Source organism: Manis javanica, chromosome 10, assembly GCF_040802235.1.
Source record: "Manis javanica isolate MJ-LG chromosome 10, MJ_LKY, whole genome shotgun sequence".
NCBI lineage: Eukaryota > Metazoa > Chordata > Mammalia > Pholidota > Manidae > Manis > Manis javanica.
Genome location: NC_133165.1, coordinates 106,722,867 through 106,867,045, shown reverse-complemented (window position 1 = coordinate 106,867,045; position 144,179 = coordinate 106,722,867). Strand labels below are relative to the sequence as shown.

General features: G+C 43.0%; 2 long non-coding RNA genes across 2 annotated transcripts; one reads left to right on the top strand and one right to left on the bottom strand.

The window, feature by feature from the left end:
* Window positions 1-48,066: 48,066 nt before the first annotated feature.
* On the bottom strand, window positions 48,067-61,741 carry LOC140843826 (uncharacterized). The gene is made up of 3 exons (XR_012121789.1): window positions 60,956-61,741; window positions 60,588-60,850; window positions 48,067-48,098 (listed from the first exon to the last, which is right to left on the bottom strand). It is a non-coding gene; the product is annotated as an uncharacterized lncRNA (long non-coding RNA).
* A 7,756-nt stretch (window positions 61,742-69,497) lies between these two features.
* Window positions 69,498-117,446, top strand: LOC118970361 (uncharacterized). The gene is made up of 4 exons (XR_005058283.2): window positions 69,498-69,599; window positions 114,839-114,925; window positions 115,237-115,397; window positions 116,858-117,446. It is a non-coding gene; the product is annotated as an uncharacterized lncRNA (long non-coding RNA).
* The last annotated feature ends 26,733 nt before the right edge of the window (window positions 117,447-144,179 follow it).

The window sequence follows — 144,179 nt, the reverse complement described above, 5'->3', positions numbered from 1 at the left end:
TGAACTCTGGCGTCAATAAAGCCCCAGCCCTTCTCTGCAAATGCTCAGTGCCAAGCGAATACCCGGTAATCATGGGTGTGATCTTATTTTCTGATTGTTCCAGGTGAATAAGCCTCATCTTCTATAGATAATACAAAGCAGCATGGCATTTATATAGAAACAGTAGTGCAGTTCTCCAAAGATAATGTCCCTAAGCCCTCGGTTCTGCCTCCAGTGGACTTGTGTGAATCTGGGCAAGTCCGTCGACTTCTCTATGCCTCGCTCCCCCAACAACATGGACGCTTCAACTCTCCCATCTCCTAATGGCTGTAAGGACTTGAGCAGTAACTGAGAGCAGACCCTTCCCCTTCCTGGACAATCCTGAGTCACAAAGCTGCTGCTGTCTTCAGTCACCAGCCTGAGACTTACCTCAGAGATTCTGAAGATCAGCAGGCTATGCAGATGGCTGACGGGGCAGCCACACTGCTCCACAGAATTTCAGATTCCTTCCAAGAGCGAAGAGGCTGACCCCAGTTTCATCCTGCTAGTGATAGAGGTTATCACTGTTCACCAACATGAAACCCCAAGAGCCTGCTCTGCATTTGAACAGCTGTCACCATCCATGAGTCCCCTTTAGGACGGGGAAGTAGATTCCCCAACCCGGGAGCCAGGAGACCTGGGTGCCGCCCAAGTCCTGACCCCAGTTAATTATGGGATCTTAACATATTTCCTCTGTGGGTTTTCTCATCTGTAAACTGAGAATGCTGGCCTGGCTTCTACCAAGTTCACTGCTGGCTCTAAGATCCTTCATCCTAAAGCGAGAGGTTACAGAGAAACTTTCCTGAACTTCAGGAACAGAAACGTGATGGATGAATCACCTAAGAATGAAAACAGCTGCAGTGTTAACCACCAAGTTCCCAGTCTGTGGGAACCACCCACAAGCAAGCCAGTTGCCAACCAAAATACTCTGCTGTTTTTTAACAGGGAAATTTTGCCTCCTTCTCCCCATCACTTTCTTAGGGTGGAATTGAATGCCCTTAGAAACGTAGGTTTTTAGAGGTTTTGTGGCACAAAAGCAAGACAAATATGAGGAGGGAAACTTACTCTCATCACTGCTTGTGGTTCAGGGCACAGAAGGAGACCAAGCCACCCTCATTTCCCAAGTATTTCTGCTCCTGAAGCTCATTAAGGCTTTCTCAATTCATAATCGATACATTGAAGTTCCTCTATCTTATAAAACATTTCATCAATATTTTATGGTTTTAATAATTTATGTTTTATTACTGAAGCAGATGGAACCCTACATGTTCTTTAGAGACGACACACATGTTCTCTAGAGACGACAGAGGAGAAAGAAAAAACCTGAGTTGCAGATCCTGGATTAAATCATCAGCCCTTCTGCGCCCCTGCCTCCAATGTGGAATTCTTGGAGTTGTGATGGTGGCTGGGGGCTGACCCACCTGACTACAGACTTCATGAAGGGAGGGCCCCGTCCCGATTATTCCTTGACCATCTACCATGTGTCAGTACTATGCTGAGTACTCAAGAGGCACTACCTCATCCACTCCCCCCAATATCCACAGGAGAAAAGTATTATGGTCCCCACAGCACAGATGAAGAAACTGAGGCTCAGGGTTAACAAGGAACTTAGCTAAGGCTGCACACCCAGGAAACGGCAGCACCAGGACTGAAGTGACTCCAGCATCTCCACGTGGTTAACATCTCTGCCGTACAGTGGCCGACATTTCTTCATTTGGGAACAGGAAAGGTGAAAGAAAAATGTAGTCACTTACATCCAGGATGTTTTAATGAAGCTGGGAGGAGATGGGTCTTACACATATGTCCTTACTGGTGGGACCATGAACTTCTGAACTGGGCCAAAGGGCAAATAATCCAAGCACTCATCCTGAGCACCTGCACCTTCCTACAGTAAATGCCTTTGCTTACTTATAGCCTTAGCAACCAATGATACTCAGTCAAGATTAGTTTCCTGCTTCCAAGGCCAATCAAAATTCTCTGTAAACAATGTTTGTGGGCATTCCATTTGTCTTTAAAAACCCCTAACTTTTGTTCCTTACTGCGACAGGATTTGGGTTGCTTCTGGAATCTGTGCTCCCCTAATTGTAATTCTGAGACCCCAGATAAATGCTTTTGTTTTATTTCAGTTCTTCCTTTTTTCTCAGTTGACATAAATACTTATTTATTGAGCATCGACTTTTCAAAGCCTTGGGGCTACTGAAATGAAGTCCATGGACAAGGACCTGGACCCACGGAGCTAATAGCTCGGTGGGATTAGACATATCTCAGTAAAGGTTTTTTATTTTACTAAGGTATCATTGATATACAGTCTTATGAAGGTTTCACAAGAAAAACAATGTGGTTATTACATTCACCCTTATTATTGAGTCCCTGGCGCCAAAGCCCCACTGCAGTCACTGTCCATCAGCGTAAGATGCCACAGAGTCTCTATTTGTCTTCTCTGAGCTACACTGTCTCCCTGATGATCCCACGCACACTATGTGCACTTATCATGTTCCCCCGCAATCCCCTTCTCCCTCCCTCCCCACCCACCCTCCGCAACCCTTCCCTTTGGTAACCACTAGTCCCTTCTTGGGAGTCTGGGAGTCTGCTGCTATTTTGTTCCTTCAGTTTTGCTTTGTTGTTATATTCCAGAAATAAGGGAAATTATTTCGTATTTGTCTTTCTCTGCCTGACTTATTTCACTGAGCATAATACCCTCTAGCTCTACCAATGTTGTTGCAAATGGTAGGATTTGTTTCCTTCTTCTGGCTGAATAGTATTCCGTTGTGTATATGTACCACATCTTCTTTATCCATTCATCTACTGATGGACACTTGGGTTGCTTCCATATGTTGGCTATTGTAAATAGTACTATGATAAACATAGGGGTGTATATGTCTTTTTGAATCTGAGAAGTTGTTCTCTTTGGGTAAATGCCTAGGAGTGGAATTCCCAGGTCAAATGGTATTTCTACTTTTGGTTTTTTGAGGAACCTCCACATTGCTTTACACAGTGGTTGTACCAGCTTACATTCCCAACAGCAATGTTAGGAGGGCTCCCCTTTCTCCACATCCTTGCCAGCATTTGTTGTTCTTAGTCTTTTCTGTGTTGGCCATTCTAACTGGTGTGAGGTGATATCTCATTGTGGTTTTAATTTGCATTTCCCTGGTAATTAGGGATGTGGAGCATCTTTTCATGTGCCTGTTGGCCATCTAAATTTCTTCTTTGGAAAAGTATCAGTTCAGATCCTCTGCCCATTTTTTAATAGGGTTATTTGCTTTTTGGGTGTTGAGGCATGTGAGTTCTTTATATATTTTGGATGTTAACCCCTTGTCAGATATGTCATTTACAAATATATTTCCCATACTGTAGGATGCCTTTTTGTCCTGTTGATGGTGTCCTTTGCTGTACAGAAGCTTTTTAGCTTGATGTAGTCCCATGAGTTCATTTTTTATTTTGTTTCCCTTGCCCAAGGAGGTGCATTCAGGAAAAAGTTGCTCATGTTTATATTCAAGAGATTTTTGCCAGTGTTTTCTTCTAAGAGTTTTATGGTTTCATTACTTACATTCAGGTCTTTAATCCATTTTGAGTTTACTTTTGTGTATGGGGTTAGACAATAATCAGTAAAGGTTTTTAAAACTCAAGAGAACTCAGAGCTCTCACCAGATCCCATTCAATCCTCCCTTGCAGCTGGGCACCTGCAATGGACTGCATTAAGGCGGGTCTTGGCATGGCCTGGCCTGGCCATCTCAGCTGGGCTCACGTGATCAAGAATGGACAGGGGAGAGCGGCCTCCACACCAGGCTAAGTTTCAGATAAGTGGCCCCCAAAGTACATGAGCTATTTCCTGGGAATGGGTGTCCCAATGCACCTGTGAGTGTTCTGCATGTTAATGTTTTTTCCCACTGGCTGTTATTCCCAAGGGGCCTGTAGTTTCCTGAAGGCCAGGGTAATAGCTTCTTTCCTAATCATACAAGAAACTTCTGGCTGGTGGAAACATTTTGCTTCCTTTCCAAGGTGGAACAAATGTAGTTTCACAATAATTTCATGTCTGTCTCCCATGTTAGTTTCTTAAAACCTGGGGTTATGTATCATTCAGTGTTAGACCCCATTGCCTAAAAGCACATATTGGTGCTCGATAAATAAATGAAAGAATCATTGCTTGAGTTCAAAGCTGGGGGCTGTCATTTACTTCCTGTGCAACCTTGAGCAAGTTACGTAAAGCTCTGTACCTCAGTTTCCCATATGGAACATAGGGCGTAGAATAGCACCTATCTCGCAGAGCTTTTATGAGGAATGAGTGAGTGAATAGACATGAAGCCATTAGAAGAATGCATGACACATGATGGACACAAAATAAATGGTAGTTTCCTACTTTTCACGGTACATATACCATCAAAAGCCATTTTCCTGATGAATATAATTTTCTCAGTTAGTATTTATCAAATTGAGGATGTGTGTCCATAACTATTTTTAATACGAGGTGTGAATTTCTCTTCCAGTAGGTTCTTTTCCTTGTGTGTATTATTTGAGTGGTCATTTCTCCTAGTAAAAATTTTCCTGGTAGGCATTTTTCCTGGAGAGACTATTTCTCCAGAGGTTGTCTTTGTTTTGCAATGATTTTTCCAGTGGATACTTTTCCTAGTGAATATTTTCATGGTGAGCATTTTCATAATGAACAGTTTCCCCAGAGGATATTTTTTCTAGGGAGCATTTTTACTGTGAATCTTTCCTGGTGGGTACTTTTGCTAAACAGTGTATGTTTCCCATGGGATAGTTTGCAGAATGAAGTGTATCTTCTGTAGTTATTTTTCAAAACAGGCACTTTTCTCTACAACATACATGTTTGTCTTGGGTGTTCCCTCCAACAAGTATGATCCCCATTATGGACTGAGTTGTATACCCCCAAATTCACATATTGAAGTCCTTACCCCCCAGTGTGACAGTATTTGCAGAGGGGGCCTTTAAGGAAGTAAACAAGGTTAAATGAGGTCATAAGGGTGGGGACCTGATCCAATAGGATTAGTATCCTTATCAGAAGAGAAACAGACACCAGGAGTTTATGTGCACTGAGGAAAGGACAGATGAAGACACAGAGAGAAGGTGCAAGCAGTGGAGAAAGGTCTCAGGAGAAACCAACCCTTTGATACCTTGATCTGAGACTTCCACTTCCGGAACTGTGAGAAAATAAATTTCTGTTTTTTAAGCCACCTGTATGTTGTTACGCAGTCTGAGCAAACCAGTACAGTCCCCAGGACTTCATTTTTTTCTGGCTGAAGCTGAAAGAGTGATAACTTCTCTCCTTTAGACCACTTTCTGCTGGTCCCTCAAAGGCATCGCTTGCTCACCCCACATTGAACACTGAGGTCTGACTCAACAGAAGCAGGAAGTCTATACTGGCCTACGACTCCCTTTTGTACTGGTGAAAAAACATATACTGTCCTTAATCTGATTTATTTCCCAGCCTGCAGGTCTCTCCAACTCAAGCCCTACAAAACCAGCTCAGTAATGAGGGCCTTGTTCCCATCGGTGCAGCCCTGAGGTTGTACACAAAGCCCCACAGACACGTACAGATCTGAAGAGAGCATGGAGGTAACTGGGGTCCCTTTCCTGGGAAACCATATGAGAGCGACAACCCAGGGCCCATCTTTTCCAAACCTGAATATGGTTCCAGAGACATGCATATGTGTTTGGAGCTGTTTAGACCCTCTCTACTGGAGGGCTTTCAATGGAGAAGCTGAGAAGATCCATCTTTTAAATCTAAATTTAGGCTTTGGACAATCATATATTAATTTCTAGGCATATAGGGATAAATGCTGGGCAAAACAGACCAGACAAAACAGAGAGCCAGGCTGGTGAGTAAAGATAATATTTGAAAAAGATCTTTCACCCTCCTTCTCTGAGCATCCCATTTTAGCTAAGTTCCTTTTCTTGAGCTTCTGCTCCCACCCAAGCCCAACCCCCAACACACGGCCTGATAGATCCCATCCCCTCCACACAACTGCACACTACAAGTCCTTTTTCTCCCTTCTTATCTCCATTCAACTTTTTTCAACAAAAATAATCAAAAACTGATTTATACTGAAGTCCAAACAACTAAGAGCAACTAATAATGTCCCTCCTTGTCTCCCCCTTCCCCATTTCTTTTTCTCACACATTCTTTTAAAAGAATCAAGTCCTTAAATTAAAGGAATAAAGATCTACCCTATAGAATTTTGCCAGATTAGCTATTTGGGGAAGGGATGATTGGCAGATAAAGACACATGTGCTATAGACCTTGCGCTACCCTCCTGCACCTGGGTGGAAGCTCAAGCAACAAAGTCATCCTGCAGGGCATTCAGGGTGCCCAGTAGAGACGCTGCAGGTCAAAACAAAGCACAGCTGGATACTCTTCCCCCTCCCCAAGTCAGCACGAGGCATTTCAGAGGGTGAAGACTCCATGAAAAACAGATCCACCCTGCACAGTAGAAAGAATAATGTCCTGTCCCCCAACAAAGATGTCCACATCCTAGTCCCCAGAACCTATAAATACATCACCTTACAAAGCAAAGGGAACTTGGCAGAAATTAGATTAGCCTTAATGATCTATTCACACCCAACATGGTCAGGAGGGTCCATATAAGAGGGAGGAAAGAGGGTCAGAGTCAAAAAGAGAATTGTAATGCTGCCCTGCTGGCTTTGAAGAAGGAATCACAAACCAAAAAATTGAGGTAGCTTCTAGGAGCTGGAAAAAGCAAGGAAGTAGGTTCTCTTCTAGAGCTTCCGGAAGGAACACAGACCTTCTGACACCTTGATTTTTAACCCAAGGAAACCCACTTCAGACTTCTGACCCCCAGAATTGAAAGATAATATATTTGTATTGCTCAAGCCATTAAGTTTGTACTAACTTGTTACAGAAACAGTAGGAAACTAATACACCATGACCCAAGCCCCTGCCCTGTGGATACAGACTTTTTCAGTTGGCCCAGAGCTAACCCTCAGATATCCCATTACAGTAAAGGAAAAGATTATCCATCAAGTTGGTGATTGTAGTAGGTTGCATGGTGCTCCCCAAAAGGATATGTTGAAGTCCTAACCTCTGGTATCTGGAAATGTGACCTTACATGGAATTAGGGTCTTTGCGGGTATAATTACATTAAGGATTTGAGATGCTATCATCCTGGATTTAGGGCGGATTTCCTTATAAGCATAAGGAAAAAGACTTATGAAGCAGAGACACAGAGGGGGAAAGGCCATATGAAGGTGTAGTCAGAAATCGGAATTATGCTTTCCCACAACAGGGCACACTTGGAGCCTCCAGAAGCCGGCCAAGGCAAGAATTCTTTACCAGATTGAGGTCTCAGCTTGGCCAATACCTTGATTTTGGTCTTCTGGCCTCTCCAACGATGAGATCATACATTTCCGTGTGTTAAGCCGCCAGGTTTGTAGCCTTCTCCACATGACCAGGAGGAAGTTTGCTCCCCCCTGCTCTGGGCATCTCTGGCTCCTCTTGAGGAAAGAAGAGGATAGAAGGTATGGAGCAATAACATTTCACAGCAGCCTCTTCAGAAATGCTCATTCCATCCCACCACTGTCCCCTGAAGCGTCTCATTGTCCCCTAGAGCCCTAGAGAACAGCCTGCAGGGGGCACATGGCACTCTCTGAATCCAACCCGGTTGGGTCTTGCTCCTCACCTCACGCTTCCCACACTCTCTGCGCTGCTCTTGCAGCATTTGGCACTTCTGCCTCGGTTCTAAGGCTTCTGTCTATGTCTCATCTTGAAGCTAGACCAGAAGGTCCTTCAGGGTCCATGCTAGTTTGGGCTTGACTCTCCCCACACTTCTGGCCTCCAGTAGATACTCACCAGGTATCTGTGAGTTTCCCAGTGTGGCCATAAAATTGATCCCCAGCCAATGGAATGTAAACAGATGCCGTTTCCAAATCCAGCCCGTGAAAACCTCCTCCGCACGATTGTCATACTCTTTTCTCCAGGTGAAAGGAAACATCTCTGTGGGCTTGTAGCAGGGAGGAGCCACAGGATGGGAGGAACCTGGGATCCCGAGAGACTACATGGAACAGCATCCCTGCTTGCCCATTCTGGACTGTGATGCGGGTGAGAATTAAATCTCTACTGCTATAAGCTGCTACAATTTGGGGAGTCTTCACCACAGTCATTAGCCCACCTGGGGCCATTTAATGACCCCTCTTTTAGCCTCAGTTTCCAGATTTGTACAATAAGGTGATCACATGATATCTAAGCTGATATGTCATTATAAACTCTGTAGGTCCCTGACTTTCTCCAGAATTTAGTCTCAGGTCTCTGGTGATAAAAAATAAGTGCATTCATCCACCAGGTGGGCTGTTAGTGTTATGTATGTTACACTCTAAACAGATCCATTTCTTTTAATAATAGAGCAGCAGATCCATCAGTAACTGGCTCATTCCCGAAACATGATTTGGATTGACTGAGCCTCGGAGCGTTTGAATCCCATAACATAAAATCAGTCAGCAATTGACTGACTTTAACTAATTTCAATTTGTGGAGTAGCGCCTGATTTAAACACCCTTTCTTATTTTTTTCCTATCATCCAGCTCCTCGCCAGCTGAGTCTTGCAGAAGAATAATTATTCTACATCTTCCAGCTGAGAGGACTCTCCGGGAGACTGTCCACCTTGATGCAGCAAACACGTATCTTGATTTCCTCTGTTGGGAAATCTGGGGCATAAACAGAGGGATGGCAACTCTCTCTCCATGGTAACTGTGTCGCTGACAGCAGTGAAGTCTTTCCAAGTTCCCATGGTGTTGGCTGTGGACAAGGTGATCCTCCAGCGCAGGTGAGAGAATAAAGGGGAGTTTCATTTGTTTCATGACAATGATTGGTCTTCCTAATGGTTCCACTGACCCTCGGCTTGCCCCCGAGGATTCACCCTCAACACAGCAGCCAGTGCAATCGTGTTAAAGCCCAAGTTGAATCATGTTGCTCCTCTGGGTCCAGTATTCCAAAATAAAAGCCCAAGTCCTTACAAAGGCCTGCAAGGCTCCACATTTCCTGGTCTGACTACATTTCCTTCTCATCTTCCATTGCTCCCTCTATCTCAGCCACACATACCTACTTGCTACAACTCAAACATCCTGAGCAGACTCCTACCTCAGGGCCTTTGCACCTGCTGCTTTCGATTCCTGGAATACTCCTCCCAAGATAACTTTATGTCCTCCCACACTTCCTTCAACTCTGTGTTCCAACAGAGAGCTCCTCCCTGAAAATCCTATTTATAATGGCAACTCTCCTCATCAAGGGCACTGCCCATCTCCCTTCTCTGATTTTATTTTTCTCTGTAGTCCTTTTCTCCTTCTAGCAGACTCTAGCCGGCACACTTAGTTTTATTTTATTGTCTCCCCATCCCTTCCTGAATAGCCCCAGGGCCGTGTCCTGGTGTTTTGCTGCCATTCCCCTACCACCTGGAAGATCAACCAGCACCTAGTGAGTGCTAGGTAAATATTTGTTGACTAGAACTGAAATTCTGTTCAGCCCTTGCATTTATCAAATGATAGCAGGGGCCCCTCATATTTAACATACTTCACTATGTGTCCCAAACAGGTATCAACTGTTTTTACTGTTATTCCTCTGTAATTCCAATTTTGTCACCCAAACTTAGAAAGTGGAAGTTCATTGCCCCATCTGAAAAGCCAGCCTGGGGAGCAAGAAGGCAGCAATGGGAGATGCTGAATTACTGGGGCCTGCCTTGCTCAGGGTTAGGGGTGCCTGGGCTATAGCAGAGGTTTCAAACCCAGGATGAACAGTTCCACATGCGTCAGAAGTCCTATAAATGCCCTGAAACCACAGGCAAACACGTGAGGGTGTGTGAGTTCATGTGTGTGCGTGTGTGTGTGAAACAGATGTACACTTATTCAGTCTTTTCACAATAGCTGCAAGTGCCAACATGTCCTGGGCTCTAGGGTCACAAAAACACAAGTTCCTGCCCTTGTGCAGCTTACATTCTAACGAGAGAAGTAACACTAAACAATACGTACTTCTGTAAATAACAAGCTAAGAGGCAGAGAGTGACCAGCCTGGCAGGTGGCTTCTCCAGGATAACATAAGCCAGAAGCTCTCTTTGGGAAAGTGAACCTTGAGCAGAGATCTGGGCAGAGTAAGGGCATCAGCTGTGCAGCCCTCTGGAGGACAACCATCCCAGCAGAGGGAACGGCAAATACAAAAAACCTGAGATGATGAAGGCTTGGCATGTTCGGGAGATGGGAAGGCCAGAGGAGCTGGCATGCAGTGCACAGAGGGGGAAGTGGCAGGACAGGAGGACAGGGAAATTGAGGGGGCAGACAGGCTGTATCTTCCAGAGGAATGTGTGGGCTTTACATTTTATTGAGCCGTGAAGATAATGGGATTCCAGCGGAGGGCTGTGGGCAAAGATCTAACACAACGTGCCCTGGGCTTTTAGTCTTTTAAACTGCCGTGTGCAGAACAGACTGAAGGGGCCAGTGTGGAGCAGCAGAAGCGAATGCAGTGAGGCACCTGAGTGACGGCTGGGACCAAGCCAGTGGCGAGGGAGGAGGTGAGAGGGGGGTGTGCCGGCTGACCACGTGTGGGTGCACGGGTATAATTCCGGGGACACGGTCATTACCAACCACCTCTATCTCCCAGCAGCCCAGTATGAGTTCCTGCCTCTTCTGTCAAAGTATCTCCACTCATGTTTGGTCGACTACCCTGTCTCAATGGGCGCAGTAGGCATGGAACTGCCCTTCAGAGTTCCCAAGTGCCCCTGGCCCAGGGGCTGGCCCTGGACCGCAGCTGGGCAAACAAGGCCCTCTTTCCAGGAAAGGATGACATATGTCTGAGATTGGAACATACTCTGACCACGCTCCCCTGCAGGGGCTGCCTGCGAGCTCTGCTTGGGCTGCTTTGGTCCCCTCCTTTCCCAGTGATGGGGGTTCCTACTGTCCCTCTGCACTATCCTGATGATTATATATATTCATGTACATGTGTGAACATATGTATATCTACATGTATGACTACACACATGCGAATATGTATATAAACTCATATGTAGACCATGATATACTATTATCTATAATTGATTATATTATGCTATGCAGTCTTATGCTATGTTATGCTATATATTAGTCAAAGTTTCTGTCACCCATCAAATAACCGTAAGCAACCCAGAGTCCACAGCTGTCATGAGGGCCTCAAAGCAATCCAGTACCTCCAACATTTAAGCACAGTGCTTTAGAGCCTTGCTAATCGGAGTGTGGTTTTTGGACCAGCATCAGCATCATGCAGACACTTGACAGACAGGCAGAATTTCGCATCCCACGCCAGACCCACCCACTCAGACTCTGCCCATTCACAGAGTCCCTGGGTGACCCCTGCGCCCACTAAAGCTGAGCAGTATGTGAGGTTGCCAGGGATCTCCCTTTCTAATCCTCTTTTAATTTTCTCACCTCTTCCAAAAAATAGGCAAAGCAGATCTGTGACTGGATGTCTGCTCCCGACACATAGCGCACACCCATATTCCATCATTCGGCACTGAATATTATAACCGGTTAAATGTCTATATCCCCCATTGGCCAGAGGAGTGGGCAGCTTTCTTCATTCCCTGAGAAATATTTGTGGAGTCCCTTCTGTGTGACAGGCACTTCTGGGATGATTAACCTGTGTCTGTCTCAGCTCAGTACTAGTGCTCAGTAAATATTTTCAAACAAATGGTTTAATTAAAGGATGCCTTTAGAAATAAATGAATGCACTGAATCGACAGTGGTTTTTAATTATTATTATTATGAGGAGTTTCTCTTTAGAGGTCCCTCTCCAGTTCCAACAGCCTATGAATCTATGGAATGAGTCACTTATCAGTTGAAGTTTAGCAAAGATGGATTATATCTTCTCGAAGTCCCATATCCTGACCTGATTGATGTTCCTCTTGAAGAGAGGCCATCACCAGGTGACCCACTCATAGAGACCTTACAACACACCAGTAGATAATTCACCTGCCTGGAAAAATAGGTGCTAACTTCTATTTTATGGTGAAGCTCTATTTGTGTATGTGTCGGGGGGGTTGGGATGGGGGTGGGGATAAAAAGAACCATTTCCATAGCAACAGAAATGCACAATTTAAAGAACATCGTGTCTTACTTAAATCTATTTATAAAGAATGTGTAGGAAATACAATTAAGGAAACAGCAGATGAAATACCCAGGCTCTGGCTTAGTTGTCCATTTCCCATGATTTAGAAAAATGGGCTATGAAAGGGTCAAGGGGCCAGTGACCATGGAGGGTGCGCCCCAAGGACCATGTGACTTTGCTGCACGGATGCAGCGAGCCAAAGCCCGGGGATTCCCAGCCTCAAGGCAGGAGCTCCCACTGCCCCGGCCTCGCTCTGCTCCTGTGGTTTTTAGGGCTGGACAGATATGTGGTTAGTAAGTTGTCACCTTAAGGGCCTGATTTAATTGCCCTCATGGGTTACTAGACTGCAAAAAGCCTATAGTGACCTGAAATTCCCATCGTGAGATTCCCCAGACTGCATTTAGGTCCTATGCCTCCTTTTCCAAAACTCATAGTGCTTCCTGGATGCTTCAGTGGGGCCCCTAACTCAACATTTCCAAACCAGCTCCTGCTCCTGACTGCTGGCTTCTGTCCCATTGCCCCCTCTGGCAACCAGGATGGACACCTCCCACATGCCTAAGTCTTGCCTACCTTTTCTTCTCATTGTCTCTTGTATCCTGTGCATCATTGTGACCCAACACTGCACAAAACGCAGCAGAGCCGAGCTAGAGGCAGATCTTCTGAGGACAGTTCTGGGCTCTTTCCCCGGCCACATGGCCTCTCCCACCACGCGAGCAGCCTGGCCTGGGGCTCTGCACCCTGGGAGTACCCAACTGTCCAAATCCAGTGTGTTGGGCAAACCTTGACCACGCACCTCCTGAACCTGCTCACCCACCCCCTAGGGTTCAGATGCTGGAGCAGCCACGTGTCGATGTTCCCTGGACAGTGCACAGAGCGGGTTTCCGCTTTGGCCCATTCTGCTGGAACCTGCATCTGCGCCCTCTGTCCCCCCACCCCCAACACACACACCTCCATTGTGGGCGGGGCCATGCAGGTCATGCCCCATTGTCAGTGGTGATGGCTCACCTCTCTCTCATGCGCCACAACAACCACACACATTTGTTCAACCTGGAGAGAGGAGAAGACACCCCCCTATCCTGACATGCATGCTTTTCATTCACTAATGAGGCAAAACTTCTAGGGCCACATGCTATCAGCAGGACTCCTAGGCAGACCAAAATGTGCCTCTCCTTGTCACATGAGTTGATAAAAACTCAACATTTCAAAATAAAGAGAAAATCATAGGTAAAAGCGTAAGAATCCACGGTGCTTTGCTTGTTCAGTGAACTTTCCTGGCCCATTTATCCAGCACCCTCCTTCCTCCCCAAAAGAAAACAACTACAGTCTTTTTCTGTAATGACTAGAGCTCTGTGACCACAGGTGCACCTGGGGGAACTCACCCTCGGGCCATCTTCCTCCAGCCAGGTCCAGCTCCTTCCCCAGCTCCACTCCTTCCCAGAATGAGCCAGGCACAGTCCCCCTGGACACCCTCTCCCTGAAACCCTCTTTCCCAAACCATTGTTTGTCTGGCTCCTTCTTAACCCTTCTGTTCTCAACTCAGGGGCCTCCCTGGACCACCCTGTCTGAGGCAGCCTCTCCCAAAGTCATCCTCTGTTAGTCCTATTTCTTCCATAGCAGTCTTTACTGCCTGCAATTATTGTGTTCACTTATGGCTCCACTTACTTATTTTCAATTTCTTCCACTGGAACTGTTTGTTGAAGCTGACACCCTGTCGGTGTCCTATCTGCAGGCTTACTGTGTGCTCAGGGTCTGGCACATAGTAGGAAGCCAACAATGGAAGTCACAGCCAAGAGGCACCCAAGGAGATGTGAGGAGCTGATGTAGTGTGGTGTCCTGGATGGGATCCTGGAACAGAAATAGGACACCAGGGAAAAACGGAGGAAATCTGAAAAAGAATGGACTTATTTAATAATAATGTACCAATAGAGGTTCTTTATGGATACCAAATGCACCATCTAATGTAAGATGTTAATAATAAAAGAAACTGAGGGTGCAGAATATGGGAACTTTCTGTCGTATCTTAGCAATAATTCTATAAATCAAAAACTGTTCTAAAATAAAAAATTTATTAAAAACACAAAACAGATGGCATCAGATAATACTCCAGGGCTCTGCATGTCTGTGGAAATATTCTGACCCACTGCTGGGCAACAATTACTGGTAAGAATCTCAAGGATCTGAGATGAATTCAAAAACCCTGTCTCTTCCTACCACCTCCTCAAGGTCACCTAAGACACCCTCTCCCCTTCACTCAGATTCCAGCTTCCAGAAAAACAGGAGAAGGATAGCACTCTGAAAATCAATTAATTACAAAGGCTAAAAAAAAAAACAAGCTTCCAACCCTGGATTTTGATGACTGGGCTGGACCCAGTGGACTCAGTGGAGTAAGACTCCCACGGATGGTCAGCACTGTCCTGGGGAAATAAAGAAACTCCATTTACATTGCACAACTGAATGTAGTGTGAATAAATGTGCAACTCCTTTATCTATGGGGCATGTCCAGGATCCTTCAGAATCTGTGTGAAGCATGCACCTGCCCCCCACAGGCTAATTACAACTCCCCAGACCAGAAATAGTGTCAGGTCATCCTGAGGATGCCAAAATACAAGCGATGTGAGAGGCCCCGGGCAAGTAAATCTACAGAGGAAAAGGAGGGCGTGGGGAGGAAGGTTCCCCCGCTTGGCAGAGCTCCTTGTCGTGCATGGGCTCTACCACTCCGGTTCCCTCCACTCTGGAAGGGCACCTATACTTCAGCCAGCTGGAGGGAAGAAATCCGTACCTGCTGTGAGCCACCTCTCAGCGGACCCCCGATTAGGGAGATTCAGCCCATGCCAGCTGATCTCGGGGTCACTTTCCTCAGAGCAGAAGAAACTGGAGGGGGTCAGCACTGGGCATTCCTAGTGCATCCTCTAATGCCCTCAGGAATGATGCCATTGGGTTCTCTCTTTACTTTTCCATGTTCAGATGAGAAATTAGACCTTGTTCTCTGCTTTGGGAGATGGTGTTGGGGGTGCCAAGGAGGTGGTAAGAACCCACAGAGCATTACTTAATACGCAGCTAATTTTAGAAAAAGGTTAGCAGGTCCAAACCAATGCATGTTGTGTGGATACAGAGACTCGAGTAAGCAAGCACGCAGTACAAGGCTGAGGGGCAGGGTCTGCAAGGAGGGGATGGGCCACCCGAGAGGCAAAACACTTCCAGGTCTAAAAGATATGGTTCAGCTCCCTGAAGCCCTGAAGCTCCTCCCCCGACCCCATTTGGTGTGGGCTAAAGGGGATTTCTAGACAAATGCAAAATCCTGTCAAAGAAGAAATGCAGGGAGAATATGATTCATCATCCATCCACTCAATAAATATTTAGTGAGTAGCTACTATATGTCAGCATAAAGCAGTGAGAAGGGCACAGGCACGCATTCTGATGCCCCTCTTTCCCATCTTAGTGATTGTGAGCTCACTCCTTGCTTGTCAGAAGCATCCACATTGCCTAAAGACGGAAGATTTTTCGAGAAAGAATGAAAAGGACAAAGGTTGTAACCTGTCGGGGCGGGGGGATTCAGAACGAAGCCTTCCCCCAGCCTACCCAGTCAGGGTCACTCTGGGAGATTCTGCTCCCAGGCTCTGCACCCCCTGAGTTCACAGATAAGCTTTTACTTGAACTGGTGGATTTAGTCAGAGGGCAGGAATCAGCCAAGGACTAAGATGGACACAGTAGCTGAAAAGTCTGGGTCCCACTGAACAGATGTGAGAGCTTGTTTCCTTCCCCTCCTGCACTCACGAGGCCAGCCAGCAAGCACGCCCTAACATACACTGTTCTCGTGGTGCTGGGACTGTGAGCTGCCTTTCAGAACACCCAGTTCAGGAGTGGACAGCAGTCTCATCTTTATGCATTTCTTCTAAAAGTAGTTGCTTTTCTCCTATGCTCCTGAAATCATGTACTGAACATTTACTACATACTCTGATGTACACTGGGAATAGAGACAAAGGACAAGCCCCTGCCCTTGGCGGCTCACGGTCCAATGAGGAAGAAAGACAAATAAATGGTCTGTGGCAGGACACGTTCATGTGGGCTGTGATAACAGGTATTTGTAGAGAGGGAGCTCAGCCCATGCTCAGAGAACTGGGAGCTTTGTGGAGAAACTGACTTGTGAACCAAGATTTGAAGGACAAGAACAAGTTGGTCTATGTGATGGACAGAATGCATCCCCCCCAAATTCCCTTGGTGAGGCCCTACCCTTGAATGCGGTGGTCTGTGGAGATGGGGCCTTTAGGAGGTCATGAGGGTTAAATGAGGTCATGAACGAGGGGCCCTCATGACAGGATTAGTGGCTTTATAAACAAGGGGAAGAAAGAGATGGCTCTCTCTCCACCATGGGAAGACAGTGGGGAAGCAGCCGGCGCCACGCCAGGAAGACGGTTCACACCAGAGAACAAGTGGGCTGGCACTTTGATCTTGGACTTCCCAGCCCCCAAAACTGTGAGAAACCAATGTGTGTTGTTTCAGCCCCTGTTCTACGGTACTTTGTTACAGCAGCCTGGGCAGACTAATACAGACTGATGACAGAGGGATGGGCACTCCCCACAGCAGAAGCAGCAGACGTAGAGTCCCAGAGGGATGACGGAGCCACCTGTGTTCTGGGAGCGATTAGCACTTCTGGGTGCCTGAAGTACAGATTTCCCATATTGCTGGAGCATCAAGGGAGGTAACAGTGACAATAACAATTAGAGAGAAGTTCAAGATAACAGCTCCCCGAGAGCAAACTGCACATAACCAACTCTAATTAGCATGTGCATTCAAGGAGGGGCTGAGGCAGGGGGAGTAAGGGATTCTTGGAGTGGGTACAGCACCAGGGGGCACGGGCCCTGGCCCAACACCCAGACGGACTCCAATACGTTCCCATTTTGCATTCACTTATAAAATGAGCATGACCCGCCTCTCTCTTCTCATCTCCTTTGCAGAAGTTTGCTTCCTGCAGGAAACTGTTTAGAGATGAGTATTTCCTTGAGGCAGCCTGGAGAGGCCTTGGTGGTGGGCAATGTGGGTGGCATTCATTCAAATTAGATGGGTTCGAGCGTAGTTTGGCCAAAGGATTCTCATAAGCTTCTGCCAGCCTGGTTTCGCAGAGGCAGCTCTGCTGATCGCCTCCCTTCCACGGGCTGGGCTGTCATCTATGGCAACCTCTTAAGGTACTCGGCCAGCAAAATATTAAACGCTGCATTGAGGTAGAGGTGTGATGTGCCGGGAGACAACACTTCTGTGTTAAACCACTTAGCACCACCATCCGCAGCCACTTGGGGCCGGAAAAGATGGTGTGTTTGAAGAGTGGTGTTTAAAAAAAAACTCGTTTCAACCACATACAGAAATAGTTTTTTTCTAACAATTAAGAAACATTTTCAGATACTCTGCTCTGGTGGGGTATTTCAGAAACATTTGTGTCTTTAAATGCCAGATTCTTCAGACTGGTTATTGCAGAAGCATGAAAAAAAAAACGATTCTATTTGAAGAAATTTGTTTCAGAATGCACTCAGAAGTAGCGGTTCAGCGTGGGAAATTTTTCATTCTTTTTCAGTCTTTTGAAGTTATCCACGAGTGCCCTGCGACCTTCGGTGACCTGAGTGACTGGCCCCTTACTTAACGCTATATTCTCTTCTCTTGAAACTCTTCAGTTGACCTACTTTAAAATACTGTTTAAAATGTCAATAATTCACTGTCCATTTTACATTGGGCACCTTTGTTTCCACGCTGATCCCTCTGCTTAGAATGAATTTTCACCACTGTTTGCCTAGTGAACATCTTCCTACATCCTTTGAAACAGAGACATGACTTTCCTCAGACACCCCAAGATTTTTTAAACAGTTGCTCATTTTCTGTTTTCTGCAGCGCCTTTGAGTCCAGTCCCTACTCCTGGCCATCTGAGTGGGAGAGATGAGCTTCTGCCCCGCTGCTCCCTACCTTCTGAAGATGGAATCAGAACATGACCCTGTGTTCTTCATCTTCCCAGACACATGTCTCCCCCAGCTCTTTCCCCGAGCTCTCTGAAGCATAAGTGGGCATGTTCCTTACGTGGTAAGCATCATTTGATTCTCATAATAATTCTTTGAAATAGGTACTGTGACATTTTTAGGTCCATAAGACAGAGGACACTGAAACACAGAAACATTAAATAATTTATTTGAGGTCACAGAACTAGCCAGGGGGAGGGTTCGAACCCAGGCCGGATGGAGTGACAGCCTATGCACTGAGATGCTATAGCATGCTGCCTCCTAGTCAGACAAGTGTGGGAAAACCAGAAGCTCAAGGAGGCTACTGCCCATATCTCTGGGATTTTTTGTCACTATGTGATGTGCTTAGCTTGCAGCATGGCACATAATAGGAGCTAAATATGAAATACTTTTGAATAAATGGATGGTAGAAAGAACCCTTCTTGGATTCCAGTAACCAGACAATTGCATGTATCTGCTTACATATGTGCCTTCCCTTCAGACTGTGAGATTCTCAAAGACAAGCATTGAATCTTATTCATCTCAGGATCTTCCCATGTCCAGCACATTCCTGTGTTTGCTTAGTGAATTCATTCATTCGAAAGGCATTTACTCAGTGCTTCAAAACTAGGTAGCACCTAATAGAAGAAGAACCGTAAGTGGTGCTATAATTACGCTGTAAACATTTGGGGGAGAATTCTTTTTAACCAAAGATGATTAGCACATTAATCATAAGTCCATACCTGTGTACACTCAGCATCTTATCAGCAGTTAACTCCCTTTTAGAAAGCCAGATTTTCACAACAGAGAGTTTCACTGAGCAGCCATGTGACATGGGTTATGAAAGGATACAGTAGAATCCCTCCTTATATTGATTCCCCTGAAATGTACTTCGAAGTTATCCTATTTTCAAAGCTTTACCTTATACTCCCTTTTTCAAAGACAGCGCAGTGATCTAAAGTGAGTGCACCCATAAATCAATCAGCCTTGTTAGGCACCTCTATCTCACAGTGATGCCCCTAAGGAAGGGCACAGAGCATCTCATCAGACAGTTTACAATTCTTGGCTACCCTTCCAGTTAGAATCAGGGACATTAGCCAACAGAATATGGTACAGAAAAGTGGAGAAGAAATAACATCAGAGTTAGACCCACATGGGTTCAAATTCCTGTTGACCACCTTGAGTTGTAAGCCCTGGAACACATGACCCTGAGAAAAGGCAGAAATGATAATGTGCATGTGCGTGGGGTGTTGTGAGATAACACATGCCAACGGCCAGTTACACAACAGCTCTGAAATAAAAAGTTTCTCTTACTTTCCCATCACCGTCTGTATTCATAAAAAATTATCATCTCCCTATTATTAATGAGAAACACCTAAGCTGGGAGAGACATGCCTTGCCAATGTCTTGACCCCTTGGGTCAACCCCAAGAGAAGTCTGGTTATCCAGGGACTAAGAGGGAATAGCAACTGAAACGGACAATGAGAAGGGACTGCTCCAAACACTGGGCCTTCACGGCGCTTGTTAGGGAGTTCTTTGAAAACTCAACGAGGGGAATTCCCATTTCACTGTTGCCTGGAGTAGGTGATGCATACTCCAGAAAATTATATATAAAATATGCATTTATGTACATACTCGGCACGATGGTATAGTTTTCAAGAAAGTGCATCCTAGAACCAGACTGCTTAAATCAACACTGACATTTCAGCATGTGTTAGTTGTATGACCTTAGGAAATGAACCTAATGTCTTTATGCCTCAACTTTGTCATTCATAAATGGAGATAAGAATAATACCTACTTCCTAGACTTCTTTGGAGGATTGAATGTAATGACGCAAGTAGAGCACTTAAAACAGTGCCTGTCATGTTGGAAGTGCCCAAGAAATTGTACACGTTCAAGTGTTAGTAGGGCTGTCTGGGTGGAGGATGACTGTCGATTCTCACTGCTTTATATTACGATGTATTTTGCAAATCTCCTACAATATTAGTAATTTATGCTCCCACACACACCCAAAACATTAATGCCTTTTTAAGTGGAGAGACTTTTTGAATGAGCAGCCTTCAATTCAATAGCTGGGAGAGAGTTGGAGACTTAGAGAGCCAGTGGGTGAAATCCAGGAACCAATAATTGAAGGTTGGGAGATGCCATCTAGAGCGATTCTTAGGGAAAAGTAGCTGTAAGAGCTGTTTAATAGATGGCCTGAAACCGCAGGCCAAGGGGCTGAAAACACTCTTTAAAGTAGGGTCCAAATTCAAATACCTGCAGGGGTTCTTTTAGACCCGTGAATGAGTGAAGCTGAGCAGGTAATCCATCGGGAGTGGTGGGAATCCAGGACAATACACACCTCATCTAAAAAGGACGACCATTACCAGCTCATGCTTGTTGTGGCTATGCATTGCTCCCAGAGCTTGCAATTTTTGAAGAGAACTTCAAAATCTCAAAACTGATGTAAAGTACCCTGAGTTTTGAGTGTTGGAAACAAATTTCAGGTTTTTAAGGTATTGAAAGCTAAACAGACATACCACAAAACCATCAGTTTACAACCAATGCATTAAATACTCATCTCCCTCATTAAATATCTGTAGAGGAAGCAGAGAATGTTCACTTAAAAACCCACAGGGGGCATGAGCGAATGCGCCCCGTGGATGGCAAAATAGGAGAAACAGAGAGACCCGGGTTCTTGATGCCACTGTTGAGACAAAAAACCATCCCTGGAACTATCTACCTCCTGTCTTATTAAAAAAACAGTAAGTGTTTAATAGTTTCACCCACCATCGGCCAGGTCTTCTTTTACTTGCAGCCAAATGCATCCTTACATATATGCAAAGCGAGAGAAGGTCAGGAACAATCTGGGGACAAAGATGATGCTGGGGACAGGCAATTGCCTCAAAAAAATCAGTTTGCTCATGCAGTCATTTTACAAATATTCATTGTGCAACCACACTGTGCCAAGCACTGGGCCAGATGCTGGGGATTTCAAGGATACATCAGATTCGACCTCCTGGAGCTCCCAATCCAGGCGGCATTTGCGAGTCACCTTCATGGACCAAACAGAGAAAAAGAACTGGTTTAAAAGCCCAGGCCATGTGAATGGGCTGCTGACAGGTGCAATCAAGAGGACAGTTTCATGCTAGGCAGGGTGAAGAAATAAATGTGGGGACTGGCCTTTGGCTGGCTGCCAAGAACATGGAGCCCGTGAGCACATGTCCAGGACAGAGTGTTCAGACGGTGGCCCCCATGCCTTGTTTATGACCCATTTTCATCTGGCTGCCGTCTGGGAAGGCCTGGTTCTCATCTCCTTGTCACCTTCTTGTACTGTCTAATTTGACAGTGAAATTTACAGTTCTCCCTTTTTAGATACTCCCTGGGCCTGAGGACAAGCAGATAAGTAGAGTAGGTGGCTTGGGAGAGGACTTGGGAGGCTGGGGCATCTGGGAGGAAGACACTCCGCTCTGCAGAGATGGGCAGGAGGTGGCGGTGCCCTCGGTGCTCTGTCTGGCCTCCTCCCTCGGGCCTCCCCCACCATGCTCTCCCTATGTCGACACAAATGCCAACTGGGAGGAAAGGCCGAAGCTGGTTCAACAGCCTCAGAAAGCCAAGCACATGGAAAGACGAGGGCTAGTTGTGTCCAGCCGGCAAGAACCTCCTTCCTGTTTCTAAATCCTTATGCTCAGGAGTGGGAGGTGAGCAGGTGGCAGAAGGCAGAAAGGAGAATTTCTTCCTTCAGTGGCCCTCTCCAATTAACCTAAAGGAAGAGATTTTTCTTGCTTTTCTTCCTTGATCAGGATTTGCCTGATAGAGTTGTGTCTGCTCAGCATTTAATTAATATAAGCACAGAGAATACCACTGTTAGGCACCCTTATAAATTTCAAGACTCATAAAATTTCAGAACTGGAAGTGACTGTAAACACCATCCAGTCCGCCCCTCTGCCAAATCATCCTTTCACTCAACAAACACTTCTTGGATACCTACTGTGTGCTAAACACTGAGAATAGCACAGTGAACAAAACAAGCAAAGACCATTACCCTCACAGAGCTCACACAGATGCCACGTGACTGTCCTGGCTTGGAGCGTGTAAGGAGATCCTGTGACATCTGGGGCCAGAATATTCTTCTGACTTCTACAAAGTTCTTCCCTCTGCTGAACCAAAATATCCATCTCAGTCTTTCTCCTCCTTGAACACCTGCACTGCTCCAGGGGACTCAACCGGAAGCTTTCATCTACTCGTCACTTTATATACCTCATCACTACTCTATAGGGAAAACATTTATCATCATCTTACAGATGGGCAGCTGAGTCCTGGAGAGAGACCACGTGCCTGTCAAATGGCAATGGAAGAGCCGGAACCGGAATACAGACCAACTCCCCGCCCCCACCTGAGATCAGACTCACTGGTCAAAGGCAGCCCAGGACACCCCTGCTGGGTCCTGTCTAGACAAGAGAATAACAACCCTCCTCCCTGGGATGGATTCTTGGGACGAAAGAGGACTGACCGCGGCTGACTGCAATTAATACACGAAGGGGCGAAGCGCACCTCTCCCTTCAGTAGCCCTGCTTATAACGGAGCCCACGAAGAGCAAAGTCCCCCACTTCATCTTTCTGCTTTGCTCGAAGCTTGCAGAAGCCTGCAGAGTGAAGCCCGCAGACCCACACTTTGCCAGGAAGCCCTGCAGTCATCAGGAATGGCTCTTAAACAAGAACGCTGGAGGGTGCAGCGGGGAGCAAAAGCTGCTACCCAGGGACGAGCGATGAATACAAAGGCCCAAAGGCGACGGTGAAGACTCCCGGCGAAGTGCTCAGGCTCGCAGGGCGGGACCAGAGGGCCTTCTCGCTGATGCTCATTTCGTTCCAACAGCCTGTACATCAATGCAGGGACTCAGATCTCCCAGTGCTCTGGTCCAGACCCCTCGTTTTACAGACAGGGAAACTGAGGCTCAGAAGAGTACAAACTGCAGGCCTAAGGTAATAGCCAGAAGGTGGAAGAGGCAGGAGTTTGTGAAGACAGTCTCAGCATGCTTGGTCTGACGTCGCATCAACTGGGCGTTAACCAGATGCCCAGGCATGACCCCAGGGAGCATCAGGGTCTTTGTGGCTGTCAGGAAGGGAGGCACTGACAAGAATGCTTTGGGGTGACCTACACCAAGCTGTGTGACCTTCAGAAATTTACTCAACCCCTCTGTTCAGCATCCCTCTCTGTAAAACATGGATAATAATGATGGTAATATTACCTGTCATTGAGTTGTGTGGATTAACTGGGATACTCCCAGCAAAGCACTTCACACACAGCAGGGCCCATCATGAGGGCTCAACAAAGAGAGGGGCTGGGGTGGCGGTAATCGCTGGCACGTACTGAGTAGCTACAATCCACCAGACAGCACTAAGCATTTTACATGCATTGTTTCCATTCATCTTATCCATTCATTTTAAACCCTATTCACTACATGAGAGAAAACAGGCTACCTTCAGGCATCGGAGGCCAGATGTGAACCCAGGTCTAGTTGGATTACAGAACCTGTGCATTTAACCACCACACCACACTTGGTAGTGCAGAGACAATGCAATTTCCTACGTCCAACACTGCCCAGGTGGACCACACCCATCCTCCCGTCCACAAATCCACCCTCCATGGACTCTCAACTCCCCGAGAGCAGGGATTTACCCATCATGCTCATTACTCATCCCTAGCACCTAGTTCATTCGGGCGCTCAGTGTTTGTTGAGTAACTAATTAAAAGAAACAAAGCATAACAGAGGAAGCTCGGAGGAAGAGAATGAAGGTGAGGGATGGCCATTCGTGCCTGTTCCTCCTCCTGTCTTCCACGTGACTTCTCTCTTTCTCCTTCCTTTTCCTTACCAAGTAGATCACACAGCCAGTGCCTTATGGAACTCATCTCTCCTCCTTAATCTTCCTATGTTATTTCTGCTTCAGGAAAATTGATTTTTGAGTAGGTGCCTTATCTCTTCTACACCCCCTCTATAGCTAACAAACTCCTAGTCACCCTTCAAACCCCAACTGAAATGCTACCTGCTCTGTGGAGTCTTCTCCACTCCAGCAGGGAATATCAGTACCCCCTTCCCATGCTCCTGAAGGACTTCCATTGTTGTTCACAGCCCTGCTTTTGCACCTACCAGGCTCAGAAACCTCTGCTTGCCAGTGGTGCTCTATCTGCCCTTCTCCCCCTAAAAAAGTTACCCAGGCAAGGCCTGGGTTTTCCAATCTCTATGCATCAAGCACAGGGGTGGGCAGCTAGTAGAAGCTCAGGAAATTGATTGATTGAATGAATGAATGACCAGAATGTGCCCAACTGTTCAATAGAAGACTTATCATTATAAGGCAAGCAGCATTCAGGCATTCAAAAGCTATTTCTTAAGCGCCTGCTCTACTAGGTATAGTTCGAGGCCCTGGAGCTTAAGTACTGAACACAGCAAGAGAGTTAAGAAGCAAGTGCGGAAGTAAAGAAACAAGATATTTTAGACAGTGACAAATGTTATGAAGGAAATCATTCAGGAGATGTAAAGCAGAGTCACTGGGGTTTCTAACAGGCAAGGGGTCAGGGTGGCCTTTCTGAAGAGTTGACTGAATGACCATAAGAGCTTGCAAGAAAGATCAGTGGGCAAAGCCATGCCAGGCAGAGTGGGCATTCAGTGGAAGGGCTCTCAGGGAGGATAGGCTTATGGTGCTGGAGGTAAGAGGACCAGGATAGCTAGAAGGGAACGTGGAGGAGGTGAGCTTGGATACTAGGCAATTGTCAGATTATTCGGGCCTCAGGAGTCATGGTAAGGACATCAGAACAGTGATGTGATCTGCTTATGTTTTCATAAGGTCACTCTGGGATGGGAAAAGTGGGTTTTGGAAGCTATATCAGGAGTAGATACAAGAAAACCAGTTAGAAGGCCACTGAGTGAGGAGGATAAATGTGAGTTGATGGCAGCTGGTCCACGAGGTGCGAGTGAGGGTGGAGAGGGGAGACGAGATGCAGCAGCTATTTCAGAAGTGAACCTACAGAACTTGCTGGCATCCTAGGTGCAAAAGATGAGCCCAGGATTGGAGTGAAGGGTGGTGGTTGTTTGCATAAGTGTATTTCTAGACGAAGACATTTCCATTACTCTGATACCTAGAGAGGAACCTCTCTGCATTTCGCCCCTCCACATCCAGCAGAAGGTGCCTGAGTGTGAAATCTACCCGCACACCCGGCTGCCTCCTTCCTATTGCCCAAGCCGCCTTCACTTGTCCTACATCTTTCCCTCTTCAAAAGCCCTGCCTGAGCCTACAAGTCATTGCTATTGATTTTTCCAGCAAAATGTTATTTGGGAAAAGCTGGTATACTTTTTCTTGTAAGATTGTTTGTACACAGGAAAGCTCTACAGGGGAATGGTGGCTTCCAGGGAAAGAGTCCCTTCCTTCTCCGGCAAGGGAAAGCACTGTGCAGTCACCAGTGCCGGGGAGTGTTGGGGACTTGAGCACTTTAATGAAGTGCTGATTTCAGAGGGCATTTCATGTCTCGGAGGAAACTGGCCTGAGCCAATTGCATGCCTCTTTGCCTCGGGGTTGCCAGAGCCCTTTGAGGAGGTTGAGAATCTCATGACTGCAAGAGCCTATTGTAGACCACATGCCTTTGAATCCTAGGCCAGGCTATACAACTGATTTCTTGAACTTCATTTTCAACAGTTCAAATAACAGATGAGTAGCTGATGGCAGCTGGTTGACCAAAATCCAAGGATAGAAATGTGCTTTTCCTCCTGGCCACCCATTCTTCCTCCCCGTGACCCACTGGTACATACTTGGTGGGCTGAGCCCCACCCCAGACTTTCAGACCAATTTTGTGCCCAGCATATACCTAGCATTCAAACAAAATGCATTTATTGAGTGCCTCCAAATGCTCTGGGGTCGCAGCCATGAGGAAGATAGAGGCAAAGTCCCTGCTCACATGGCATTTACATCCTAGTAGGGAAGAAGAGACTGAAATAACAAGTAAGATGATTTCATCGAGTAGCGTCATACGGAAACTAGAACTGATTGCTGTAGAGCGACTTGAGGGCAGGGTCTGGCAAACACTTTCTGTAAAGAGCCAGAGAGTAAATATTTCTGGTTTTGTGGGGTTATGTGGTCTCTGTCACCGCTGCTCAATTCACCTGTTACAGAACAAAAGCAGCTACAGACAACATGCAGAGGATGAGGAATAAAAGTTCATTCACAGAAACACGTGGCTGGCCCGTGGGCTATAGCTTGCCACCCGCTGCTCTAAGGGAAGGTAGGAGGAATATTGAATAGGGTAGACTGAAATAGGTTGACATTTAAACTGAGGTCTGAATCAAGAGAAAGAACCCGCCCCCTAAAGATTAAAAGGGAAAGCATTCCAGACAAGGGAACAGCCTGTGAAAAGCTCTGAGTTATGAATATTTCAGGAAGAGAAATGCCCACCCATATGGTGGGGCAGAAGGAGAAAGAAGAGAGAAGGGTGTAAATTCAGGTCAAGAGGCAGGCAGGGATCAGGGTGTCATGGGCCTCCTTGTCCATGAGGAGGCCTGGTGCACAGAGGGTATTCAATTCATTAATTATGGCTCTACTGAAGGAGTGTTACCCAAATAATTAAGATGAAGTTCCATGGTCCTTATTCAACTGCACGTGTACCACTTCTAGCCACAAGAATCTTACTGTTGCTGTGATCTGCCACCTGGAACTTGAGCTCCATGAATTATATTTCAGCCTCATCTACTATTAACCTGCATCTAAACCCTGCCTCCGTATCCTAGCTTGTGACCCCAGATGTTCCAAAACCAGGCCCTCGTTGACTTAAATCTAAGGGATTCTTGCCTCTGATCCCTTAGAAAGGAGAGCCCTGCTGTGCATTAGCTATGGATGAAAAAAACCGGTTATGGTGGCCATCACGTATATCCACAAATAGTCTAATTCTCCTCCTTCTGGGTTCTTCCTTATCCCCTGAAAGTTTATGTAATCAGTGACTTGCTTTAGCCAATGACTGCAAACACATTTGGCACATGTCACTTGCAGGTAGAAGCTTTAAGAGCCAAAGTACAAATCGCCAGGTCTCTCTCTCTCTGCCACCATGAACGTGGAAGCACTTGTCAAGTGACAGCCTCCTTCTCGCCTCTGCAGACATACAGGATCAGCAGAAATACACTTGCATTGAGGCACTAAGATTTTGTGGTTGTGAATGTAGTGAAACCTACTCCATCCTGACTTATACAGAAGTTAGTACTTAAAAGCAAGGGTCTACCATAACAAAAAATCTAAAATATCCTACACTGACCTAGAAGTTGGACAGTGGGTGACTCGGGACATCCAAAATTAAGGGAGCAAGAGAGGACATCATAGAAACACAGCAAATCTAGGAAACAGGACTACTAGAGGGGCAGACTCTTCATTCATAGGAGCTACTAGGGGTTAATTCTGGCCTCTGGAGGGCAAAGCCAAGTAAACAGGTAAATACAATACACCGTGTAACAAATGCCCTGGTGGAATTGTGAACAAAGTCATAGGAGTCAAAGAAAGTGATGTGGTATTAACAGTACGACTGATTGTACAGTAACGCTAACTGGCCAGACTAAGTTTGGTAGATTATGCAGGCTCTACGAAGGTAGGGATTTGTCTGTCTCCTTCTCTGCTCTATCCCTAGCCCCCTGATAGGGACTGCTGGGTAGGTGCTCCCATAGATTTCTGCTGAATGAATGAATTCTGAGTTCTGGAAATATGGTGGTGAAAGTTTTTTGGGCAGAGACAAGAGCATAAGCCAAAGCGTGGAACCGAACTTTACTATCTGAGGATGGCCACTTGCCTGGATGATATGACACACTCAGGATAAGAAGGAAGCTGAGAGAGACATGAGGAAAGGGGTCAGGAAGATCCTGGAGAAGTAACCTGGGACTCTGATTTGCAGATATTTGCATACCACACTGTGTGTGGTTATTAGGTTAGAGACCAGGCTACAGAAAGTTAAACGCCTACAGGGATAAGGGAAAAAATATGACTATGGGAAACCATAGGTTGTTAAGACATGTGCTGGTGGAAATCTGGCCAACTTGATGAACTGCTGGGTGCATGTTCCACCTAAAGGCTTTCAATTTGGGGTATTATGATGGCCAGACACAACATGTCTACAGGCCATAGGCCAACTGTAAGGCACCAGTTTTCAAATCCTGTTAAAAGAGATTATCAGAAGCCAACAGATGTTTCAAGAAAAAGAGTACAAGTCCACAATCCATAATCCATAATCTTAACATCCTAAAAACTGACAACTCAAGGCTTTTTCATAAGTTTGGCACAACCTCATTTGGCAGCAAACACTGAACTTGCACGAGGCTATTCATAGTCTTTATTTGTCCCTCTCATGTGAATATTCACACATTTCACTCTTATGTGCTTGACTATGGGGTGCTGGCCCAGGGTACACTGCCAGGCCTACATAATATACTGTATCTTGTTCTCTTAAATTTCAAAGATCTTGAATTTCTGGAAGACTCAAAATTTAAGATGAAGGATTATGGACCTCTGACATGACCAGATTTATAATCTTTAGGTAGAAAACTGGCATCAGTGTTAACTATAAACTGGAGGAAGGAGAATAAGAGCTGGCTAAGGAGCTGTGGGCAAAAGAGAGGTGAAAAATAGTGAGAGCTACACCAAGATGGAAATTCTGGATATGGAGGGGTTTCAGGATATTTCCCAGCCTGATCAACACAACTTGGTGCCTGATTGGAGGTGGGAGGTAAGGGAGAAAGGAATCTAGGGTGAGTCTTAATGCTTCTAGCTTGTAAGAGTGGGCAGAATAAGTCAAGAATGCTTAGAATTAAGGAGAAGAGCTACAAATGTCAGTTTAGACATGTACAGGTGAGGCCCTTCTACACCCTGGATTTGGAAACACAGGACAGGGAGTGGGAAATGTAGATCTGGAGCCCAGGAGGGAAGGGGGTGACAGAGTACAAATTTGGAAGGGATAATGGTTTGAATAGGGTCCCCACAATAGATAGTCCAGTTTCTAACCCCCAGTAACCAAGAATGTGAATTTATTCATAAATTGGTACACATGTGAATTTATTTGTTAATAGGGTCTTTGCAGATGTAATTAATTTAAGGATCTTGAAATGACATCATCCTGGCTTGGAGTGGACTCTAAATACAAGGACTGTTGTCCAAATAAGAGAAGGGAGAGGGAGATTTGAGACACGGAGAAAACCCAGAGAGAGAGCCAGGTGGAGACAGAGGCAGAGATTAGAGATTAGAGATCATTAATCTGTAAGTCAAGGATTGTCAGAGCCGTCAGAAGCTGGGAGAGTCAGGCTCTCCCTCAGAATCTCCTGAAGAAGCCCACTGCATTGTCATCTTGATTTTGTACTTCTGGCCTTCAGACCTGTAAGAGAATACATTTCTGTTCTTTTAAGCCCCCCAGATTGTGGCAATTTGTTATGGCAGTTCTAGGAAATTAATACAGAAAGCTTCATCCCTGCAAGGCATTTTCAGAACCAGAAGATGGTTAAGGGAGGAAAGAGGTGGGCCCAAACCACAAGTCAGGTAACATCAACACTGAACCAAAACCTGAATGGTGACCAAGGAAGGGTAAGGTAAGTAGAGGTAAGATGAGAACTGGGCGAGTGGAAGCCCAGGAAGGCATGCGCTCTGGGCAGGCAGATATGTTCCACAGGGTCAAATTTTGCAGAGAGGACATACAGAATTAAGGCTGAGGAATACCAGATATGGAAATAAAGTCATGGATGACTTTGAGTTGGAGCAGTTTCAGCAAACTAAGCAATAAGTCATTTGTGAGAAAACTGAAATCAGTAAAGAATTCTTTCAAGAAGTTTGGCAATTGTGAAGGGAAGAAGGTGGCCATGTCCATAGCTTGAAAAGGTTGAACATCAACAAAAAGGGTTTGTAGGCTTGGAAGCATGAGAATGTCTACAGGCTGTTTGTGGGAACTAGTGCTGGGCAAGGCAGCCAGGGTAGGAGGGGGCAGAGAAAACAAGAGTGAGGACCACCTGACAGAGACAGTTAAGCACCCATCAATATTCAGGATATGGAGGACAGGGTATTTCTCAGTACAGAACTGTCACTGGGAAGCAGGTACCCAGTGAGAGGTGGCATTTCCCAGCCAGATGGGGACATGTGATCAGTTTTTACCAATGGGATGGAGTGGATATGGTGAGAGTCTCTGAGCCAACGTGAGAAGTGAATATGCTTCCTCTACTGTTTTACTTCCCGACTCCAACTGGATGCAGAGGACTTCACAGCCTTTAGAGATGGCAGCTCTCTCTAGAGCTGGGTTCTCTCATCTAGAGATGGGTTCCTGAGTCGCCACCTGGAGGAAAGCCTCCCATTTGCAGGGAAATCCGCACGAGACTGTTGTATGAGGCAGAAATAAAGATTGCCTTAAGTCACTGAAATATGGAAGTTTATTTTTTTTAGCAACTAGTCTGGCTCTAACACAGCCTGCATATTATATGTGCCCAGATCTCATACTGCTGGATTCCTGCCGCCTGCCCAAGAGCTCAACTCCTACAAGACTAACCCACTAAAGATCATATGCTGGCAGCACCTGGCACCTGGCCCCTCCTATGTAAGGGCTTTCAACACACATTTGGTCATCTCCTACTACACAGTACACTGGGCAGGAGACAGGGATTCGGCCATACATGTGATGAGTCTCTGCCTCAGGCAGCTTATATTCTCGTGATACACATAGAAACTAAACAGACACGTAAACATATAATGAAATGTCAGGTAGGAATATGTGATGTGCTACAAGACATACACAAGGAAGAATAAAAGGGTAGAAAATGATGGGTAGGGTGGGGTGCAATTTTAAATGGGCTAGTCCATTTAAAAGGCAGCCACTTTGGGGATGTAATATTGATGGGGGGACTTCTGTGAAGTGACCAAGCAAACAAGGAAAGAGCTGGAGGAAAGGTAAGCAGACAGAGAGCAGCTCATGCAAATGTCCAGAGGAGAGATTGGGCTTGGCATTTTGGGAGCTCAGAAAGGTGGCCAGCATGGCAGGAGCAGAGTGAGCAAGGCAGATGGGGAGCAGCAGAGGTAAGGCGCACTGTCAGTAGGGGCCAGACAATGGCTCCCAGGCCCTGGGACTTCTCCCCCGTCTCCCACTCAGCCTGCTCCTTGCTTGCAGATCTGTCTAGCCCCCCGGGCCCAGCTGCTGCTCATCTGTTCCCCACCCAGTTAACTTGCTCTGAGGTGCCCTGGGCACAGAGCAGCCAGCCTGCAGGGTGCATTTGCCAAGGATAAGCAAGGAAGTGGAAGTGGCTTTTTCCATGGAGGGACAACTCTGCAAAGAAAATAAAGTTCATGAGCTCACCAGGGGAGAAGCAGCACCCACGAGGCAGTGAGCACTAAGTCTATATTTGAGCTGAAAAACATGCAGACAGGCGGGCGGGAGCCCAAACACAACTGTTTATGTCTTATGCAATCGCAAATGAGTGATTTTGCCTCCTGGAATTTCATGAAGCCCCTGCAGCTCTGAAATGGAGCCATCCCTCAAACTAGAAGGCAGCAAAGATGCACGCGGAGGCTTCTGGGATCTCCGCAGATGGAAACACTTCCAACAGTCCCAATAACTGGCATTTGCCAACTGCAGTTCACTCATTCCATCTATATGGCCCCCTGTCCTGGCAACAGTCTACGAGGGGCTCAGCCAATTGCATTTTACAAATGAGGATATTCTGGCCCTGAACGGTAAATTGGCATGCCTACGGTGACATAGCCATTGGTGGGGTTATTCTTGTGAACCGCATTTGAAAGTAATCGTTGTCCCCTGCACGAAATCGTCTGGAAAATCAAATCCTTGCCATGTCCTACAAGATCTTACTCCAGGCATCAGCAAACTGCAGCCAACCACCTGCTTTTGTAAATAAAATTTCGCTGGGGCACGGCCATGCCTGCTCATTTGCATACTGTCTGTGACTACTTTTGCACCACAAAGGGAAAGTTGAGAAGGTGCTTCAGAGACTGGTCTGCAAAGCGGAAAATATTCACCATCTGGCCCTTTAGATCAAGTTGGCTGAGTCTGCTCTTCATGATCGTCCGGGCCTACCTTTTCTCTCTTACCTCTTCTGCTCTCCCTTCTACTCATTCTTTTCCAGGCGCATTGGTCTTCCTTCTCTTCCCCAACAAGCCTAGCTTTTCCTGCCTCAGGACCTTTGCACTTGCCATTCTCTCTGTCCAGAACACTTTTCCTCATGATTTTCACATGTGGCCTTCCTTTTGCACTTCAGGTCTCAGATCAAATGCTAATTCCTTAGGAAGGTCTTCCACAATCTCCTTCTCCAAAAGGGCCCCAATCCAACCTCCAATTCACTCCTCTACTTTTTTTTTTTGGCATATGTAACCTTCTAAATTATTTTATTTTTGTACTTATCGTCAGAGTCTCCCACTAGAAGAATAGCTCTAGGGGAACAGGAACCCCTCAGGTCTTGGTCATAATTAAATCCCTGATATATAGGATGGTGACTCTCAGGTACTGAATGCCTCCTATCCAGTGCTCAATGACAGAATGAATCAAAAAAAATAATGAGTGAATCATGACTATTCTTGGTCTACAACAGGGTTTCTCAGCCTTGGCCCTACTGACATTTGGGGCTGGATAATTCTTTGCTGCAGCAGCTGTCCTGTGATTGTAGAACATCGAGCCACACACACCAGATGCCCCGCAGCAATCCCATCCCTACACCACCACCACTGAGCTGTGACAACGAAAAATGTCTTCAGATGTTGTTTAATGTCCCTTTGAGGGAGAGGCATTCACTCCCAGCTGAGAACCACTAGGCTACATGGCTTAAAGCTGCCCTTGGAGCTTAAAATACCCAGCAAGCTTTTGCACGAGACCACCACCCTTCCAATTTCTTGTTATGTGTAGCTGTACCTACTGGTGACCTCTGTGCTGGGGCCAGCTTCTTGATAAGTTGATGAAATTGCTCCTTAAAGGAAGTATCAGCATTGTTTTGGAAACAAAAGTCCCAAGTCAGAAACCACTTTACTGTTTTCAGTAGGGAATGATTAATAACTGGGGAGCCAGAAGGTATAGAGCAACAAGTTATTAGCACATTCCTGACTGGCCGAAACATAAAGAGCTGTGTTACAGTGAGGGTGGCGGTGGGGAGGCAATGTGGGGAGGCAGGCCAAGGGGCTCTCTTGGGGATTTGGCCATTTACAGGGAATCAGAATTATTAATGTGAGTGTTTTGTTAAGTCTTTTTCCATGACAAGAAGAAAAATGGATGAGAACAGGGATGGAACAAATGCACCGGCTGGCAAGGGCTGCCAGTGGTCTCTGGGGTACGCAGAAGAAGGGAGGATGTGGAAAGTCATTTACTGATTTTGTTTTCTACAAGAAAAATGCTGAGTGCAGGGAGCCTGCTATTGCTGCAGTCCGGCTGCCACTGCCTTTGATGTAAAGGCCGGTCAATGTATTTTGCTCAGTTCCTGGGGGAGGGAGTCTATTTTAACAGCTCTGCAACCCCTGGGGCTTAGCTTAATGTGCCACCCAATGGATACAGCCCTGCCTCACCAGAAGGATGGTTGTCCTCTAGCAGATGACTTGTGGGCACCATGGTGTCAGCAAAGAGGAGGGACTCGGGCCAGGCCAGGCTGCCCTGACCTGCAACCTGCATTTTCTGATGAAAGTGGAAATTGGAGGGCAGAAATTGGGCAACACAGTCAGGATCCAGAAACCATGCCTTTGAGGTAAGTAAATTTCTCTCCAGCTGACTTCCCGTGGGTCCTGTTCCCCTTCTGACAGCCTCCAGGGGCTACTCCTCCTTCCCATTTCTCCAGGCTGCCAGAACTGCCTCTATTTCTCAGATTTTGTCTCCCACCAAACACTGGTTTCAAATTAGGATGCAGTCCTGGCTCCCAGATTTCACTGTGGAAACCAAGAACAGTTTTTTTCTTCCTGGGGTGAATGAAAGTTGCACAAAAAAGGAAAATGAATATAATGGAATCTGTTGTTTTTATTTATAAAGCATCCATTCCCCCTTCTGATGATAGCACTTACATTTTCTAGGGTGGGGATCCGCCAACCCCGATTCAGTTCTTGGGATTTGAGTGATGGTTTGACTCAGCCACGCCAGATTCAGGGGTAAGCAGATGGCCCCGTCCTGTGCCAATCATGGTATTCATGTAAAGTTTTAGGAGAAGTGATTCAGGTCAAGCCCATCATATTAAGTCAAAGGCTTATGCTAAAGAGTTTAGGGAAGAGAAATGGTCCCCCTGCCTGGAATGAGGGGGCAACAAGCATGAAGACCAGGAGTGGCTGGAAGTCATTTCTCCCTCACTGGTAGGGACCCTGCCACTGGGGCCAACAGTGAAAGCAGCACCGTGAGATGGGGACGGCATGACTGCATCCTGACGACCATTTGATACAGCCATGCCTGAAACTGGCCCTATTCAGAACTCATCAATTACAGAAGATATATATTATATAAAATATTCCTTTTGGTTTTTTGCTCAAGTATGTTTCCATTGGGTGTTGTATCTCTTGCAACAAAAGAATCTTTTATTTTAACCGAAGAGTTCCCAGATTCTCACAAATTTCTGAGACATGGTGTTTGATCAATATTAGTTTCCATTTCTCCCTAGAATTCCTAAGCCCCTTTCTTAAACAGTGTGTGGGTACGTCCTCTCCTAAGAGTAAAGAGTACTCTTTCTTTAATCCCAATGTTGGAAGCTGCTCTGTAAATATTTATTGAGGTCCTGATACGTTTAAGGCACCATGTTTGGTTCTTTACCTAGGTTTTTTTTTTTTTTTCCCATTAACTGTGGTTGTAGGAATATGTGACAGTCTTACCCCCAACTTAAAATGAACAAGGTAGGATTCAGAAAGTAAGGTAAGAGCTGTAAGTTGTACAGACAATAAATGGCAGAGTGAATATCCACACCCAAAACACCTTTCCTTCTTATATAAGCTCTTCTTCCATTGAAAACCAAATTATAGTTAGGCAGAATACTTACACTTGGCCATTGGGATTAATAATACAATTTGCCATCTGAGTACTCACCAGAAGCTCCAGCCCTGGGCTAAGTACATTGTCTATAATATTTCTAAGACACAACACTGAACCATAGGGATTATTTCCTTATCATCACCTCCATTTTATGAATGAAGATACTGAAGCTCAGAAAACATAAAAACACTTCCCCGAGGTTATATAAAGAAGAGTTAAGAGTACAAAACCACAGAGACTACACAGAAACTCTTTCCAGTGGCCCAATTTCCTCCCAAGTCTCAAGTGAGAAATTAACATTTTAAGAGCTTTGCTTTCTCCCACCCCCACGTATCCCTGATGCATAAAAGAAAGCTCTTCTTAGGATAGTTCGTCAGATGCCATCCACTTAAAGACTTCCTGCAGGAAAAGCTTGACTCTCCAGTTAAAATAAGATACTTGGAGACTGGGTCCATGACTTACACATCTATACACCCAGAGGCATAGCAGGTGCGTCATACTTACTGAAGAAATGAGGCAGCCTTGCACTGTTCCCACACCTTTAAGGCCTCCATCTGGACCTTTTTGCCAAGTGCAGTCTATGGAGAGGTCCCTGGGAATCCTGCTAAAAAGGCAGATACCCAGATCTGAGCCCAGGCCTACTGAATCAGAATGTATGGGATGAATGGATAAAGAAAATGTGGTATATTGGAATTAATTTACATACATATATATATATATGTATAATTTAAGAAAAAAATATATAAAATAATAGAATATTAGTAAGCCTTAATCCTGTCATGTGTGACAACCTTGAGGACATTATGCAAAGTGAAATGAATCAGTCACAAAAAAGATAAACATTGCATGATCTCACTTATATGAAGAATCTAAAATAGTCAAATTCATAGAAGCAGAGAGAAGAACAGTGGTGCCAGGAACACGGGGGAGAAGGAAATAATCAAGAGGGTGTAAAGTTTCAGTCATGCTAGATGAGTAAGTTCTAGCGATCTGCTGTACAACATTGTGCCTGTAGTTAACAATGACGTATTGTACACTTAAAATTCTGTTACTTCACCATGCACAGCAATCATTGAAATAACCCCAAGTTATTACCAAAAAACACCAAAACTTTCTTTTAAAAAAAATCTGTTAAGAGGATTAATCTCAGGTTAAGTGTTCTTACCACTTAACCTGGGAGAATATACGGGGACAAAGCAAAGGAATCTACATATTAACAAGCACCAGGTGTGCATCAGAGTGTCTGCTAAATAGCAGCCAACTTGAGGGACACTTCTATACTTCATTCCTTCTTTTCACACAATTCCTGAGTGTCTCCTGTACAAAATGCACCTTCCTAACCATTGGGAATAAACAGTAAGCAAGGTCCCTTTCCTCAAGGGACCGAGCAGAGCAAAGAGATGGTTACAAGTAATTACAAAAGCCACGGTTTACTTACAAGTATGGCAAGTTTTGTTGGACTATCTAAGGGGAGGACTTGATACAGTCAGTTGTGTGTACGTGCTTGTGTGTGTGTGCGTGTGCACACAAGAGGAGGGATTATCATGCACTTTGTAAACCAAGTAACATTCTTGCCGGGTTCTGAAGGCTGGGTAAGAAATAATCGAGTAAATGGGCAAAATGTCTCAAGCAGAAGAAACAGCATGTGCGAAGACCTTGAGATGGAATGGTGGCAAGAAGATTCTAGAAACTGAAGGAAAAGGGGGAGACCTATAGCTTTGAGAGAGAGTGCAAGAGTGCTGCCCTGAGGCTGGAGCAGCTCTTCATGGAGAGGTGTGGACACCCAGTCAGATGTGCATTGGTGAAATATCAGCCCAGCTGCTAGAGAAGAGATGGGAAGAAGAGAAAGACAGAAACAGGAAAAACAATGGGGACATGATTGCTATCCAGACAAGAAAGGGAGGTGATGTGTGCTGGGGTCATTGTGGGCAGTGGACAGCACGAAATGTATTTGGGAAATAGAAACAGCAGATCTCAGTGATTGATCAGATACAACAGTAAAGGAGAAGAAAGAGTTGTAAATGAGTAGATGGGGTATCCAGGAGAGAGCCAGAGTTCTGTCAGGGACTATGACGAGCTTAGTTTTGCAAATGTTGAATTTCAGTGTCTATCAGTCAAGGCTCAATTACAAGCAATGAAATCCACTGTAGTTATTTTAAGCAATAATGGATTTAATTCCCAGAATTAGATGTTCTTTCCATTATCTCTTATTGTGTAACAAACCACTCCAAACTTTGTGGCTTATAACAAGAACCATTGACTTAGCTTATGGTTCTGTGGGCTGTTATTTGGGTTGGGCTTATAGCTAGGTGGTTCTTCTGATCTTGGCCGGGCTCACTCTTGTCTGTGGTCAGTTGCCAATCAGATACGCAGCTCTGCATCTGGCAGTGGCTGACTGTTGGCTAAGCATGATGAGGACCACTGGCCACATATTTGTCATCATTTAGCTACCTTGAGCTTTTCACATGGCTGCTAGGAAGGCTGTGAAAGAGGAAACACATACAAGGTCTCTCAAGATACAGGCTCAGAGTGGGTACAATGTCACTTTGCCTTATTCTGTTGGTTAAAGCAAGTTACAAATCCAGCTCAAATTCTAGGATTGGGGAAATAGACCCATCTCTTGGGATGCGGTGCAAAGTCTCATTGCAAAGAGGCCTGGATATTGGAAGGCATAAGGGATTATGGCCATTTTTGCAAGTAATCTACCACAGGTATTTAGTCATTGAAAGGACTGGAGGGACATGCTCCATGCTCAGCCTCCAAGAATGAGTCTGGGAACTTGCTCCTGCCCCTAAACAGAGCTTGTGTCTCTGCCACAATCAGGAAGGCCATACCAGACCATTGATTTCAAGAACAGACCACTATCATTGTGGTACAATGATCAGGAAGTCACTCTTGCTGCCGCTTCAGAAGCAACTGCCTTTCCGCATGCAGGAAGGCAGTGACCGGAGCCTAGGGCCTGCTACAGAAGAATCTGACATCCAGCAACTGCAATGGGAAGATGGCCTCCACCCTCAATCTCACGCCAGGTGTGTAAAACTGGTAGAACTTGGTTTTCCTCCAGAACTCCGGCTGCAAGGGAGTCTGGGAAATATATCTGCTCGTTTTCCAGCCTCAATAGTGTAGGAAAGTACTTTCGAAGGATTTGGAATGGATTCTGGGTACCAGGCCGTGATGTACATCACAAAGTGACTGTGAACAAGCCAAGGAGACATCATAAGGAGGCCACTGCAGAAATGCAACTGTGGCTCAGCTAGGGAGCCTGGGCTCATCTGAGATTTGAGCAAAGCTCTTCAGCTTGCATTCTAGAGAGAGAAAGTGAATAGAGAAGCAAGCCTGTAAATGAACAACATACCTCTAGGGAGCATTAAACGCTGTGAAGAAACCAAATCAGGACAGTGGCAAGTCCAGTGATGGAGACAGTCTGCCCAATCAAATGACTGACACAGCCGCTCAGGGATGTCACTGAGAAACCAGCTTAGGTGCTGAGTGCTGAGTGGTGAGAAGCATCAGCAGGCAAAACTGTGAGAGTGTCCGTCTCCAGGAAGGCAGGGGAGCAAGTGCAAAGGCCCTGAGTGAGTGACAAGTTTGGGGCATTGAGGGACAGAGAGGTGGCCAGTGTGGCTAAATTCAGTGAGTGAAGTGGAGACTGGTAGGCGCTGAGGCCTGGGAGGTCTGCAGGACTTGATGTAGAATTGTATCGGCCATCCAAGGAGTGGGACTTTTATTCTAAGAGCAGAGGGAAGGGATTGGAGGGTTTCAGCAAGGGAATGGCATAAGCTAATTTAAAAGATCACTGGCTGCTATATAAAGAGTAGGTATGGGGCCCATAGGAGTAGGAGGGGAATCGATTAAGATCGCGACTGCAGCAGCAGTGTAGGTGGGAGGGGATATGAGGGAGCCTCCACAGTTAGTGGTCATGGATATGGTTAAGCAGTGCTCAGACTAAGGACAGAGGGTTAGCCCACAGGACGCACTGTTGAAGGGGGTTAAACAAGGAGATGGAGAATGGCTTCTAGATGTTTCTCTTGAGCTACTGGGTGGATCGCGTGGACAGTCACTGAGATTTGGAGGATGAAAGTGAGAAAACCGCCCCTGGGAGAGCTGAGATGTCCATAAGATGCTGAATTGGACATGGAAAGAGATAATGGGTGTAGGAATCTGGAGCAGAGGAAGGTCAGGACCAGAGGCACTACCTTCAGCATTATCACCAAGTACGTGGTTTATGAAGGCGTGGGCTGGATGAGGTGGCTCCAGAGGAGACCACACGTGAGAACAGGAAGCAGGAGAGGGTGGGGTCCCGAAACCAAGAGAAAAGCCCAGCACCTGGACAGACAAGGAGGGGAAAGTCCAAATCAATCATTCCTTCTGGAAGGGCAGGCGATCAGTGATGTCATCTCCACAGCAAAGCACTTACCCAGGAAATGATATTGGATAAATAATTATATGATCATCAATAACCACATCAAGCAGAAGAACAATTGGGTTCGAACAGTAATTATAAGCTAAAATCACAGCTCATGATTTGAATTAATTTTGAGAGCTTAATTTGGAAAGCCCAATCTCAATAATAGGTAGAGAACAACTGGACAGGAAGTACCATGAAAGGCTTCACTCTATCCTTTGGATAAAATCTCCAAAGTGCTCCCCCGCCCCCAAGAAACAAGGTCTCGCTATTTTAAGTTGTTTAACTTAGAATTGCTTTGCAATGCTTTTGACTGCCGATAATCAGTTGTAGGTTCAAAGTGGAATGAGAGGCTTCTGCTGCAGGAGGCAGAAGAGCGCTGGAGAAGAGAGGATTGAGTCAGATTGTTCTAGATGCTGTGGTTCTTAACCTGGACTCCCTGGGGCGCTGTGCACAGCACGCAGGGGTCTATAATTGGGTGGCAAAAAAGAATTAATCTTTATGTTCACTAACCTCTGATAGTTGGCATTTCTTTCAGTATTTAAGAGAATAAAGACACTTCTATATCATATTGCAGTTGTTTCTGATATCTTAAAATATTGTTTATCCTCCTCTACCACTTCAAAGGAGGCTTGCCTCTCGATCCTATTATTTAATGTGTTAATAAAGATGTATATTCATTGCTCTATTTTAGTTCTTCTTTGTTTTGTTTTACTAATATTTTGATGGCTGAATTTCAGTACAATTCCTTCATATTCGTTTGTTTTTTATTTTATGCATTTAAAAGCAGTACTCTGAGAAGGGGTCGATAGGCTTCACCAGACTGCCAAAGGCATCCAAGAAAAAAAGAAAAAGACAAAGAGCCTGTGTCTAGAAGAAAGTCTGGCCCCGCTGGAGGAGAATTGCTTCAGGGAAAGTGAAGAACACGGTGACCCCAGCAGGAAACCTGATTTGGAAAAGCAGGTACTCAGGAGGTGAGGTACCACACATGAGAAGAAAGAGCTAAGTGGAAAGCACTCCTCAGAAAATAAAGAAAACATCAAGTAGTGTGACTCAGACTACTGTAACTCTTAGTGCCCAGGAGCAGCAAAGAAGAAAGCACCCACTTTGAGAACAATCTGAGGCAGAAAAGCCCAAATTTCATAGAAAGCAGCAGTTTCATGGTAAAGGTTAAAGAAGACAATAGTGCAGGTGATAGATTATTACATTAATGGTTTCAAATATAGGGATGCCACAATATACAAATAAAAATATTAGATGACAGGTCAAATTTGAATTTCAGACACTGAAAAAAATAATTTTTCAGTATAAATATGTTCCAAATAAGGCACAGGACATACTTACATTAAAAAAATTAACAAAGAATAATTTTTAGCATAAGTATTTCCCAAATATTACATAAGACATTCTTACACTAAAAAAAACTCCCTACTTATCTGAAATTCAAATGCAACTGGTTGTCCTGTATTTTATCTTGCAATCCTAATAAACCATGCCCCCCAGCAGCCACACTTTTGCATGGTCCCGCCCATAAGGACTCTGGCCGTGTGACCTGCTTTGGCCAATGAGATGTCAGCAAATGTAACGTGTAGAGACGTAATAAATGCTAGAGCAAAAAGGTTAATCTTCTCTGAAAGGGGCTGCCACCATGTGAGGAAGCCTGGTTTAGCCTCTTTGAGGATGAAAGATGCAAAGGGGAGGAAAGCCCCAGCTGACCCTCAAGCCGAATGCATCTCCACGAGGGACCCAGGTGAGCCCAGAAAAACCACTCGGACTGCGAACGCACAGTTATGACAAATAACAAATCATTGCTGTTGCAAGGTGGTTTGTTACAACAACAGATAACTGACATAATACATCTTATTACAATTCACTTAATGAAGATTTCTGGAGCACCTACTATATGTAAGACACCAAAGTAAGTAGATAGGCTATGATTCCCTGAGTGCTGAAATCCACCTATGTTAGAAGCACACGGATTATTTGTTAAAAATCCATATTCATGGGCCAGTCCTAGTGAATCAGAATCTACGGAGGTAGGTATATGGAAAACGGAACTTTTCCACGGCCAGGGTCCTCACCTGACCCCAGCCTACTTGCCCACCGCACACGCGCAGTGTTTGCAGGCACCTGCTTGCACACATGTTGGCAAGGAGCTATTACTGACTCTTCATAAAGAGCTCTGTCCAGTGCTCTGTGGCTGCGGGGTGGAGCGCCCCTGGAGGCAGAGACCACAGAGATGGTTTGCAGACTTGCCAGAGGCAGACGTGACTCCAGCACTCCATACTCCTCCTGCCCTGTGACGATAAAGCTTGGTATAAACCCTTTAACCCCCAACATTCTGTTGTTGTTATCCGGTCTCACCGAATCCAGAGTGAACTTGCCAGGGGCAATCCCCCCAGGGAGACAACAGGACCAGCAATGTCTGCATTTCTGACAAGCTTTTGGTGATTTTCCATCCTCTTTAGAGTTTGAAAATTACTGCATTGAAGAGCAAAAAATCAGTAGACACCACTTGGTCCTCAAGCTATACGACCTAGGAGGGGAGACAGAAAGTGCACGGGTACCTATAACACAAGGCAGAAGAAATGACTGCCCCAAAAGAGGAAAAAGTCCTATGAGGCGGCACAAAGAACAGATTAACCCTGAGGAGATGGGGGGGACAGGAATCTTCGCAGGAAAGGAGGCTTTAGAGCTGGACCTTACAGAGTATGGGGCAGCCCCAGGTAACGGAGAAGTGCTGGACTAAGTAAGCATGCGGGTTCCTGGGTTTGGGTCTCAGCTAATAATAGACACCATTTTGGGGGCACTTACTTTTATAAGGGAATGAGCTAGGCTCTCTACTCTTTTGAATCTTCACCACAACTCTGAGACAGGTATTAAAATCCCATTTTTAAATGAGATAAGAGGTTCAGAAAGAAGATGTAACTTGCCTGGGGACACACAGCTAAGAGTTGGCAGAGCAAGGATTTAATAGGTGTTTGCCTGACTCGGAACTAGGTACCCTTCACTATGTCCCACTGCCACCCTTAGACTTCCTGTAACCCTAATACCACCCCCCCCCAAAGGCTCCACCTCTTAATACCATTACCTTGTGGGGTATGGTTTCAGGATATCGATTTGGGGAGCATGAACAGTCAGCCAATAATTGTACCTACCCCAGAAATGCCAGTCATAAACCATCTGCCTGTCACTTTTAATAAGTATTGCTCTAAAGACTCTGCTTGCCTCTTGTGGGAAATGAGGGATTATCAGACTGGAGGCAGGAAACCAGTTGGGATATGATCGATGATCTGGGAAGGGAGAGGCTGCGCTGAACTGGGGCAGAGCTGGGGGCTGTGGATGCAGCAGTGGTGATGCTGGTAAAAGAGTAGATGCAAAAGACATTCAAGAGGTGAAAACTGTAGCACAGAACCTGGTGACTGGCTGGCTGTTGAAGGAGAGGATATTCAGGAGATGGATGGATGGATGGATGGATGGATTAGGATATAAAGCAGGTCAGCTCTGCTTTAGACAAACCAAAACTCATGTATTTTTTCTTCATGTTCCATGGAGATGCATTATGTCAGCTCCTCAGTGTTCCCCCAAGTAAATGATCCCAGATTTATATCCAGGCCATTTGTAATATGCACATTCTAAAATATTTTCTGCTTCAGATTTACATTTAAATTATTTTCAGTGTTGGCCTCTGGAAATACCGATGGGTTATATTATGAGTAGAGGAAGGCCCACTACACTGGGAGATGGGAAACCCCCATCCCCACATCTTACTAACCTGGAAGGGGTGGTCTTGGGTAGATCATGTTTCCTCTCTGCCTCCCCACTTTCTGTTTGTTTTTAAACTACAAAATGAAGTGCCTGAGTTAGACGCTCTGTGAATTTCTGTTTGGAAGTAAATGCCTCCATGATATTATCTGGAACACCAGAAAGTGTGTTTTAGGAAAGGAATTTATAGTAATGAATATATGTGCACCATTTACCTACGTATGTTATCTAATTAGGGTAACTTGCCTCCTAATTTCAACACCTTATTTCAGTTCCTAGAGGGCCTGAATTCAAACCCAGCCCTGTCAACTACTAGCTATAGGTCTTTGTTAGTCATGTAGCCTTTCACCATGAAATCTATTACTTTTCAGAACAAATTGGAGAGAATAAACAAATGTGTCTCTATTAAAGGGATAAAACAGGAAATGGTTACTGGGTTGGATTATAGTTCTTCTCAACTCTTTTCTCAACCTGTTCTCCGCTCCTAGAGCTGGGAAAATGGGGGATTTTGACTACATTCTATGCTGGTCTTCAGTTATGTTACTGGAACAAGATAAAAAGAATGTCTTCATTTTCTTACCACTAACATTCCACTTGGAAACCTGGGGTTGGTTCGGTAGCTAGCCAAGACTGGGCAGGCATTTTCCTTTCATACCTCACTCTGCCCACAGCTGGACTCCAGAAACCCTGGCATATTAACCTACCATAAGCTGAAACCATGGTCACTACTGATTCTACAAACATCATATTTACATGTTCAACTTTAATTCATTAAAACAATTTTCAGTCACTATAGATGGCAGAGCCCATTCTTCAACTGTTTTTTTTCCCCCTTTCACTGCAAATCAAGTCACTGTAATATCTTTTTCCTGACCTGTCATACCAGCTGGAAGTCTACTATAAACATCTTTCTAGTCAAGTCCTACTATAAGGTTAAAGCCTTAAGTTTTTACCAGCTAAAGCTGGAACACCTTCTAAATCCACAAGAATGATGGACAAAAGAATGAATGGATCAAGTACAGGACAGAGAGAGACAATACAAGATCATTCCCACTACAGCAAATTTTCTTTCCAGGGGCTCAGACCAGGTTAAGTAGTACAGAGAATTAGGGGTTCTGCTTTTCAGAATTTATATGAATGCAGAAAGACAATACCAAATGAGCTCAATAATTAATGTAAAAAGGCTCAAGAAAAAGAGTATGAAATCAACCACGTGAATTGAAATCCCTTTTTGGTTTGTTACCTTACAGTTTCTAAACAATTTCCAGTGCAATAACAATTGAAAAATTACAGCATATATAATGCTGGGTGTTATATACCTCTACGAGTATTAAACGTATGTTCCAAATGCACTGAGCCAGAGCAATAAACAGAACCTCTCCCTCCTCACCTTCTCCAAACTTAAAGTTCAACAGACCACACAAGAAAAGATCATTTTCCTATTTAAAATCCACTTAGTCTGTGGCATCAACTCTTTGTGCTCTGAAGCTAGACAGAGACACAGCAGTCTTCCAAAGCACAGGGAGGGTGGGTTGGCTGGGAACACTAGCTTGGCTGGGGTTAATCTTCAACATGAGAAATGATATTTCTCTCCCAGCGTGGGGGAAACTCAATTTGAGCTGGCTCTTCAGGGCCTCCTCTCTTCAAAAAGCCCCAACATATATATATGTCCAATGAAAAGGAATGTTCTACCTCAAACCTTGAAGGATGCCGAGTTTAATCTGAGTGGTTTACCACTTTAGAGTTTGGGGGTGAGAAGGGTTTGAAAGACATAGGACTCTGATTTATCAAGAGTTGATTCTGTTAGTGGGGAATTTTGACATCTCTATGACTGCAACCTGGTGAGTCATTCCATGATGTTTTCCTCTGACTCAGACATTTCCTCAACGTCCACATCCTTCTCTCCAAGCCTGAGACCCAACAGCAGGTCCACTAGGAGCTGCTGCGGGAGAGGCGATGAAAATGCAGAGCCCGGTAGCATCAACTGGAACTTAAAAGGAAAATCACGTAGTCATTAAAAGTGCCTGTTCTGGGGTTACAGTAGCAATATGACCTTGGCCAGATTACTTGCCCTTGTGGAAACTTGTTCTCATTTGTGGAATGGAAATCAGAATATTAACTCTGAAAAGCAAATGCAAATCTCAAATGATACTGCGGAACACTTAGCATGGTGCCTGGCATGTGATCAGTGGACGGAAGGTACTATTGTTAGTGCACAACAAGGAAAAGAAATAGAAGAAAGGAGTACTCAGGAAATGGGCACACCAGCCCTGTCCCAGGCCTAGTGCTGTGAAACCTGAAAATGAGAGTGTCTTGCTCCTGGAACGTCTGTGAGCTTGAGAACAAAGAGCCCGGCCTCCTTATCTCTGTACGCTTTATGCCTAGTAGCACGGGGCTTGGCAAATGGAAAATGCTCAATGAATATTTGAATGAATCAGTCCAAAATCAATGAAGTTAAAACGATAACAATAATATCAAACACTTCTGGAGTGTTTACTTAATGCTAAGTGTACATAGCAGACACTTAAAAAAGATTAAATCATTTACTCCTCACATTAACTCCGTGCGAAATGTCTACTGTTATTATGCTTCTCTTAGAGACGATGACACTGAGACACAGAAGATGGCATTAATTTTCCCAGTGCCACACAGCTAATAAGTAGCAGAGCCAGAATGTAAATCCAGGCAGCTGGGCTTTGATTCTGTGCACTTAAATCTAAATGTATTCCTGCCTCAAAATAAGAAATGTACTAATTAGAAAAAGAAAAAGTTCATGCTTACTTTGGAAAAAGTGGAATATATAGGATATTAATCTTTTGGGTTACTTCCTTCTAGTTTTTTTTCTATCCTTATTTAAGTAGGGTTATAACTAAAGTTTACATACAAATGTATGGCCTTTTACAAAGACTGGATACATAGTTAACTGCTACAAATTTCCATGCAAAGAATTTTTGCAAAGTAAAAATAAGAAAACCTTTTGATTACTTGTTAATAATGGTGCCCATATGAAAATTTGGGGTCCTTCCCAGCCCTTTGGCCACAGGGACTCTGAGGGAGCTTTCCTCCCAGAATTTGAATCTGGAATGTGGAGGCTAATAATATTTAACTGCCACGTATACCCTGAATTTATGTGCTCGGGAACACTCCACTGCTCACTATCTCCAGCATTACTGTTTCCTCCGCAGTCTAATCAATACCTTCGTCCCCCCGCCCCCCATCCACATTTCCCAGTTAAGAGTCTATGTGGGCAACTTCTATTGAACATAACAGGGTCAGGAAGTACTTGTTTTTTCCTTTGAGTTCTTGTTAGTTTATTCCTCTGGGGCCTGTGAGTTACAGCCTGCAGAAAGGAGAACCTGTGCTTCTCGGGAGCAGTTAATAAAGTGCTAGAGCTGAACTTTGTATAGCTTCGGCCCATTGCTGCTATCCAAGCACACTATTTTTTAAGCCCTCGTACCTGCTGAAAAGAATATACCAGGGTGCAACAGTGGGAATGCCTCATTTTCCCCGATACTGAGCTGTGATTTCCAAGTAAATTGCCTATTTCTCAACATTACTTCATTTAGGAATATCTGGGCCAAGGCAGTGATTTCAAATTTGGGTGATTGGTGGTATCACCTGGGTACTTTGGTTTAAATACAAATTCTCAAACTTTCTCCATTCCTACTAGATTGGAAAGTCCAAGGTTAGGACCCAAGATGTCCTATTTTTAAAAGGCCTCCCCAAATATACCTGATGGTCAGTCATATTGGGAATCACTAAACTGTGGAAGGTATAGTCAAACATACTGGGAAACTGCATTCCAATTGAAATTTTAGCTTTTCACACAGTAAATATTAATCGAGGTACAACTCAATCATAAAAAGACAGATAATCCAATTAAAAATGGGCAAAGGATCTGAATAGGCATTTCTCCAAAGAAGATATACAAATGGACACAATAAACACAATGAAAAGGCCTCAGTATCATTAGCGATCAGGGAATTATAAATTAAAACCACAGTAAGATACCACTTTGTACCCATTAGGGTGACTGTAATGAAGAAGACATTTAATAATGTGTGTTAGCAATGATGCAGAGAAATTAGAGCCCTCAGACACTGCTGACGGAAATGAAGAATGGGGCAGCCACAGCAGAAAGAGGTCTGGCAGCTGGTCAACAGATTAAACAGACTTATAATATGACCAAACAATTCTACTCCTATGCATACACACAGGAGAAATGAAAGCACACGTCCATACAAAAATTTGTACATAAATGGTCATAGCAGCATTAATCATAACAGCCAAAAAGTGGAAACAGCCCAATATCCATCAACTGATGAATGGCTAAATAAAAATGTGGTATGTCCATATAATATTATTTGGTAATAAAAAGACATGAAGTACTGATAGATGGGACGACATGGATAAACCTTGAAAACATTATGCTAAGTGAAAGAAGCCAGTCACAAAACAGTACATATTGTATGAGTCCATTTATATGATATTTCCATAACAGGCAAATCTCTATACAGATAGAAAGTAGATGAGAGGTTGTCTAGGACTGGGGGAGGGAGCGATAGGAAGTAAGGAATGACTGATAATGGATACAGGGCTTCCTTGAGGGGCTATAAAAATATTCTAAAATTGTTTGTGGTGATGGTTACAACTCTGAATATGCTAAAAACCACTGCGTTACCCAGTAGTCCCCCCTTAGCTGTGGTTTTGCTTTCTGCAGTTTCAGTTACCCACAGGCAAGCTCAGTCTCGGAGCCAATGACCCTCCTTCTAGGGTATGGACAGAGGGTCAGTAGTTTCTTAACACTCCATCACGATGTCTACATCACTTACCTCACTTCATCTCATCACGTAGGCATTTTGTCATCTCACATCGTCATCAGAAGGAAGGTGAGCACAGTACAATAAGATATGTTGAAAGAGAGAGATAGAGACCATATTTATGTAACTTTTATTTCAGTACACTATATTATTTCTCTATTTTATTTTTAGTTATTGTTGTTGATCTCTTACTGTGCCTAACTGATAAACGTTATCATAGACATATATATAGGAAAAAGCATAGTATATACATTTAGCCCTTGAACAAAATGGGGTTTGGGGGCACCAACCCCCACGCCGTTGAAAACCTGCATGTAACTTTTGAATCCCCAAAATGTAACTACACCTAGCCTACTATTGACCAGCAGCCTTACTGATAACATAAACAGTTGATTAATACATATCCTGCAGGTTATATATATTATATACTGTGTTCTTATGATAAAGTAGGCTAGAGAAAAGAAAGTGTTTTTCCAAATTGTCACAAATCTCTAAAAATATTTTATAATATATTTACTGAAATAAATCAGTGTATAGTGGACCCATGTTATTTATGGACTGACTATATAGGGTTTAGTACTCTCTGGTTCCAGGTATCCACTGGGGGTCTTGAAATGTATCCCCTTGGATATGGGGAGACTACAGTACACTTTAAATGGATGAATTGTACAGCATGTGAACTACATCTCAACAAGCTATTTTTTTTAAAACCAATCAAGGCAATCAACTAGCTCAGACAATTGCCATTTCATTATCAAGATTGTCAGTCACACTAATCAGACATTTTTGACCCAGTATTTTTCTTTGTTTAGCTACACTAAGCATTACAAAACATAGTGTCTTATAATGGCAAGCATTTATTTAGCCCGCAGATCTGGGGGTCTCCTGCGGGGTGAGCTGGGCAGAGCTGTACTTGGTTGATCTTGCCTGGGCTTGTTTCTATGTTGCAGTCAGCTGGTCTTTTGGCAAGGGGTTGGCTAGTGTAGGATGGTCTCAACTGGAATGGTTCATCTCTGCCTCACATGAGCTCTCCTTCTCCAAAGGGCTAGCCCAGCTTTGTTCACATGGATAGTGGGGTTCTAAGAGAACAAAAGGAAGCCTGCCAGACCCCTTGAGCCCTAGTCTGAAAATGGAAAATGGCACATAGTCACTTCCACCACACTCAAATGATCAAAGCAGATCATATAGCCAGTGGAAATTCAAGGTGTGTGTGCGGAGTAGGGTGACAGTGGGAGGTCATTGAAAAATCACACTGCTGAGGGCATGGGTACAGGAAGTGGTAAAGAACTAACAGCAATTTTTATAATCAATCTATCCCCGAGTCTTTAGGGCAATAAGTCTAGCTTTTAATTTCATATTAACCACTCATCTTGCAGGTAGCTTCGGACACATTTATTGCTTCTTCTTGCAAAAGAGATAAGACACACTTGACCTTCAATCAGATTTCTTAGTTGAAATTAGATTTAAAACTTCTTTAAGCTACTTATTTCAAAGAAATTTTAAGGTTAAATACAAAGAGAGTTTTCATACTTATTAGCAGCAAGTGTCTTATCATCTGTGGATATAAATAAGGCATAGTTCAAACTACTACATACTAGTGAGACCTGAGATTTCTGAGAAAAACCTATTTAAGTATCTTCCTTGTAATGAAAGCAAAGGAAGAAAATTCTTACATATCCAGTGTGATTCCCCCAGTCTAATCCATTCAATTTATTACGACCCTGTGTAAGACAACAGGGATACAAGAATGAATTAAAACCCTACCCATTCCTTCTAGCAGCAGGTTGAGATAAGGATAGGAGAAGAGAAGCTGTATCCTAGAATCCAGAGTATGAGAGAATTTCAAAAAGGATAGATAGTCAGCAGCAGCAAATGCAGCTGAGAAGACCATTAGAGTGACAACGAGAAGAATCCATTTGATTTGGCAGAGCTCATTCATTCTATAAATGTTAGTTGAGAAGTTGCAACATGCGAAGTCCTCTGTTGAATGTTAATCTTCCTGATCTCAAAGAAGAGCCTAGTGGGAGAAAACAGCCATCAAAAATAACGATGCAGTGTGAAAAAAACGTTTTGATGGAGGTTATTGGGACTTACTGGAGTTATTGGTCTAAAATATGCCTTCAGAGGAAAGGGAAGGCAAAAGCAACACTGTGCACGGGATGATGAGTGAAAAATGCAGGCGAATAACAGTAATCGAAGGGAGAAAATCACAGCACCTTGAGGGAAAGGGTGGATTTGGTTTGTTTTTATTTTTGTATGGAGACCACCAAGGTATGTTGGAAGGCTACTGGAACAAACCGGTAGAAAAGAAGAACTTGAAAACAGAGGGAGGAAAAAGCAATGGCATTACCTCCTGAAAATACTCTGGATCCCAATCACAGGAGGATTATTTATTTTGGAAGAGTGGGCAACCACTTCTTCCTCTGAACAGGAAGGGAAGCAGTAAATTTGGGTAACTTCCCATCTTTTTTGACCAAATATCTGAACACATTGTCATTAGTGTTACCTACGGTCAAAGAGGGGTAATCCAGGTAGATACACTTTGGATCAAAAAAAATATTGGCATTTCCAGGTATTTCTAAGGTTTACTGGGAAAACAAGACAAATTGAAATTGGGAGCTTCCAGAAAAGCTATGGCATGTGTTTACTTAGATGTCTTTTGTGGAGACAGATTTGAGGGAAGCCAAGAGAAATCACAGCAACAGGCCTTGTTTTCTTGGTGGAGTTGGAATAAGGTCATCTGTTGAGAGTAGCAGGGTAGCATGGAACATGTTTAAGGGGAGAGGAAATGGCTTGGAACAACTGATAGGAAAGGGTGCCAACTGGGAGTCATCTTCCAAATTAGTGGGAACTACTGCAGAGGGATTTATATATATTCTGGGAGAAATGCTGAAGGGGTCATGCTGGTTTATGGGGAGCCTAATTAGGAAAGTTAATCAGATGCAAAATTATCCCAATGAATGCCATGCCTTCCAAAGCTAAAGAGTTATGATTTGAAGATTGCCTGCCGTTTTGGATCTTGTATGCTGCCAACTCTCCTCTATTACTGCAAATAATTGTGTAAGCTCCATAGAGTGTCTCTATATATAAATGTGCAGGGCATGTCACACTTTTCTTGGGTGCCACTTGTCTCTAGCCCAGCTTGTTGCCTTTAAAACACTAGCACTTGTGGTTCTGCCTGGAAGAGGGACAATGCAGCCAGACATGAATTCTGCGAAGCCTTCGACAGTGAGTGATATCTGTGCCATCCTAATTCCTGAAAATACACACTCTCTATCCCCAAAGCATCAGCTCCAATTCCTCTTATTAAAACACAATTTCTTATTTGCTAGGAGCACAAATGGTTGAGGGAGATAGTTGACACTTCTGTATTTCTCTTTCTCAACAGTAAAAATTTAACTATATTGAAAAAGAATTGCTGACTACTTTTAATCATAATCTTGATGTGGTAAAAAAAAAAAAATCCTCGCACAGATTTTGTAGTCAAACAGTTCTAGACTTAGAAAATCAGCTCTGTATCTGAAGACTGTTAAATTCTCTTAGCCTCTATTTTGCTCCCTGTATTATTGGGCTAACTATATGCACACAAATTAGTAGATAGAAAATAGAAAGATATGACTGACAGAGGTAGGCAGACAGATAAATAATAGAGATGATGGTGACAATGATGATGATGATGTAGATAAATGATAGATGGATAAAAATAATGACTTTTAGATGGATAGATAATAGTGAAGGAAAGAGAGAAGAAAAATGCACATGTTACTCAAGGTTTACTAGTTAAGAGCACAGGCTCAGGAGACAGACTACCTAAATTAAACCCAAGAAGTTGCAGTTACTCGCTATGGGAATGTGGGCAAGGTCTGCTTCATAGGATGGTTGTGGGGATTAAACTCAATAATCCTATAAAATCCCTGGCACACAGCCATATTACTAACTAATAGTTACTGCCCACCCATTGTCAGTTACCAAGCTAGGCAATTTATGCCCACTAGCCTATTTAGCTCTCTTGACATTGCATTGAGGAAGATACTGTCCCCACTTTAAGATGAGAGGAGAAGAGTCGAGGTCACCATGTATAGCCAGGAGGTCTATGCACTGCCTAAGCCTGGGGCTGCCATCCACAAGTCCTGTATGGGGCTGGAGCTTTACAGAAATTAAGGGACTTGTCCAGGGTTGTATGAGAAGCAAAGAGTAGATCAATGACTTAAGTCTAAGCATGTCTGATGTCTAATATGTGCTTTCAACCTCTAAGCCCATTCTATGATAAGTTATTATTATTAGGTTAACCAAATGAGGCTGGTTGAAAATCAATTTAGTGTTCAGATAGGTAGAGAAGGAAAAAACTGTTGAAAAGATGGTCTTGACCATCACTTCAGGGCAGGCAGAGAGCAGCCCTGGCCACAATGATTCCAGCAGAAGCACTGCTGCATGGTCCACAAAGGGTTTCTGTTGACAGAGATCAGCAACTTCTAGCAAACAGGCAGAAAGGCAGCTCTGCCCTCAGCCCACCAACAGCAACTGTGGCTCTACTGCAAAGGATAACTGGGCACAGGTGAACAAAGAGTCTTGAGTGTCTGGGCACCACAGGTTGCCTTCCTCATAAAGCCATTGCTCTCTAGACCAAGAGGCATAGCTAATCTATCCAATAAAGAGGAAGAAACACAGAAATGCAGGCAAAGTGAGAGGGCAGAGGAATATGTTCTGAACAAAGGAACAGGAAGACACTAAGAAAGAGGGCTGAATGAAATGGAGACCACCATCTTTGTAATAAAGCTTTCAAAGTAACGGTCATAAATATGCCCCCTGATCTGCAGAAAAGTCCTGATGATCTCAAGAAGGACCTCAACAAAGAGATAGAAGAGTTGAAAAAGAGTCACTCAGAGCTGAAGAATACAGTAACTGAAATGAGATATACAATAGAGGGGATAAATAATAGATTGCTGCAAGTAGAGGAGACAATCAATGAGATGGAAATTAGAGAACAGGGAAACAATGACACTGAGGAATAAAGGGAAAAAAGAATCTCTAGAACTGAGAGGATGCTAAGAGAGTTATGTGACAAGTCCAAATGAAACAATATTTGCATAAGAGAGGTACCAGAAGGAGAAGAGAGACAAAGGAGTAGAAAGTCTCTTTGAAGAAATAATTGCTGAAAACTTCCCCAATCTGGGGAAGGATATAGACACCCAGGTCCTGGAAGCACAGATAGCCCCTAACAAAAGGGACCCCAGAGAGACAACACCAAGAGATATAATAATTACAATGACAAAGATTAAGGATAAAGAGAGGATATTGAAAGCAGCTAGAAACAGGTAAAAATTTACTGATAAGGGCAACTTCATAGGCCTATCAGCAGATTTCTCAACAGAAACTTAGCAGGCCAGAAGGAAGTGGCATGAAATACTTAATGTATTGAAACAGAAGGACCATTAACCAAGAATCCTTTACCTAGCAAGGTTATCATTCAGAATTAAAGAAGAGATTAAAAGTTTCCCAGATAAGTGAATTAAAAGAATTCACCACCACTAAAATGGCCTTACAGGATATGTTAAAGAAACTTCTACAGATGGACATGTTCTTAAGCCTAAATATTTTTCATTAGTGAAAATAAACCTACAGTAAAGGTAGTAGACCGATTATTTTCTAAGCAAGTATGAAGTTAAAAAAAAAAGTAAAATCAGCTACACACAAAATGATTTAAGGGATACACAAAAAATGCAGATTATGACATCTAATACATAAAGTGTGACAGAAGAATAAGAAAAATGTACTTTTAGACTGTGTTCAAAATACAGTGACCAAATATAAACTGTTATATATTTAGGAAACGATCTATGAACCTTATGATAGCCACAAGCCTAAAGCCCTTAACAGATACACAAAAAATTTAAAAAGAAATCCAATCACAACACAAAAGAAAACTATCAAATAACAAGAGAAGAGTATAAGAGAGAAAGAAAGGATCAGAGAGAAGCTACAAAAACAACCAGAAAACAATTAATACAGTGGCAATAAGTACATATTTATCAATAATCACCCCTTAAGTGTCAATGGACTGAATGCACCAATCAAAAGACATAGGGTGGCAAAATGGATAAAGAAATAAGACCCATCTATATGCCACCTACAAGAGACTTATTTCAGACTTAAAGACATACACAGACTAGAAGTGGAGAGATGGAAAAGATATTTCATGAAAATAATAGAAAAATGTAGGAGTAGCAGTATTTAGACAAAATTGACTTCAAATCAAAGAAAGTAACAAGAGACAAAGAAGGAGGACATTATATAATGATAAAGGGGTTGATCCAACAAGAGGATATAATCATTATAAACATCTATGCCCCCAATATAGGACCACCTAAATATGTAAAACAAATACTAACAGAATTAAAGGAAGAAATAGACTGCAACTCAATCATATTTGGGGACTTTAACACACTACTTACCTCAATGGGCAGATCAATAAAAAAATGGCAAGGCAGAAAATAAATAAGGAACAGAAGCACTGAACAACACACTAGATCAGATGGATTTAACAGATATAATCAGAACCACCACCCAAAAGCAACAGGATACATATTTATCTAAAGTACACATGGAATGTTCTCCAGAGTAGGTGACATTAGGATACAGAAAAGAGCCTCAATAAATTTAAAAAGATTGAAATAGCATCAAACATCTTTTTGGATCACAGTGTTATGAAGCTAGAAATAAGTTACACAAAGAAAATAAATAAACCTACAAACACATGGAGGCTAAACAACATGCTTCTAAATAATGGATCAATGAAGTAATCAAGTAATACGTGGGGAAAAACAAAAATACAACAGTCCAAAATTTGTGGGATGCTGTAAAAGCTGTCCTAAGAGGGAAGTACATAGCAATACAGGCCTACCTCAAGAAACAAGAACAATCCCAAATAAACAGTCTAAACTCAACAATTAAAGAAACTAGAAAAAGAACAAATGAAACCCAAAGTCAGTAGAAGGAGGGACATAACAAAGATCAGAGCAAAAGTAAATAAAATAGAGAAAAATACAAGAATAGAAAAAAAATCAATGAAACCAAGAGCTGGTTCTTCAAGAAGATAAATAAAATAGACAAACTCCTAGCCAGACTTATCAAGAAAAAGAGAGGACACAAATGAACGAAATCAGAAATGAAAAAGGAATAGATACAACTGATACCACAGAAATGCAAAGAATTATTAGGAGACTTCATGAAAAATTACATACCAATACATTGGACAACCTAGAAGGAAAAAAAAAGATTATCTTGATATGTCTCCATTTCTTTCCTGTCCCTCTGTCTTGAGCACTGCACAAATTCCATCAGCAAGTGCACAAAGCCAACTTACACTGGATTTAAAATCCTTTTGCCTTTAAACTCTGGTTATTCCCTGCCCTTGATTAACTGGGTGTGGCTTGTCCTTTCTTAATCCCTCTGCAAATACCCCTTATTTCCCAACCATTAGCTACTGGCCACTCTTGCCCCTCTGTTCTAGTGTCTGCTGAGGAAACAAAAGCCAATTTAAACCCTAGCTGTAGGAAATCTTAATTAGGAAGTCAGTGCTCCGTTCTCTTCTTCCCTTCTGACACACTCCTCCGCGGCAGGCCCAGCCTCAGCAGAGTCAGAAGAGTGGAGCTGCTCACCAGCATTTCAATGACCCAGCCTGGAATAGACACTGGAGCCTCCAGGAGGCAGATTTCATCTCGCTCAAGAGGTGTCAGCATCTGGCCTAGACTGCTCTTCCATCAGTAACTGCAGCCCACTTCTCTTTTCCTTAGTGTCACCCCCCAGGCCTGGCTCAACTCCAGGGTTTAAGACCAGCAAGATGAAAATATTTAAGGAACCCTCCTGTCCATGGTTCTAAAAAGTAATGCCTTGGAAGCATCCTTCTTCCTTTCTGTTCATACCACTGACATCTGTCCAATCACTGTGAGGCATGCAGAGTCCTGTGTTCTGCTTTGCCTGTCTTATAAACATCCCAATGGGGGCAGAGCTTAGCATTAGAAACGCAGTATTTTGACCCGTGCCTGACAATATTTACATAAGAAGGTAAAATACCCGCTTATTTAGAAGTAAATTCTTTTTCATCTCAAGGGATACATTTAAATCACAATGTGGTAATTTTATTTTGAAATGTCAATATTTATGATGCTCTGAAAATTATATCCTTGGGGATTACTTGAACTTCAGATGGAAATTTCCACGGCAATTCAAAAACTTTTGAGGGAGCACATTATTTTCCAAAATTATTATCAGAGATAATAAAAGCGAAAACATTTGGAGGCTGCTGTTAAGCCAAAGAAGAGCCTGGCTGAGGGCTGATGGAGCGAGGACCGTTGTCAGCTACGGTGATGAGGATTCCTGGACTATGTATCTCTCATCATCCAGCACGTGAGCCTGGACTGGTTCTCGGGGGTGAGGCCAGTTTCCAAGAGAGCAAATAGAAGGATGCAAGGCCACTTGAGATCTATTCTCTGAACTGGAACAGTATCACCTCTTCTGTATTCTATTAGCCAAAGCAAGTCACAAAACTGGCCCAAAATTGAGAGTTAAGGAAATAGAGGTGAAAGATGTTGCAAGGTCACACTGTTGAAGGCATAGCTATAGGGAGGGATGCAGAATGAGGGGGCATCTCTGCAATCACTGCACCATGGGGAATTTTCAGACACAGCTTTGGCTGGGGCAAAATAATTCCTTTCCCAGCAGTGGCCAAGAGAGAAATTTGCTTGACAATTGTGGGGGGCAGCAGGGAGGGGATGATAAAGATAATACTATTGCAAGTTTATCACAACAAATCTATGAGGTAGATACTGCTGTAATCCCCATTTTACAGATATGGAAATTAGTCCTCCAGCAGAGAAGTATCCTACTAAAGTTACCTAGCTACTAAGGGCATAGGTAGCCATCCTAGTAACACACACACAGAGGCACCCTATGGAAGGCTGGGCAGCTGGCGTGGACTCCATCAACAGAAAACATTTGCCAGAGGTTTCCCTCCTCGGCTGGGAGCTGCAGGAGACTTGTCATTACCTCTAGGTCTCTTTTTCCTATTGTGTCTTTTCTCTTTTCATCCCTCCTGATTATCCCTGTTCCTGTTAAGCCTGCTTTTCAGATTTAGTTCATAATGTTTTATAATAAAAGACTTTTTCGCACTGCTTTATAGAGACATGGAGAGGATTAACGGTTAATTTAATGTTTGCAAAATGCCATGAGCACCTTGGAATTAAATGTATCGTGTGCAAATAAATAAATACAAGCTTTAAAGTATAGGGACGTTGGTCTTCTGTGAATTACATGCTCAGAATGTCTAAATGCATGCATGCCCACAGCCAGCTGAAAAGCTGCTGATTCCGCTGGACAAAGACCTGGTGACCCTAGAATTCGCTCTTTCACACATGATATTAGAAGGAAAAGGTGCAAGCCAAAATTCTATCACCCACCACATTTTCTATTTCTATATGGAAGAGAAGAAAAATCCATAAAAATGCTGTTCTTAATGTTTGATAATCCAAGTACACACACACACACACACACACACACACACACACGCCTTTTTCTATCCTTTCCATCCCCTTCCCTTCTTGTTCCTACCCACCCCCCAAATTTCCTCTACTCTTCCAGGATCCAACCAGCTGGCAGGTGACTCAGCAATGAGCGGGAAGGGGAGGGGCTGCTGTAAATAGAGGCAGCGAGCAGCCTGAAAGTAACATGGAGGCAATGTCTAGCTTATTAACACGTTTTTATGCTGGTAACTAGTTTACTGGCACTCCCTCTCTGGCTGCCGCAGACGGGCCCTCTACCCATGCTTCCCAAGCCTAGCTTCTGAATCCCTGCCCAGTCTCCCTCTGAGACTCAGCACTCACGGAAGCCTGGGGTTCAGGGAACCTCTGGAACTCATAATTTGGCTGAAATTACATGTGGATTTAATATGCCTTTGTGGGTTGCCCTGAAGCCATTTAAAACATCTCTTTGGAAAAGCCATTTCAAGTCCTAAACAACTGATGTGTGAACTGATGTTTAGAGTAACACATACACATTTCAAGTGTGTGCATTGATAAGGAGCTAAAGTGGATCAGACAAGAAAGTCTCCAATTTCTAGGGCCACCCCTGCACCTTTCTGGTACATTTTTTAATAGACTTTTTTATTTTTTTAGAGCAGTTTCAACAGCAAAATTCAGAGACAAGTACAGAGATTTCCTATGTACTCTCTGTCCCAACCCATGCACAGCCTCCCCCAATAGCCACATTACTCACCAAAATGGTACATGTTTTACAAGCAGTGAACCTATACTGATATGTTATCCCCCAAAGCCCATAGCTCTCATTGGGGTTCACTCTTGGCGGTGTACATTCTGTGGGGATTGGAAAATTTATAATCACATATATCCATCATTATAGTATCACACACAGTAGCGCTCTAAACCATGGTGCATTTCCGTGAATTGTTTTCTCTTCAAAGCTGTTTTTCCTTTTCACTTTGACCAAATTAAAGGACTGAGTGGGAAACACATCCTGCGAGAGGCCCTAACCTCTAAACGATGTCACAAGAAACAAGGGATGGAAAGTGGACAAAGAAACAAACACGTACTGAGCATCTCTAGACACTGGTTGGATTTGGTTTGCTGCATTATCTCATTAAATCCCCCATATCCTTCAGTGGTGGATGTTTTTACCTACATTTATGAAATCAACAAGGTTAATACCTTGCCATAGTCCCCTATGCAGCGTTTAAATGGACAGTCAACTCCTGAAGGAGAGGGCAGTATCTTACTCATCTTTTTATCTCCTGGTACCCAGCACAGGAGTTGGCAGAAAATAAACCTTGAGAACGTATCTACTAAAGGCAAACTGAGGAAATGGCAGAGGTGGGATTGAATCTATTCCTGTCAATCTCCATAATCTGTGCCTGTTTACAACATGTGTAGGAACATGGCAAAAAAAGTGCCCAAACATGAAAAATCTATAAAACTATTTATCTGTTCTTCCCTTCCTTCCTGAAGATGAACTGTCATTGGAATGTATCGTCCTTAATAGTACAGGTGTTTTTTTTTCCTCTGTACATTCACTTGTTGTCTCACTGCCTATTCTTACTTGCAGAGATGGGCCCTGAGCTGAGAAACTCCCAGTAGATCCTTTCATGGCTCCTATGGAAAGATATTTGAATAAAACCCTTGAATTCTTGGCAAACTACCTATTTAGGTTTGAGAACTATCTGCAGATAAGGAGTTCTTGTTTTATTACCACTTAGGGCTTTGGAGCCAAACCTACACATCTCAGTGTGATCTCGCCCCTGGACAGTGCTCAGCCTTATTTCCCACCCTCTCTTCCTTCCCCTTTCTGGGCATCTGCCATGATGGCTCCCTGCTGTTCCTCAGACAAACCCCTGCTATGCTTACTGCAGGGCCTTTGCACTTGCTATTTCCTCTGGCTGGACCTCTTTTTCTGTAGAAACTCTTTCTCTCGCTTCCTTCAGGTCACTGCTTAAATATTCCCTTTTCGAAATGCTCTTCCTGACCACATTATCACCAATACCCTCTTCCACCCATCACTCTCTGTGCCCTTTACCTACCTGATCTCGTCACAGTCTCCACACCACCTGATGTATTACAGGAGGACTTGTTTATTGACTCTCTCTCCCACTAGAATGTAAATGCTTTCCTTGCTCACAGCTTTATCTTCAGTGTCTAAACAATGCCTGAAACTCAATGCTTATGCATGAATGAATGGAGTCCCCACATCACAGATGACAAACACTCTTTTCTTTGTGCCCATTTCAGAACTCACTAACTGATTATATAATCATTCATTTTAAACCAAACTAGGTCCTTGGGATCCTTTCTGCATAGCACTCTAAGCAGCAGCTGCTGACCCACTGAAGTCAGCAGTTTCATAGAACCTCATGTGCCCTTCTGAGGCCAGTGTGGTACACTGGCGAAATGAGCTGGGCCACACATCTGGCAGGAGGACCCTCATTTGTCCTCTGGCTTCAGACCAAAACCAGACCTAGCCAAGTGGCTCATTCTTTTGCATCTTTATTTCCACAGGGCCCATGACCTGGCCCTCTGACTTGACCCAGAGATACACTGGACCTGGCTTGGATGGCTCACGAGAGCAAACTGGGCATATCTCTTCCCAAGTCTGTATTCGGTGACCTCATTTGGCAGCTTAAAATCAGCCACGGTGGAAATACTTACACCCCGGAAATCAGCAAGTCTTGAGTGGGACAGAATGACTTGTTGCGACCTACAAATCAGGACTTTTTTTTTTTTTTTTTTGGTGGGGGTTGACTGTTAAACCAGCAGACCAACTTGCTGGACCCCCTAAGTTCCAGTAAACAGAGGAAATGTGGGAAACCAGGCTGAAGGGAATGCATCCTCCCTTACCTACAGCAGAAGGCCTAAGCCACTCATGGGGAGGCTTCTGTCCCCTGCCCCCACTCTGGGTCCTATTTGGCCTTGGGAAAGAGCTAGAGGTACCGGAAGGAGAGCCCCCCAGGCAGGAAGCAGTCTGGGTTACTTACAGGAGAGACAGAGCAGACAGCAGCTTGCCATGTGGAAGAAAGAGGCTTTGTTCCTTCTGCAGAAAACTCCATCCTCATCAGGGGCTGCGGAGGTTATGTGCGCCCCTCCTTCCAAGAGGGGAAGTGAGGTTTGGTGGGCTAAGGGACCTGGGAGACTGAAGAGCAGCCTTGGTCCAAGTGTGGCTTCTATCCTACCTGCATGGAGTCCCCAGAGATGCTTGTTAAAATTTGCATTCCTATGGCACTACCTTGCATATGCTGGTCTAATTCAGAAAATGGGATTTAGAAAGTACATTTCAATGAGCACAACAAAATGACTCTTATGAGCACAAATGATAATTAGGCTTGCCAAAGTGAATCAGACTCACTCAGGGAGGTCGTTTCAAGTGCCGGCCTGGACTTCACGTCAGGAGATTCTCGTTCAGTAGTCCTAGGGTAGAGTCCTAAAATCTTTCTATGGTTTGATAAAGCTTTCAAGGTGATTTTGATGCTAGTCAAGTTAGACTTTGCAATAAATACAGATTGTCCCCTTTCTTTTCCTACCAGATAAGCTTTTTCTTGCTTCTTTGCCAAAAAGCGTTGGGTACTTCCATCAAATAAACACTAAACACATCTTGAACACTTAAGATGAACAAATAGTACGCTGAGCCTTTTGCATGGATTGTTTTACTTAATCCACAGAAAGAACCCATGAGGTGGACTTTCCCTGCAGAGGTAGATGCTATTATTATTCCCATTTTACAGCTGAGGAAACTGAGGCTTGGGGAAGTGAAGCCATTTGCACAAGGCCAAAAAGCTGCACGGGCAAAGGCAGGATTTACATTCAAGCAATTGGATTCTAGAAGCTACGCCTGTGATCATTAGCTTACTGCCTCTGAAAGACTTCCAGAAATAAAAAGATAAACTGTTTAATCGAAAAACCTCCCTGACTGAGTGAAAAGATTTTTAACAAAACTACTCCTGAGCATTTCACCAAAACGTCAAATTCCATTTTCTGGATATTCCTCCTATAGAAAGTCTGAACTGATTAAAATAGATTTATATGGGAGGAAAGCAATCAGAATAATTGGTGTGAGTGGAGCAAAGTAACCAATAAATTAGTTTGAACATGACCTTTCACAGGTGGCCTTCTATTTTGTTCTTATTCTCTGGCCCTGAATCGTCGCTCTTAATTGGTAGTTTGTTCTGTAGTCAGCCAGCCTGTTTCTAACACTGGCTAATGCATTATGAGATAATCTCCTTTCTGTGACTTCACACAGTTACCATGGCAACCGTCAATGCCATTTCCCTGCAGAACGGCTGCTTCATTTTGTTCCAAATGTGTTGCAGGAATGTAAACATCTTCAATAAAAATGTCCAGTAAATTGACAGTCCAAGCAAAGAATGACACTTATATAATTACAGAAGGGAAACAATCTATAATTACCCCAACTTCCTTCTCTAGATTAAAAAAGGGAGGTGAATGGTGAGTTTCTTTGGTTATTATTTTCTTTAGCTTTTTGGTTTGGGGGAATAAATAAGGAAAAGGTTTGCTTAACAAGACTTAATTGAAGAGACGCAACATTTCTGTGGAAAGACCTTGTTCACTAAAGCTTGAGTTCATTACATCCAAGGTGGAAACACATCCGCAAGGAAACAACCATATCCTTCAACCCAAACACCACAAATACAAGGCAAATGCTTGCCCGGAGCATGACCTCAGGTGATCTGCACATCCTGACATTCAAAACTAATAATCTAAGATGCTCTTGGTCAATAGAGAGTGTTCTTTATTTTTAATTCTTGCTGGCTAGCTTTCTGCATCCTCAAAGTGAGCTCCTGAAGAAATTTCTCTAATAAAAACTTCAAGTTGTAACCCCAAAGTAAAGGAAGTCAGCAACTGGAATTTTTTTTTTAGATTTATTGAGGTGTAATTGATATACAAAAATCTGTACATATTTAATGTATATAATTTCATGAGTCTGGACGTAGCATCTGGATCTTGATGACATCTATACAACAATCTTTCTTACACATGTTGTTCTTTCTGCCTTGTATACTCTCCCTACCTTCTAGATCAGTTCATTCCACTTGACCTTTGGACTTAACTTCAAGGGTCACCTACTCTAGCAAGGTGTAATAGGCAGAATTTTAAGGTGGCCCCAAGATTCCCACCCCAAGTGTATAATCGCCTCTCCTTCAGTGCAGGTGCTACCTATCAATACATGGAATTTGTCTCCCAGGATTAGGTTAATCAAAAGGGACTTTATACTGAGGGAGTCTGACCATCAGATAAGCTCTTAAAAGAAGTTAATACAGGGCTATCAGTTTCAACCTGGACACACAAAGGGCTTGGACATTGTCATTCTCATCCTCCCACCAAGAAAAACTTGGACAACCTTGAAAATCAATGACAAAACTGAAGATGTAAGGAAAAACTGCCACCCTACAATCTAGAGAGACAGTGTTATCCAGAGAGACACAGCTAAGATCTGCTTACCTGGAGCAGAAAACTCTGGAATCTTAAGTTGATAGGAAAACTCAAATGGTAACTTTGACAAATTGCTGGGCTCAGTGTGGATTAACTAGCATGGCAGTGATGAATTCCGGAAGCCACAGTCTTAGGAGGACACCCACACTTTTATGAGCTTTACCTCCAAGACTACTACCAGGTTTACATGGAAAAAATCCAAGGAAGACCCCTTCGTGACTGGCATCAGGAGGGTATGAGCAATCATTTGGAAATATACGAAGAGCCTTCTCTATTACAAAGACCTACTCCTCAGAAGAACTCTTGCAGAGGTACCCAGCTTGAGAGAAGGGAATTCTCCCTATTCCAGCCCACTTCAACATTCCTAGCTCCTAAAGAGAGGAAAAACATGGTCAATATGGGTAAGAGCTCAAGGAAATAGATAGGAAACACCATAGCCGTGGAAAGGAATAGAAGATAGGAAGCAAAAATCTATATTACTGCAGAAATACCTGTAAAGGTCACAACCCCAAGACACAACCCCAGCAAAAGACTGAGATTTCATTGGAAGGTTATAGAATGTTCCCTATTCCTCATACATACCATCACCCCATCAGGGCTGCAGTTAAATAATGGTGAATCATAGTTGGAAGCAAGAGAAAGACTGCCTCTGAGGAAGGGTACCCGAGGAAGCCCAAAGCCAAGAAGAGAGATGTGAACAAGGACATAGAACCTGAGGCTTCTGACGCCAATAGTTACAACAAGCATTAGCACAGCATGACTTCTAGACAGACTAACGTAAATCCTTGCCCCAAACGCCTGCCTATTTGCCCCAGCTCCTGTAACCTGCTGCAACATGCCTGGCTTTCAACAAAAAGTTACCGAGTAAACCAAAAGCAAGCCAAAAGGCAAAACACAACAAAGAAACAAACCTTCCCACACACAGTGTGAAGACACAAAGCGATCATCACAACCGGACTCAGATGTGGTAGAGATGTCAGAATTACCTGACAGAGAATTTAAAATAGCTATAATTAATAGATTAAGAGATCTAAAGGAAAAAGTAGATAACATTCAAGAACAGATGGGTAATGTAAGCAGAGAGCTGGAAGCTCTAAGAAACAGTCAAATGAATGCTCAAAATCAAAACACAGTGACAGAAATTCCAATATTCATACAGAAAGGAAGACCATTGAAGAAGAAATCAATGACGGTAAAATACAGTCTTTTCTTTTTCTAATTCTTAATATAAAATATAACTAATTTTTTGGAGCAATAATAGTAACAATGTAGTAGGTGATTATATCATATAGATAAGTGAACAAATAAAAGTAATATCACAAGGGAGGCATTAGGAATACTGTGTAATGAGATACACACACAACCTGTGAAGTGGCATAGTATTATTTGAAACCAGACTTAGAATATTTGTAAATGTATATATTGCAAACTATAAATGGAATGTGGTATCCTGAAAGGGATCTTGGAACAGATAAGGATATTATAACAAACATGAAGAAATCTGAATAAAATATGGATTTTGTTTAGTAATAATGTATTGTGATAAATATCATACCAAGGTTAAATGTTAATGACAAGAGAAAGTAGGTATGAAATATGTGGGAACTATCTGTGCTGTACTGTGACGTTTTCATATATCTGTAACTATTCTAAAGTTAAAGGGAAAACATGTGATACTTGGAGAGATTATCCTGCTAATGTCAAGGAAAGAAACAAAGAAAGCTGCCTCTGGAGAAGGGCAGCATCTAGGAGCTGAGGGCTTCTGTCCTACAGTCACAAGCAACCGAATTCTGCCAACAACCATCAATAGGACCTAAGCCCTAGCTGAGCATAATAGTGTAGCCAGCATCTTGATTATGGCCTGGTGAGACTGGAGCCGCTCAGGAATCTGAGCTGTGTCTGCATTCCTGACCCACAAAAACTGAGATAATAAATTTATATTGTTTTAATCTGCTGTGTTTGTGGTAATTTGTCATGTGTAAAGCGATAGCTAATGCACAAGCCTTCCATAACTCTTCTAACCCAAGTGTATGTATTTCCCCTGGAGCTACTCATCCCATGTATTCATTCATTCAACTTATATACATATTAAGACCTGCTATGTGTCATATACTGTGAGAGATGGTATGTAGAGAGCAGTAAGTGAAATATAATCCTTGCTTTCTTGGAGCTTCAAGTGTAATGAAAGACACAAATACCATGCTAATACTTAAATTATGAACTACAGTGAGTTCTATACAGGGAAAAAATAGGGTGTGGTGGGAGAAGAAATTTTAAATAATATAGGATCAGAGAAGACTTCTCTGAGGAAATTGCAATTAAGCTGAGGCCTGAGAGATATATGTGCATTGGTCAGACAGCAACTGTGAACAGAGAAGATAGCACATGCTAAGGTCCTGAGAAAGTTATGAGCCAGAGGCTTTGAGGACTTGGAAACTACCAGCATGATGGAAAACCAAAGACAAAGATAAAACAGTGAAGGAAGCCAGAGAAAATGGCCAGCATCGATATTGCAGGTGATGGAGAGGACAGGGGCAAGAGGTGACCATGGACAGGTAGGCTGAGGTTGTCTGTGCAGGGTCTCCAAGGCTGCAATGTAGATATCACTTTGCATTGACAATTTTAGGAAGCCCTTGAAAGGTTTGAGCAGGAGGGTGCTCAAATTGCTGCATTAGGAAGTTCGTCCTGGCTGATGAAGAATAGATCAGATGGGGCAAGAGTGGGCTTGAGTGGCACATGGAGGAGGTGATTCCAGAAGTCCAGGTAGGAGCCTAGCTGGCGAGAATTGTCATCAAAGTGGAAAGAAGGAGAAGTCTTGGGAACAACTCTGGGGCTGGGGTAGCTGGCATACGATGGGTTGATTAGAACATGAAGAAAACAGCAATGCCAAGGAGGTCTCTGAGGTTTCCAGCATCCTGGACTAAAAGCACCATTTCCCCAAACGAGGAAGACAGAGGAGGTGCCTGCTCTTCTCTTTCAGGGCTGCACCTTTTCATTACTAGTCCCTCTGCCTCACGTGCCCTTCCCAGCCAGCAGCCTAGCCACCTCCTACTCTACCTTCAGTACCCAGCTCAGGTGTCCTTCTTCTAGGCAGTGTTCCCTGACCATTTCTGGTGCTCTTCCTCCTGTCCCCAAACACCTGGGCACCATTCTCTTGGCACAGAGTACTGTGAGGCATAAGCGTCCAGGTACCCCCTTGCCCCACAGAAGCAGGAGCTCCCTGGGTGGAAAATGGTACTTCAAAATTCTCTCTTTCTAACTACAATGTACTTGGCATACAATGAAGGTTTGCTGTATGGCAAATGGAGTAAAAATGTGAGAATGATGGAAACTACTGCTCCACAGCACACAGCCCAAATAAGAGGGATCAACAGAGTCCTTGAACCATGGAAGCAAATGCCTTTAAAGGCAGGTCATGAAGTTCCTGCTTTCTACTCCAAGGAGGGACACCCTCACCCACACTGAGGGCCAGTTCACAGTTTTAAGGAATTTGACTGCTCTGGTTTCTTTGTCCAGAACAGGGTAGATGAAATTCATGGGTATTGGCACCCTGACAATGAGCACAGAGCAGGAAAATAAAATGCCCTTGACTGTTGAAACTGGGGCATCTTGATGCAAAAAGGCAGCAAGTGGGTGTCTAATCTCCATTCCATAGCAACATGATGATTGCAGACTTAAAAACAAGGCAATTGTATTAATGGACATCCATGTCCCACTGTCCACCTACAAGGCTCCTTCAATCTTCTTACCAAATGTTTGAGGAATTAAGAAGCTTGCTTGCAAGGGGTAATACATTTAAAACTCAGGAAGTAACAGGGATGGAGGGTGGCACAGAGGGAGAGGGAGAAGGAGATGGGATAGAAGGGGATTCACAGGGGTCTTCAGAAGTATTGGTGATGGTCTGTGGGGAGTAGCACAAGAGGGCTTATGATCCCTTACACTCTGTAACTCTATTCTGCATTTTTATTTGCATGTGGGAATTTATAATATCAAAATCTTAAGACACGGCTTGTTTGCCTGGGGTAACAAAATCAGTCTGTGGCAGAGCTGCTGCTTTGATTCAGACATTGTGGCTCTGTATCTGGTGCCACTCCCTCTAGTTTTTGGTGTCACTGTTGCACAGCAAGTATTACCACGAGCTCTGTTGCAAGGCACTCAAACCAGCCTCTGTGTGCGATGGGGGTATCCAGGGAGAAGACGGACACATCTTCCTTGGTTAATACCACAAAAGTCCAAAAATAATGATGCCATTGTTATTATTACTCTTACAGTCTCTGCAATGCATGGATGTGTATTGCTCTGTGATATGTCTGATTTTGTATAAAGAAAATCACTCTGTCACAGCACAACTGCCCTGCAAGACAAGTAGTATTGTTCCCACTATACAGAAAAGTCAGGTCACGTAGCTCCCATAGTAGATGGGACTGAATCCATTTCTGCCTGATTCCAAAATGTCATTCTGTCCATTAGTCTCTTCTCAAAAGGAGGTATCTACTCTCAATCTCTTAATCATGTTTCTTAGCATAAAGGACGAGGCATGCTGGACGGCTCAGACCCTGACTGGCAACCACCCCTCGTTGCTCACCCTGGAGCCAACCACAGAATGGCCATCAAGGCTTCACTTCAGCCAGAGCTCCTGGGGAGCCTAGCCCATCACTGTGGGGTTCAGTAGATGCTAGCAGGTGGCTGTGAAATGAGGCCTAAGTTTCCTACTGCTTTCTGACCCTGGAGGTGAACACAGTCATGCAGGCATGCAGAGAGAGAGAGAGAGAGAGAGAAAGAGAGAGAGAGACTGACTCCTCAAGAAGGCCCCTGAGCCAAGAGCCCCCACAGCCACCTGGCTAAGGGGGCAGGGATGTTGGGGTTCATGCCTCTGTACTCACAGTGACCCTGCTTTTCTAGAAAAGCACAGCCCAGGATGTCATGGGCCTCAGATGATCTGATGAGTAACTCCAGATCCTTTTTCCTTCTTTAAGGCAATTCAGCACCTGAAATGTGCTACTGGAAGTCGAGGACGTGTTGATCCAATACTCCAGTGGTGTTCTCTGTCTTGCTTCCAACAGGAGCCGTAATAAGCCCAGACATCGCACTGGCCTTCCTCTCTTCCTCAGAGCAAGCTGATTTCCTCATGCAACTGTTCTGTTTGAGATCCAGGCCCGGGTCACCAAGGAAAGGGAGAAACCGCTCCTTCCCTCCTTCCATGCGGGTCACGCGGGCTGGCGCCCTCCTGGCATCATACTAGATACCATCTCCTGTGAGCGCCACGCTTACACCCTCTCACCTGGACCCCCACGACCTCTCTGAGGGACCCGCTAGCCTTGCCACGTCGTTACCTGGAACGGCGTAGGGTCATCAGCCTCATTAGAGAGACGCCACTGTGAAGAGCATGCGTAGAGTCCTTAACAGCCCGAGATCGCTCACCAATCCTGCTGTTTCAGTGTCTCCCTCAAGAGAAGGGTAACTACCCTCAGCTTCTGAACACGGAGCTGGTTTCCTAGAGAAGAGGCTTTCTTACCCATCCTGTAAGTTTGTAAATACATATGCTTTCATATGGAACAAATGTCAGCACTCAGCTCTGCTTTATTTTCCCTCATAGCTCCGGTCCTCCTTTTATCTGTTCTATTAGTTACTCACATGTTTTGTTGATGGTTGTTTTTCCTCTCCCTGCACTAAAATGTGAGTTCCATGCAGCCAGAGCTTTCGGTCTGAGACCACAGTTCTCCTCTATCTCCTGTCCCCACAGACAAGTGTATATCTTGGTAAATATGTGCTGAACAACTGAATGAATTTAGAAGGAGATTTTTTTTTAAGTTTCCAGATAGGCCTGGTAACAAGGCCACTTTTTTTCACCCCCCCAAAAAAAACTATGCCTAAGAAAATAGTCATCTCATATTTAAGTCCTCACAAAATCTCTGTATTAGGCTGTTCGGTTTTTCCTGAGGTTATTACTTCACATTTGCAAATGTTAGATGCAAGATGTTAAATGTCAAATGTCACACAAGGTCTGAAGCTGGAGTGACCCTTGAACCTCCATTTTGCCCGAGGCTGCCGAGTTCAGGTTGCGTCATTTGCACCCAAGATTGCTGACCAGCAGGGTAGAGGCGGAAGCAGCTGACCCTGCCCAGCAAAGACTCCTCCCAAAAAACTGTGCTAAATAATACACTCTAATGTTTAAAAAAGCATGGCTGTGAACCCACATTGCTCTTCTGTATGCTTTATGTATATGTCATTTAATTCTCACAACAAACCTGTGACTATTATTCTGCCCATTTCATAAATGAGAACACTGGGACCCAGTAAGGTGAGTGACCTGCCCAAGACACACAGCTAGCAAGTGGCAGAATTGGGGTGTGAACATTAACAGGCCACATGCTTTATTGCTCTCAGCAATTAAAGTCCATGTGAGGGGATCAGTAGATGGCTTTATTAGAAAAGCCATCCAGAGAAAAGGACTGTCCCCTTTTTATGCCCTTGGAGACAACTGGAGACACACAGACTGACTGTCTCTAGGGGAATAATACCTGAGGATGCCAGCTTGACAGGTAGGTGGTCCAGATGCACACACTGACCAGCTGCTGTGCAGGTGAGGGCAGTTTAGCACATGCGTGGCCGGCTGGCTGGACTTCTCACGGTGGCCCCTGCCCGCTAATCCCCACGGCCGCACTAGCAGCTTTGACTTCAATCACAAAACCTTTTCCTAATTGAGATGATGGCCTTTTTGGCAACTCTCCAAAGGAAAAGGATTACTGCGTGACCAAAGAAGAGTTCTTACTGGCATGGAGTGTAGAAGCTTGGATTGGCAGCAAGCACAGTATGGGTAATACGTGGGGAGGGTTGGGCCCCTGACACTCACCTGCCTCTCACCCCAGGGAGCACAGTTGGGGGTAAAAGCCAGTAGAATCTGATTAACTGTCAAGAAAGGAAAAGCCTAACTGTATTAACTCTCAACCTTATAGTAGAGGAAGGATAAGCGTTCCGGAGTCCAAACTGAGCATGAGACAAAAGCAGGCGCAGTGAGTCACCCGGCCTAAGCATGGGTTTTAGGTTGTTCACAACTAATTCAGATGCAAGAGCCAACACAAGCTGTGTGACATTAAGCAAGTTACTTAACTACTCAGAGCTGCTGTGAGATCAGCTCCCACTGTGCTTGGCCAGGCGGTCCACAGACGGTCCCGTTCTTATAAAAGAGACAGTGGAAGAGAAAGAAACCAATCCGGCAGGGTCTATTTCTAACTCTGACACTACCAATATGCAGCCTTATGTAAATCACTCAACATGCTTGGGCCTCAGTCCTCTTGCCTGTAAAATGACAGCATAGGAACCAATCTGTTTCATAATATAAATATTGAAAGCTATAAATTTCCCTCTGAGTATAGTTTTAGCTGCATCACACAGATTGCTAGGTTTTCTTTTTCATTTAACTCAGGACAGTTTCTAGTTTTTCTTAGGATTTCTTCTTTGACCCATGGGTTATTTAACAGCATGCTTTGCACTTTCCAAATACTTGGGACTATCGCAGAATTGAGTTCTCATTTCACTCCAAAAACATACTGAGACTTGATCCATGCCTCTCTTGATGAATGTTCCAAGTGCACTTGAAAAGAGTGTGCGCTTTGCTACTGACAGATGGAATATTCTATAAATACCAGTGATGTCAGGATGACAGAGTTGCTCAGGTTCTTTATGTCCTTACTGATTTCCTACCTGTTGTTGTAACAACTACTGAGAGAGGGGTGTTGAATTCTCTAATTATAAAAGTATAATTATATAAGATTATATCGTGAATTTGTCTGTTTCTCTTTTCAGTTTCATTCAGGTTTTGCTTTGTGTATTTTAAACTGTGCTATTAGATATATAAATAATAAGGATTTTTATGTCTTCTTGATGAATTGACCCTTTTGCCATTATGAAGTGTGCCTCTGTATTCTTTTACCCCCAGCTTTATTGGGGTATAACTGGCAAGCTAAAATTGTATATATTTAAAATGTGCCTGAGGATGTATATACATATACATTGTAAAATATTCACCCCAACCAAGTCAACCCGCATATCCATCACCTTATAACCTAACCATTTTGCTTTTTTGTGGTGAGGACACTCAAGATCCACCTTTCCTGGAGAACTGGTACCCAGGAAAGTGACTCTAGTTACAAAATATTGTACCTTGTGCCTCACACGATGAATGCATTCTTCATAACATTCTTCCTTCTAATGTCTGCTTGGCCTGATGTTAATACAGCCACTCCAGCTTTCTAATACTTAGTTATATGGCACACAATTTATCTTCATTTTACTTTTAACATACCTCTGAATTTATAAAGTGAATTTCTTTTAGACAGTATAGAGTGGGATCTTGCTCTTTTTATCCACTTTGACAATTTCTGCCTTTTGATTGACCGTTTATATGTAAAGAATTTACCAACGCAGCTGATTTTTTATTCATTGTCTTGTTATTTGTTTCCTATTGTCCCATCTGTCCTTTGCTCATGTATTTTTTTCTGCCTTCTTTTTGATTATTTACTAGTATTCCATTTTATCATCACTGTTGGCTTATTGTACAGTTTCTTTGTTTTATTTTTACAATGGTTTTTGTAGGCTTTATAATGTAAATGCTTAATCTACAAACTATCTTCAAATATTATTATATTATTACACACATAAGAACCTCATCTTTCCATTTTGTCCATTCTCTGTGCTGCTGTCAAATATTTTTTTCTACATATATTATAAACCCCAGAATATACTGTTACTAAGTTTTGTTTAAAGTAGTCAAATCTCTCAAAGATAATTTTTAAGAGAAGAGGGAACTCTTATATTTAATCATGTAATTATAATTTCTGGAACTTTTGTGTAGATTTCATCTGCAGTTATTTCTCTTCAGTTATTTCTCCTCAGTTTAAAATAAAATAATAAATCCTGTAGTACAGATTTACTAATGATAAATTCTTTCAGCTTTTGTTTGTCTAAAAATGTCTTTTTTCCCCCCTGTATGAAGGGTATTTTCACCAAGTCCATAATTCTATATTGGCAGTTTCTGTGTTTTGGAAGGCATATTAGTCTGCTTGGGCTCCCATAACAAAATGCCATAGACTGGTGGTGTAAAGAACACAAATTTATTTTCTCAGCTCTTGAAGCTACAAGTACCAGATTAAGGCACAGAAAGTTCAGTTTCTGGTGGGGGCCGTTGCTTATCTTGCACAGAGCCACCTTCTTCCTGTGTCCTCACGTAGTGGAGAGAGAGAGAGCCCTGCAGTGGCTCTTCTCATAAGGACACACATCCTAATGAATCAGAGCCCCATCCTCATGACCTCATTTAACCTTAATTACTTCCTTACTCAAAGCCACATTGCTGGGGGTTAAGGCTTCAACATATGGACTTGTAGGGAGACACATACATTCACTCCATAACAGTGGAGTTTTTGTGTTCAGCACATTAGAAATGCAATTCCAGTATCTCCTGGTTTGCCCAGCTGTCACTAAGTCTACAGTCATTCTTATCTTTATTACTCTGTGCACATGTCCTTTTTCCTGAATGCTTGGGATTTGTTGAGCTTTTTGGACCTGTGAGTTTATACCTTTCAACAACTTGGATATTTTCCAATCATTATTTCAACAAATATTTTCTCTATCCTTGCTCCTGTCTGCTGGGGCTCCACTTATACCAATGGTATACCACTTGTTGTTTCACAATGTTAAGAGCCACATGTCACCAAAGCTCGGTTTATTCTTCTTCTGTTTTTTAAAATTTCTTTTGATTCAGTGTAGATCATGTCTACTGCTACATCTTCAAGTTCATTTGATTTTTTTTGCAGTGCCTATTCCATTATATTTCATCTCAGTGGATTTTTCATTTCAGATATTGCAAATTTCATTTCCAGAAGTTTTATTTGGTTCATTTGTATGTCTCACTGTCCTTATTATGTTCATAGTTTCCTATAAATCCTTGAGCACAGTTTAAGTAGCTTTTTTCAGGTTCTTGGCAGATGATTCAATCATCTCTGTCTTTTCTAGATCTCTTTAGATTGCCTGATTTTTCTCCTGGCCACATTTCTTCTGTTTCTTTGTATATGAACTTTTTTTTTTTTTAACTGGATTAGATTGCATTGCCTTCTCTTAAGAAAGTTGGGTGTTTTCTGCCTAGTAGGCATATTACTTGCAGTTTAGCATCATTCTCTCAAGGCTTGTTTTAAGCTGTGTCAGGGCAGGTAAGACCTTCCTTCTAGGTCAACACTAGCCTCAGTACTAAGGCATGACCCTTGTGGGTCTCCACAAAGTACCCTGGGTGTTCAAAGAGCACTTCCATTCTGCAGTCAAATGCTCTACCCTTGAGCTATATTCCCAAGAGCTCCTCCATTTTGGTCACAATTTGTATGTCCCTAGCCCTGAACTCTAGGAATTCTTAAACTATTATAGTTCACTAGTTGTTTTCTGCCCAGCATCATGGCATCTCACCCTTCTCACATGGCTTAGTATTCAGCAACTGACTCAAGTGGATCCCTGTGTAGATTTCTAGAGCACACCTTCCCCCTTCTTTCTGCACATCCCCTCATCTCTTGCTCTACACACTATACACATCTCCCACTACAGCCTCCCTGGACTCCGATCCCTGTGTCTTCATCTCAGCAAGGCCACCATGCAACACAGTCAGGAGAGCACCTCCAAAGAGAAAGCTAGGACAATGAAATAGAGGACATAGTCATGCATAGCCTACTGACCAATGTCAGAAAAGTTTTGTATATTTATCCTGTTTTCCAGTAGTTTATAGTGGGAGGGTAAGTCCAGTCCCAGTTACTCTATCATGACTAGAAACAGGAATTTGGCCCTCTTTTATTTTTTTTTCAGCCACAAAATTCCCTTTTTGAATGAAACCTGTCATATAAATACCATGTAACACAAGGATAAATGTGAGAAATTTGGGCTTTCCCAGAATTCAAATCCATATTGTTGGACACAATGCTTTCATTATTTATGGAACCCTTCATAGCTTCTCTATGGGTATTAAGTTTGATGATCATTATCTAGATTAGTCTCCAAATCTCTAGACCAAAGAAAGGTCAAAACGACTCTTAAGGATGTTGGAAAAAATACTAGAATTTGAATTTCTATTTTGGGTAACTGTTTTATGATAAATATATTAGAATGGTAGTACATCTAAATACTTTATAAATAAGCAAATATACATATGTAGATCAAAGAATATATTTTGTTTCATTTTTAAACTAATAGGAATACATGAGCGAAAGAGCTTGAAGGCCTCTGGACTAGATCAGGGTCAGTAAGCTTTTCCTGTAAAGAGCCATATAATAAAACATTTTAGGCTTTAGAGGCCATACAGTATCTGTCAAAACTACCAGACTCTGCTTTAGCAGGAAAGCAGTCACAGACTATATGTCAACAAATGAGCCTGGATATGTTTCAACAAGATTGTATTTGCAAAAACAAGTGGTAGTCTGGATTTGGTCTGCAAGCCATAGTTTGTTGACCCTTAGTCTGGGTGACTTCTGAAGACCCTTTCTGCAGGACAGTCTTTCGGCTTAATCTCAATCTAAAAACTCTAGTGGGACACAGTAGAGCATCTCTGTTATCTCTAGCTCCTACATATTCTTAAAGGGTTCATATACTTTATCCCACCTAATTCTAACCTTCCCCAGACCCACACAACCTTTTCTTTCACCGCATTGAAATACCTAACAAAACCTCTCTAAAACTGAGAGTGGTTAAAACTCAGGCACTGGAATAAGAAGTTAAATTTCAAACTCCACTGGATAGAGCTAGGCTTGGTTTAATTACTTCTGTGTCCCTCCATCCCCATCACGTGTAAAATCAGAACTCTTAATAGCTACCTAGCAGGACTGCTGTGCAGATTGAAATAAATATTTGAAAGTGCCCAAAACAGAACCTGTCACATAGTAGGTAGTCAAATAAATGCTAGATTCCTCCCCTAGTCTTTACTCTGAATCCATTTTTGCCCTCCAAAGCATAAAATGGAAAGAGAAAAAAACAGAGTAAGAGAAAAAGGGAAAAAAGAACAAGAAACGGCTAAAGAATAAAAGAGAGGACAGTGTTTTGTTCTCCTTTGCTCCTTCTCCCAAAGGTTTTGCTTCTTGTACTGGGAGAGATACAGGACACTCATGTTTCTGTCACACACCAAGGCACCTCCCTAAGGAGATGGGGTTGGAACAGGAAGATAGGCAATAGCCAGCTGAACTGGCAATATATCATTTTGGCTAGTGGTCTCCAAAAGGAGATGGCTACACCGTGGATTTGGTAAAATGATCCATTGAGGCACAAGGAGAAATAGTTAGAACTTCTATTCATATTTACTTTTCATTTCAGAAATTTTTTAAATTTCTACTTTTGATATGTTTCCTAATATATTTAATAAATAACACTGTGGCATGTGCATGTGATTTATCAATAATTATATCTATATATGTTAAAAGAATAGGCTCAGAGTGTCCATCAGTAGATGAATGGATAAAGAAGATGTGGTACAAATATATAATGGAATATTATTCAGCCATAAAAAGAACAGAAATTCTGCCATTTGCATCAACATGGATGGATCTAGAGGGTATTATGCTCAGTGAAATAAGCCAGATGGGAAAAGACTAATACCACATGATTTCACTTATTTGTAGAACATAAAAATAAAGCAAAACAGAAGGAACAAAACAGCAGTTGACTCATAGACACTGAGAAGTGACTAGTGGTTACCAGGGGGGAGGGGCTGAAGGAGGGAGAGGCGGGTAAAGGTGCACAATAATTCACAGTCACAATATAAGTTGATCACTGGGACTATTGAAACACTATGATATACATTTGAGAGCAACATGAGATTGTATAGTAATGATACCTTAATAAATAAAAATGCATATGTAAAAAAAAAGAATAGGCTCAAAATATTTCATGATTAAGGCAATAAAAAGTTGGAGAGACCTCTGTTCTGGGGCTTGACAGAAATATTTAAACACATTGATATGTCAGAAGATATACAAGAATCAGTAGGATAAATTTGGTGCATCTTCTTGGAGTAGCCACGTCGTTCAAAGATTTTTTCCATTACCATTAAAAGAAACACATATATTTTGGAGTTGAATACTAAATCTACATGATTTTTTTTAAGTTTAAAGTTCAACATGAGACTTCTAAGGAATTTTGAAGGAGTGACTGCTTCTTTCAGATATATCCCAGACCACTGTAGAGTATGTGCTATACAATTCTGTCTGGATATTAGAGAATGTTTGAGACACAGTGCTACTGCCAAAGGACCTGCTTGAATGAAGTTGCTCATGGCTCTCTGAATCCAACTAGTCCCAAAGCACAGAGCATATCCTGGAGGCTCACATCAGACTCCTACAACAATAAAAGCAGCAGCTTACATTTATTGAGCACTTCTTCCGTGGCAGGCATTTAATCTGTATCGTATCATATAATCCTCATAACAATATTATAAGGTAGATTGTATTGTTATTCTCCTTCTACAGCTATAGAACTATGGTGGGGAGAATTCTCAAATGACCCTCAGTGACCCATGCTTTTGTATAATCCTTCTCCAGGGGTGTGGGTGAGACCAATGGACATGGTAGGATGTCATTCCTGCGATTATGTTACTATATAGCAAAACAGTTTTTTCACACATGATTTAGCTTCCCAATCAGTTGAATTCATCAAAGGGGAGAGCATCCTAGATGGACCTGACCTTATCAGGTATGCTATCCATAGGGGGTCCAGTAGTCACAAACTAAAAATGTCAGAGAGGCTCTCCTGTTGGCCTAGAAGAAAGCAAAAAGTTGTGTCATGAGCTGCATGTGTAAGTTGCGTATTAAGAAGCTGCAGACAGTCTCTAGGAGCTAAGAGCATTCCATGGCTAACAGCTAAGAGAAAAACAGAAACCTCAGTCCTACAGCCTCAAGGAAATGACTCCTGCCAATAATTCATAAGCTTGGAAGAGAACCTCAAACCTCAGCTGAGAATTGCACTCATCCAACACCTTGATTTCAGCCTAGTGAGACTCTGAGTGGAGGACCCAGCTAAGGTATCCAAATTCTTAGGCCACAGAAGAGAATACATTTATGTTATTTTAAGCCACTACATTTGTGGCAATTTGTGATACAGCATGGAAAGCTAATACAGGAAATTAGGAAACTCATTTGAGCTTCCAGCTAACAGAAGGTGGTGCCAGCATTCAAACCCAAGCAGTCTTGTTTTATTAATTCACCCATTCATTCATTTATCCATTCAACACTGCTGGTTCTAGAAATACAATAGTGAATAATAGGTCTTCCTGCTCTCATAGAGATTACACTCCAGTGTCTCTACAACCCTGTTTTAATACTATGCTACACTGTCTCCCTTAAGCCAAAGAGTCCATAAGACAAATCTAGTATCCCCAAGTAAGAGAGGGGATTTTAGCTCCTTGTCTGCAACTTTTCAGGCAAGGGTGGTTTTCCCAAATAAAGCAAGTCAAGATGAGATTGCCACACCCAGTAGAATTCCCACATATTCTCCTCTGCTTTGGCTTTCCTTTGGGACTCAGGGGGTCTTTTCCATACAGATGAAAGAAATCTGGGGAGGGGGGAGCTTCTGCACCAATGTGGTTAATGATTGATCTTATTTAATCTGGTTTGTTTCCATGGGTATTTTTTCCTAATCTGATTGTGATTTTTTTAAAGATACTCAATATCCCAATATGATTTTATTTATTTACTTATTTTTAGATTCACTACTTTGATGCCAATGTCTAGAAAGAAAGGCCTGAAAAGTTGATACTAGTCAGGGAGGACTTCAGTTAAGCCACCTCTAGGTGTCTATTGCATGTTTCCCACACACCAGTGCCCAGCAATACAGCAAATCAGCAAATGTGAAGGAAGACTATTGCATGGCCGTGTCCTCAGAGAGACTGGACAGAAAACACGTAAAGATGAAAACCCAACAACATAAACCTTCATGGATGCGGACACCAGGGCACACCAGGAAAGCCCAGGGCTTTGGAATCACACAGGCGTAGCACTGAATTCTGGCTCTGCCCCTCTTTACCTTAGATTTCCACAGTAGTAATAATAATGGCAATAGCCATAATTAAGTGCATACTATGTGCCAGGCACAATGCAGAGACCTATATATATTACATAATAGCAATGGCTGATTCTCATGCATGGGGAAGGATGGTATGGTCTTCACTTTTAGATAAAGCCATTAAGCTCAGAAAGCTCAGAACAGCTAAGCAACCTGTTCCACATAACCCAACTAAATAATCTGATCCTCTCTGAGATACCTTGAGAGATCTCCTTCATTATAGAAATGATGCTGGCTTGTGTCTCTTGAACGTTAGTGTAAGCAGGATTCACCTGCTGGTATTACTGGGGTGGGGTCAGGAGGCGCTAAGATTTCACTCCAGGTCTGTTTGACTCTCAACCTGAACTCTGAGCTTTAATTTCCTCACTTATAAAACGAATTTAATCATCTCCACCTCACCAGGTTGTATGGAGGAATGAATGAGATAACGTCTATAATGTGCCTGGCCAAAGGTGGCTGCTCAGGGTGATAGAATCCGGACAGGAGTACCGCCTTTTTGAATAAGCTTACCTGCCATCTCAGAGAGACCTAGGTTTCATCTTTCTTAGGTTACAAGCATTCTCCTGAAGACACGTCAGCAAGCCACAAGCCCACCTTTCCCCTGACCCCTCCCCTCAAAAAGCCCGCCAATAAACCTGGCCATAAAAAGCCTCTTGGCCTGTAAGAGAAACCTTCTTTGTTCTGCTAGCAATAAATCAGTTTGGACTGTTGAAGCTACCTCCAGCTCGTCTCTGTGGTCAGGCTGCTGGGTACCATGTAAAAGAAAGAGAAAGGTGTGCCTACTTAATAATAGCAATGGATTCTCTTTCTTCTCCAGGTAACTGAAATGGGTGAAGGCATCTGTGATTCTGCTCTTAGTGCAAAATGGTCAGCGCTGGGCACACACCAGGATGCCCAACTCATCTGCTTTACAGATGAGGGGAAACAGAATATGTGACCCCCAAATATTTGGCATGTGTATTATTTTGAACTGAAGGCAATCGAGACCCAGAAGACTTAAGAAAGACTTTTACCTTTCCCTTAAACTTCCTAAAAAAGTTTAGATAGGGGGCCCAGCCCAGAAAGAGAGCTATTACCAGAGATCACTTCTCATCTGAATGACCTCTCTGTATGGCAGGGCAAACATCTAATTACCAAACATCTGCTCTTCTTATCATCCTGTGAATTATTCTCCTTCGCTTTTGGAGCCCCAGGCCCCACGCTGTTCCTCACCTCAGGATGGTATTTAAGCCTCATTTGCCCCACTTGTCCTTGGGTCTCATATTTTTTTTATGGGATCCCCATATGTATGTAATTAAATTTGTTTTTCTCCTGCTAATCTGTTTTATGTCCATGTGATTATTGGGCCAGCCAAAGATAGAGAAGAGAAGATGGAAACTTTTCCTTCCTTTCACGGAACAGGTTATAAAGAGACAAGGGGGCCCTTCTTGGGAAGCTGTAAGCTCTTTTCCGTTTGAATTGACAGAGAAATATTTATCCAGGGTTGCAAAAATCATCCAGGAGAGCATAACAGGGGGAAAAAAGACAAGAAATGAGAGAAAAGAAAGAATGGTATTTCTTGCTGTATTAGGGAAGAACACTTCCCTTTTGACATTTCATAAGGCATAAATTTGATAGTAATAGAAGCCCCAAAGACCCCCTGTGAGCTGAACCGCAGGTGAAGGCATATTGCGGAGGAGCGGGGGGAGCATCGTGTCCTTGTCTTTGATATCCTGAGCACTCTCATGTCTGCAGTATCTCTGGAATGTCTTCCTTCCTAAGGTGAACTCACCAGGAACGCCAGCTTCTAGTTCACCTTCTTAAAAAGGCTTATTTTAATCCATGCCCCCAGCTCCTTTGCAGAACCCATCCTGACAGGTGACAACTCCAGGGTCTGATTTTCAGAAATTTGGCAGAGCTCACTGAGGCCTTGCAAGGACAGGTTCTTACTGTTTCTGACGACTTTTTAAGGTCACCCTCTTGCGCTTTGGTGAGGAGTGAAAGTGACTGCCCTCCCGGTGGTAACATAGGACCAAGGGGAGGTTTTAGACAAGGGCCTGCCATTTACTCAGTGCTACGAGTGATTCATGGTAGGTCTCAGTGAGGCATTTACTGCAACAGCCTAAAAATAAAAAATTTCTTAAGTAAGAGTTGGAAGGGGTTCAGAATCTGATCCTCTCTGAAATGAATTTAGAGACTTCCTTCATTACAGAAATGATGTTGGCTTGTTGTGGCTCTTGAACGTTAGTGCATGTAGGATTCACCTGCTGGTTTTATGGAAAATGTAGATTCCTGGCCCTAGTCCTAGTCCTAGGGTAAAACCCTTGACTCTGTATTTCACAAGCCTTTGGTATGATTTTAATGCAAGAGGCTAAAGGAGTCACCTTCTGGGAACTTTTATTCAGTGAAGAGAGAAGAATGGACTCTGGAATCAGAAAGCAGCATCTGGCTCTGATTCAAATTTCATTGGTCACTTACTTGCTGTGTGACTTTGGGTGTGTGAGTTAACCTCTCTGTTCCTTGGTCTCCTCACCTGAAAATAAGCTTCTGTCTCAGCTGGCCTGTCAGGATTTGAATCCTAGACTATTGAGTCTTTGATTGGATGAGGAAAGAACTATGTTTGCTTGAGCCCCTGCAGCATGCCAGGCTTGTGATTACACCCCCTCCTGAACTCTCTCAGCTAAGTATTTCTCCTTTCCAAGTCAAAAAGCCTATGCTAATCTGTTTGGGCTTCTGAAAAAATGCCTTCAGGGCAGTGCTTTCTGACCTACATTCTAAGAGGCAAGTGTGTGGTGGGTTAATTTGGCTCAACACACCTTGGTTGTTTGTAAAAGGAAAGTCACTTTGCATGGGTTATTTAATGCAATTGAATTCATTCATTCAGCAAGCAATCAGGTGAGCTCCTACAGTGTTCCAGAGCCTGTGTCAGAAGCTGGGCATCCCACAGTAAGCAGGCACCAGGCTGCCTTCAAGGACATAGGCACACTGGCATTCCTTGCTGGCCAAAAAGGTGAGCTGATTAGAACCAGCTGTAGCAGACACAGCCACTCTCAGCCTGGGTTAGACACAGTCAGGGAGAGTCAGGCCAAGCTGAGTCTGAGCTTGGCTGCTCTAAAAGGAAAGAGGCTCAGGCCAGGTGAATTCAAAACACCTGCCTGAGATAAATAGCAAAATAATGATAATGTGATATTTAAACTGGCATCCAGACTTCTTATCAGCTGTGCAGGCTTGTAAGGAGAAGGACCAACAATGGAAAGGCCACACACACAGCCTCAGACAGGAATACTGGGATACAAACAAGCAGGTTTTCTCCACATGTGGTCCCCAGGTCACTGGCTACACAACCATCTGGAGAGCATACTTAAAATTCAAATTCCTGTCTCCCTTGCAAATGTATTATTCAGAACACTGAAGGGGAGGCTTGCAAACTACCTGTATGACAAGCAGCCCCCTCAACCCCAAAAGCTAATCTGAGAATTGCTGGTATCTTGCTACATCTAATCTGCATAGCTTTTGTAGGAGATGTGTCTCCCTCCTTTTCAGTATTAGTGGTGATAAAAGTAACAATTGGTAATGCTTACTGAGCACTTTCTATCTGCCACTTTACATATAATTCATTTTATCCTATCAACTCCATTTTATGGATGGGGAAACTGAGGCATAGAGTCTGGTGGCTTGCACAAGGTCTTACTCATCAAGAATGCAACTAAAATTCAAACTCAGACCTACAGGTGACACAAGAAAGGATCCAGGTTTCTGTTAAAGATGTTGATAGCAGTTATTCGGGGTGGTGGGAATACAAAGGAGTTTAATTTTTGCCTATGTGCCCTCCCTAATTTTTTCTACAATAAACAGGTACTTATTTTTCATTTGAAAATAGACCTGGGCTCGTATTTGTTATTTTGCATTTATTTGCTCTACAAATTCAGGTAAATAGCTTAATCTCATTGAAATTCAAGGTTCTCATCTGTAAAATGGATATAATTGTTATTATTGGATTGATCTAAGATATTTTATATTAAACAGCTAGCTCATTGCAGATACATCCTTGGTGTCAAAACATACAAATCTCTTTCCTTTCCTCTACTACTCTCTGCCCCCCAAAATGACATCGTTTGACTTGTCACTAGTGACAGGAGCTGAAGCTGCTGTCTGAACTCCAGAGCCTTCCCGCCCACGTATGGTCCTAGACCAACAGCATCCACACCCTGGGGAAGCATGTAGACTCTTGGGCCCTCACCCAAGACCTACTGAATCAGAACAGGCATTTTTATGATCACACGTGATTCTCATGGAAGCATGGGCTAGGAGAGTGTTCTCCAAAAGAAGTGTATAGGGAATAAAAACAATGATTTACTGGAGGACAGGAAGAAACTATGAAAACTTCTACTTACTTTGGTTTTTAATCTCCTTTTTTAATGTTCAATATTTGTGTATGCTGTAGGATGTACTTAGTTAGAAGCGAGCACATACATATATACAAGTTTATCAGTACACACTGCCATGAATGAAAGGGACTGGGAGTTCTACACACTCAGATAACATCAGCCCTTTGTGCTGACAACACGCCCCACAACACCCAGAAATCTGGTTGGGAAGGGGGATGCCTGCCCCTGCTGTTTCCTTACCTTGAGCAAAGGACTCTCCATGTTGGTAATTCTTCCAACGTCTATTCTCCCTGGGAAGAGAGGAGTGATTTAACCACTTAGTAAATTGGTGGCCCACCCCTTTCTCTTCCATTTCCACAGGGAGAACACATTTCCCTCTGTCTTCCCGTGATGTGCATGTTAAAGGGCCTACTCGCTCCCTATGGGGTACCCCCGTCCATTACCATAGTCATATGCACACACATTTCATGAAGTCTCACACCTGTCCTTTCCCCGTTTAATGTACCTTGTGAAATCCAATTTCTGGTTAATGCCGACACTCAGCCCACTCAACACCTGCCCCAGGAAGTTGGATACGGTTGGGAGAAACACACTCCCAAGCTGACAGCACTCTCCTGAAACTCAGGTCCACGAAAGTCAGATGAAGCTATGCAAATTAATTAAGGGACACCTCATTGACATGGCCCCCTGGGGAGGCCAAGCAGGGGGAGCACTGGGGTCCCACCACTCCTAGCAACTGCAGGACCCAACAGATGAAGCCCACTTTGCTACCCAGCAGAAGAAGGAAGGTTTCCACCTACCACCCTGGCAATAGCCCAGCCAATGAGGGACTGTCAGACTCAGCCAATGGGAAGCCACATGGAACTTCTGATTTACTCCAAGGGACTTTTTGCTTAGCGCAGCCCTTCTGACTCCAGTCTTACCTTGTTCTCTGGAAATACTGTGGTTTTGCAGTAACTTGTCTGTCCAAAGTTACTATTCTCAAATAAACCCATTTTTTGCTGGTAAAAATAACTTATTTTTAAGGTTAACAAGACCCTTAGTTCTGCCTGCCCCCTTCTGAGTTTTCCCTCCTCAGTTACTCTCTTTATTCCTCAAACCTCCAAAATCTCCAGCCCCTCCCCAGCCTCAGCTCAGGACCTTCATCCTATGCTTCAGATTTTGAAAAGCTGCCTGTCCTTTTGCCAGGGGTTGTCTCTCCTGGATTTTGTATTTAGGTGTTTCAGTCCTCTGGAATGAAACCAGATCATCTCTCATTTTGTGTTCTTTCCAGCATACAGCACTGTGGCTCCCCATCAGTGTTTAATCTAAACCCCACGGTTTTAGAAGCTGCCCTTTTTCCAAGCACCTTATTAATCCTCAAAGCATTTGTGAGCTTTAAAAAAGTGTGCTAGCCCGTGTGACGTGGACGACAGGCCAAGGCCTGCACTCCCCATTTTCCAGATCAGGAAAACTGGGACACCAGGCTAAGTTTCTGTTCTATCACCATATGGTGAGTCACGGCAGAGTTGGAGGGTTTTATCCCCTTCCTAAAACCCACTGCTGCTTTGGGACTACATTCTAACAAAGGGGAATCAAGAAATAACAAAACACTAAGCCTTCACCCCTGCCCCACAAGTGAGTTTGAATAATGCAGTCGGGAAGATATCCACAAATAAAGGCTAGTTTCAAGGTCCAGAAACCAGATAGGGAGCTGGGGGAATGAGGAGAGGTCAGCGTTTTTCTTTTATTTTTTTTTTTTTTTTTTTTTTTTTTTTTTTTTTTTTTTTTTTGAGAGGGCATCTCTCATATTTATTGATCAAATGGTTGTTAACAACAATAAAATTCAGTATAGGGGGGTCAATGCTCAATGTACAATCATTAATCCATCTCAAGCCTAATTCTCGTCAGTCTCCAATCTTCTGAAGCATAACGAACAAGTTCTTACATGGTGAACGAATTCTTACAGAGTGAATAAATTCTTACATGGTGAACAGTACAAGGGCAGTCATCACAGAAACTTTCGGTTTTGATCATGCAATATGACCTATAAACCATCAGGTCAAATATGAATATTCATTTGATTTTTGTACTTGATTTATATGTTGATCCCACATTTCTCCTATTATTATTATTATTATTTTTATTTTTAATAAAATGCTGAAGTGGTAGGTAGATGCAAGATAAAGGTAGAAAACATAGTTTAGTGCTATAAGAAGGCAAATGTAGATGATCAGATGATCAGGTGTGTGCCTATGGACTAAGTATTAATCCAGGCTAGACAAGGGCAGCAAAACATCCACGGATGCAGAAGATTTCTCTCAAAGCAGGGGGGGTGAGGTTCTGAGCCTCACCTCTGTTGATCCCCAAATTCTCACCTGATGGCCCCCCTGCGACTGTGCCTGTCTTAGGTTGTTCCTCCCTTGAGGAATCTTACCCGTCTCTGGCTAACCAGTCATCTTCCGGGGCCATACAGGGAAATGTAAAGTTGGTAAGTGAGAGAGAAGCCATATTGTTTGCAAAGGTTAGCTTTTTACTTCTTTGCAGATTTATGCCCTGTGGCTTCTATGCCCAGCACTTGTCTCGAGGTATCTTTACCACCTGGAGGAATTATGATACTCGGTAAATTCGATATGAGGCACGAATTCTATTTAAAGTTTGTAATTAGGAAGGAAGAAGAAAAGCTATAGATGTAGCATATGAAGGAAACTTGGGAGGATTGATTATTTCTTTGACATATCTTCTTGTATAGTACCTTAAGTATGTATAGGTTTTAAACTACTAACTAATTTGCACACACATATTGACATAATAGGAATACGGTGACATAAACAAAGCAAATCTATAATTACCAGCCATCTCCAGTGAAGCCAAGAAAACCATTTAGGCACCCTAGGCATTTGTGAAAATTTATCTATGATATGATGGATATTTTCCAACTGTACTTGAACCATCAGACAAATTAAAGCAGCCCATTTCTGGGATCTGTTCACATCCCATATGTTCTTTTAACCATAGATAGTCTATAGTCATGAGATTTTGGGGTGCTACAACTTGCACCCCTCCCAACTCCTGGTTGAGTTCCAACAGTACAGATCCAGTCAAATTCGTTGTCTCACTGTATGCACATGCCAGCCTAGACATCTCCCTCCTCCTTCTCATGGCAAGTCCAGGAGATGGTGGGCTGGATGCAGCCACAACCGCAGCATCGTCCGGATCCCTGTGGAGGCTTTTTGATGATCATCCCCCGGCACGAGTCCTCCAGAGAGTGCTGATGCCGGAAGCTCCTCCTCATATCGTATCTTAGTTCATTTTCTGGGTATCCAAGCTAGGCCTTGATCTTCTGCGTAGAAACAAACAGACCCTTTGCCCACACTTTGACATGCCCTCTATACCACTGTGCAGAACTCATTGGAGGTCAGCACACAGTAACTGCTTTTTTTTTTTTTTTTTTAATTAAGAGAAAGGAATATTATCAGAAAAGAGTACCTCCATAGCTGATCATCTGACACCCTTTAAGTGATCAACATTAAGGATATTTAAAGCATGCGTTGATCTTTGATTTACCAATAGTTTTATCCTGTTAAGGAGTAATCCCCCTTTTCTTTCTTTCTTTCTTTTTTTTTTTTTTTAAATTTTTAATCTACACTTACCTGAAGAATACTATGTTTACTATGCTCTCCCCTATATCAGGTCCCCCCTAACAACCACATTACGGTTACTGTCCATCAGCTTAGCAAAATGTTGTAGAGTCACTACTTGTCCTCTCTGTGTTGTGCAGCCCACCCTCCCCTTTCTCCCTCCCCCCCATGCATGCTAATCTTAATACCCCCCTTCTTCTTCCCCCCCCTTATCCCTCCCTGCCCACCCATCCTCCCCAGTTCCTTTCCCTTTGGTACCTGTTAGTCCATTTTTGGGTTCTGTAATTCTGCTGCTGTTTTGTTCCTTCAGTTTTTCCTTTGTTCCTATACTCCTCAGATGAGTGAAATCATTTGGTATTTCTCTTTCTCCGCTTGGCTTATTTCACTGAGCATAATACTCTCCAGCTCCATCCATGTTGCTGCAAATGGTTGGATTTTTCCACTTCTTATGGCTGAGTAGTATTCCATTGTGTATATGTACCACATCTTCTTTATCCATTCATCTACAGATGGACATTTAGGTTGCTTCCAATTCTTGGCTATTGTAAATAGTGCTGCGATAAACATAGGAGTGCATCTGTCTTTCTCAAACTTGATTGCTGCGTTCTTAGGGTAAATTCCTAGGAGTGGAATTCCTGGGTCAAATGGTAGGTCTGTTTTGAGCATTTTGATGCACCTCCATACTGCTTTCCACAATGGTTGAACTAATTTACATTCCCACCAGCAGTGTAGGAGGGTTCCCCTTTCTCCACAGCCTCGCCAACATTTGTTGTTGTTTGTCTTTTGGATGGCAGCTATCCTTACTGGTGTGAGGTGATACCTCATTGTAGTTTTAATTTGCATTTCTCTGATAATTAGCGATGTGGAGCATCTTTTCATGTGTCTCTTGGCCATCTGTATTTCTTTTTTGGAGAACTGTCTGTTCAGTTCCTCTGCCCATTTTTTAATTGGGTTATTTGTTTTTTGTTTGTTGAGGCGTGTGAGCTCTTTATATATTCTGGACGTCAAGCCTTTATCAGATCTGTCATTTTCAAATATATTCTCCCATACTGTAGGGTTCCTTTTTGTTCTATTGATGGTGTCTTTCGCTGTACAGAAGCTTTTCAGCTTAATGTAGTCCCACTTGCTCATTTTTGCTGTTGTTTTCCTTGCCCGGGGAGATATGTTCAAGAAGAGATCACTCATGTTTATGTCTAAGAGGTTTTTGCCTATGTTTTTTTCCAAGAGTTTAATGGTTTCGTGACTTACATTCAGGTCTTTGATCCATTTTGAGTTTACCTTTGTATATGGGGTTAGACAATGGTCCAGTTTCATTCTCCTACATGTAGCTGTCCAGTTTTGCCAGCACCATCTGTTGAAGAGACTGTCATTTTGCCATTGTATGTCCATGGCTCCTTTATCAAATATAAATTGACCATATATGTTTGGGTTAATTTCTGGGGTCTCTAATCTGTTCCACTGGTCTGTGGCTCTGTTCTTGTGCCAGTACCAAATTGTCTTGATTACTATGGCTTTGTAGTAGAGCTTGAAGTTGGGGAGTGAGATCCCCCCTACTTTATTCTTCTTTTTCAGGATTGCTTTGGCTATTCGGGGTCTTTGGTGTTTCCATATGAATTTTTGAATTATTTGTTCCAATTCATTGAAGAATGTTGCTGGTAATTTGAGAGGGATTGCATCAAATTTGTATATTGCTTTCGGCAGGATGGCCATTTTGACGATATTAATTCTTCCTAGCCATGAGCATGGGATGAGTTTCCATTTATTAGTGTCCCCTTTAATTTCTCTTAAGAGTGACTTGTAGTTTTCAGAGTATAAGTCTTTCACTTCCTTGGTTAGGTTTATTCCTAGGTATTTTATTCTTTTTGATGCAATGGTGAATGGAATTGTTTTCCTGATTTCTCTTTCTATTGATTCGTTGTTAGTGTATAGGAAAGCTACAGATTTCTGTGTGTTGATTTTGTATCCTGCAACTTTGCTGTATTCCGATATCAGTTCTAGTAGTTTTGGAGTGGAGTCTTTAGGGTTTTTTATGTACAGTATCATATCATCTGCAAATAGTGACAGTTTAACTTCTTCTTTACCAATCTGGATTCCTTGTATTTCTTTGTTTTGTCTGATTGCCGTGGCTAGGACCTCCAGTACTATGTTAAATAACAGTGGGGAGAGTGGGCATCCCTGTCTGGTTCCCGATCTCAGTGGAAATGCTTTCAGCTTCTCGCTGTTCAGTATAATGCTGGCTGTGGGTTTATCATATATGGCCTTTATTATGTTGAGGTACTTGCCCTCTATTCCCATTTTGCTGAGAGTTTTTATCATGAATGGATGTTGAATTTTGTCAAATGCTTTTTCAGCATCTATGGAGATGATCATGTGGTTTTTGTCTTTCTTTTTGTTGATGTGGTGGATGATGTTGATGGATTTTCGAATGTTGTACCATCCTTGCATCCCTGGGATGAACCCCACTTGGTCATGGTGTATGATCCTTTTGATATACTGTTGAATTCTGTTTGCTAATATTTTATTGAGTATTTTTGCATCTACGTTCATCAGGGATATTGGTCTGTAATTTTCTTTTTTGGTGGGGTCTTTGCCTGGTTTTGGTATTAGGGTGATGTTGGCTTCATAGAATGAGTTTGGGAGTATTCCCTCTTCTTCTATTTTGTGGAACACTTTAAGGAGAATGGGTATTATGTCTTCTCTGTGTGTCTGATAAAATTCCGAGGTAAATCCGTCCGGCCCCGGGGTTTTGTTCTTGGGTAGTTTTTTGATTACTGTTTCAATTTCTTTGCTTGTAATTGGTTTGTTTAACTTTTGTGTTTCTTCCTTGGTCAGTCTTGGGAGGTTGTATTTTTCTAGGAAGTTGTCCATTTCTTCTAGGTTTTCCAGCTTGTTGGCATATAGGTTTTCATAGTAGTCTTTAATAATTCTTTGTATTTCTGTGGAGTCTGTCGTGATTTTTCCATTCTCATTTCTGATTATGTTGATTTGTGTTGACTCTCTTTTTCTCTTAATAAGTTGGGCTAGAGGCTTATCTATTTTGTTTATTTTCTCAAAGAACCAGCTCTTGGTTTCGTTGATTTTTGCTATTGTTTTATTCTTCTCAATTTTGTTTATTTCTTCTCTGATCTTTATTATGTCCCTCCTTCTGCTGACTTTAGGCCTCATTTGTTCTTCTTTTTCCAGTTTTAATAATTGTGATGTTAGACTATTCATTTGGGATTGTTCTTCCTTCTTCAAGTGTGCCTGGATTGCTATATACTTTCCTCTTAAGACTGCTTTCGCTGCATCCCACAGAAGTTGGGGCTTAGTGTTGTTGTTGTCATTTGTTTCTATATATTCCTTGATCTCTATTTTGATTTGTTCATTGATCCATTGATTATTTAGTAGCATGTTGTTAAGCCTCCATGTGTTTGTGAGCCTTTTTGTTTTCTTTGTAGAATTTATTTCTACTTTCATACCTTTGTGGTCTGAAAAATTGGTTGGTAGAATTTCAATATTGTGGAATTTACTGAGGCTCTTTTTGTGAGCTAGTATGTGGTCTATTCTAGAGAATGTTCCATGTGCACTTGAGAAGAATGTATATCCTGTTGCTTTTGGATGTAAAGTTCTATAGATGTCTATTAGGTCCATCTGTTCTAGTGTGTTGTTCAGTGCCTGTGTGTCTTTACTTATTTTCTGCCCGGTGGATCTATCCTTTGGGGTGAGTGGTGTGTTGAAGTCTCCTACGATGAATGCATTGCAGTCTATTTCCCTCTTTAGTTCTGTTAGTATTTGCTTCACATATGCTGGTGCTCCTGTATTGGGTGCATATATATTTAGAATGGTTATATCCTCTTGTTGGACTAAGCCCTTTATCATTATGTAGTGGCCTTCTTTATCTCTTGTTACTTTCTTTGTTTTGAAGTCTATTTTGTCTGATATTAGTACTGCAACCCCTGCTTTCTTCTCACTGTTGTTTGCCTGAAATATGTTTTTCCATCCCTTGACTTTTAGTCTATGCTTATCTTTGGGTTTAAGGTGAGTTTCTTGTAAGCAGCATATAGATGGGTCTTGCTTTTTTATCCATTCTATTACTCTATGTCTTTTGATTGGTGCATTAAGTCCATTTACATTTAGGGTGACTATTGAAAGATATGTACTTATTGCCATTGCAGGCTTTAGATTCGTGGTTACCAAAGGTTCAAGGTTAGCTTCTTTAGTATCTTACTGCCTAACTTAGCTCGCTTATTGAGCTGTTATATACACTGTCTGGAGAGTCTTTTCTTCTCTCCCTTCTTATTCCTCCTCCTCCCTTCTTCATATGTTGTGTGTTTTGTTCTGTGCTCTTTTTAGGGGTGCTCCCATCTAGAGCAGTCCCTGTAGGATGCCCTGTAGAGGTGGTTTGTGGGAAGCAAATTCCCTCAGCTTTTGCTTGTCTGGGAATTGTTTGATCCCACCATCATATTTAAATGATAGTCGTGCTGGATACAGTATCCTTGGTTCAAGGCCCTTCTGTTTCATTGCATTAAGTATATCATGCCATTCTCTTCTGGCCTGTAGGGTTTCTGTTGAGAAGTCTGATGTTAGCCTGATTGGTTTTCCTTTATAGGTGACCTTTTTCTCTCTAGCTGCCTTTAAAACTCTTTCCTTGTCCTTGATCCTTGCCATTTTAATTATTATGTGTCTTGGTGTTGTCCTCCTTGGATCCTTTCTGTTGGGGGTTCTGTATAATTCCATGGTCTGTTCGATTATTTCCTCCCCCAGTTTGGGGAAGTTTTCAGCAATTATTTCTTCAAAGACCCTTTCTATCCCTTTTCCTCTTTCTTCCTCTTCTGGTATCCCTATAATACGAATGTTTTTCCTTTTGTATTGGTCACATATTTCTCTTAGTGTTGTTTCATTCCTGGAGATCCTTTTATCTCTCTCTATGTCAGCTTCTATACGTTCCTGTTCTCTGGCTTCTATTCCTTCAATGGCCTCTTGCATCTTATCCATTCTGCTTATAAATCCTTCCAGGGATTGTTTCACTTCTGTGATCTCTTTCCTGACATCTGTGATCTCCTTCCGGACTTCATCCCACTGCTCTTGCATTTTTCTCTGCATCTCATCCCACTGCTCTTGCATTTTTCTCTGCATCTCATCCCATTGCTCTTGCATTTTTTTCTGCATCTCTGTCAGCATGTTCATGATTTTTATTTTGAATTCTTTTTCAGGAGGACTAGTTAGGTCTGTCTCCTTCTCAGGTGTTGTCTCTGTGATCTTTGTCTGCCTGTAGTTTTGCCTTTTCATGGTGATAGAGATAGTCTGCAGAGCTGGTACAAGTGACCGCTGGAAGAGCTTCCCTTCTTGTTGGTTTGTAGCCTTTTCCTGGGAGAATAGCGACCTCTAGTGGCTTGTGCTGGGCAGCTGTGCGCAGACAGGGCTTCTGCTTCCTGCCCAGTTGCTTTGGGGTTTATCTCCACTGTTGCTGTGGGCTTGGCCTGGCTGGGGCTGTTCCTCCAAAATGGTGGAGCCCCGTTAGAGGGGGAGTAGCCAGGAGACTATTTATCTCCGTAAGGGGCCTCTGTGCTCCCTGCTGCCCAGGGGGTTAGAGTGCCCAGAGATCCCCAGATTCCCTGCTTCTGGTCTAAGTGACCTGTCCTGCCCCTTTAAGATTTCCAAAAAGCACTCTCCAAACCAAAACAACAACAGCAACAATGAGAGAGGGAACAGAAAGGAAAAAAAAAAGAAAAAACACGCGATTTTTTTTTTTTTTTTTTTTCCTCAGGTGCCGGTCCCAGGCACCCGCGCACTGGTCCTGCTGCCCTGTCTCCCTAGCACCAGGGTCCCTGTCCTTTCAATGCTTCCAAAAAGCACCCACCCACCGGTCCCGCAGGGAAGGAACGCTCAATATTCTTTGTCCTCAGGCACTGGTCCCACGCACCCGCTCACCAGTCCTGCCGCCCTGCCTCCCTAGCACCGGGGTCCCTGTCCCTTCAAGGCTTCCAAAAAGCACTTGGCAAAAAGAGAGAAAAAAAAGGGGAAAAACGCGCGATTTCTTCCGTCCTCAGGTGCTGGTCTCAGGCACCCACCCACCGGTCCCACAGGGAAAAATGCGGGATATTCTTTGTCCTCAGGTGCCGGTCCCAGGCACCCGCTCACCAGTCCCGCCGCCCTGCCTCCCTAGCACCGGGGTCCCTGTCCCTTTTAGGCTTCCAAAAAGCACTCGCAGAAAAGAGAAAAAAAAAAGGGGAAAAACGCGCGATTTCCTCTGTCCTCAAGTGCCGGTCTCAGGCACCCGCCCACCGGTCCCGCAGGGAAAAACGGGGGATATTCTTTGTCCTCAGGCGCCGGTCCCAGCCACCCGCTCACCAGTCCCGCCACCGTGCCTCCCTAGCACTGGGGTCCCCGTCCCTTCAAGGCTTCCAAAAAGCGCTTGCCAAAAAGAGAAAAAAAAAAAGGGGAAAAACGCGCGACCTCCTCCGTCCTCAGGCACCGGTCTCAGGCACCCGCCCCCAGGTCTCGCAGGGAGAAACGCGGGATATTCTTTGTCCTCCGGCGCTGTTCCCAGGCACCTCCTCACCGGTCCCGCCACCCTGCCTCCCCAGCAACGGGGGCCCGTCCCTCTAAGGCTTCCAAAAAGCGCTCGCCAAAAAAAAAACTGCTCCGGTTTCTCTCCACCCGCCGGGAGCCGGGGGGAGGGGCGCTCGGGTCCCGCCGGGCTGGGGCTTGTATCTTACCCCCTTCGCAAGGCGCTGGGTTCTTGCAGGTGTGGATGTGGTCTGGATGTTGTCCTGTGTCCTGTGGTCTCTATTTTAGGAAGATTTTTCTTTGTTATATTTTCATAGCTCTATGTGTTTTTGGGAGGAGATTTCCACTGCTCTACTCACGCCGCCATCTTGGCTCCCCGAGGTCAGCGTTTTTATCAAATGAGACCTTTTAAAATAGTAACACTGACCCCAGTCTGGGCTGGCTGCAGACGGCTTTCCGTTTCTTTAAGTGGTTCTCAAATGCCAGGCAGGCTGAGAATGAACTTTGAAGAATCACTTAAGCCTATTAAAAATACACATTTCTAGCCACGGTGCTGTACGCTGGAAAGAACACAAAATTAGAGATGATCTGGTTTCATTCCAGAGGACTGAAATACCTACACTTACAGAATCAGAATCTCCAGGGCTGGATCAGAAACTTTTTCATTTTTAACACACTCCTCAGCTGCTCCTGATGCACGGCCAGGTTTAGGGATCTTTGAGTCCTTGTGACAATGGATCTGTTTATATCCTAAAACACAAAGCTGGAAGGAGCTTAGAGGTAATTTAGTCCAACCCTTCATTTTACAGATAAGAAAGCTAAGTCTTGGAGAGATGTGGCCTGTCCAAGTTCCAAGACCCAGCTGAGTTAACTGTGGCCCATTTAACTTTTGAGTTACAGTCCAAGATCTAATTTCTGGATCAAATTGGCACCACTGAAATACACATGAGTATTAGCTTTTTTAATGGCTAAAAAGCAGAGCCAGGTTTCTCATTTAGATTCTTCTATCCAAAAAAAGTAGGTAATTTAAGTCATAAGAACAGGCATCCTCACACCCTGTAAGACTCAATAAAATGATTTCCATCTTGAATGGGGAGAAGAAAGTGCATCCTGTGAAGCTTTTTATTTTTCTGCATTGGTCTCCAAGTATTGAGCAGAGCTGGCCCTGAAATCAGGTCTCTGGCTCCTGATTCGACCCCAGGAACATTTTTGCTCACTTTCTCTCATCGTCCTACCACGATGGTTGGAGGCCTGCGGCTGGTGGGCTTGAGGCTGTCCAACCGCGAATGATCAGGTGACCTCCTTAGGCGGACCCTTTGAAAGCCACTCACTTGCAACGGAACAAAATGCAAATGCATTCCGCCTGTGCTTCCTTTCTAGGGCAGGGTTTTAGTGGGTGTGAGAACTGGGAGGGCAGCTGTAGCTCTTACTCTCCAAAGTTTCTATCAGAGTCTTTCCCTCCGGGACTTGTCCCTATAGCCTTTGCTTGAGCTGTTTAGCTCAGGATTGTTTATCTTCTGCTAGCAAGCTGGCTGCTTTCCTGGACACCTGCCTCCTTATCCTGACAACACCGGCTGGGAGCCTTGAGCCCAGCATGGTGCCAGGCCCTTGGTGGGCACTCACACAAATATTTGTTGATTCTTTGAACTGGACTTACTCTCTCTGATAGCCATATGGGTCTTGGGCCACTTCCAACCTACTAGCTAATGCCAGAATGAATTCAGTTGTATTTTCATCCAACAAGCATTGAGTGCCTGCTGTTTGCTGTAGCTGTATTAAGATCAGTGAAATAGATGCCCTCCTCACCAAGAGGCTGAACCAGGGGGAAACGAGACACACATTCACGTCATCCTTACATAAGGCAGCCTGTGATAAGCGCACCTCAAAGAAACGCCAAGAGGCGGGCAGCACAGTGGGAAGAGTCCTGCCTGACTTTCTCTTTTTTTGTATATATTTTTAACAGCTTTATTGAGATATCACTGACATAAAAAAATTGTATGTATTTGAGGTGTGCAACTTGATGTTTTCCTATACAAATAGATTGTAAAATGATTGTCAGTCAAGCTAATTAACCTATCATCCCCCTTACAGAGTTGCCATTTCTGCGTGTGTGTTGCAAACATTTAAGATTTACCCTCTCAGCAAACTGCAAGGATATAAAACAGTATTTTAACTATTGTCACCATGCTGTACATTTGACCTCCAGGGCTTATTCATCTTGCATAATTGAAACTTTGACCAATATCACCCGATTTTCCCATCCTCCCAAGCCCCTGGCAACCGCCATTCTTCTCTTTGCTTCGGTGAGATAGACTATTTTAGATTGCACAGGTAAGTGAGATCATGCAGTGTTTCTCTTTCTGTGTCTGGCTTAGTTCACGTGACATAATGCCCTCAAGGGTCATCCATGGTGTTACAAATGGTAGGATTTTCTTCTTTGTTAAGGATAAGTAATATTCCATTGTATGTGCATGTACAGCATCTTCTCTATCCATTCAGAGGCAGACACATAGGCACATGTTTCCATGTCTTGTCACTGTGAATAATGCTGCGATGAACACTGAAATGCAGATGACCTCCCGACCCACTGCAGCTTGTTTACTGCCTGTTACCTCCTCTCCAGATGTAAACTCCTCAAGGGTGAGCATCTTTGCTTTCTGTCCACCCATCTTGCCAAGCAAATGGCTGGCACATAGTAGGTGATTCACAAATATTTCTGAGTGATTTGATTCAGATGGGCTCTGGACTCCAGGCCTCTTGCTGCTGGTGACCAGCTATGGCACCCAGGGCAACTCTTCTTTCAGCTTCAGTCTCCTTGTCAATGAATCTGGACTAATAACAGTTGAGAGAAGCAAAGTTAATAAAACATGTAGTTTTCAACCGATGGCATCAATGTTACCATGATCATCATATTGTTTTATTGGTGTTAATATTTTTATTTTAATATTTAATCATATTAGTGTTAATATTTTTTAAAGACACAACACCTTGGGAGAGAAGGTGATGAATTTTAACTGGCACACTGATTCTATCTTTCTAAGTATCCATTAGGTTGCTTTCAGCCACAAGTCACAGAAAACCAATGCAGTGCCTTAAACAAATAGGGATTCATTGTCCCTCATGTAACAAGATGTCTGCAAGTGGATCTGCAATGTCAGGGCTGATGACTCTGCAGCTGTCTTCACCAGGGGCTGCCAAACTATGGCCTACTGGCCAAACTTGTCAGCTGCTTTTGCAAATGACTTTTTATTGGACCATAGCTATGTTCCCTTGTGACATATTATCTGTGGCTGCTTTTGCACCACAATGGCAGAGCTGAGTGTGACAGAGATCATATGGCTCACAGAGCCTGTAATACTTGCTATTTGTCCTTTACAGAGAAAACTTTCCAATCCCTGCTCTATACTGATTCCTAATGGTCACATCTCTGACCATCATGGAACTTAAGAATCTTCCTGGAAAAGTCGTGATGGACCCAGGCCTTGCAGAATAGCATGGACTATGACAGGCAGCGTAGGGTGAGATGAGCCAGAGGGCATTCCAGACTGAGGGAGGAGAAAGGGAAGGCTTTGGCGGGCTGAGGGTGGCACGATAAGGAAGAAGGTTTCTCTCCTGGCCCTTTTGCCCTCCTCTCTCTGCCACTTCCTACTCCGGGCACCCTCATCTCTCCATTTCCCAAATATGCTGTGTGCATTCCCGTCTTGGAGACTTGGCTGACCCCCCAACCCCTCCTGAGGTGTCCTTTATCTGCCTCCCCCCTTGTTGGCTCAGTGAAATGCTTTTATACTTGGACGTTCAGCTCAGGCACCTCCTCATCCAGGAAGCCTTCCTTGACTCCTGATCCCAGAAGGCTAAGCTCCACTTCCTTTGTGCTCACATTAAAATAATAGTAATATTGAAGTAATAATAATGAACACCTATTGAGCACTTATTACATATCTAGCACCATGTTAAATAATGTATCTGAATTCGACTGCTTGAGTTTCATGACCAGCTTATTAAGTAGAATTTTTAGCCCATTTTACAGATAAAAAGAAGGAAGATAGAAAGATGAATGCTTCCATTTCGGGTGACCTGAGCTAAGACTTTAAATGCTAAAAAGAAAAGAGTAGCATGCTTCTAGGTGGATTAAGGGCAGAGAGACATTTTAGAAAGAAGGAACAGAGAGATCATGGTATTTGCCAAAGCATGTGCTTCTCAAACAAGAAAGGCAGGTGGGATGGGGGTACAAGACAGGGAAAGAGGTGGAGGGAGAGGTAAGCAAAGATCAGATGGGGAAGAGCCGGAGCACCACACACAGATGTGCAGATTTTACTCTGCAGATAACTGGGAGCCACAGAAGAAATCTACACAGAGAAAAAGGACATCACCCAGTTTGCATTTTAGAGAGAGAAGAACATTTAGGAGGGACCCCATCCATCCAGACAAAAGATGGTAAGCTGTTCAAAAGAATGGTAGCTGCGGTAACAGAGATTTGGGAGAGCTTCAGGAGGTGTGCTTGATGGTCCTGATGAATAATTTGCACACTGGGATGAGAAGATGAGGTTCGCACCCCAGCTTCTGCCATGGCTGTATCTCTCATCTCATTTAACCCCACATCACCTTTTGAATTAGGTACCAACATTCCTGTTTTTCAGATGAGGACATTGTGGCCCGGAGAAGATAAGTGGCTTGCTCGAGGTCACACCAAGCGTACGATAGAGGCCGAAAGTCTGTCCTTTTCCAAAGCCCAGGATCTTGCTGCAACCCTACATGGCCTCTGACCCTAGGCTAGGGAATGTTTCTCTATCCTTGGCTCTACTTGTTTGTCAGACATTAAATATGGGATAACTCATTCATATATAAAACATTTAAATTACTCCCTAATCTGCAGAGCATTTTATAATCTGAATTCTTCGCTTGACTCTCACATTGTTCCCTTTTGGGTAATCCCATGTTGCAGACGGATCCCAGGATCCCAGTCTATGAACTCTCGTGCCTTTAATGCTAAGGAATTAAGGGCCAGAGAATTCAGTAAGTTGCTCAAGATGCTACTGTCAATAACAAGCAGAACTTAGGTGTGAACTCAGGTCTGTCTGACTCCACGTTCTTGCTCTTAATTGCTGTGCTCTCCAATTTGCCAGATTATGGGATTGGGTCCCACCTGCAGTGGGGAGAACCAGGGGAAGACATGACAAGGGAGCCATTACTTTTTTTATTCCCCATTACCCTTTACACCTCCCCATCTTAATTCTTCAATTGCAAAATACAAAGGAGAATAGACCTTGCTTCGCAGGGACATTGTAAATGTTAAATGAGGTAATCCATGCTATCATCTCATGTACACAGTAGGTGTGTGATGAAAGGAGACACTACCTTTTATAACTCAAGTACTATCTGTCCCTTAGACTGTACAGGCTGGCTTTGCTCTGGCTTTGGGCCAACCTTCCTGCCAAGGTCGACCCTTCACTCACTCCCATACCAAACTCAACGGTACTGTCTTTTTTGCTGTTTTGGTAAATTGTTTTGTGAGGAGATAGTAAAAAGAGGGTACAATATGCCTGGCAACCAGCTCAGAGTCTCCCACGGACATATGTAAGAAGCAAACTGACTGGGATGGGCCAAGAATCCATGTCTGCTCACAAATGAAGGTGGAATATTACTCAGCTTTAAAATAGAAGGAAATCCTGTCATATGCTACACCATAGAGAACCTTCAGGACATCATGATCATTAAAATGAGCTGGTCATGGAAAGGCAAATGCTACTACCTGATTCCACTTAGAGGAGGTATCTGAAGAGGTCAAACTCATAGAAGCAGAAAGTAGAATGATGGTCGGAGCTGGGGGGAGGGCAAGGGGAAATGGTTCAGTGTGTACCGTTTCTATCATGCAAGACGAGAATGTTCTATAGGTCTGCTGTACAACAATGTGCATGCATTTGCTAAGAGAGTAGAGTTTGGGTTTTGTGTTTTTCACCACTACAGAATGGAGGGAAGGGGTTGGAAGAGGAATAAAGGAAGGAAGGAGGGAAAGGAGAGAGGATTCTTCCCCAGGGCTTTCAGAAGGAACATCCCTGCTAACACGTTGACTTCAGACTTCCAGCCTTCAGAACTCTTAGAGAACACGTTTCTGTATTTGGTGAAGCCACCCAGTATGTGGCCATTTGTTACAGCAGTCCTAGGAAACTAACATAAGACAGAAACACCAAGCTCAGCAATTAGAAAAACTAATGCCCAAGGACTTACAAAGGCCAAAATATGAAATACTAAAAAGGAAAAAGACTTTAAAAGAAAGAAAAGTAGTTGTCTTCCTAAGGATAAGGGGAGATATCCATAAAATAAGAATAGGCTCTTAGGAAGTAAGGCCAACTGGCCAACAGGATGGACACCCATAGAGAGACGTGTTCCACGCTGGTAGACTGAGCCTGGGAATTGTTCCAGAAGGCTGGGCAAAAGAATAAAGAGGTAGAAATTAAGGTATAAAAAATAACGTGAAAAGCACAAAATCTGCAAATAGGAATTCTAGGAGAGCGAATGGAGAAAATAATAAAATGAGTGAGAAGACATTTCCCAGAGTTAAAGAAACATACAAGAGTCAGCCTCAAAGGGCACAAGAATGATGAGCAGTGAGCATGAAAAAGGAAATATTTTGATGTTACAAGTCTGAGCACCTGGCACACAAGGTGTTCAGAGAGAGTAGTGGGGCTCCCCACCTTTACCCTGACATTTATACGAAGCTGTCACTATACAGAGGCGGTCAGTCTCCGCGCTCTCCCTTCTCCAATGGAACACCTCCATTATCTGAAATGCAATAAAGGCATCAGCTCAGAATTCATCCTTGATGCTGGGCCAGTATTTGTGGTGTATGGAATTGGAAGTGCCCATTTCAGAAAAGGCCTGCGGTGTTAATTAGAGTTTGTTAGTCTCAGGAGTGTGTGTTCATCAAAAGTTCATCCAGTTTGACACAGTCTTGGCCTGTGACAGGCTGACGCTTTAATCCCTGCCAAATTAGAGGGGAAATCAAGATAAGGAACCATCTCTGAGATCCTTTATTGCATATAAAATGTGCAAAATGCTGAAAAAAAATCTCGTGTAACAATCTTCTAGGATAATATTTGAATGTGTTTATTGGAGACATTGACATTTAAGAGAGGAGATTATTGTTCATAAAGTAAAGTGGATTGGGGATTATGAGAATCTGGAACCAGAGAGCAAAAATAAAGAGCTACATAAACCAGTCAATTTTTAAAATTAAAACAACATTAATTCAGGATGTGAGATATCCATTTCATAAGTATGGTCAGAGCTGGCACTTTGTGAAGTTCAGTGTCTCTTGAGGAATCAAGAGTTCACAGGGTTATTTTGTTAATCAACTCTTAGGAGGCAAAATTGGATGAAAACATTTTGGTAGTAAATGAAACATATTTAATTTGGTGTCTCACTCTGTGTCATTCTGTCATTAGAGGAACCCGTATCAAAATTTACAACAGTAGTTTTCCATCAATAATTGTTTGACAGTTACTATTCTCCTGGGTGTACCTATAAAATGTATAATTAGGAAGACTTGGCAGATGGACATATTGATCAATAACACAGTCGGTTTTCTATTACGGAAATAAATTGATACTTGCACTATCAATTTCCAGGGAATAAAAATATTTCTTTCAGTACCTCCGAACAACACTATTTATTTCCAACAAGAAGGTAACTAAGAAGAAGTACAAAATGTTAGACAAATTAGAGAAGGCGTTCACCACTCCTTTCAACTATCCTCCATTTTTAACATCCCTAGATGTCAGGTTTGCTTAGCAACTTCCTAGCAAGAGATTTGTTTTCAGATTTCTGCCTTACGTCAGGAGAACTGGATCCAATGCTTACCTTACTGTTCATCCAACCAGGGTTCGTGTTATTGGAGATGGAGTTGGCAGGGGTGTAAAGTGTGATACAGAGAAAAACACATATGGAGCACAGATGTGGGGCTCAGACAGATCTGCATATAAATTTTAGCCCTGAACTTGAACACATGGCTGACTTTCTCTGAACCTTATATTCACTTATAAATTGGAATCAACTAGATCTAAATTCAAATCCTTTCCCTTCTGCTTGCTCACTAGCTGGGTCACTTGAACTGGACTTCTCTTAGTCTTGCTTCCCTCAGTGAACAACTGTGAGAGGGAAATGAGGTGAAGGAATACATATCACAGCACCAAGGGCACACTTCACAAATTTTAGCTCCTTTCCTCTCCCCTATGGTATGTTACATGGACAATGTCCAAGCAAGACACCAGGGTACAGAAGTTTGAGGTCTGGATATGCAAATGATTCAGTCCTTTTAAATGTCATTTCTTCTAAACAGATAAATTTACACCCAAATAGGAAATCACACTGTTATACCAGCTTGCCCTCTCAATTGCTTAGGGCATCTACTGGATTAAGTCAATCTCAGATATTTGTTAAGAAGCAATGGACAAGGCTTGAGAGTCAATAGTAAAAAGACCATGACATGATTTTCAGCGTCAAGAAGGTTCAATCTGACGAGGAAGTCCCCACTCAGAATGAGAACCCCTGGCCTGACAATAATTCTAATGTCTCCTAGGGTTAAGGGGAGCCCAGACCGTCAGGATCTCAGGAGTTCTCACCACTACCAAATTTCTGCTCTAGTCTATCAGAGGAACATTGTATTGGAGTGCTCTATTTCCTGCAGTCTCCCTTTCCCACTAGGCATCTAGCCAGCCCCAGGAGGGAGTGGTAAGTCCTGTTTTAATTACTGATAGTCTCATCACCTCCACCGTCCACCTCAAGGTGAGATATTGTGTGCTCTCTTCAATTGCAGCTATTTGATATTGAAGAATGTTCAGAATCAGAATAAAGTTTGGCCACGTCCTTGGGCCTTGGTTCTCAGAAATCACCTCAAGATGGTCAAGGATGGTACAAGGAAGGCCAGGAAAAGAAAAGGTTTGCTTGTTTGAGAGGGGTGGAAGAAGGGGGGATCAAGAGTTCTGTTTTGCATACGTTAAGTTTTCATCCCTATTCAACATTCAGGTGTTGATGTTGAGTCGAATTTTGCATACAAATCAGGAACTCAGCGGAGATGTCTGAAATAGTGAACTGATGTTATAAACTGGGAAATCGTTATTATATGCAAGTAAGTAGAATTATGGAACTACTACACATTTCTGAGAGCAAGAGTGTAGAGACAAAAAAGTAACAAACCCAGGCGAAGGCCTTTTAGACAGGGAGGGTTAAAGAATCAACAGAACCTTCATGGATGCAGAAGGAGAAATGCCTCCAGGGAGGTTCAAGCATGCGAACAAAAATACTGCAGGACAAATTACGGTGTCTTGTCTGTGTGGTGGCTAGTGAAGATGCTACTCACTGAGTACTCAGTTTCCTCTGGGACCCCTGGTGTCCCCAGACCCTTTGAGGGCTCTGCTTGGGGTCCGAAGGAAGCCCAGTCATGTGTGTCTCTAATCCCCCATCGCTGTTTCAATCATAACAGCTCCTTCCAGTCTCTTTTTTTAAATGTAATATTCACTGTAAAGACAGAACAATACTTTTTAAAGATGCTGATTTCATGACAAGATCACAGGTCCTAGAATCTCAAGAAATGTCTTATAATCCCTATTCTGGCCCTTACATACTTTGTGACCTCAATCAAGCTTCTTTTTCTATAGAAAGAGGCTAATGCACTTCCAACTTGGTGAATTTGTTGGGAGAATTAAGTAAGAAAATATGCATAAAGTACCTAACGGAACATCTAACACCTAGTAGGTCCTCCATTGGTTTCCTTCCTTTCTTGAGGGAGGGCTGACCTGGGAGAATTCATTCCAGACACAGCATTCTCCAGGATTCTCTGGCAGGGCTAGCCTGTCTCAGACACATTTTCATCTCTTTGAGAGGGTCTCTTCTCCTAACCCCACCTTGGACAACCCTGCACATGCAAACATACCCGTACACGTGTGAACACGCACATATTCACAATTGCTTTTCCTTTCATTTCTCAGCAATTTTAGATCTTTGCTTTATTCAAGCCTCAACTACTCAGGCTCTGTCCCACTCCTGCAAATTCCCATGTCAGCTGTGCTGGATCGAGGCTTCCCTAGGGTCCAGTGGGATCCCTGGTGCCCTACAAAGCCACCTAGGTCCTCTTTGGAAACCTGCCCCTCTTAGGAGCCAGGCTGGAATGAGAGGCTTCCAGAGTTCATGAGCCCACTTTATTTCACTGAGGACCAGAACCAATGATGCCCAGAAAGGAAGCTAGGGGTCTAGACAAGGAGAAAGAGAGACATTTTAAAGGCTCAGTAGAAAAGCTATAAATTGCTGCTTCCTTCCCAGGGTAGAATCTAATTTCCAAAGACAGTGGTAACATTCTTTCCCATCCCACATGCTCTCCACAATGTGACCTTGACCTCCTCCCCAAGATGTGGGATCCGACTGTCCTTTCCTTGAAATCTGAGCAGATCTCATGACTTGCTTATAACCAGTAGAATGCAGCAGAAATGACTTGGTGACTTGTAAGACGAGGTCAGCCCAACCAGCTCCCACATGGCTTTCACGGAGTGCTCGCTGTGGGCATACTCCCTCTGTGAAATCAGTCACCATGCCACATGGAGAGGCCACATGGAGATGCTCTGAATGAGTCATCCCAGCCCCAGCACCAGGTGATACCTCCGGATGACCCCTGCTCCCAGGTGTCCGAGTCGCCACCAGCCATTTGTTTCCCCAGGTGAATCCCCAGACATTGCAGAACAGACAAAAGCCATCCCTTTTGCTTCCTGTCTGAATTCTCGACCTACATCATCTGTGAATTGAGCAAAATGGCCATCATTTTACATCACTCAGTGTGGGGTTGTCACACAGGATTAGTGACAGGAACGCTCCCCAAAGCATATAGCAAGTAAGTGTGCACACATCTCACCCATGGTGGGAAATGGGGTGAAAGTTAAAGAGGAAAGATTGACTTGACTCACTAACTTGTTCTATGTCCCAGTTTCCCGATCTGTCGAGTGATAGGAAGGTGGGACTGTGCTCCCGAATGCCCTTTGTGCCGTCTTCCCTTGTTCCCTTCTGTGAAAGCCTCTGAGTTGCATGTGACTGACAACTCTCCAGCAGCCGTTGCATTTTAGACAGCATCAAAGCCTAAAGGGAGAGGAAGAGAGCTTCAGTGGAGGAATTTCAGAGCCACTGGTTATTCTTTTTAGGGAATGGAGGAAAAGTGGTTATCCTGAGTCTTGACATTTTAACAGTACAGTTGACCCTTGAACAAATACCACAGGGGCTAAGGGCACCAACCCCATGGGCAGTTGAAAATCATCATATAAACTTTGACTCCCCCAAAACTTAACTCCTAATAGTCTACTGTTAGCTGAAATCCTGACCGATAACATAAACAGTTAAGCAGGTGGTTAACACATATTTTGTAGGTTATATACTGTATTCTCACAATAAAGTAAGCTTGAAAAAAGAAACCATTTTCAAATTGTTGCTAATCTTCAAAACACGTTCCAATATAGTTGTTGAAAAAAATCCTTGGATAGGTTCAAACCCATGCTGTTCAAGGGCCTACAGTATTTGTGTATCATTACATTCTTGCCAGTGGTTGTTGTTAACACATCACGGCTACCATGTGTTGCTGCTCATTCTTTGCTGAGATAATGAGTTAATTCTTCTAGACACTGAACATTCATTACCCTGTTTAACCCTCCCAGCAGGAACCCCCACTGCAACCCCATAAGCAGCTGTACCTGCCCTGAGGTCACCTTAGAGAACACAGTATACCTGTTGTGAGCATACCTGAGAATTCTACACTAAATGTTGACCTGTCCAGCCTGAGGTTTTCAGACCTCACTTTAGTGAAACACTTAGGTTTGATTCTCTGAATCAAAGTGCTCCTCTGATAACACTGAACAATGTTCATTTCTTCATTTGCAAGGGAAATACACGAATGATGAGAATTTTCAATTTTCCTTCCACAATTTGTTTTTAAACCTTTGGTGTTCACCACCACTTGGTGACTAGGAAAATCATTTCTGGCTCAAAGAAGAGGAAAATACTGGAGCAATCATGAAAATGGGCTCTCAAATTAGACCTGGGTTCAAATAGTGAACAAAATGAATCAGCCGCTTACTGCTGTGACCTTGGGCAGTCACAGTTCTAAGGCTTAATCCTGTCACCTACAACACAGAGGTAACTCAACTCCTCCCCCCCGTAGGGTTGCATTGGGATTAAATAAGATAATGCGTTAGGTAAAGTGGCTAGCATGTGCAAATAGTTAATAAAAGTTTGCTGCTCTTAATAAAACAGTCTTATGTCATTGCGGCAAATTCAAGAGAGAAGGCAATTTTCAAGGTGATTTTGGTTTGCTAGAGAAAGTCTTAGAGAAAAGAGAAGGTGTGTGTGCACGTGCCTGCACATCTGAGCTTTGCAAATTAGATAAATTCTTACAATAAAATTTCCAGATTAGTTGTTTGCTCTTTCACTCTTCTTTTCTGGCATAAAAATGCCCTAGAGAAAAATAATGTACTGAGGCAGAAAAACACAGCCTTTGGGGTAAAACAAAAATGGATTCTAATCCTCAATTAGTTTAGTTATCTGTCTGAACCTTAGTGCAGACATGTATTAAATCTTCAGTAAACATTTGTGGAACAAAATTCTAAAAATTATCATACTAATATCTACCTTTCCCTTTTTTAAGATTAAATGAGGTATAAAGTGAAAGTGCCTAGCTCACAGTTGCTAGTTGGCAAATGTTCGTTTTCTTTATCTGTACACTTTTTTAAGTGTCTGGCATTTTTTATGAGGAAACTCTAAATTTGATTAGTTCTTTCCATTCTGATGTACTTTAATTCTTCTGTCCATCACGCAGATAATGGTATTGCAGCTACTGAGCTGGTTTTACAGAATATAGGCACTCTGTGCTATTCTAGAAATTCTCTAACAACATGCTGTGTGGATAAAGTAGTGGTGATTCTCCAAGGAACTCAAGAAGCTGCACATGGATTAATCCTCATCCTTGGGGAGATAGTGGGAAACACATAATTTTTCATTTAACTTCAGAGCTGAGTTAGCTTTTATCATGGACACACACACACACACACACACACACACACTGAATACAGTGTCTCCAACTAACCATGAAGTCTGAGATAGTCATGGAATCATTAGACAACCTTCCTCTGGAGATAAATTTGATCTTTGTAACTTCCTCAAAGAAGATCATTTGTTTCATCTTTAAAATTAAGGAGCAGGGGAAGTTTCTGGTGATTCTTTTTTAATGCTCAGCAATTTCTACTCTTCCACTTAGAAGCAACTAAATTCACATCACATGACTCACCTTCCTGCCATAAATCTGGGGATCAATCTAAAAGCCCCATTCTGCCAGCCATTTCCTAGGTAACCAGCCCCAAGTGACTTTAATGGACAGCCCATAATAGTCGGAAACCAGTAAGAGAAAGGAAAAACCTGTCATTTTGTACTTTTTTCTCAATATGTTTAAATAATTAAAAACACCATCGAGAAACATCCATAGATGAAATATGCAAAATATGATGGCATAGTGCTTTCTCTACTTTCATTGATTCACTCGGGAAAGGAAAGAACCATTTACTCAAGGCTTCACTTGTCCTAAAGAAATTTCTTCCAACCTCTGAAATGAAGTTAGAGATATCAGGTCAGATTTTGTTGAGTGGATGAGTTACAAATAGGTGGGAGCTAAATATTGGCAGCAGTAATGACCTCTAAGCTTCCTTTTAATCTGGAAATATCATAAACTGACTCTTTTTGGAATATACCTTGGATTACATTTAGTAAATCAAAAAAAAAAGCAGATCCTTCCATCTTACCCAAGCCTTCAGATGACTTCGACATCTTCACTGTAATACCATGAGATACTTTGTAATATCAGCGGCACCAACTAAGCCATTCCTGGGAGTTCCTAACCCCCAGCACCTGAGATGAGAAATTTGTCGCTGTAAACTACTAAATTGTAGGGTAATTTGTTACACAGCAATAGACATATTCCTAAGTGAAAATCAAGTGGCACAACATTATGCAGACTATGATTCCTTTTCTTTCCAATATATCTATGCAAATGTAGAAAAAAAATCACAGATACTGCTATCTTTAGGTGGAAAAATTATTTGCATTTTTTTCCTTTTAACTTCTCTTTATTATCCCACTTTTCTACAATGAATTTCTTGTTTCTGTAATAAAAAAATGAAAATTAAAAAAGCGTAGTAATTCAAGGAACCTTAAAGGTTAAAGCATCCATGTGGGAGTCAGTCCTCAGTGAACCCTGGATCCTACATATACCAGTGCTTGACCTTTAGAAAGGATACATAATCTTTCTGAGCCCCTGTTTTTTGTTTTTTGTTTTTCATTTGTAAAATGGGGGTCATGAAAATAGGCTGTATCTCATTGGGTCACTGGGATGCTTAAATCAGATAATGAAGGGAAAGCCCCTAGCACAAAGCTGGTCACATAATAAGCACTGAATAAAGGTTATAAATAAATAACAAAAAAATCACCTTCTAGTGCATAAGAATATGACACTTTCTGAGTGTCAGGCACCAGGTTAAGGTATTTATGCACATGAAAATACCAGAGCAATAAAGAATTAAGTGGTTCTTGAGTTAAAAGAAAGAAAACCATTAACTCTGGGATATCATGAACATCATAAAATACAGCATCATAAAGAGCAGAAATATTGAGCACCCTCTGTGTGCAAAACAAGTAGTAGGTGGAGAGCCCCTGAGTTTCAGAATCATGTAGAAGTATGTGCAAATCCTGTTTTTCCCTTAGCTGTGTGACCATGAGAAAACAACTGACACTGTCATCTTCAAAATGCGTTAAGTCCATCAGGGCCACGGCTGCAATCCACATAAGCAGACTCAGTAACCTTAATCAAAAAAGCAATTCATTGGAAGTACTTGGGACACTTATAGAGTCAGTGAGACTAAAAGACCAGGGTGGAAAACTGATACAGGTCTGGGAAGGTTCCAGACAGCTGGGCAGAGGAAGTCATGGAAAGAGCATGCAGCAGCAATGGTCTGGTTAGAGGCCATCAATGCTACTGCTGTGAATAGGACCTCTAGCTGGCCCCATGTTCTTAGGTCCCTGGCTCAAGATGCAAAGTCCTCAGTGGTGACCACTGCATCACTCACATGTGGCTGCTGGCTCTGCCAGTAAAAAAGAAGCCTTTCCAGCCTCCAGCTTTGGAGGGGTGCCATCTCTACAATAACCATGCATATCAAGCTATTCCAGAAAAGGGCAACGGGCAGCAAAATGGCAAATGTCCACCCTTATAGGGCTGAGGATATGAAATAGAACAACCATGTTGTGAAGGCGAAAGAACTAAACTTTTTGAAGTGCATATCACGATGCCTGGCACACGACTGGCACTCAAAAACTGAAAGCTATTATTAGATGTCCAAAATATAGCCTCTGGAACAGAGCATACTTTAATTGACCATATATTCCATGCCTGGCCCTGTGCGAGGCTGAAGACAGACTTGGGGTAATACAGCTTAATATAGCGTTACATCTGCTTATAACGAGATTACAGTGTAACGGGGAAGGCAGAGAAGTCAAAAATAATAATAGTAATTTGAAATAGCCATGATGAGGGCCATATGCTCTGGGTAGGAGTAAAGTACTCTGGATTCTCAGAGAAGGGAATTATTCATTCTGTCTTGGGTGGCTGGAGAAAGTGGAAAGAAAAAGGAATTTCTCACTGAAATGGTGCAACTGAGCCTGGAAGGTGTTCTTTCCATCTGTTCTGATTCTGCACATTCTTTAAGTGGCTGCTTCTAATGAAACAGCCTTGTTACTTAATCCAAAATGTAGATGGAAGGATTCAAATAAGGAAAGTTCTGGATGGAATTTCCAGGTGGGCAAGTAGATGCCAAAGTCATTCTTACATTCATTCTTATTCTTCATTATTTGCCATTGTGATCCCTACGTCATGCCTAGGAGAACAGCTTTCTTCCCTGATTAATGATCTGACACAAAGGAAAGGTTCTTCTCTCATTTATTCATTATTTCAATAGACAGCCAACACTTACTGAGCAGGTGATCCAGGCAATACTTTTCAGTGGCTAAACACTTGGCTTATGGAATCAAGCAGATCTGGTATACATCCTATGCTTGATTTACTCTCCAGGTAAACTTGGCCAACTCCGTGAAGCCGTGTACAAACCAGGGATGAACCAGGTAACACAATTCTCATAGCAGGATACAGATATTGCAGGATAACAGATGTCCAATAAATGTTAGCTGTATAATTAGCGTAAGTGGAGCGTGTGTTAACTATTAGAGTACTCAATATGGAACGTGCATCATTAGCAAAGAGAAAACAGGTTGGGATTTTCAAAAGCTTCTGTTAAATATTAGAAGAGCAAAGTAAGAAAATAAAGAAAATTCAAGAAACATCAGCGTTTGAACAAAAACAAGGGCAAATTTCTGGTTCTTCCATCACTAGCTTACACCATTCCACTGTTTTCAGGACTTACAGTAGTGGCTGGCACCAGGCAAGTGCTCTGTACCTATTTAATAAGTTTTTAAATTAATAACAGCAAAGTTTAGCCCAAGACCATCACCTTGTACAACTGCGGGATGTACCATTTACATATGACAAACAGAGATGACAACATCATGCTTCATAGATCAGTGGTTCTCAAACTTAGCTGGACTTCAGAGTCACCTGGCAACATTTCAAAAAATTCAAGTGCCTGGGTGCCACCCCAAGAGATTCTAATTTAAGCAGTATAGGTTATGGTCTGGGCATCAAAAATTTCTAAAGTCCCCAGGACCAGGTAATGTGCAGTGTAACTTGCAGTCCTCCAAGGGTCCATTGTCCTCTATGTGAGTTTGTATCCTTGGACTGTGCAGTAGGGTGGACCTGTTATTAACAGCTCAAGTCTCATGTTCTCTAAGATGTGAGAGGGGAAAGTGCAGTGGTAATTCACTGCAGTGAGAAAGCAGAGAATGAGGTCAGGTAGACCCAGGTGTGGAACCTTGGACCATTTACCTTGGGGGCCTCAAAATTCAAAGAGCAGTGATACTTAATGTCTGGCAGGAGGGCCAGCCCTGAATAACAGGCGGCTATAACTAAGGCTTTCTTGACTGTCCAACAGTGATCAGTTCTTCGGAAGCCTTTTCTTATGTTCAGTGTAAATGAGGAGTTAGCAAAGTACAAAAACAGTAGGCCACCTGTGTTTATAAATAAAGTTTTATTGGAACACAGCCATGCTCATTCTTTTACTTTGTCGTCTATGGCTGCTTTCACACTACAACAGCTGAGTTGAGTAGCTATAACAGAGACCTTCTAACAAAGACTAAGATAGTTACTAAGTGGATCTTCACAGAAAGTTTGCCTGTCCCTCATCTATCACCAATTAAATACATTTCTGTGCTGTTCATGATGATGAGGATCTATTGTTATTTGAAAAACCCCTCCCCCCACATTAAATTTGAATTATTTGAAGCCGGAACACCTCATTTTTTTGTCTCGTAGTTTTTGTCTAATAATATTATTTCACATTCAATTCATGCTTGCCAAAGAACTTTGATGTGCAAGCTATCATTTCCCACAGAGTCTAGAATAAGTGTTGAGCAAACAGAAGACACTTGAAAAATATTTGACTGATTGATTGCCTTTCTCTGATTTATTTCAAGCTCTAAGCAATTGGGCCAATGGTTATTTTTGTCACTGACGTGATAGGTCACAAAGACCATCACAAATTCCTGTATCAAATGGGGATGGAATATTTCAAACCATTGTATGAAATAGCTTTTTTGTAATATTTCTGGTTGTCACTAGTTTCCATCCATTCCTTTATAAGCATTATGTGACTCTTCCCACAAGAGACAGTGCTGTTTCTGTAGAAAAGAACGATGTTTAGAGTCAGACTTGAGCTAAAATTCTAGCTTGGCTGCTTCCTAGTTTTGAGGCCTTGACCATATGGCTCATGTTTCAAGATCATTTAGAATCCAGACAGGTCAGAAACATGTTCTACCTTTCACTCATAAGTCTGAAGTCTTACTTGTCTATCTAATATCAGCTCAGTAGAAACAGTGGTTTAAAACTTGCCAGTTCCTGGGAAGTCATATTGGTGAAGAGTCTTTTACAATTATAGACAAGGGCACAGACCAACTAAAATCAGGTAAATGCACTAAGAAAAAGCAATGATGAGAAGCAAATGTTCAAGGCAAAAGACAAGAGATGTTGTGAGATACTCATGTCTAACTGTGAAGCCCTGGAGTAGTGTGACATTTCTTATCACTGATTTGACCTACTTACAGTTCTCCTGTGTAATAAGTAACAAAGCACTCAATACTATTAAATATTCTACTTCTGCACAATGTATAATTTTTATGATGCTTTCTAGTCATTTTGTGCTTTTTATCCTATAAATAAGGAGGACCTCTTTACTTTTCATAATTGAATTGACCAGGGAGATTTCAGTATAAAAACAAGCTGAACATGGTCCAACTATTTAGTATTGTAGCTAAATATAAACCTGATGTTGAAGTTTTAAACAGGAGATTTATGTAATTATTTTGAGTTAATTCTGTCTTTATCCCAGGTATTGGATGTTTCTTTGTTGGAATTCTGTATTTATTGGATGCTTTTGTGTTGGATAATTTATAAAAAGCCTCTGGAAGGGATTATGTGGCTGGAAAACAAGGCCAAGTGTGGAAGAGATGTTTTTCACCTACATAGAAAGAAGGCATAATCACTAGCAGCTCTGCTCATTACTGCAGGCAACCAACAGCATGAATGGTCTTCCCTGCAATAACATATTTGGCAGCAAAATTGGTTTTTATATTTACATTTTAATATAGAAGGATCTTATATTATGGGAATTCACTTCAAATTAAATAATGAACCATAAAGACTTAAACTTGAGCACTCTTCAGAATTTTAGTGATGATAAGTCTTGGCTAACATATAACCGTAATCTCTCCATGGCACTTCTCTCATTTGGTCATCACAGTGATTCTGCAAGGTAGACATGGCAGGTATTAAAATTCCTACTGTATAGAGAAGGAAAGTGAGCCTCAGAGAAGGCAAGAGCCTTCCCCATGCATACAAATAGGCTTTCAACCCATATCTGACTTCAGATCCTTTGGGGTTTCCAAGCCGCCATAGATGAGCCATGCGCTGCTCCCCAGGAGAGGGACAAGATTGGTTTTCACAATTGTCCTGTGTTCTCCCTTCCTCCAGAGTCTAGCCAGCTTCTGACTTTTTCTTTGGTTTTTTTGTTTCTCAGTTCTGATCCATACATAATAACTTCCCTCTTTGTGGCCAGATTTCTGGCTCCTTAATTGTTTTAGGGTAACTTTCCAGCCCAACCCAACTCTGTTGCAAGACCCGGATCTATTCTTCTCTGTCCTTGGTAGACAGTGCCTCCTCTAATAAGGTATTTTGGTTGGCAAAGAGCCTCTGCATTCCATTTATTCCAGGATATTCTGTTCAGAGACTAGTGGTGGACGCTAGAGTTCTGTCTAGGGACTAGAGACAAAGAGGAGGTGAAGACTGTGATGGGATATTCTGCATCTGGCAGGCCACTGGAGCCAGTTTTAGTCCCGATGCCTAGAGGAATGAGACAGACAGAACCGTTTTTTGTGAGGAACTTTGTGAGACTCTGAGCAAAATCAAAACTGCTTTGGAGCCTAGTATAGTCATTCATTCAACAAATATTTAATGAGCAACTACTACTATGTGCCAGATACTGTTAATAGGCACTGCAGATACATCAGGGAATGAATCAGGAAAAATTCCTGCTCTCAAAATTTTTATTCTAGTGGGAGATGCAGGCAATAAACATATAAACAAAAATATATATGTTTTAGCCTTCCAGGGCTTGGTCATGGAATATATTTCTATTTATTTAGTTATTTCTCTCAGCAATGTTTTGTAATTTTCAGTGTATAGATCTTGACTTTGTTATATGTAGCTCTAAACATATTGTTTTTTACAGCTGTTGTATACAGAATGTTTTTGTTTCATTTTCCCATTATTTCTTGCCAACATATACAACACAGTTGATTCTTTTATATTAACGTTGCACTACACAACCTTTTTAAATTCACTTACTATTTCCAGTAGCTGTTTTGTAGATTCCTTAGACTTTTCTATGTAAATAATTGTGACATCTGCAAGCAAAGACAGTTTTAATTCTTCCTTTCTGATTCTTATATCTTCTATTTTTTTTATCTTGCCTTATTTCAAAAGCTAAGATGCCCAGTAAAATACTAAATAGAGTGGTGACAGTGAACATTCTTGCCTATTCTTGATCTTGACAGAAGAATTCAGTATTTCATTATTAATAATGATGTAAATTTTTTATAGATATGCTTTAACAAATTGAGCAAGTTTCCCTTCTATTCCCAGTTTGCAGAGCAATTTTATCATGATAGGTGTTGACTTTTGTCAAATGTGCTTTTGCATCTATTGAAATATTCATATGGCTTTTCTTCATTCTGTTAATACTATAAATTATACTGAATTTTTAAGCACAGATATATAAAAACATTGCAGAAGAAATACTGCTTAGAAAAATAAACAAGATAAAGGGAATAACAGCAGTGGAAAGTAGTGTTTCAAACAATGGACAAGGAAGACCTGTCTAGGGAGATAACATTTGAGCCAAGATTTAGATGAGGTGAAGGAGAGAGCAACGCAGAAGTATGAGAAAATACCATTCCAGGCACCAAATGGTAGAAGGTGATTATGGAGAGAAAACCAGGGCTGATCATAAAAACCCATGGAGGCCACTATAAGAAGTTTGGCATTTTATGCTGAGTACCCTGGGCAATCATGAATAGGTTTTTAGAAAAAGAGCATCATCAACCGAATTATGGTTTTCAAAGATCATTCCAGCTGTTGTGTGGAGAATTGAGTGTGGGTGGCAGGAGTGGAATGGGGACCTCAATCAGGAGATTGTTTTACTACGCCACAAAAGATGATCCTGGATTGGTATGGTAACCGGTGAAGTCAGGAAAAATCACCTATTTTGCATTTGCTATCGGATTGGATCTGAGGCCAAGGGAAAGTGAGGGTTCACAAACTCCTAGGGTTTGGAGCCTGGGAAACTGAGTACATGCCGGTGCCACTTAACTGGCAAGAGAAAAGAGGACTGGCACCTAGCATCAAGAGATCTGCTTTTGCCATTTAGACATTCCCTTCTTCAGGTGAATCCAAAATAGACGGTTGGATGTACGATTCCGGGGCTCAGAGAAGAGGTGAGAATGGAGAAAGATATTGGAAGTCTTAAGAATATAGATAATATTTCATCGTATGGGGCTAGGTGAATTCACAGAGGACACGAGAGTGAACGGAACTGTGTACTGGGACACTGCAACTCGCACAGAGTCAGGAAGAGGAGGAAAATCCATGAAGATGTTGGGAAAGAGCAGCCAGTGGGGTCAAAGGAAAACAGGAGTGGGTGTCTCAGAAGCCAAGCAAAGAAAGAGTTTCGAGAAGGAGGGAGTGATCAACATGTCCAAATGCTCCTGAAAGGCCAAGTGAGATAAAGGTCAACAATTGACCATGGAATTTGTTGGGACATCACCGGTAACCTTGACAAGAACAGTTTCAGGGCAGTGAGGTTGGGCGGATGGGGGAGAACCTAAACGGAATAAGTTGAATAAGAGAGAGATTTAAATGCAGGTAAGTGTGGACAAAGATTTCATAGGTTTTGCTTTCAAGGAAGGCAAAGAAATACCTTAGGCCTGAGATGGAATGTCAAGTCTAAGGAGAGCTTGTCTAGTTTTGTGTAAGTATCGTAGGCATTTCCCACGTGTTTAGAAATGTATGGAAGCGATAGGGGTGGTAGGCAAGTGAGCTGGAAGAACAGAAAGTGGTTATCAAAGAAAGGGTAGGCTGCTTAAAGCAGGATTTCAAGATGGTTCAGCTATTGCCAATGACAAGATTTAAAATATAGTTGTGTGATGCTTGAGATTCAGTGGGGAGAATAAATTACTTGAGTTGAGAAGGGTATGGAAGTGAAGGATGGAGGCCGGCATGTTGGATGCAACTGCTTCCTACATGTTGTGCTGGGAGTCTTTGCACAAGGTTCCTCTCTCAGATACCCGCTGGGTTCACCGCCTATCACAGCGGCTTCCTCTTACAGACCTGCCATCACCGTTTCTCCGCCTTCCCCTGCTATGTTTTTCTATTGTATTTACCATCCACCAACATGTTATGTAAGTATTTGTTATTTGTCGCCCCCACCTCTTCACCAGGGCGAGGACTTGAACTGCTTTGGAAAAGGACTTTATCTTCTGAAGATGTAGCTTCGTGACGGAGGGGCAGTGGGTCTGGAAGAGACGGTGAGAAGCCCTCACGACACATATGTAGCCTCCTGGCCTGGTGCTCCTTGGGTGGCGGGATGCCAACCGGCTATTGAGTGGGCTGCCAGGGAGGTGGAGCTCCCAGAAGTGTCACACACATGGCTGAGGCCAGAGTACACCAACAGTTCCAAAATCTAGCCTCTTTGCTAAACCTTTCCCCATACAAACTCACTTCTTGCCTCCTTTTTTTTAAAAAAAAATGTATGAATTGCCTTATTTTAAAGCTTCCCTATAGCAGGAGTGGTTCTTAACCATGTTGGTTTCAAAGGCTATCTCTGTTTGCACACCAGGACCCCAAACAGGAGTGCCATTTACTAATTTGAACAAAGGTGCCATATGGGGCAAATGGCAGTCCTGGGTCAATAAATGGAAGCAGAACCAGAGCATATACCTGAGAGCAACGGTGTGCTCTTCCACTCTACGCAGTGGCGAGACGTGGACCTCGTTTATGGTAAGAGCTCCAGTGGAACCATAAAGAGACCCATGTATTTGGGTTGTTCTAAGGGGTCTTTGAGAACAGACTTTTTAGCAAGTCTTTCCCCAAAAAGGTGATTTACAGTATTTCATCTTCAATTTTGTGTGGAGTGGGTTGGGGGGAGCCTCTCGGCATCTTTTCTAGCTCTAGTGACATATTTGCTTTTGTGTTTCCCCTCCCTCTGTGAGGGTTAGGATACAGGACTTGGCCAAAAGTAGACACTCAAAAGTACGTTTGTTGAGCAAAACTGTACAACATGCTGTATTTCTACTGCAAAGCTTCAGTTTTAATTCTGAGCTCAGAATTTTAATACTACAAAATCAGAATGGATTCTAAAAATAGCTACTCTATTAAGAGTGCTATATGAATCATTTTATCCTTACAGCATAGTTTATAAGGTAATGTTATTACCTCCCTTTTTTCGAACAGCAATAATAATAAATACATACAAAGTGTTTAATATGTGACAAGCACAATTCTAAGCACTTTTACTTATATTAACTAATGAAATCCTCCTAACAAACCTTTGTGGTGGGTACTATCATTACCCTCATGTTACTGATAGCAAAACTAAGTTAACAGTAATGCATTTAACAAATAAGAGAGCTTGGAATCTCTCAGGTGCCAGGGTTCCTGTGATTAATCAATAAGTTATATTGCCCCTCAAATGCCCTGGCCAAAATCATAAACACCCCAAGATCTTCCAAAATGTCTGTATTGATCTCATCCAAAAACCAATAACATTCTGAACTCTGAATCCCAAAGATTCTGTGTTCTTAGGAGAGGGGAGAGTAACAGGGAAAGTGAGTCTTTGAATGCATTTGATCCCAATGAAGCAATGATGGGAGAAGAAAAAAAATCAAGTTTAGAAATGTTATTTCCATGCGTGACAGCGCCCTTTGAACAATCCATGTGCCACCCTCACAGTAAGCGGTAAAAGCATAGATTTCCCATTTGGTCATTAACACCCATTATCTCACTCCCCCCACAGACTTGCCAAATTTACTTTTAACTGCTCTCAGCACTGAGACAGAAGGGGGGCAGGATAATGAGTCTCTGCAATGTATAATTATTATAAGTGAGCAGAGATAAACTACACCTGTCAAAATAAATGATCAGCATCCTAAATCGCTGGTTTCTGCATTTACTGTTTTGTAAACTAGCGTTATTCACCCTACCTAATTTCTCCCACTGCTATTCCTGAGATTTTTTTTTCTTCCTGATTTGAGCCCCTAGAGTTAGCTCAGAAGGTGTTTGTCACCCCCAGATTCTTCTGAGGATAAGAGAAAAGCTTGAAGTAAATTGTGCCTGCAGGAAATGAATTACTATATAACTAGAGTTCCCTGAAAGGATGTCAGACACGGGCTGGCTCATTGTGACTCCGTCTATCAACATTCAGCCTATCAATAATACCCAGTTTTTGTTCTTTTCCTAAGGTTCTGCTGAAGTGACAAAAAGACAATGGGAACACAGCATAGAAGTCAAGCTAATTTGGGTTGTGACTATATTTAAGGAATGTTCAGCCGACAGTATTTTGGATGCAGAAACACTTATTTCCATAGTCTCCGAAGTTCAAATCCAACTAACAGAACTATGGACTTGTTCCAGGTCTCTGTGTCTATATGAGTGTAAAATAATTGTCAATGTGGTTTTTAATGAGAGTACATTTATGTCTTTTTTCCTGCATATCGTTTTCTTGCTATCTGGGTCTGGGTCAGGATTCTCAGGGTGTGAGCAACAGAAATAAGGAAGAGCTGTATGAGGAGGGCAGTGAGGTCCCTCAGCAAATCAGAAGTAGAACTGAACAATCAGACAGGAAACAGAGCAACTCTGAGCATGTTAGGAAGAGGGACACAGCATTTCCTGGGGCACCAAATCAGATTAATTTTATTAGCACTACCCATTCCTTTGAGAGATGATCTGATTGACCTTGAGAGAGCCATGTGCCCAACTGCAAGGGTGGGTGAGCAGCACACTGTGAAAATGAGCCTATAACCAGAGAAAAGGAAACAAAATAAAAATGCAGTTCCCACCGTGTGTTTGGTTTGTTGCTCCATACAAAAAACCCTTGGCTTTCCAGAATTTAGTCCCTGATTCAACACACACTCTGGCCCAAGACACATATATGTTTTTCTTGGAGTTCTTGGGTGACAAGCAGCTCTCAGAAAGGACAAGGGGTGGCTCGGTACATGAGGCGGTTCAGACAATGCTGAGTCCAAGGGTTTGCCCCTGGCTGGACTGGTCTGGAGATTCAAGGTGCCAGCAGAATGAAGACTGGGGAGCTGGCATTTTACCAAACATCTCTCACACACCCTCGTCCGATGGTGATCTTGTGGTTGGCTTTATCTTTCCAAGGATGTTCTTCAAAACCTGTAACAACCTATGTGGCACACCCCTCCTTTCTCCCAGAACAGATCCAGACCTGCTGTGCCAGGGATTACCCCTCTAATTGCTGGATCGTGGGAAGTCCAAAAGCTGCAGGGAAGAAGCTGGGGTGGCCAGGATATTGGCAGGGGTGCTCAGGGGTCTCAGCATAGCAGCTGTTTACTGACTAGTGCAGAACATTTCCATATTTCAACCATCCGTAGGGCTGTGCTGGTATATTTCTGACATCAGTCCTGTATATACAGCCTTGGAAAACTTCAGCCTGTGGGTCTTTGGGTTCTTCGAGCAGAAAAAAAAATCTAAGAGCAGTCTTGGTGATTGGAAATTTTGATTGAGAGAAAAATAAGAGACAAAGAAAAGGAGTTGTGAAAGAGAAAGAGACAGATACATTCCAGCACCAACCAGAAACTTTCTCCCCAACCCTGATGAGGGTCTACTTAGCCTCAGGGCCCCTGCCATTTTTCCAATAGCTGCAGCCTCGTGACGCCCACCTGCCACCTGGCTGGAGGACCCCGGGAGCTCTGGGACTTGGCATTGAGCCCTTAGGCTGCACATTTGAATCTGTTGAGTTCCTCCTGTTGGGTGTCTGGGCTCCATCTCTTCTTGAGCTGTAGACCCCACAGAGTGTCCCAATATTGAGGCATTAAAATGCCACCCTTTGTCCCCTGTAACCAGCTTCTGTTCCAATGATATGTCTAGCATCTCATTCCCAACCTATGACGGGGGGCATGGCCTCCTATGTACCATTTCCCCTGCCCATCATCCAGTTCATTCACAAACACTCCCTAGAGATTCTGAGATTGATCACACATAATCCTTGAGCCCCATCTTGTATAGGGGCTGACAACCTGCTCACGGACCTCTTAGAAAGCAATGACCTACTTGGATATCTTGGTATGACCATGCCTAAAATTGCCAAAGCTCACTCCACTCATTTTTTGGGGAACATGAATACTGTGGTGGTCACTGCAGACTGAAGAGCTTGTATATTAGGACTCATCCTTCCTTCAGTGCTAGCAGAATGCTCCATCCCTCCCAGATGACATCAGTTTAGCTCTCTTAACTGTCTCTCACCTTACCGGACCTTATTAAGTGACCAGGCACACCTAGGCCACAACCCCACATACAGCACCCTTAAACTCCCAAGTTCCTGCTTCATCATCATCATATGGACTCGTGTTTCCCCTGTTCCTTGGGAACTTCAAGGCCAAGGGCTGTATTAGTCTGTATACAATGTGAATGTTCAGCTTTCCCCAGAGATTCTGCTTTAATATAAAAAGTATGTTATTAGCCTAGAGATGTCACCATAAAAAAATCATCACCAAAAATAGGCTATTACTTCAGAATATGACTGATTTTGAGATGTCCTATTTTGTTACCCTAAATTTCAGAACTATCTTAATCCATATCTGGCTACTACACGGCTATCATAGTGTTTACAGAAAACAGGAAACTGGAAAAAATGGTCAAAACGTGTTTGATGGAATATTTATCCTTCAGAGAGAAAGCAACCCCCAAAAAAAGGCAAAATGTCACTTGTGAGTATTAGGCAAATTTTTGTTTTAATTCCAGAGGCCACCAGGACTCACAAGGGGGCCTCCACTGGTTCTGTAGTGAAGTGACACCTGCGGCGGTGAGTGGGCGATGTTGCGGTGGCTGCGTCTTGTCCATGCATCTTGCCAGTGTCCCAAGATGTGAAGAAGGAATATTTCTAGGAGCAAATGCCCATGGCATTCAGCCCTGCCAGAGCTTGTATCCCTGGTTCATCAACCTGGACCTCAAGTACCCAGAGTCAGCTGGTTCTGACCCTCTTCCCCAGGCCCACTCAGCACATTGCATCCCACCTGGTCCCAATCCTCCAATCTTTTAACCTATTGCTCTTTTTCCTGTTGATGGCTGTGTTCATCTTTAAGGCCTAACAGTCAGGTCCTCTTTCCAAGCTATGGCCTTGACTGATATTCAGAAGCCATCTCCAGCTACTTTGCCTCTGGACGCTCTGGGTAAATACCTTTCCCAATTCTTTGACACACTGGGCACTAGGACGGTGCCTCCATAAAAAGAGGATAGATAGCCAAGCACAGTCATTCTCTAGAATAAGCTAATGTTTGTCTTTCCCATAAAGACTAGCAATGGCATGAGGCCATCTCCTTTAAAAGAAGCTGTGAATTCTATTGCCTTTGTTTCTTTCTGAGGTTTCATGAGGTTTTGTGCAAAAAAAAAATCAAATCAAAGCAAAACAAAAAATTGATTTGCTGCCTAAGTAGTGAATTTGTAAGTTATATGGACACTGTAGCTTACCTTTGGTTAGACCTGCAGGACCTTCAAACTGTATCTTTTGCCCTAAATCTTGGCTATTAAAGCCATCACTACAAAAGACACTCATCACTTTTGGCTATTTGGTGCATTATAAGAATTAGTTGGCAGTTTGTGTGATTGATAACAGAGCTTTTAAAACAGATTATTTTCCCCTTGTTCCTTTGTCAAAAATTCAGGGCTCATTGTTCTTCCCAAGCATTATTGGGAGAGTCTGGGGAGGGTGTGGAATTCAGAACAAAACTGATGCCTGGGAAAGAAATTTTCTGAAAACATTCCATCATGCATCTGTTTGCTGGGCGATGATATTTGTTGGAAAGAATGTTTGAAAAGAGAAAGTGACTCATAGATGCAATGTGCTCCTGGATTTAGCTGTTTATAAAAGCAAGAAGCCCAAGTGGGTTTTGGTTTCATTCTTTAGAAAATGTAAAAATAATAGAGTGCAGTCTCACCATCTAAAGCTCTATCAGGTTATGTATTAGTAGCAAGAACTGTGGATTCTGAATTCTAGATTGAACTTTGCCCCTCGACATATCATGTGACATAGAATAGATATTCATTCACTCATTCACAAATATTTATTGAGCACCTACTATATACTAGACACTCCACCAAGCATGAAGAATACTTAAGCAAGTACAGTAGACACCATCCCTACTGCTAAGAGGTCACATAAAATAAGAATCGGATCTAGTAAGATGGAGATCAATGGCAACCTTAGCAAGAGGCATTTTCCATGAAGTAAGGTCACTAGAAGCTTCCCTGGGGAGGGTTGAAGACTGACTGGTGGGAGAGGATTTGGAGATGGCAAGAGCCAACAAGCATTGCTAAACCTTTCAAGAAAGCAAACATATCTGATTTCCTACTCTTATGGAAGAGAGATGAAATATAGGTCAATCCGCCTCTCTCAGAGCAAATGGATAATGTCAAAATTAACCACTTAATGGGAGATTTCTCCCAATGGAGTTTAAACTGAGAATGATTTGGATTCTGTTCTCCTGGAACAGAATTTTGGTGATCTAAGCAAGTCTTAACCAAAGAAGATTTTCCCTTTTGTCTCTACACTTGTGCCCTCAGATACCACAGAGTCTGCAATGGCCTTTGGCAAATACAACATGACTAAGGGCTGAGCTCTTATAAAATGATTTCACTCAGAGTAGGTTTTCCATGGGCTGAAGATTAACATGCTTTAAAATTGTATGGCTGCTGGGTTAGTGCTGGGAAAATCTTGTGAGCACAGTCGATGAAATCCTCTTATGGCCCTCAAGCTACTGCTCTATTTATCTCTTTTGCAACAGCAGAACTTCTCAGAACATATGATATAAAGCACCTAGAACAGTACCTGGAACATAACAGGCACATATATGTATTTGTTGCTATTATTGTTAGTATTATTACTTCCAGGACTTGACCTCCTCTGCACCTTTAGTTGGACTTCGATGATGGATGTCCACATATCCCTGGTAATTTTGAGTGCTAGGGAGGTGATCACAGACAGCTACCAAACCCAGAAACAAACAGTTTTATGAATAGTAGAGTTTGAATAACTATGAAATGGATCATTACAGCTCAACCTGGGTGGTTGGAGGAGCCTGGGTGAATGGCTCTTGAGGTAAACATGTCAGATGCATTCAGCTGCAAGTAACAGACAACACTGACTCAACCAATCTCAACAGTAAGGAGACTTAAAAATTACAAATTGCATGCAACCTAAGGTAAGATGGTTTCAGAGTTGAAGGATTAAAGTTTCAGTGACATTATTAGTATTAAGGACCCACATTTCTTGTAATTTTCAACTGCCCTGTGGTGTCATCATATTGAAGTCATGGTCACAGGATGGCTGCTGCCATTCCAAGCATGACATGCAACCTCTGCAATGTCCAAAGAAGGAAAAGGACCATTTTTCCTCCATGTCCCCCTTTGTCAGTAACAAACCCATCCAGCAAAGCTTCAGCATATTTCTTGCATCTCACTGGCCAGAACTGCATGAAGTCATATCTCTAAACCAATTTCTGGCAAGGAGAATGTGCCTCAATGATAAGTTTAGACTAAGGATTTCCCTCTGGAGCCAGGGATTCTGCCAGCAGGGATGAAGGGAGAATGGCTTTGGCAGGAGGCATTGAACACCGTCTTGGAATTACTGCACCACCAGTATGTGAGCAGTTCGCAGACTGGTTGCTTTGCAGTGTCCTGGAAGCACTTTCAGTGGAAGGGAACACTGAATAGCCTAGGAGTGTTTTATAGATAAATATTTAACAAAAAGCTGGTGTTCTATGCTCACGGTGATAAGGTAACAGTCTTGGAAATACTGCCTTGGGCTATTTTCTGCTGGTCATGTATTTCTGGCCACTGACCAAAAACTTGCCATGGACAACAAGTGCTCCAAACTTTCCACAAGACCCTCTGGTTGGAAGAATCAATTACGCAAATTTAATAGTGCAAAATACTTAGTAATGTAAAGTAGTTGGACAGTGTGCTGTTGTGATTTATAAAATGAAACATACATTTGGTGAAGAGCTCCTAAAACCTTTATAATTTCTCAAGTGATGAGAGAGATAAAGACTGTCTATTGTAATGTTAATGACATACTTTTGCACCCTACCTAAGGATGGGGGCTGGTTGCCCAGAGAACCAACCAAGTGATTAGGGGGTTGGGATTTTCAATCCCTCTCCTTGACCCTCACAGAGAGGAGATGGGCTGGAGGTTGAATCTATAGCCAATGGTCAATGACTTAATCAATCGTTCCTGTGTGAGGAAACCTCCCTAAAACCCTAAGAGGATGGGTTGAGAGAGCTTCCAGGTTGGTGAACACTTGGAGGTGCTGGGAGAGTGGTGCCCCTGGGGAGGGGAAAGTTCTGGCCTTTCCCCCTTTCCCTGTGCTTCTCTTTCATCTGACTGTTCTTGAATTACATCCTCTTCTAGGAAACCAGTAATCTAGTAAGTAAAATGTTTCTCTGAAACTCTAGAACTGCTCTAGAAAGTTAGTGGAACCCAAGGAGGAGGTTGTTGGAACCTCCAATCTATTGCCAGTTGGTTAGAAGCACAGATAAAACCCTCCACTTGCGGGTGCCACCTGAAGGGGGTCTGCAGTTTTGTAGGACTGACCCCCTAACCTGTGGGATCTGATGCCCTCTTGGGTAGTGTGAGAAATGAGTTGAACTGAATTCTTGGACCTCACCTCACCCCCTCCCCTAGAATTGAAATCAGGCCCAGGAACCCAAAAGATACAGTAAAACATTTAAGTCTTTCATGAAAATAAACCAACAAATGAAATAACCACAGTTGTAAGAGCCCGCTTTTCTTCTCCCTAATTGATTCCCTGGGAAATGTAGTAAGAAGGGGTTATGAGGAAAAGGAGACAGGATAAACAAACAAGGTATTCCTGAGATGCAGAAAGGACCAGAAGAGAGAACTGCAGAGTGAGACTCACAACTGCAAATCTGCATTATGGCTTTTGCAGACCCAACAAAGAATGCATTGCTTGCTCATGGCAACTCTGCACTGTACAAAGGTAGCATGTCTCTTGGCAGCTAGACTACAGATTTTTTAAGGGGCTTATCACCGGGTTAAACACTTGGTTTAACAGTGATTTTCCTATGATAATCACTAAAGCTTTTAAGTTGGGTTCTTGTTCAGATAATTCAAGTAATATCTCCCCCTTAAATAATGATTTCTTTTATACCTTTAGACCACTCACAACTTTTCTGACTTAGCTTTCATAAATTAATTAATAACTAAGCATACATCCTTAACATAGAAAATAAAATGTAATATGATTTTTAAAAAATATGATTACTCTATAAAGTCTTAAAATGATTTTAAAAATTTTAAGTAGAATTTATGGATGTTAGAGCTAAGGGTGGATCATTTTACACAAACCGGCCAAAAACCTGCAGCCAAAATGTGAATGATATTAATAGCTATTTCTGGATAGGCCTGAAACCTCAGGTTTCATTAAAAAGAATTGTTATCAGAGACGGGTCCTTGGTCTCATTGCTATAAAGAATTCAAGAAGGGATGCAGAAAAGCCATTGAGCATTAAGAGTTTATTTGGAGATTTAGAGGTCAGAAAAATATAAGAGTACACTCCTGAGAGTTGGGGCACAGGCAGACGCAGAGGGTGTTTCACAGAGAACAATAGGGAGCCTTTTTATAGGAAGGAAGAATATTTTATATGAATACTCACTAAGTGGGGGTAGGTTTAAAAGAAACAGGTGTTTTATTTCAGGGTTCAGGCTTGCTTCACCCTTATGTCAGTTGGAGGGATTTTTGACTGGTCTCCGTCAGGACTGTCATGGTGCAGGAGGTGTGATTGGTACTGTGCTAACGACAGAGTGTCATGATTTTTATTATACTATGGATTTCGGGGTGAAGTTTGAGTCAATTTCTCCTCCATGTTGGAACCAGCTTGTTTCAGCCAGTCTGTTACCTGTATCCTCAATCCACATCCACCGAAACAGCTTGCACACAATGTGTAGAATGTAAGCAAGCATCCGACCAAAGTCACCCTCGTCTTTGCTGTTCCTGTCTGGCTATCTATCTGTGCCAACAGAATGACCATTCAATTTTGTTAATATCACAAAATGACAAAGGAGCAAGAACACTTCTAGAGGGAGACAACTGGAATGATGAAGTAGACGTACAGAATGATGAAGGAGACGTACGGACGATACATAATAATTGTACTTGATACTTATGTTAGGCAGAAAAATGGACACAGAGCAGAATGGAGAGAGAATAAAGCCAGGAAAGCTCCTTAAAAGGGACTCAAAGAGTTAACCAGATAAAACCAGAGAGCCAGAAAGGACTCACAGAGTTGAGTTAATTAGTTGAAGTTCCAAAGGCCAGGAGCAACTTGGAATGTCCAGATAGTCCCCAGATGAAAAAAGTATCCGAGCACAACCTATGTCTTCATTGTGCTAATTAGATCATGCCATTGTAAAATCTACTTAGCCTGCAAAAAGGCCCAGCTTATTCTTTAACTTAACCTATATGCTGTTTTTTCCTCTTCTGCCAGCCCCTTAGTCAAGTAACTTTGTAACCAGGGCAATAGACAGCCCTCTGAAGTGTAAATAAATGTATGTGGACAAAGAATGCTGAAGTCCAAACCCAGCACAGTCCCCTAAATAACCCTGTTCTTAGGACAAAACTTCAAAGGAATTATGAATCACCTGTATACATCATGCCTTAGGCTGAGTCCTACCCAAAAAGCCCTATAAAACCCCAGCCCTAAGCCCCGAAGTGGGCCTCCTCTCTGAGGTTACCTAAACTCCCCTTTCTTTGAGCGTGTCACTCCCTCTGTTCTATTCCAGAAGAGTAGGGAGGGGCTGCTGAGAGCTCTGATTGGGCTTGCAAGTTCCCGTCACTTGGGTGGCCCCGAGGGAACTGCAACTGTACCATCACGCTCTTTGGTAGCCTGCCTGAAAATCTCCTTTCTTTGCCTTTGGTAAATTCTGGGAACATAATCTCACTCCATCCAGTGCTATGCGGCTCCCCAAATTTTGGGGTGGTAGGGATTTAGTTCCCACACTGTGCAGATTCAAGCTGATGCTGGCCGCCAGGTGACCTTTTGACCTTTTGGCTTTAGGAGTTGGCCATGGATTTACTTAATGCTGAGCATGTGTTCAATAAGCTTCCCTTTTCTCACTGTTTTTCCTTCCTCTCTGCTTTATTCAAGTAAACCTGCCTTTGTCTAGCTTGACTCTGGCTTGCTCCTCCCTTGGAGTGTATTCAAATAAAACTTTCACTCTGCTTTATTACTGTGTCTCTACCCTCCAGTTCTTTGTTGCAGCAGAAACAAGAACTGAGGAGAATAAACACAACCCCCAACACTCAGACCGCTTTGGATCTCAGCTAATAAAATCATAAACGCTGTTAAGTAAAATAACAGTCACTACCATGTATTGGTTGTTTCTTCTGTGCCAAGTGCTGCACCAGTATATGCACCAGGCAAGGTTTGGGTTGTAAACAACAAACCATTTTGGTGACAATGAAGAGAAAAAGATATTCTGAGAAGGAGATACAATGGTGTCCAGTATAGTTGAGAATGCTGGTGAACTTCAAACTAAAACTGGTAGGGAATAAAGGGTCTAGGAAGCCGGGACCATGGGCAAGGACATATTTCAGAGTAAGTCTGATTAGAACAATTGAACTTCTGAGCAATTGTATCTGCCTCCCTTGGATTCTGCAGCTTCTACTTGGCCAACCTGGATGAAGTAGCCTTGTCTTAGCTGCCAGAGAGAGGTAACATCTACTCCTATCAGTTTCTTTATTGGGTGTGGGGCTGTATCTCACCAAGGCCCTTATAATGGGGAATTTCACCGTAATAGGAAAGGTAGTCAGGTCCTGGGTAACCAATAAAATAAAATAAAAGTTCCCTGAAGTCTACCCCTTTCAGTTTTATGGGTAAAATTGCAATATTCCAGAATCTCTCTCTTGGCCTTAGTGCATCTCCATATCAATAGGTGTTGCCAAGGGGTGGAGAGTAGTCCATCTCCATATCAATAGGTGATTACAAGGGTGAGCAGGGACTAATCTGGACCTGAGAGTTTGGGTGGCACCTCTTTACCTGCAGCCAGGTCGTGAGGAGAGACACAGAAGAACAGATGTGGGTGACTGCTTGTAAGAAATAAATGGGTTTCTCCCACTTTATTTCTCCCTTTGCCTGATTTTGGTTTCAAAGGTATTTCACCCTGGGATTTTCCCCCTGGAGTTACAAGCTTCCAATAGCCTCATAATTTTTTTCCCTATATTAAAAATGAAAAAAGAAGAAGAAAAGATGGATCCCCACTAACATAGTACCAATTCAACTATGCCTTGTACAACTGAGAATGGTCTATGCATGTTCTGCTCAAAGCCCTGACTGCAGTAGGAGTGCCCTCCACTGTCCTACAGACCATCCATGAGTACCACCTCAGTGGTGTTTAAAGCAGAATGCAGTCATTTGCCCCCCAAAGCCAACCTTTTTATAAATCTGTTAAAAGACTTAATTATAGTTTCAACCTGACTGAGGAACATGACCTGTCAATCTAAAATTTCCTGATCAGCCCTAGTGAGGTAATCTGTGTGATAAAAGTCCTGCTGTTCCCCTTCCCCCAAAAGATATCCTGGCCCAAAGCCATCCTTTACTTATTTATTTATTTTTATGATTAGTTTTCATTTTGGTAGCATTAATCTACAATTACATGAAGAACATTATGTTTACTAGGCTCCCCCCTTCACCAAGTCCCCCCCACATACCCCTCCATCAGCGTAGTAAGATGCTGTAAAATCACTACTTGTATTCTCTGTGTTGTAGAGCACCCCCGTACCCCCTCCACATTATACATGCTAATCGTAATGCCCCCTTTCTTTTTCCCGCCCTTATCCCTCCCTTCTCACCCATCCTCCCCAGTCCCTTTCCCTTTGGGAACTGTTAGTCCATTCGTTAGTTCTGTGATTCTGCTGCTGTTTTGTTCCTTCAGTTTTTCTTTGCTCTTATACTCCACATATGAGTGAAATCATTTGGTACTTGTCTCTCCCTGCCTGGCTTATTTCACTGAGTATAATATCCTCTAGCTCCATTCATGTTGTTGCAAATGGTAGGATCTGTTTTCTTCTTATGGCTGAATAATATTCCATTGTGTATATGTACCACATGTTCTTTATCCATTCATCTACTGATGGACATTTAGGTTGCTTCCATTTCTTGGCTATTGAAAATAGTGCTGCGATAAACATAGGGGTGCATCTGTCTTTTTCAAACTGGGCTGCTGCATTCTTAGGGTAAATTCCTAGAAGTGGAATTCCTGGGTCAAATGGTATTTCTATTTTGAGCATTTTGAGGAACCTCCATACTGCTTTCCACATGGTTGAAGTAATTTACATTCCCACCAACAGTGTAGGAGGGTTCCCCTTTCTCCACAACCTCGCCAACATTTGTTGTTGTTTGTCTTTTGGATGGTGGCAATCCTTACTGATGTGAGGTGATACCTCATTGTGGTTTTAATTTGCATTTCTCTGATGACAAGCGATGTGGAGCATCTTTTCATGTGTCTGTTGGCCATCTGAATTTCTTCCTTAGAGAACTGTCTATTCAGCTCCTCTGCCCATTTTTTAATTGGATTATTTGCTTTTTGTTTGTTGAGGTGTGTGAGCTCTTTATATATTTTGGATGTCAACCCTTTATTGGATCTGTCACTTATGAATATATTCTCCCAGAAAGCCATCCTTTTATATTTTCTTTTTTGCTAATAACTTTTGCCCCAACCTGCCTCCTATAAAAACCTTCTATTCTGTGCAAGGAAGACTGAATCACCTCTCTTATTGCTGGATAGAGGCCATCAGATTCATGAACTGCTAAATAAAGTCAATCAGATCTTCAGATTTGCTCAGTTCAATTGTTTTTTTTTTTTAACAGGTACAACCATGGATTATGCACGCTGTGCAGACCCACAATGCACTAAACTCAAATTGTTTCCTCCTCCATCACTGGAAAATCCCATTGGGTTCATAAGATGTGGAAGGAGAGAAGAGCCAAGTAAAAGAGTAAGTATACTTGGAATTTTGGCAAAGTGTTCATAGACTTTATGTGTGCCTTCAGGACCATTTGGGGACCAGTCTTTGTTTATATGTGTGTGTGTGTGTGTGTGTGTGTGTGTGTGTGTGTACATTTCAGGCAACCGACCGACCAAGCCATCCATTAGAACTAATTCCAGTCATCTAAGCTAACACTCAGTTCAGCATCTCAAGCATGTAAACCCATATCAAAATTATTTTGAGACTAATCCTTTTGCAGCAAGGCTTAGGTTTAAACTTGGACTCCCAGCTTAGCTCAGGTAATACTGGAATATGAGCCTATATATAGGTATGGAGTGCCTGCCTAGAACTAGCTTCTTCAAAGATAATGCCCTTGGACAAGAGAGTTACCTTCAAGCCAGAGAAACACAGCCTCACCCTTCTTGCAGACAAAAGGCTGCCCTTCCTCAGGTTCAATGGGAGAATAAAATGGGTTCCCAGCATTCCAATTACTCCCACATCCACAGTCCCAGCTCTTAAGGGTCCACTATTTTCTTAACAATGATCCAGTTTATACAAAACACATTTGGCAATGCTCTGAATTCAACAGACATTGCTTTGGCAATGCACAGAATCCGTTTGCTTTTGCTTTTTAACTTCAATAGATAAGAGATTATTTAACTGCAGTCATTGAAAGCCACTGATTTCTGAGTTTTGAGCCAAAATTTTATAGCTTTGAGGATGTCATTCTATGTCTTTACATTAGTACCCAGAGCCCATGAATTCCTCATGCTCTTGTAAATAAAAAATTTGGCATATTCATACAATAATTGTTGAATTCTTCTTTCTGGCCTTTTTCTTTTCCATATTGTAAGCGTTAAGCTTCTCAGTCTGTTTTTCCCCCCTTCACTGCTAACTGATGTGATTTCATTGCTTAGCTTGAAGCTGCAGGCCCTTCTAACCTCTCGTGAAAGAAACTGCAAGAAAAGTAAGGAGATAAATGTTCAGTCTTTTTGCTCCAGCTCTAGAAAAGCAGATATGATTTTGTGCAATAATGCTATATGTGCCAATAAATATATTTTCTTAAACAAAGGTGTCGTTAAAACACTCAGACTCGAGAAGGTTTCAGCAGCTTGGGTAAGTTACCTTTCAACTCTTTTTCAGTCGTTTTAATTATTTGCTCCCTGAATATTATACACAGAGCGGCATCCTCAGTTTTTTGTAAAGGCTATGAGGAATAATTGTTAACCTTCTTTGATAAACCAGAAGACTTAGTGGCACGTCCCTTTTTATCCTACGTGCACGGAGTGCCAAATAAATAAATAAATAAAACTTCGGACTCCTTTGGAGTTCTTATTTAAACAAAGTATCTCAGACTATTTCAAAAATAGTCTGTTATTGACAGTTCAATGGCAGTGAACACTCACTAGGTCTTCAATGGACACTGCATTTGAGGTGATCCCATGTATTGATTGAATTAATGTATGGTTATCTGTGATATTATGATTTATAATATGAAACATTTTGTCTTTGTCCCTTTCTGACATAGAGCTAATATCCTGGGAATTTCCAGTGAGTGATCAAGATGTCTTTGGTTATGTTAATGAGGTGACCTTTGGACCCCATCTGAGGATGGGAGCTAGTTGCCAAGTGGTTAGGGGTTGAAACTTTCAGTCCCACCCCTTGACCTTTGGGAGGGGATAGGAGAGTGTGAATCAGTGCCCAAATGGCTTAATCAATCATGTCTGGGCAGTGAGGCCTCTATAAAAACCCAAAGGATGGGTGTGGGGAGCATCCAGGCGGGTAGACACTTGGATGTGCTGGGACAGCGGTGCCCCCGTGGGGGACAGGGAAGCTCCGCCCTTCCCCCCATGCCTTGTGCTAGGCACCTCTTGCATCTGGCTGTTCCTGAGTTACATCCTTTGTAATAAACTGGTAATGGATCTAGTAAAAATGTCTCCTGAGTCGTGTGATCTGCTCTAACCAATTAATCCAAACCAAGTCAGAAGGGGGTCGTGGGATCCTCTGATTCATAGCCAGTTGGCAGAAGCACAGGTGATAACCTAGATTTGCTGCTGGCACCTAGAGTCTAAGGAGGACGCAGGAACCTTCAACCTGCAGCTGGTCAGTCAGAAGCACTGATCTTGTGACTGGCATCGGAAGTGGGAGGAGGGCAGTCCTGTAGGGCTGAACTTAAAAACTTTTAACCTGTGATATCTACTGCTACCGCCAGGTAGATCACATCAGAATTGAGTTGAATTGACATCACCCAGCTGATGTCAGCAGACTTCCTTGGTGGTAATGGGGAAAGCCCCCTATGTGTAGGAACTGGGTCCAGGAACCTAAAAGACTACCATATACCTTGATCTGCTAGATTCTTACAGTCCCACTTAGTCCAGAAAAAATTACAAATTATTCCTTTTTCCCTGGTAGTCTACTATTGCCCAAAGCTACTCAATTTCTATACCAATGAGTGTTGAAAACATCAGATTAACATTATTTTATTGGAAGGCTATAGCATAACTCACAGAAGTAATGGAAAGGATGTTAAAGCAGGCTCAGAACACAGGCAGACATTACAGGAAGAAGAAGGCAAAACCATAATCAAGGCCCTGCCTTAGGAAGAGTCTGGTGAGGATGCCACTGTGGGTACTGTCGTCCCTGGAAAGCCCCTGCTGCTACCGCAGATCTTCAAGCCTACCACGGACACCAGGAACAATCTCCTGGTGCATTGACTTGGGTGACCTGGGTGCATGCTTTGCTCTCTGAGATATCAGTCCTTGATGGGAACATTTGATTGGCTCAGTCTAGGTCACATGCTCATGCCTTGACTGCCAGAGAGTGGGGAGGGAGAGCACCTGCCCTGTGATAGATATCTGGATATTCGCCTAGTTTCCTGACTGCCTGGTACCTTTCAATATCCTTGTAATCTGGGTACTCCACCCACTTGCCCACGGGTCCCATCTTCCTGAGGAAGAAATTTGAAAAATCATTGCTCCAGCTGCCTTAGCATCCTTGGCCCAGACATATGACCTCACCTCCACTTATATCAGGGACAAAATGAGGAAATAGGCTCTGTGTGGAGAGTCCATTCTTTGGGGTTGCTAGTTGCAAGCTCCCCATGCAGAAGTGGCATCTGGGCTGTGGCAAATAGTTGAACTCCTAATGGGTGCTAGCTTTAGTATCTAATGTTTCCCTGGGAACATAGCAGTTTTCTCACTGGGCCAGCTCCCCAGCACGGCTTTGGGCATTGCTCCTAATCTCTTGAGCCCATTTCTGCAGCACCACCGCCCAAAGATATGCAATTATCTCTCTTCTGCTGAGTCATCCAGAATCACTTTGTATTGACCACAGTCAAGAAGTCTGGATGATAATATATCCCTGTTCAATTTCCACACCAGGGATTGGAACTGTACGTCTTACCAAGATCAAAATAATGAGGATTCCCCCTAAAGAGTTGTATTCTGACTTTGGGGAGCAAAAGAAAAAGGACAATACTTTAACAGTACTCACCTTAACTCTAACACTCACAAAGACTCCTAAATTTGCTGTTACCTCCCCGTTTTAGAAATGAAATAAATCAAGGCTCAAAGGATAAAACAGACTTGGGTGAAATCACACAAGCAAGTCTGTGGCAGGTGGGCCTCAAAACCCATCAGGTACTGATTCCCAGCCAGCATTCTAAGCCAGGTCTAACTCCTAATTCAACTATTTTCCACTATGAACCACCTTTTTTTTTCACAGTAAAAACACAAAAGCCACCATGAACAATAAACTTCTTCAGAGAAAGCACATTTTTCCTTGAAGTAAATTTTGAGAGACTTCTCTGCAAAGGGGCATTAGATAAGAAGATCCCATAGGGTAACAGCCAATGTTCTCACCCAGAGTTTTGCAGCAAACAGAGGCGGGCTTCATTCAGATTGCTCTTGAGGCAGTACAGCATCGCATCTACAAGCACGGGGTCAGAAGCCACACAAACCTGACTTTGCACTTGAGCTGTGGCATCCTGGACAAGTCCCATAACCTCTCTGAGCTTCATTTAGTCATCTGAGCAATGGGGATAATAATGGAACCATCATCCCCTTTATCATGAAGGTTGAAAGATGACATGCCTCTAAAGCACTCAGGAGGCACGGTGTCCCACAGGCATTAAATGCTCCGTGATGGTTGCTTGTCATTATCCTTGGTGATATTCGATAAAAGGCGACGGCTTTTCACAGAGGAGCAAGTCCGCTAAGGGTTCTGAGGAAGCCTCCGGGGACGTGGTGGAAGCCTCTTGTGTGTCCAGCTTGCTCCTGAGAGTCTACCAGAGCGAGCCAAGGCTGAGTTTCCTTTGATTTTTTCCCCCAGAGATACAAGATCCATCCTCCCTAATTCAGAGTCATTAAGCAGGTACCTTAAGATAATGTATGCGCAAAAAAAGCACTGGGAAAAAAGTTAAGTGCCGTAAAGTTGCAAGGTACTGTTGTCCTAGTGGCTGTTATTGTTTTGGAAAGCTTTTACCCTAGTAAATAATAAGACTTACCCTTGAAAACCTTTTAAGTATATAAGGTCTACATATGTGACCCCTCCCCCTTGGAAAAAAAGTTTAAGGCATTTAAATTACTCTGGGAAAAGGAAGGCTGAACAGGGTGATTTAATTATGTTTTTGTAATATTGCCTCTACAGGGAGGATTGTGACCAAATTGTCTGGTTTCTACCAAGGTCTAAACAACAGGAAATTCATTTTAAGGGCAACTGGAAAAAAGTAGGTTAACTCTAAGAAATACCTCCAGAGATTTTCTTAGGATGGAAGATGTCATATGTAAATGATACTGTGTAACAGTTGGGGCTTTGCAGAGTGAGGAGCCCAGGTGGATGCTTTGGTTTATAATATAATATTATGGCTTTTATTCTAAAGGCAAAGTGGGATGGGCCTGAGTTTGTCAGAATGGAAGCTCACAGCCAAGCAGCTGATTGGAGGGGGTCCCAGCAAAGCCAGAATTACGGAGAGACCATTCCACTGTCACTGGGAGGGTGTGGGATGAGAGAGAATATCGGAACCAGCTGGATTTGGAGTCCAAGCATTGACAGTTTCCAAATAATCTCCTTGCTTAGGATAGAGTGTTGCAGAATATGCTTTCAGAAGAGGCTACATGGGGGTTAAGTAGGTCTTCCAGCACAGATTAGAGAAATACAGAGGTAAGGGGACCAGGCAGACCCTCCCGAAGGATAAAGCTGAGTTACCCCACATCTCCTCATCCTCACTCATTGCCTGCATTTCTCCTACTTCAGATCCCAGCCTAAATGTCTCTTCCTTGGAAAGACCAACCCGAACGCTCACTTTGGTCCTTGTCCCATTGTACGTCCTCTGTTTCTTTGTAGTGTTTCCTCAGTTGACAATTATGGTTAAATGTTGTTTGATTAATGTTTGTCTCTCCAACTAAATCATACCCCTCATGAGAGAAGGAACATACCTGTTCTGTTCACTTTGGGCACCAGACTAGAGAAGAATAGGCCCTCAGAAAAATCCTGGTTGAATACACAAATGTTAGGATAAACTCCAATGTCTCCATTGGAGATATTTTCCACTAGCTTTCAGTATGTTCTTTACTTATGTTGGGCAGGAAAGAGTTAACTCACTACCACATTAATCTCAATGGGCAGGTGAACCCAAAGCAATAATTTGGTTGGGTTAATCTGGCTGGCTTTGGTTTGGCCAATCTGAGCACCAAATATATCTTTCTATGCTCAGACGGAGCAGACCACTACTCCAAGAGGGGCGGCAGTATCTAAATTCCCCACTCTCATTCAAGCACAGCCTGCCTCCCCTGGGAAGTTGGAATATATCATTTTCACTAATATTATAGCATCAAGCAAGTCCTTCAGAAGATAATAATCATAAACAAAGGCTCTAGAACCAGACACAAGGAGATAATAAACTGATCCTCTCCCTCATGAGCATGAAATAGCTTTGGCCAATCACACATTGCCTTTTGCAATGTAGAACATCATAACATGGAAAAGTTGGGCTATCAATTGAGTTATCATTTCTACCAATGACAAGGCTGCTGGTGGGGATGGAGAGGTTCACAGTCATGGGCCCCCCTTATGAGGCCGACAGAAGCAGCAGGAGTTTGAAATTCATAGAAAGACTCTGCAGTATAATGGCCACTACTTGCCTTCTGTCTGAGACTCTGGGTCTGGATAACCTTGTCTGAAAGGCGTAGGAGTAAGCGTTAAAGCACAGTAAAGTCCAGTGAGAGGAAGAACTGGGAATTGCAGTTTTGCACACTTCACTTGTTCAGAGTCTCAGAGAGCTAGGTGGCAGGAAAAGAGAAGAATCATTCTCAATCCAGCAAGCCACATAAGACACTGGTCAACCAGCGAGGGGACGGTGGACCAAGAGCTGTTTGTGCATATCAGTTTCTGTCTAGCTGCGAAACAGTTTGAAATTACTACTCTGAGATGGACCTATGGGAAACCAATCACTAGTGTATTGGTAAACACTAGGTATCAGTGGATTTGTTCTTATCTGGGAATAAGTGAGCAGGAAACGACAACTATATGAAACCAATGAAGATCACAGCAGAATAAGGGACAGGGAAGACCATCCTAAACACTTAAGGAATGAGGAATTCTCTAAGGAAGATTTATTATAGGAAAAAAAGTAATGCTTTAGAATCAGCTTAACATCATTAAATCTGCAGCAGGAAGGCCAAGATGTCAAGACAAGGGAAATGAAATTGAAAGATAGACGGGTGATATAAATAAGAATTGTAAGGAGAATGAGAAATTAAATACAAACAGAAAAATTAGAATCTACAATGAAGCCATAAAGAGCAGAATTGAATGTATGGAAATGTGGACCAATGCTAAGGAGGATGAAACCATGGAAGCCCTATCAGAAAGCACACATAAATGATTAGGGGTTAAAAACAATGAAATGGTGGATGACGTCTGTGCTAGATGACACATATAGACAAAAAAACTATGGGGAGCTAACTTGCATCTTTATCCTTTCCCTCCACAGCTGTTATTCAAGGTTCTGAGCAACCTTTACAAAGCCCCTGCAGCTCTGTTCAAGCTCAGAGATGTATCTTCATATTCATCTCAGACTTTGTGGTGATCTTAATTTGTTCTCATGCTCACATTTTACAGAAGTAATATGCATGGTGCTTAAGAGCCAGACCATAGAGATAAACTGCCTGTGTTTAGAATCTAGTCCTACTATTACTATATCTGACTTTATGCCCTTGTTACCTCACCTGCAAAATGGCCACGATGATGATAATAATAGTAACTACCTCATAGGGCTTAGTAACTAAATGAGCTAATGAGTGGTTTCGAACAGTGCTTAGTGGACTGCAAACCCATGGTAAGGGATTACTCAGATCTTTTGCATTGCCTCTGGGTTCCGCCTCTCTACTGGAACCTGACTGATAACTTCAGGACAGATACTTCACCTGAAGCTTTCAAAGGAAGCTCTGAACTTTGGGTTTTCCCTTGGCTTTACTCTCTGGAGCCTGTGGAGCTCCTGGATACTCCCTAAACCCCAATCTGGGTATCGTATCCCTGATCTTCCAACAGGGGAGTCAAACCCAAATTATATTTTTAGACAGGAACTAGAATAAATAAGACAGAAGTAAACACAAGTTAGTTAGAGGTATGCTCAGATTTACTTTATGGAGGTAATTCGGTTATCTGTGGGCATACAGAAAGTCTAGTATAAGCTCAAGGTAGTCGGGTTTTGCAATATTCCAGGTGAGAGAGAAAGAGTTGAGCTAAGGTAGTAGCAGTTCGAATGAAGCAGGAATGGATTTGAAGTATATTTTGAGGGTAGGATGAACGAGGATTGGTGACTGAGGAAAAATGTGGTGAAGTCAATGAAAAGTTAAGAATTTAACCCATCACCTTTTAAGATATATATTTTTCTCCTTTATCCACTAGCTTTGAACCACTAAAAGAACAATAACTGCCTCTATGTTAATGAAAATCCTCAATGGTCATAGTAACTGACACCCAGCAGGGATTCAGAAACTAATTGTCAAATAATTCTAGACCCAAATTGGCTTTCCAGTCTCCAATCCTTAAATAAATATGTTACCTCAACCAATCACACCTTTTTAACATCTCTGCTGTTTCTCAAAGCTTGCAACTCCTTTCCTTTACATATGGTCAAATCTTGCCAAGTCTTCAATGTCCAGCAAGAACCTCCTGTTTTTAGAAGTCTTCCAAAGACTGGATGACCCATGGTAATCTCTCTCTGCCAGGTTCACCACACTCTTGCCCTTAATGCATTTTAAAAGAATAAAGGACAATTCCTTGTATTTATCTAATTTTTGCAAAGTCATTTAACTCTTTAAAGTCAATGCTTTGTCTCCTGAACTGTATTTGGAGATTCTCAAGTGTAGGAACCACACCCATGGTCCCTCAGTCCACTGCTCCCACTCAGAGAACACACAACACAGTAACAATGTATGAAGAGTAGTTACACAGTAACCTACGGGCCACATAATTCTACACACTCAGGTTACATGTTTTATCTTCTTGAGCCAGCAATTTTTTTTACATTTTTTTTATTAAGGCATCTCTGATACACACTCTTAAGAAGGTTTCACATAAAAAACATTCACCCATATAATCAAGTCCCCCCCATACTCCACTGAAGTCACTGTCTATCACCATAGTAAGATGCCACAGAGTCACTACTTGTCTTCTCTGTGCTACACTGTCTTTCCTGTGACTACCCCACACACCTTGAGCAAGCAATTTTTAAAAATTGTGTAAGATGAGGAGTCCCTAACTTTCTAGCAGGACTGGATAAAACACTGTCAGAAACAGCCCTTCCCTGGTTTCTAGGCATGCCCTGATTCACCCATGAAAGAAGAAACCCATCTGAGGCTTAGGTTTGGGAGTTTAAGTGGGATATAGCCACTCGCCCTGTCCACACAGAGGTCATCAATTCAAATCCTCTACTTTTGTGACCTCAGCATCCTCAGGTTCAAACACACAGAAATAACAGATAAAGGTGCAGTTGCCATGTGGAGAAAAGAACTGTTATGGGAACTTTGAGTCATCAGGGCTCTTAGGTCAGGTTCTTGCTGCATCAATCTGCAAAGATCAAAGCAAAGGTTCTGGAGGCAGGAACCAGCTCCTACGATAGAAATACTGGCAGAAATTATGGGGCAGGGTCAAGGATGGTGACAGAACCATCCAAATGGGCCAGGTCTCACAATTTGACTCCACACTCAGCAGGGGACTGGAATGATTGATAGATCCTCAGGCAAAGGACACTTGTAGTCGGGCAGACCAACTGCATGTGATTATGTGATGGATGTCGGGCAGAGTATGGCAACTGCAGTTGATGCTCATGGGGCACCTAGGTCTCTGTTTACACCAATCATAAAATAGCAAATGATTTACAAACTGAATTTCACTCTTTAGAGGAGAGGGAGTGCCTTCCAGGGTCAGCTGTCATGGCATCTAGGAACAGAGAGGATGAGAAGTGCTGAGTCTGAGTCTTGGGTAGTAGGGCTTTTTACTGTATTGGTTAGGATGTTTTTGGATACAAGTAAGAGAAACCCCAACTAAAACTTACACAATAGATGGATTTATTGACTCCTGTAAATGAGCAATGCATAGGATGAATTTCAGGGTTGGTCTTATTCAGTCACCCAGTGGTGTCCTCAAGGGTCCTAGAGAAGGCAGTGTTATTTGGTATCCAAAAGGCACTCTCTGTCTTTATTTGTTGACAAAACCCAACAATGTTTCATCTCCAGAAGGTAAATCATGACTAACCTTAGTTTATCCTAAGGGGGAAATCTAATAGAAGAGAAAATGCTTTCTGCTTACCTTTTTCTTTCTGTTTTGGGTGCTGGTTTGAGAATATGATGTTTGGAGCTACCACAGACATCTTGAGACCATGAGGCAACATGTACAGTCAGTACGTGGAGGATGGCAGAGGGCGGACTAGGTGGAAAGATCTTGGGTCCTTGATGAAACCACGGAGCTGCCGTACCACACCTGGACTTGCCTACTTCGAGATTGCTCATTATGGAAGATGATTATTTAAGGTTCTATTACCTGGGTATTCTGTTACTTGCAGCTCAGAATTATCCTAATTATTATGGATTGAGTTTTTCTATCTCTCTGTGTCCTGCGGTAGTGTCAGTTTTATCCTTAGTGGAGGCAAAATGGCTGCAGTGGTGCTAAGTTTAGTATCCATAGACCACAATCCAGATGTGAGAGAAGTCTTAACAGTCCAGCATTCCAAATAAGAGTCCTGAGTCACCTTATTTGGCCCAGTGTAGGGTATCTACTCAGCCCTGAACCACTGATGGTGGTCAGGGATATGGAATGCATTGATTAGCTTATGCTATTCAGGTTCTGCTCCTGGAACTGGCGATTGGTCAGGTTCCATATTAAATGTGGATTCTTTCATCCAATGATGTCAGAACCTTGTTCATATCCCCTAGGCCCACCTGGGTGTTGATGGCCCTCACCTTTGACAGTTTTCACATGCACTGAAGGTTTCCTACCTTAAGCACCTGTACTTCTCCACTGTGGGTATTCTCTGGCCACAGGAACATGGTAGAAGTGGTAGGAACTGGACAGTTTCTAGGAGCAACCCTCAATGAATGAAGTTGTTTGGGGGATAAATTCTTCTCTCTGATCACTGAACCCTAGTGGGACAATTCTGAGTTACGTTCTTCATCTGCACTGTCCACAGAGTAGCCAATAGCCATGTGTGACTGTTTACATTTAAACCAATTAATGTTAGATTAAATAAAAAATTCTGTTTCTAAGTCACACTGTCCTCATGTCGACATAATAGTCACGTGTGGCTGGTGGCTACATACTGGACAGCATAAAGACATTTCCATCACACAGAGGTTATTTTGGACAATGCTATTTCTACAGTCTCTCAGAGGGTCCTTGTCAGAACTGAGCACCCACTGACCCCTTAGTAATTCACCCCTTTTTGGCCTTCCTCTTCTTCCTATTCCATTTCATCACATTCTCCCTGTGCTTCCTGGGGTCAACTCCCAAATAAGCTTCTTGCCCCAGATCCTTGTCCTAGGGTTTACTTTTTGGAGAGCTCTACTAACACCATACTCTTAGGAACAGGAAAGGCAGGGTGGGAAGTTGCCGACTACTGACAAATGTCTTCTATATCCTGGCTACTCAAAGTGGGATTCATGGACAGGAATTCGTCAGAAAGGCAGAATCTCAGGCACCACCCCAGGTCTACTGAATCAATATCTGCCTTTTAACAGGATTCCCAGGCAATTTGTATCACATTGAGGCTGAGATGTCCTGGGTCCTTTGGACAGGGAGAAAAAAGCAGGGACTGGTAAAATATACTCACACAACTATGACTGCCATTTAAACAGGTTTTGTTTCTGTTTTTGCCTAAAAGCTTGGAAAGACATATTCCATCGTCTTTAATTTTGAGACTTTGATGCCTTTACCAATGCTTGAATATTTTTTGCCTGCTTGTCTTGGTCTTGCATTGCACTAGCTGAAGATCCCCTTTTCTTCCCGGGAGCCAGGACCTCAGGAGAAGAGCTCGTTCTGACCTGTGAAGTGACCTCGTCAGCACTGACTTTCCCTTCCTGTCTCCAGAGGACTTCTGGGTTCCCAGTTAAGCATTTTATAAGGTAATCAGGGAGCTATATGCCTGACAAGGTTTGACTCTGACAGACTTTCATAGTGAGTGAGGGAATAAACCCTCTGTCTTAAAGACAATGAGATTCTCCATCTAGAGTCAGATTTGTTCTAATTAGCCGGCTCTGAGGTTTGCGTTGGCAAGTCTTCCGGAAGTTAATAGTGCTATTTTGAGAATACCTGTATCTCGCCTGCTTAATGAACATGACGGGAACAAAAACTATTTTTCATTCCACCTAGAAAGACTTCATCCCCATCCCATACCTGTTGTCTCAATTTGAGGCTTGCTTTGTTTTTAGTTAAATTATGCTCAAATCACACTTTCATCAGTGTTCATTTCGTAGTTTTTGCAATGTTCTTTAATTCTTCAGCTTGTTTCTTGCTTAAGACTTGATGGAGGCATTTTGTTTTGCTCAGAAATGTCTTTTGATTCCTGGTCTGCATGAAAGAAGAATGTTTTATGCCTGACACTTACATTTTCCCCTGCAATGTGTCTGGATAGAATTCTTTTGCAGATACTTCCCCAGCATTGGTTGGAGGAGAATTAGACTTCTCTGTCATTGTGCAGCCTAATTCTTGTTTGATTCTTGACCCTTGTGAAGAACAGTTTAACCTTAACCTTATTTACGTTTAAGGTATGAGAAAGATACCATGTGACTTCGAATGATTCTAAAGCCTTGAAAATTTGATAGCTAGGTATTGAAGTCTACAAAAAAAACTAGAGGCAGCTTCATATATAATCAGGGCTGATATTCAGTTGTTTGGACAAATATAACATTTCTTGTTAAAATGTTGGAATCCTTTCCTATGTGTCAGTTAAGTGTCCCCTGCAGTAGCGGCCCTCCTTCCTCCACCACTCCAACTACACCCAGTCTCACACCCACCCCAGTGGCCAGTGCCTTCCCTTCCTTTCCTCCCCCGACAGCCTCCACTGCCATTTCCCAGAACCCAGCACTAAAGAATTAATACATGGCCCACCCAGGGTCTCCAGGACTCTGCCCTAGTGCTCATGTTCCCATGTTTGGCTCAACTGCCCAAAAGTTGGCTGGTGGGCACCCTGCTGTACAGGTTGTTGCAAATTTTTCATATTATCCAGTGAGTAGTCATTCATCTAACACTTGAACAACATGAGGTTCTACAAAGAAGAGAAAAATCATTGGGTTAACTTGAAGGTGGTAAGAGTTATCAGGCCACCCATCTTGATGGGTGCAATATTCCCTTTTTGTTGTAATTTTGGAAGTGATGAAAATAGGACTCTGTTCTTTTAAAACATAAAGGCTGATTTGCTTCCAGACTTTGCACCATGCTCTGAACTTGTTTTTAGATTCCAATTCCAGGAGGTATGCGAGAAAATGAGACCAGGAAAAGTGGAGGTGAAAGCAGGTTTTCTAACTTCCTCTTTGAGATGCCTTTAGGGCCCCCTAGTGGCTATTTTAAGACAGGTTTAGGATTAGGTCTCCTTGACCCTTATTTAAATGAGACCTTTCTGAATCACTGTGACAGGTCCAGTAACTGTGTGGAAATACATAGATAACAGTTAAGAGGGCTCAATATTTTTTCACTTCTCAGTTCTTAGCAAAAGCAGTGCAGATTCTTTAGAAATAGCAGATACATCACCTTAGATATTTTATTCTGCATTCCTCATACTACATTATGTCATAGCTGAAATCCTTTTCAGACGTTTATATCCTGGTTTGTGTCAAAGGGCTATAATTCATAGACAAGTACAACTCACCTTAGGGTTTTCGTGTATGTATATGCACCCATATCCATATATCCATCCTACTGGTGAGGCAAGGGATTCTTTAAATGGGGGGCCTGACTTGGTATTAACTAACAGAAGGGCTCAGTTTATGGACTATTTCATACTGAAAACATTCCTGTCATTAGGACATTACACTGCAACGCTGACTTGATAGAGCAAAGCTTTTATACATTTAAAGTAAATGTGCAGTAAGCTTATTGACTGATGCAAGTGATTTTTCTGAAATTCTCTAATAATTAAATATGTCTTCAATGTATTTAACTAACCAGAGTGAATAGTGTCCCCTTCCCGACTGTAGTCATGTTTCTTTCTAAAATGCAATCTAGACAACGCAGTACACTTGGGTAATTATAATGGATATGCTTCTTTCCTACATGCTTATTTTTCTTTTAGTTTCTGATGTTATTTCATCACTTCGCCTTCGTTTGCAAATCTCAGGCCTCCCTTCCCTTCCTCAGTCACGTTACCCTTATTAATATGTTAATACATTGTAATAATGCATTTTACACCACTAATGAAGTGAAGCCAAGCTATGAATAAAAAGAAAGCCCTAATTCTTGCTTCAACTTTACCCGGTTCCGGGACGGGGGTTGCAATAGGGGTGGAAGAAGGACAGGCGACCCGCAAAAAATAAAAATGATCCCCTTGTTTGCAGCACGTTCTAGAACAGAGCCGCACGTCAGAGGAAAAACGGAGCAGCATTCGAGCTAAAAGGATTGGCATTAAACTTTGACACTTTAATGGTATCCAGGATATTAGATAATATTTTATCATATAATGTTCTCCAACACGGCACTGGCATCAAAACCAGATACGATCTCCTGACCCTGCAGACGTGCAGGGTGAGACTCATCCCCGCAGCGACTAAGACAGCAGGACCCTAGCTTCGCCGTTAACTTGTCCCGAAGCTCCAAAGCAAACGTTTTTTACTTCTTCGCCGGGGACGCTGCTGGGCAACTGCTACCTGCTTTTTGCATTCTCCTCGGCTCGATCGACCACCGAGATGAGGTAAACAGCGCTCCAGCGCTGGGGAAGAGCCGGTGGTGGCGGTGGAAAACGGGGGAGGGTCGTTGCTTAGGGAGGCTGGAGGCGAGGGCGGGGATGGGGGAAGAGCCCCGGCTGGGCCGTGCCAAAGGCTGAGAGCCCGATTACCTAGGCGGGAGCCGGGTCCCGAGCGGATCAAAGGGGCCAAACCTCCAAATTCCTTGTACCCCCGAGCCTGACCTCTGGGGAGTGTGGTCAGCGCGGCAGCCCGAGCTCGGCGTCCTTGTCTTATGCACCCCTTCCCCTCCCCACCCATGCACTTTATCTCTGCTTTTCCATCTTCCTCCGACTCCTTACAAAAACTAGGGTGGGCTTCCCGCTGCCACATCCGAATTCCAGGGCCGAAAGGGAGGTGCGCGGAGGCGAGGCAGAGTCCCAGCGGCCAGCCAGGCTCGGCAGAGGTGGGGACCCGGGGGGAAGGGGACCCCAGAAGCCCTGGGACCGAGATGAGGAAAAACCCGGGAGCTGGATCGAGCACCCGAGCTCCGGTCTCCCAGCCAGAGCTGTCCGTCCCTCCGCGCCCTCTTTCTCCCCCTGCCTCTGCTTTCTCTTCCTCTGGGTTTTTTCTCCAGGCCTCCTCCTGCCATCCAGTCTCGCACCCCCGCCCCCTTTGCCCAGCCAATTTCACCCACTCCGTTCTTAGCTTCGGAGGACGCTCGGCGCCCCGCTCTTGTCTTTAGGACTGGGAGGCTGGGAAGTCCATTCAGGGATAGGATGTTGCACGCAAGGATTTTGTGCGAGGAGGGAAAGAGCAAGAATGAAGTCGGAACGGGGAGGGGCGCGTTGTGCGTGCACGGGGTGTGTGTGTAGTGCAAAGAAATTCAGTGTTCCCGAAAGAACAGGGAGTTTTGGACCAGATTCTTGGATACAGAGCCTAACACGATGCCTTTCAAAGCCTTTCGCCGTGGCTCCTCGCGGCTTCGGGCTGCTCCAAACCCTGACCACCTTCGAGACAAGCCGTGACTTGGAGCAGAAGTGGTGGTGGGGAAACTTCCTACTTCCCACGACGGCTGTTTTATGCATGGGGGAGTGCACAGGCTGCACGGCCCTGCAAGCCTGCAGACGTGTCTACGGCGGCAGCTGCACACCCCTCCTGCTTCCCTTC